Genomic DNA, 144179 nt, shown 5'->3' on the forward strand with positions numbered 1-144179 from the left:
CCTTTGTTTTGTTTTTAGATGCCGCGGAAGGGCTCTAGCGAGACTTCCTAGGCATAAAATTGGTGGTGGGTGATCATGTGACAATGCCTGAGAAAGAAGCTATCGTGCACGTGAAACGTTGAAGACGTGTAGACGTGGATCGTCGGCCAACGCTAACCCGTGAGTGCAGCTGGTAGCTCATCACGAGCATGGATCTTGGCTAGTCCGGCTAGGGCAAATGAACTTTGCTTAAAGACTTGTGCGGATTCTTCACACTGCAGTGAGTTATTGTTATAAGGATGTTTTTGCCAAAAAGAAAAATACAAAAGAAAATGTTTAAGTGAAACTGGTGTTGTCTCGCTTCATTGGACAGTGCTCTCTGCTGCCATCTCTGTCCGTGACAGGAACTGTCCAGAGCAGAAGAGGTTTCCTATGAAGATTTACTACTGCTTTTGGACAGTACCTGACATGGACAGAGATGGCAGCAGAGAACACTGTGTCAGACTGGAAAGAAAACACCACATACAGCAGCTGATAAGTACTGGAAGACAAGAGGTTTTTACATAGAAGTCATTTACAAATCTGTAAAACTTTCTGACTTGTTACTGTTATGAACATACCTGCTGATGCCTCCACTGCTCTCTCAGCACACCAGCTGGAAAGTGGGGAGGCGTCTGGACTGTCTGACAGGCATGCTGTTCAGCCTGTCAGAGTACAGAGACGCCGGTCCAATCAGAGCTGATGCTCCCTCCTTACTCCCTCCCTGCTCTGATTTAAACAGGTGGAGGCTTCCATGCCTCGCCCGTGATCAAGTCTTTTGGCTGGCTCGTGCGTTTATTGTGTGCTCCTTTCTGTGTTTGACCTCTTCATCTATATTGTGGACTTGCCTTTTGGATTCTGATTTGGATTTGACATGACCTCCTGGTTCTGACTCGGCTTGTTTGGTTTGTTCTTTGTTTCCCTGGACTGCTTTCTCTGTTTGACTTCTGGCTTGGACTTGTGGTACTTCTGGATTGTGATTCTGTGTATGACGTACTTCCTGGTTTGACCTGGCTTGTTGGTATTTGGTTTATCTTTCTCCTTTGTCTAGCCTTAACGGTTAGGTCTGCTGGGACTTGTAGTTCTCCTGTTTTTGTTGTTGCCCTTGCTTCCTCCAGACTTGTACTGTTTCATCTCCCCTCCTGCACTTAGCCAGTGTAGGGACCGCCGTCCAGTTGGGGACTGCTGTTTAGGGCAGGTCGTCCAAGCAGGTAGGGATAGGGGTCTGGGTTCAGAATAGGGCTCACTCTTCCCTGCCCCGGACGTGACAGTATCACGGGCCAAGAGAGTATATATATATATATATATATATATATATATATATATATATATATATATTTATTTTATTTTTTTCCCTCCTCTTTGTGCCTCAATATGGAGGCTATGACAGCCTTGGTAGAACAGATGCAGGGTTTGACTCAGATGGTTCAAGATTTGGCTGAACGGGTTCAGCATCAGGAAATGTCCCAGCCGCAGCCAGTAGTTGCTGCTCCAGTGGTTCCTTTGGAACCACAGGTTAGTCTCCCTGACCGTTTTTCTGGTGACTTGAAGGAGTTTGCTGCTTTCAAAGATAGTTGTAAACTGTATTTTAAGCTTAGACCTCACTAATCAGGGTCTGAGACTCAAAGGGTAGGCATTGTCATTTCCCTTCTCAAAGGGGATCCCCAAAAGTGGGCATTTTCCCTACCCCCCAATGCACCTGAATTAGCATCTGTGGACCAGTTTTTTGATGCCTTAGGTCTTTTGTATGATGATCCTGATCGCACAGCAGTAGCTGAGAGTAAGTTGGCGTCTGTTAAGCAGGGTAATAGAACTGTGGAAGTTTATTGTGCTGAATTCTGCCAGTGGTGTATTGCTTCTGGATGGAACGACCCAGCTTTACGTTACCAATTTCGTTTAGATCTGTCTGACTCTGTTAAACACATGCTTGTTGGTTATTCCCCTCCTACATCACTGGACGAGGCTATGTCCCTTGCTATAAGACTTGACAGACGGCTTCGTGAACGACGTAAAGAACGGACCACACCATCTGTGTCACGCACAACTGGGGTACACTCTTCGCTCGAGTCTGCAGTCGAGGGTCCAGGGTCTAAAGGCGAGCCCAAGCAGATCGGAAGCATGTCGGCTCAAGAGCGAAAAAGATTCCGCATGTCTAAAGGACTCTGTCTTTATTGTGGTGGAGCTGATCATCTGCTAAAGGACTGCACTAAAAGACCACAGCAGGGAAACTTCAGCGCCTAGGTGGTTACCGGGGAGACCACCTAGGCGATCAGGTAATTCCAATTGTCTCCAAAAAGGTATTGTTACCAGTTACTGTTTGTTATGACGATCAAGAGAGATCAGGCCTTGCATTTGTGGACTCAGGGTCTGCTTCTAACTTCATTGATTTTGGTTTTGCTACTTCTCTGAAAATCCCTCTGCAGTCTCTCCCTGAACCTGTGAGGGTTACAGCAGTTGATACTACCCCATTAAAAAAGGGGTTGATTCAGTATGTCACTCCTGCAGTTAAGATGGTGGTTGGTTCTATACATTCTGAGCATTGTACCTTATTTGTTATGGAGAAACTACCAGCAGACATCATTCTGGGGTTACCCTGGCTCCAGGCCCATAATCCTGTGTTTAATTGGGAGTCTGGAGAACTGGTAAAATGGAGCTCTTCATGTTTAAAAGATTGTATGACTGTAAGTCTTGCCAGTTTGGAATTGAGTAAAATTCCAAGTTTTATTCAGGATTATGAGGATGTGTTTTCTGAGAAAGAGTCTGAAAAACTTCCCCCACATAGAATGTATGATTGTGCTATTGATCTGGTACCTAATGTTAAGTATCCTTGAGGTAGGATATATAACTTATCCGGACCTGAGAGAATGGCCATGAAAGTATACATTCAAGAAAGTCTCCAAAAAGGCCATATTCGTCCCTCTGTCTCTCCTATGGGGGCAGGTTTTTTCTTCGTGGGGAAAAAAGATGGTGGTCTCAGACCTTGTATTGATTATCGGGAATTAAATAAGATAACAATTAAGAACCAATACCCCCTTCCATTAATTCCCGATTTATTCAATCAGATCATAGGAGCTGTTTGGTTCACCAAGCTTGATCTTAGGGGGGCTTACAACCTCATCAAAATTAAGGAAGGGGATGAGTGGAAAACCGCTTTCAACACTCCGGAGGGGCATTTTGAATATCTTGTTATGCCCTTCGGATTAAGTAATGCCCCAGCAGTGTTTCAAAACTTGGTGAATGACATTTTTCGAGAATTTATAGGCAAATTTCTTGTTGTTTATCTGGATGATATCCTGATTTACTCCTCTGACTGGTCTTCACATGTTCAGCATGTACGAATGGTGTTACAAAAACTTCGAGAGAATTCTTTGTTTGCAAAACTAGAGAAGTGTGTGTTTGGGGTTCAGGAGGTGCCTTTCTTGGGGTACATCTTGACCCCTAATGCTTTTAAAATCGATCCTGCCAAGGTCCAGGCCATTGTAGATTGGGTCCGTCCCTCATCATTAAAAGCACTGCAATGCTTTCTTGGGTTTGCTAATTATTACAGAAAGTTCATTAAAAACTTTTCTGAAATAGCGAAACCCCTTACTGACATGACCAAAAAAGGGGCGGACCTACTACACTGGCAACCTGAGGCCACAGCAGCATTTGAGGCCTTAAAGGATTGTTTTACTAAGGCCCCAGTGTTAACTCAGCCTGACCAGACAAGGCCTTTTGTGGTGGAAGTTGATGCTTCCAAGGTTGGGGTGGGGGCAGTCTTGTCTCATGGTACTTCTGCTCTTACCAATCTCAGACCTTGTGCTTACTTTTCTCGCAAATTTTCTTCTACTGAGAGAAACTATGACATAGGAAATAGAGAATTGCTTGCAATCAAGTGGGCCTTCGAGGAATGGCGCCACTTCCTCGAAGGTGCACAGCATCAAGTTACTGTTTTGACTGATCACAAGAATCTAACCTTTTTGGAATCTGCTAAACGTCTTAACCCCCATCAGGCTCGCTGGGCATTGTTTTTTACTAGGTTTGATTTTGTGATTACTTACCGACCTGGGTCTAAGAACATCAAGGCAGATGCCTTATCACGTAGCTTTTGTTCCAGCCATACTCCAACATCCAATCCTGAACCCATCTTGCAAAAGGGAATTGTTATATCAGCTATTACCCCAGATTTGGCATCTGAAATCAAAACCAATCAAAACCTTGCCCCTAAAGACACTCCTAGGAATAAGTTATTTGTTCCTAGTCAATTCAGATTTCGCTTATTAAATGAGCTGCATGATTCTGTTTTGTCAGGACATCCTGGAGTGGCTGGAACAAGAGCATTAGTGTCTCGTGGATATTGGTGGCCTTCTATGGGCAGGGATATTAAAGCATATGTTGCATCTTGTGAGACCTGTGCACAGGCCAAAGTTCCCAGAATGAGACCTGCTGGGGAGCTTTGTCCATTGCCTATTCCACTTAGGCCATGGACTCACATATCAATGGATTTCATGACAGATCTACCTGCTTCTCAAGGGAAAACTGTGATTTGGGTAATTATTGATCGGTTCAGCAAAATGTGTCATCTTATTCCTTTACATGGTTTACCTTCTGCTAAGGAATTATCAGGACTATTCATTAGACATGTTGTACGGTTACATGGTGTTCCAGTCAACATTGTTTCTGATAGAGGGGTACAATTTGTTTCTAGATTTTGGAGAGCCTTCTGTAGGAGGTTAGGTACTACTTTGTCCTTCTCATCAGCCTTTCATCCAGAGAGCAATGGACAAACTGAACGAGTTAACCAATCTGTTGAGCAATACTTGCGTTGTTATATTGCTGATCATCAAGACGATTGGGTCTCTTATCTTCCATTAGCTGAATTTGCGTTAAATAATCATGACAATGCATCTTCTAAAATGTCACCATTTTACTGTAACTACGGATTCCATCCTAGGTATTCTTCTCTTTCCGATAATGTGTCTGATAATCCTGAAGCGGATGCTATCATCACTGATCTGTGCACAGTCTGGGACCAGGTTCAGTAGAACCTGAAGGAGTCCCAGGGCATCCAAAAGAAAAATGCCAATAAAAGACGTTTATGTGGTTACGTTTTTGAAGTGGGGGAGAAGGTTTGGTTGTCCACTCGTAATCTCCGTCTTAAAGTACCATCTGGGAAACTGGCACCTCGTTTTATTGGTCCGTATGTCATTGTGGAAAGAATAAACCCAGTATCCTATCGTCTGAAATTGCCTGACTCATTCAGGATTCACAATGCATTTCATAGGTCTTTGTTAAAAAAATATGTTCCTTCTCTTTCCGTGTCCAAGAAACCTCCTGCTCCTGTGGAGATTCAAGGTGAACTTGAGTATGAGGTTTCTAGAATTTTAGATATTCGCGAAGTCAGAAATTCTTGGCAGTACTTGGTTCACTGGAGAGGGTACGGTCCAGAGGAGAGATCATGGGTCCCTGTTAAATCTATCCATGCAGACAAATTGATTCAGAAATTTCATGAATCTCATCCAGACAAGCCCAGTCCATCTAAGGGTCCTGAGGCCCCTCATAAAAGGGGGGGTACTGTTATGAACATACCTGCTGATGCCTCCACTGCTCTCTCAGCACACCAGCTGGAAAGTGGGGAGGCGTCTGGACTGTCTGACAGGCATGCTGTTCAGCCTGTCAGAGTACAGAGACGCCGGTCCAATCAGAGCTGATGCTCCCTCCTTACTTCCTCCCTGCTCTGATTTAAACAGGTGGAGGCTTCCATGCCTCGCCCGTGATCAAGTCTTTTGGCTGGCTCGTGCGTTTATTGTGTGCTCCTTTCTGTGTTTGACCTCTTCATCTATATTGTGGACTTGCCTTTTGGATTCTGATTTGGATTTGACGTGACCTCCTGGTTCTGACTCGGCTTGTTTGGTTTGTTCTTTGTTTCCCTGGACTGCTTTCTCTGTTTGACTTCTGGCTTGGACTTGTGGTACTTCTGGATTGTGATTCTGTGTATGACGTACTTCCTGGTTTGACCTGGCTTGTTGGTATTTGGTTTATCTTTCTCCTTTGTCTAGCCTTAACGGCTAGTTCTGCTGGGACTTGTAGTTCTCCTGTTTTTGTTGTTGCCCTTGCTTCCTCCAGACTTGTACTGTTTCATCTCCCTTCCTGCACTTAGCCAGTGTAGGGACCGCCGCCCAGTTGGGGACTGCTGTTTAGGGCAGGTCGTCCAAGCAGGTAGGGATAGGGGTCTGGGTTTAGAATAGGGCTCACTCTTCCCTGCCCCGGACGTGACAGTTACTTTGAGCATTTTTTTCTTTTCTGAAGCGCCCCTTTAAGTACAAGCTGCTGTCAAACCTATGAGTTCAATATACAAAATATACATGTTAAATTGATCCTTATTCCTAAAGAATAGTCCCACAAACTAGGGTGTGCAGGCACTGGCAGGGGTCATTTAAAGCAAGAGTGGGAGATGTTTTCATTTATTCACCAATTAAAGGGCAACTCCAAGAGTAAAATAGTTCTTTCAGATCAATTGGTGTCAGAAAATGCCAGAGATTTGTAATTTACCAGCTGCTGTATGTCATAGTCATAGACATATAGATGTAGGACATACAGTAGCTGATAAGTACTGGAAGACTTGAGTTTTTATAATATAAGTAATTTACAAATCTCTGGCACTTTCTGACACCTGTTGATTTAAAAAAAAAAAAAAAGTCTAAAAACAATACATAGTCATTCCTTCATTGTGTACTTTGGGAGATAATAATATGTTATAATAAGCTTTGAACATTTTGCCTACAGATTCACATGGAAGAAGTTAATGAGACCTTGGTAACAGAGTTCATACTTCAAGGAATCACCGACCTCCCTCAGCTACAGATTGCTCTCTTCATCACTTTTCTTATGTTCTACCTCTTAAGCTTTGTTGGCAATGTAAGCATTGTGGCAGTGGTTATTGCCGATCGTGGTCTTCACACCCCAATGTACTTTCTATTAGGAAACCTTTCATTCTTGGATTTCTTCTATGCCACCACAACGGTTCCCAAGATGTTGTCTGGATTACTTGTAGAAGACAAGAAAATATCCTTCCGAGCCTGTATAACCCAGCTCCACATCTTTCACTTCTTGGGAAGCACAGAAGCCATGCTCCTCTCATCAATGTCTTATGACAGATACGTTGCCATCTGTAACCCATTGAGGTACCATGTCCTTATGGCGAGGGAAGTCTGTTTCCAGCTAGCCTTCACGTCCTGGCTCGTTGGGTTTCTCTACTCGCTGTCCCATACAATTTTAACTTCCCGACTTCCTTTCTGCCAGAAGAATAAAATAACTCATTTCTATTGTGATATTAAACCTCTGTTGAAGTTGGCCTGTACCGACACACGTATCAATGAGAGCCTGGTCAGTATTGTTACGGGCTCTGTAGCTGTAGGGTCATTCATTCTAATAATCGTCTCCTATAGCTTTATTGCAACCCATCTCCAGAACCTCCATTCAGAGCAGGGTAAAAGTAAAGCCATCTCCACCTGCACCTCCCACTTCACTGTGGTGCTTTTATATTATGGAACCGCTTTCTTCACGTATCTAAGACCGGCTACTAAAGACTCCTTGGAACAAGACAGACTGACTGCAATCCTCTTCACAGTCATCACACCAGCATTAAATCCTATTATCTATGCCCTGAGAAATAAGGATGTGAAAAGGGCTCTTAGGAAACTGTTCTTTACAAGGCCTATGTTTTAAACAACTTTATTATTAAAGGGGAATTCCATTTAAACATACAGTTTTATATGTTGGTGTCCATAGTGACTAACAATTCCTTCCAAATTTTTTGTTATTATCTATTTAGTCTCTTCCCCCAGTTCTCAGCTGCTGCTTTCTGCTGAAGACACAAAAATCTGTGTGTGAGCTATTCCCACTGTCTCCCCACCCCCTTCCCTTCTGAGACACCTGATGTAAACAAGTCCCTGGAAGGTTTTATCTGCAACATTGTAGATTCTTTGTAATGCTGGAAGGGTTAATCTGAGGCCAATTGCTGATGAACTCACCGTCGGTAACCCTTCCAGCTTTACAAACAAGCTACGGAGTTGCAGATGAAGCCAGTCAAAGACTTGTTAACATCTGATGTCTCAGAAGGGAGGAGGGAGGAGGGGGCGACAGAGAGAACACACAGATTTTTGTGATTTCAGCAGAAAGCAGCAGATAAGAACTGGGAGAAGGAAACTGAATAGATAATAATGGAAGGAATTATTAGTCTCATCATGGACAGCAACATAAGAAAAGTTAGGTTTAAGTGGAATAGCCCTTTAACTTCCAATGTTTTTTGAATATCGTCAACTATCCTGTGCAGGATCTGCCAACAAGGTGATACCAGCGGCCATCAACAGACCCCTCACCCCCAACTATTAAACATTGGATGAAAAGTGAACTAACAATTAGAAAGCAGGCGGGATTGCGTCGGTTCAAAGCGGGGTTGCTGCGCGACCCCTCTCTGCACTTCCCCATCTGCAGCAGGACGTGCCGGCACGTCCTTTTGCGGGAAGGGGTTAAAAAAAGCTTTTAAAAAATCCAATAGTGCAGTATATTTTTTAACAAGCTGTTAGTTACCAGCGGGTATCATTTGTTTACCCAGATCCTTACTTTTTGCTAAAATGTTGATATTACCTTTACTTTAAAAACAGGTGAAATGTACTTAGATATACTGCTAGTTGACCTAACCAGACTGTGATGTACACAGGTTTTAGGGCTATTGATGAAGCTAGGGTTTAGTACCAAGCTTTTTGCCAAAGTTAAACTGACCAAACCGAACTTGTGACATGGTAAACTGGAGTCAATACTTACAGCCTATCTTTTTGAAAAAAAAACAAAATAACATGAAAAATTGAGAAAATTGTATTTTCTGCTTGTAAGGAAAATGGTTATGCCACATAAATTAGATATTAAATAGCATTAGCAATATGTCTACTTTATATGTTAATAGAGCAACGATTCCTCCAACCACAAACACACAGGTGTGAGGGCGCAGGTCCAACAAAAAAATATTAAAACTAAAAAATATATGTATAAAATTTATTAAAAGACTCAACGCGTTTTGGAACCGCTCCGGCTCCTTTCTTAAGAGTCATGACTCTTGAGAAAGGAACCGGAGCGGTTTCGAAATGAGTCTTTTAATTCACGTTTGAAGTGTATTTGAGGGGACTGTATGTTAAAAGGCACACAAAGTACCCCGTTTTAGAAACTGCACCCCCAAACTGTGCAAAAGCACATCCAGAAAGTGTTTTAACCCTTTAGGTGAGTCACAGAAATAAAAGCTAAATGTGTAAGAAAATTTTAAATTTTAAAATTTTATTTTCTGTGCAGAAACTTTATTGTAATCCAATATCTTTCATAATTATAAACATATTACCAGAAAAATGGACCTCAATATTTATTGCCCCTTTTCTGCAGTTTATAGAAATATCCCATATGTGGCGCTATTTGACACAACCACAAGCCTCAGATATAAAGGAGCGCCTAGTGAATTTCAATGCCTCCGTTATGTTTGGTCATTTTTGACTGTACCACTTCAGGTTGGCAGAGGCTCTGGGGTGCCAAAACATAAAAAACACCCCTAAAGGGACACCATTTAGAAAACTACAGTTTACCCCTCGAGGAATGTAAAAAGGGGTGCGGTGAGCAACAATGTGGCGTGAAAAATTTTATTTTTTACACTAAAATGTTGTTCTAGCCTTCAATTTTTCGTTTTTACAAAGGGATAAAAAAAAAAAAAACACAAAACGCGTAGCGCAGTACGGAAATACATGTCGCATTTACAAAGCCCACATACAGCCAAAACAGTGGAAACCCCCCACAAGTGACCCCATTCTGGAAATTACACCCCTTAAGCAAACTAACAAGGGGTGCAGTGAGCATATGGACCCCACTGGTGGCGGGCACAAATGTGGAACAATCTGACGTGAAAGTGAACATTTAAATGTTTTCACTTTCACAGCACAAATGTGGCCGTCATCAAGGGGTACATATCCTCACTGCACCCCTTGTTAGATTCCTTAATGGAAGTAGTTTCCATAATGGGGTCACTTGTGGGGGGTTTTCACTGTCTTGGCAGCAAGAGAACTTTGCAAATGCGACATGGCGTTCATCATCCATTCTAGCCAAATCCAACCTCCAAAATCCAAATGGCGCTCCTTCCCTTCGGAGGCTTACCCTGCGTCCACATGGCGCTTTATGTCCACATGTGGTTTATTTATGGACTCTGGGGAAATTGCTCTACACATATTGTGTGTTCTATTTTTTAAATACGAAATTCGAAAATCCATTCCAGCCAAATCCAGACTCCAAAAGCCAAATGGTGCTCCTTCCCTTCGGAGGCTCGCCTTGCAGCCGCATGGCGCCGTAAGTCCGCATTTGGGGTATTTCCGTACTCGGGAGAAATTGCTCTACACATTTTGTGTTTTTTTTTTAATCTTTAAACCCCTTGTTAAAATGAAAAAATCAAGACTAGATTAATGTGTAAATTCTAAATTTTTTTACACTAAATGTTCGTCTAGCCTTAATTTTTTTCATTTCCACAAGGGGTTAAAAGAGAATATAAATGCAAAACATGTAGGGTAATTACCCCTGAGTATGAAAATACCCCACATGTGAACATAATGTGCTATATGGGCACAGTACAAGCCACCAAAGTGACAGAGCGCCGTTTAGAGGCTAGAATGGAGGATGGAGGCCATGTCGCATTCACAAAGCAAGAGAAATACCCGCGCTGCCTGTCAGGATCCTGGAAAAGTAAAGCAGCGTGGTGCAGCGATCTGCACACTGTGGGTAAAAGCAGTATGCAAATATAAAACAATTACCGTTCCGTGCTATGCCGAAGTGTCGGCCAACAACAGGGTAATAATGCCCCGTTTGAAGTGTTCAATAAAACAATCTATGTATTGAAGGTATCACAATAAAAAAGTGCTGATAAGTAACTGCTGGAGTAGAAACTGACCTGTTCTTAGATGTAAGCGGCTGACTTCAGGGCCAGGATGATGAAGGATCCGTTGCAACTGCTGTGACGTCACACAGTCTGTCAGTGACTGAATGTTACCGCACGGCAGAAGTGTGCACGCTACCGTCCGGAGCGCGCCATCTGCCAGAAGAAAGATCTATCTGTTGGACACACAAGTTTAAATATCCTCAACTATTTATTTATTTGCTGATCACCGACGTGGATACGAGTCCAATTATCTGTACCATTCATCTATATGCTGACCGCCGATGTGGATACAACCACTACTACTACGCACATCATCGGCAAATTCATCATCCTGGCCCTGAAGTCAGCCGCCTACATCTAAGAACAGGTCAGTTTCTACTCCAGCATTTACTTATCAGCACTGTTTTATTGATACCTTCAATACATAGATTGTTTTATTGAACACTTCAAACGGGACATTATTACCCTGTTCAGGGCAGTTTCTAGGCCATTTTGGCAACAGGGCTCTAGTATATACAGACAGATCGATAGATATGCACTTACATACATTTATATATACTATGTGTGTGTGTATATATATATATATATATATATATATATATATATATATATATATATAAACACACACACACATATACACACTCTAGTATACTACACAGTATGGACATCACACATGCATAGAACACTATATGTAACATAGGACATCACACATACATAGAGCATAGCAGCACACTATACATAACATAGGACATCACACATACAGTACATAGAGCATAGCAGCACACTATACATAACATAGGATATCACACATACATAGAGCATAAACAACACACTATACATACCATAGGACATCACACATACATAGAGCATTAGCAGCACACTATACATAACATAAGACATCACACATACATAGAGCATTAGCAGCACACTATACATACCATAGGACATCACACATACATAGAGCATTAGCAGCACACTATACATAACATAAGACATCACACATACATAGAGCATTAGCAGCACACTATACATACCATAGGACATCACACATACATAGAGCATTAGCAGTACACTATACATAACACAGGACAACACAAATACATAGAACATTAGCAGCACACTATACATACCATAAGAAATCACACATACTTTTGCACATTGAACTCTTTACACACAAATATAGTGGAGTAACTTTTTGTAGCTGGGTGCAGTCTAGGAAGGGTTAAACCACCAGGCAGAGGTCCTATGCTAATAACCCTCCCCCACCCCCTCCTCTGGACTGAAGCTGCAGAGGCTCTTGAGCTAAGGGAAAAGGATGATGGGAAGTTAGATGGAAGATAAAGTATAGACTGTGGGGTATGAAGCTGCCCATCACCCTCCACCCCACAATTACATACACCCCAACACTACACTGCTGATCCTCCACAGTGACCCCCTCTACCCCTGCAGACAGCAGCAGCACTTACAGGGTGGCTCTCTTCAGCTGTGTGCAGGCCGGGTCGGGGGAGGAGACACGTCACACAGGAGCTGCTGCCTGTGCTGGATGCTCTGCAGAGCCGCAGGGGAACGTGGGGAAGTCCCTGCTGCCTCCATTTTCCTCTTCTCTTTACTCACATGCCACAAAGGAGGCCTCAGGAGCCAGGTGCTGTGTGAGGGGGCACTGTGAAGTCCAAGCCTGCTGCCTGTGCAGAACGTCACTGACTCACTGAAGGTGTGTGTGTGGTGAGGGAGGGCGCCCCCTAGCTGCCAGCGCCCCGTGCAGTGGCCCGGCCTGCACGGTGCTAGAAACGGCCCTGACCCTGTTATTGGCTGAAATGTCGCATAGTGCCGAACGGTAATTGTTTTATATTTGCATAGTGCATTTACAAAGCCCCTGTGCTTCCAGGACAATGGAAACCCCCCACAAGTGACCCCATTCTGGAAACTACACCCCTCAAGGAATCTAACAAGGGGTGCAGTGAGCATATGGACCCCACTGGTGATGGGCAAATATGTAGAACATGTGCTGTGAAAATGAAAAATACTATTTTTTTTTTCATTTTCGCGGCACAAATGTACCCGTTACCAGGGGGCCATATCCCGGCTGCTCCCCTTGTTAGATTCCTTGAGGAGTGTAGTTCCCAGAATGGGGTCACTTGTGGGGGGTTTCTACTGTCCTGGCAGCACAGGGGCTTTGTAAATGCAACATGGCCTCCTCTAATGGGAATGGTGACCATACCTACTTAGCTGGGGAAAAGTTTTTAATTTATTTGGGGGTATTATGCCAATTATTAGTTTATAAGGTTGAAAATGACAGGTGTCCATCAAATTCAACCTGTGTTGATCCAGAGGAGGCCAAAAAACCCTTGTGAGGCAGACGACAGTAGTTTCATCACATGGGAAAAATTCTTTCCCGACTTCAAAATGGCAATTAGAATAATTCCTGGATCAACATGACCCCTGAAATAGGAATAAGGAATTTAGAAAATTTAGAACTCCAATGACGTGTGGTACGCCTTGAAGCGATCCTGGTGATCAGGACAGGTGTCACACTAGAAAATTGTGTCCTTCCTGATCCCCCTGTTACAGCACACTTTGCACTATTTCTGAGATATCCTGGGGATTACTATATGGGGTATGTAAAAGTGTAATGTAGTGTAAAACTATATTTCATGTAGTGTAGGATATAGGGGGTAAAAAAAAACAAACCCTATGCCAAAAAGGAGGAGTTGCTGATCGGCTGCGTACTTACGTGCGATGCTGATCAGCACTCAGGGGCGGTAGGGCGCGTAAAACAAAAAAAAACCCTACCTACAACCCTAAAGCTACTGATAAGTGTATTATATTCACTTATCAGCCGCTAGGGGCAGTAGAATGCAAAAAGACGGAAAAAGACAAAGATAGGCGACGGGAAGCCGAAAAAGCTGAAAATAGACGACGGAGCGCCAGAAAAAGCCGAAAATAGATGACGGGGAAGAAGAGGACACCGTGGAACCTGGAAGACATCGCTCCGGAGGCCTGGATCAGGTGGGTATGGGCAAATACACCCCACACACCTGCTCTGGACACCTCAGCTATCTATTCATCCCTTTCCTATCCAATCCTGAAATCCTCACAGAAATATTCCATTTGCCTTGACATAGGTAACAGACCGGCATTTACACATCCCCAAAAAATGTCTGTACTACTGTCAGGGCTGTATTAACAGCTGCTGCTACCCTAGGCACTAAACCTGAAGACACCCCATCTTCACGCACATATTGGCGATACCAGACCTGACCAATACCACCATACCCCCCACCCCCCTGGAATAGACACCAGATTTACTGGCAAGTCTGAACGGGAGGAGGGAAACTAAAAAAATAAAATAAAAAAAAAATAGTTTTTTCTGTCCCCCTGCTCCCTGGTGCTGCCCCCCTGCAAGGTGCTGCCCTAGGCACCGGACCACGGGTGCCTAGTGGTAAATACGGCCCTGGCTACTGTACTGACACAGCCACGCAGCTGTGTCAATACAGTAGGGCAAGTTTCTAAACTGTTTTGGATCTTCCGGCATCATGATGAATCCTGCTGGGAACTCTGAGGTCTGTTTTTTTGCAGCCGTGTAAATGCCACCTCAGAGTGGACACCCCTAACCCTCTGTGGCTTGTCAATCCATCTAAAATTTATTGAACAAATACAGCCCTCTTGTAATATGTTAATGGACAGAATTCCCTTAGGATTCACTCAGGACTGGGTCATAGTTTTTATGAGGGAAGTCCAAACTGCGCTGACCTCTCAGGAAGAAGGCACATCCTAATCCAGTCACATAGGGCCGGCTCCGGATTTTTGCAGGCCTTCGAGTGACGGCGCCTCAGCTGGCCCCTTATCCATCCACTATGCACCCATCATCCAAACACTATGCATAATCACTTGAGACACCACTAACATCCACCAACACACATTATTGACACACAAACTGACACTGACTGACACACTCAGACACTAACACACAGCACTTACAGGTCAGTCTTCTCCCTCTTCCTGTTGGGCTGCTCTCCACACTGTAAGGTTGACGACCTTCAGGTCATGTGATCAGGTCCTTCACCCTTTTCTCTCTCTGTGCAGGTCCTGCTAGGACTCCAGTGTCTTATAATATTCAGCCCACTCACACTGCACTACATTTAGCAGACTGAACATTACACCACTGAGGCTCTCTCCAGGCCCCTAAAGACGCTGTGGGCCCTGGCACTTGCCTGAGTATGCCCTGTGCTGATGCCAACCCTGCAGTCATAAGAACCATAAGAAACCATTGTGGGGTCCCAAGTTTAAGTCATGTATGACTTGTATATTTCTATATGTATGTTGCACAGCTCTAGTGAACTAAGGGTTATTGTTTGTTTGTGATCTGCACACCAATGGGAGCTGCTCTTCTCTTCCACCTATCTTTTTCTTTCTCCTTGCACTCTCTTGTCCACCACTCAAAGGAGCTGTTGCACACCCTGTAGGAAGTTGTCACATGGGGAGAGGAAGTGTAGACCCACATGTAGTCAGTCCAAAGTAGTCTAGTCTGGAGAGTGGCAGTAGACAGACGGTTATGGAAAACACAAAGACTTTCTTCTTCAAAGGAATACTTCTACCTGAGATACAGTGCTAAACACCTAAAGAGAGGACACATCAGAGATCACCCCAACCCACGCCGTGAACATCTCTAAAAGCACAGGACAGTATCCTAAAACAGAGGAACTGATCCGGATAGAGCAAAGCAGCTAAGGGCCTAAGTACTCTATCTCGCAGCGCAGGTGAAACCAGATAACTTTGGACATTTTGATTAACTCAGGTAACAAGGACTGGGGCTTCTGTCACCCTGATAGGACAGGTAACTTGGCCCTCCAGGGCAAAAGGTGTTATAGTGACAACACGGGCACAAGTATTCTTCTTCTTTCAAGTATTCTCCAGTATTCTTCTTCTAAAGTTCTGGCAGAGAACAGTACTACATTGGGTTGGGACTCTCACAACCTACTCCTGTCCACTCCTCTGAACTCTCTCTACTCTTTTCAGCACGCAACCAAGCCAGCACTGCTATTCCACTTCTACCTTAACAGTTCTCAGGGCAGATGTAGTCAAGTCCAGATTGTATTATACTGCTTGTATCACAGAAGATTCTTAAGTAAAAGGAAGTTTATCTATTCTATCAGAACTCAGTGATCATTATACCAGCACCTACACACAAGCTACACCGTCCTTGGGTCACCTCCCCTTTCTGTGGGTGGCGGCACCAACAGTCCGGGTGGGTCATAACTCCACTCCACAACCCGTCAGGTCACTGACCATTGAAGAAAAGTATAGCCAGCCACAAAAAAACTAAAAGTAGGTGTGCCTCCATACCTGCTTGCTGAGTTAGCACTGGTGTCACAACAACCTGCCACCTGGCTGAGCTATACTTCACCTACCAGGCACCACAGTAGTGGAGTCACACAGTACCATCTAGCAGGTGACCGGTCGCGGCTGCAACACCACGCAGCAGCCCACCACACATTGTCTTGTACATATATACATATATGTACATTTTGTATACTCCCTTTTTCCAATCTTTTCACATTTAGTTTGATTTGAAACTCTTGAGGGTGACGGTTGAATCAAACAAAAGGCTCATAAGCATAGGGAGATACCTATGAACCTCCATCACATTCTGTACAAGGCTTAGGGCCAGTCCACACCGACCAAAAGTGTTGAAATTCCCTTGAGCGGAGAGCCGCAGAGGCACGTGAGCCCTCCCATAGAGAAACAGTGTCACAGTAAATCAGACGGCAGAGAGTTCCGCCACGGAATTCCGCCGCTTTTGCTCCGTGTGAATTGGCCCTATTCATTTAAATCCAGGGGTTGTCTGGTAGTTAAACATCATGAACACTTTTACAAATGGACAGTAGACTAGATAACAGGGATATGAGAATGGATGTGATAAAATAACAGCTTTACTGATGGTTTACTTGAAACAGGTTAGGTACAAAGTCCTATACAGGTCTTGATCTCGGATAGTTTTCAGTATAGATAGAGACAGGTTAGCTGTGCCTCTTACAGTTTAATAATTCAACTCCAATCATGTGTAGACAGTCAAAGCTAAAGTTGTAGTTTTTCAACAGCTGGAGAGCCAAGGCCCTATTGTATATGGCCCCCTCTGTGTAGTCCCCTTATAGATGACCCCTCTGTGTAGTCCACTATAGTAGATGCCCCCCCTCTGCGCATGCCCTATGATTTAAAACCCCCCTTACTGTTGTTCCCCTATAGATGCCTCCTCTGTGTTGCCCTCCTTATAGATTGCCCCCTGTGCTGTTCGCCTCACAAATGGCCCCCAGTGTTGTCCCAAAACGCTGCTTGCAGTCACAAGAGTGATTGACAGGGCGGGAAGCCTATGACTTCCCGCCTTGTCAATCAGAACACTGAACACCCAAGAGGCCTGCTCGGCCACCAGGTGTTGTAGGCAGTAAGCTCCGGAGGCCCCACCACGGGCCCCCTGATGCTAGGGGCCCCGTAGCAGCCACTACGGCTGCTACAGCAGTAGTTCCGGACCTGATTAGGACTTTAAGAAGACAAAGAGGAAATAAGCAAAAACAAAGAAATGAAAATCGTCTGTGTCCTTAGGGGGTTAGGGCGATGGCCACAATTCTTTAGTTTACTTGTGGTGCTCTTATTTTTATTTGTACCAAACCCAGGACCATACGGTATGTGACTTCCCCTTCTGCTCCATTATTGCAGGTCTATGACCCCAGTATTGATGCCCATTCTTACTTCTACATGTCACTTTTGCTGCTAGTGTATAAAATGGGTACTGTGATAAAGACCATTGTAATAATTAGCTTATTATTTTTCAAAGTCACAAATGCCATCTGGCTTCTCCATTGGGAGCCTGCGTCTTCGAGGGACTGCAGTACGGTCACCAGAGAATCCTATTAATCCTATTAATTGTCTTACCAGGATATATAAATCCCTCTGTATTACAGTATCTTTGGAGACTGCATCTGTGTTCAGTAATAGAGGTCCCTCCTGTTGTTGTCTTTTCATGTCACATGATTTCTGTCATTGTCTTAAGTATGATATTAAAGATCATCTGGATCTGGAGACATGGAACATGTACAATAAGATAAATTTAGATGGAGATACTTCTCAGTACAGCCAGTTCTTACAGGTACAGTACAGGAACATTCTGGTCTTTATTTGAGTTCTGGTAGCGGCATCATAGGGGCACCTACATTCATGCTTATCATAGTACCACTTACATACTTGCTTATCATAGGGAAACTTACATACTTGCTTATCATAGGGACACCTACATGTATGCTTATCATAGGGACACTTACATGCATGCTTATCATAGGGAAACATAAATGTATGCTTATTTAGGGACACTTACATACATGCTTATTAGAGATGAGCGAATAGTGAAATATTTGTTAATTCGAAATTTGATTTGAATAGCTCCTGATATTCGTATATTCGAACAAATATTGAATCCCATTATAGTCTATAGGAGAAAAATACTTGGGACCTGGAAATCAATATTCGACCACTAGGAGGTCATCAAGTGCACAATGACACCTCAGGAAATGATGCCAACACCTCTGGAATGCATATAGGACAGCAGGGGAAGCATGCCTGGCTGCATCTTACACTAGTGATGAGCAAACATCCACATTTTCCCAAGTGTACGTCAAAGATTCACAAACAAATTATGAAGGTAAAGTAGAAGCATACGCTTTGGTCTAGCAGTACTCACTTGCGTACGTATTAGGTCAGGTGCAGTGTAAAATAGTATTATCCCGCAATCACAGTATACAGCCGTATACCGGATTTTTAATAGTTTTTTTAAATAATAGAATTAAAGGGCTGGTCAACGCCTTTACAGGACGCAAACTGTGCAAATCAGTAGTAGCAAGATAACAGCTATTATCCCACACTCACAGTATACAGCCGTATACACTATTAGTAAATGTCGGAACACACTGCCTGTCTCACAAAAGCTTCTAAATCTCTGGTTTTATAGGTTTAGCCCTAACAAGGGCTTTTGGGGGTCCCTTCCTACCTAACTTCTCCTAAAAGCTTTCTATCCCTGGTGAACAGTCTGTCCCTCTCTAGCTCCAACCAGCAAGTGACAGGAATCTGAAATCCCTATTCTTTTATTCAGGAGGTGACATACTGTATGTTACCTCCTGAATAAAAGAATAGGGATTTCAGATTCCTGTCACTTGCTGGTTGGAGCTAGAGAGGGACAGACTCTCCCTATGATAGGCATTAGTGATGAGCGAATACTATACTGTAGTTTAGCCAGCCAATCACAGTTAGAGGGTTTTTTTTTTAAGTCCTGCCTATTCCTAGTGCCTGTCCCTCCCCCTGCATGTTTATTGGCTGGAAAAAAAGCGCCAGGGGATGTGGGAGGGAGAATCGAATTCTTACTGCATTGGCGTTCGAATATTCGAACGCATTACATATTCGAACGCATCGATCGAATAGTATTCGCTCATCACTAATGCCTATCAAAGGGACACTTGCATGCTTATCATAGGGTACCTTACATACATGATTATCATAGGGACACCTACATGTATGCTTTTCATAGGGACACTTACATTCATGCTTATCATAGGGACACTTACATGCATGCTTATCATAGGGACACTTACATACATGCTTATCATAGGGACACTTACATACATGCTTATCATAGGGTACCTTACATACATGCTTATCATAGGGACACTTACATTCATGCTTATCATAGGGACACTTACATTCATGCTTATCATAGGGACACTTACATACATGCTTATCATAGGGTACCTTACATACATGCTTATCATAGGGACACCTACATGTATGCTTATCATAGGGTACCTTACATACATGCTTATCATAGGGACACTTACATGTATGCTTATTATAGGGTACCTTACATACATGCTTATTATAGGGACACTTACATGCATGCTTATCATAGGGTGCCTTACATACATGCTTATCATAGGGTACCTTACATACATGCTTATTATAGGGACACTTACATACATGCTTATCATAGGGTACCTTACATACATGCTTATCATAGGGTACCTTACATACATGCTTATCATAGGGTACCTTACATACATGCTTATCATAGGGTACCTTACATACATGCTTACATGGAGCATTGTTATTTTCAGTTGCATTACTGCTATGTTTAGTATTCTTACTAATTTGAGGTACAAATTTTCATTAAATTGTGTGAACCAACCTGTCATGCCAAGCAACCTTTCTCAGGTGGTTTCTTACACTAAACAGTGTACCTGTACAAGAGACTTACGTTTCTCTTGAGGTCTACAACATGAACCAAGCATACTGCAGGTAGGCACCGGCTTTATTCAATACTAATTTTAAATGCACCTGCCATCATGGTGAGACATGCCAAAAGTTTTGATTTGGTTTGAGTCTGAGTGTTCAACCCCATACCGATCGTGAGAGCGAGCCGGGAGAGGACCACTCTGCGTCAGAGCGTTCGGCCCCATAGACTTACATTAGGAGACCGACTGATCAGACCTGGACCGATCTCTATGGCACATGAAAAGTTTTTCATGATGAAAGGTACATTTTAAACCGGTCAGAGATAAAGCCAAAGATGAAGACAATCACCACCCAACATGTACAGTGCAGAAAACCAAGCACCAGCTTATAACTTAAGTTGAGACTATCAATGTTTCACAAATTAGACTAGGTTTGAATTTCATAAAAAAAAATGTAAACTGTTATGTTCTGTTTCAAATACATTTCATCCCTGCTTCTGTACATTGGGTTCCCTGGTGGTAAATGGTAGCTTCTGCTCACTGCATTGGCTATGCTGGCTGTTCCTGGTAAATCCCAGGGCAACCAGGGCACTTATGGATCCAGATTGGGGATCCCATCTTGACAGCTTAATTCATCCAATTAGGATCTCTATATTTAATTATCGTACACATGGCAGCAATGCAATGCAAAAAGTGTATTATGTTTGTATATATCACCGTTTGCACCCCAAACACAGTAGCTTTGTACATGCCCATTTACTATCTGTGTTGCTAACATTGGAGGAACTAAAATTGTCGTTTGCAGTATACATATATGACTTATATGCAAAATAGATGCATTAGGTGCATTAAAGGGATACTCCAGCGGAAATCAACTGGTTTCAGAAAGTTGTATAGGTTTGTAATTTACTTCTATTTTAAAATCTCCAGTCTTTCAGTACTTATCAGCTGATGTATGTCCTACAGGAAGTGGTGTATTCTTTCCAGTTTGACACAGTGCCCTCTTCTGCCACCTCTGTCTGTGGCAGGAACTGTCCAGATTAGCAGAGGTTTTCTAAGGAGATTTGCTGCTGCTCTAGACAGTTCCTGACATGGACATAGGTGGCCACAGAGAGCACTGTATCAGACTGGAGAGAATACACCACTTCCTGCAGGACATACAGCAGCTGATAAGTGATGCAAGACTGGGGATTTTGAAACCAGTTGATTTAAAAGAAAAAGATTTTCTTGAGAGAACCCCTTTAAAAAAGTATTCATACCTCTCAAACTTTGATACATTTTTTAGGCTGAATTAGAATTTTAGGCTACAATTGTTGGCCATCATTCATTACAACATACAGTACAATAGCTCAAGCTCAGTCAGATTGGATGGAGACATCTGTGAACAGCAATTTTCAAGACTTGCAACAGCTTCTCAATGGGATTTAAGTCTGGACTTTGGCTGGGCCATCTAACACATGGATAGGCTTTCCTGTAAACCATGCCTTTATAGCTCTAGCTGCATGTTTAGTGTGATTGTCCTGCTGGGAGGTGAGCCTCTGTCCTAGTCTAAGGGGCCTATTCCACAGAGCGATAATCGGCCGAATCGGAGTGATAATCGGCTGAATCGACCCAATTAGGCTGATTATTGCTCCGTTGAATAGAGAGAACGATCAGCCGATGATCGTGTCATCGGCTGATCGTTCATTTAGGTTCAGACCTAAAATCATTGTTCGCCACCAGCGCATCGCTACGGTGGAATAGCGGTACGCGGCGGCGACCGACGATTTTAGCAGCATCATACATTACCTGTCTGGACTGCAGGCCTTCTCCTTCTCCCGGGGTCCCGCGCGCAGCAGCTTCGGTGCGGGGCTGTCTGAACTGACAGACCGCTCAGCCAATCACTGGCCACGGCGGTCCCGGCCAGTGATTGGCTGAGCGATCTGTCAGTTCAGACAGCCCCGCTCCGAAGCTGCTGCGCGCGGAACCCCGGGAGAAGGAGAAGACCTGCAGCCCGGACAGGTAATGTATGGTGCAAGGGCTGCAAGGACATCGGTAAGGATGTGCCTGCAGCCCTCGCTTAACTATCATCAGGGCCATGGAATAGGCCCAGTAAACGAGCGCCAATCTAGCAAATCAGCGCTCGTTTACATTGTTGATCAGGCCCCCATCGGCCCGTGGAATAGGACCCTATAGGACAGCTTCTAAAAGGTTTTCCTCTAGGATTGCTTTGTATTTAGCTCCATCCACCTTCCCATTAACTCTGACCAGCTTCCCTGTCCCTGCTGAAGAAAAGCCTTCCCCAGCATGATGCTGCCCCACCATGTTTCACAGTGGGCATGGTGTGTTCAGGGGGATGTGCAGTGTTACTTTTCCACCACATGTAGCATTTAGGCCACAAAGTTTTTCTTTGGACTGACCAGGACACCATCTTCTACATGTTTGCTGTGCCCCATATATAACTTGCTGCAATTTACAAATGGGACCTTTTATGGCTTGTTTTCAGAAATAGCTTTCTTCTGGCCCCTCTTCCATAAAGGCAGATTTGTACTGTACATAACTAATAGTTTTCCTGTATACAGATTCCTTAACCTTGGCTGCTTCTCTAGTCAGTGTTCTCCTCGCTTGGGCTGTCAGTGGATGGTTTGCAGTTGTGCAATACTCCTTCCATTCTCAGATGATGGATTGAACAGTTCTCCAGAAGATGTTATGAGCTTTGGATATTCTTTTATAACCTATGCCGGCTTTACACTTCTCCATAACTTTCTAACTGATTTGCCTGGTGTGTTTTTCTTGAAGCTGCTTGATCACTAGTCTTCTCTAACAAACCTCTGAGTAGAGGAAGTTCGTAAAAAGTTCGTAAAGATAGTAGCAGTATAATTTAATACACACATTTTAAAAAAAGCCTATACTTACCTGTCTGCACTCCCCGGTGTTCTCAGTGAGTCTCTGGTGTCCCCTGACAGCTTCTTTTGTGTATTTAAATGTACCACAGCATGTTTTTGTTCCAATGTTGCTGTTGGAAATGAATACCAACAACATTGGATTAAAAACACGCTAAGATAGGTAAATATACATAAAAGAAGCTGGCGGAGTATAGAGCAATCAGCTTACAGAGGGATTGTGTCTATGCTAGCATATAGAAAAGCTAGCATACAGAAAAGTAACTGTATGCAACTGCCTAAATTTCTAAAATAATAGAATCTGGTAAACAGTAGGTGGTCTATCCGTGCTTTTATGGCCAATATTATTCTTGCCAAAAGTAACTGCTAATTAACCATACAACATATGCAGTAAATTTAAAGTTGCCAGACAGGAAGTCCGGGCTGTACGAGGATTAAGCAGTTACATAGAGTTAGTTTTCTGTGTGCATGCTTTGCAAAGACCCCCTGTATGCCATTTTTTTTCCTCCCCCGCCAGCTTCTTTTGTGTATATTTCTCAGCATTTTTTTGTTCCAATGTAGCTGTTATAAATGAAAAACAGCAACAATGGGATGGAAACATGTTGTTTTAGTGAGGTTTGTTTAAGGTTCTCGTTGGGCTACCACGAATTTTGCAACAAAGTTTGCTGAACCTGCTGAACCTGCTGAACTTTTGTGAAGTTTGCTCATTTCTACCTCTTAGGCCACACAGAATAGCTGTAGTTATACTGAGAAGACATGACTAGATATATAGCATACAAATTAGGTGACTGTTGGCCAATTGTTTCTAAAACTGGAGAAATACAGAATTTGTGTGGGTTATTAGAATGTAATTATCATATGTATTTATTTAGATGACAATGTGTTTATATTTTTGCCTGAGCCGTTGACATATACTATATTGCATATATTTGAAATATTTTTTTTCTTTATTTTTTCAATTTTTTAGCAACATTCTTTTAGTTAAATATACCTGTTTGTTGTGTCTGTTTAGTTTTTTCACTATGGAGCTAAGGGCAGGATGGAATGGAACATCAATAAATACGTTCATCCTGACTGGAATAACCGACCTACCTTGGCTTCAAAAGCCCCTTTTTATTATAGTGCTCTTCTTTTATATTCTTGATGTACTGGGAAACCTCATTATTGTGTACATCGTAATTCGGGATTCTTCTCTTCATTACCCAATGTACTTCCTACTGGCCAACCTTTCCTTTGTGGATATTTGTTTTTCCTCTATCACGGTTCCCAAGATGATGGTTGGCTTCTTCATGGAGAACACTATCACTCTTCAAGGATGTGTTGCTCAAATGTACTTTTTTCACTTTTTGGGGTGTACAGAAGGCCTGCTGCTGGCATCCATGGGCTATGATAGATATATTGCCATCTGTTATCCACTACGATACAGAAAAATAATGCGAAAAAGTGTGTGTATTCTGTTGGTGTTGGCTTCTTGGATCATTGGTCTTTCCACCTCTCTTGTTCACGCAATAATGACATCATATCTCCCTTTCTGTGACTCAAACAAGATCAAACACTTTTTCTGCGACGTGAAACCAGTGATTAAATTGGCCTGTGTAGACACCCACCTCAATGAGGCCCTTCTGACTAATGTACTTGGTTTTCTAAGCACCAGTACCTTTGTCCTTACTACAGTATCTTATGTCTATATAATCTTTAAACTTATGAAAATCCGTTCATCAAAAGGGAGATCCAAAGCCTTCTCAACCTGTTCCTCTCACCTGACAGTAGTCATCCTGTTTTATGGTACAGCTATGTGCACCTATCTAGGGCCTTCCTCCGAGAACTCCATAGAAAAAGACAGGATAGCTGCTGTATTGTTCACGGTTATCACTCCAGCAATAAATCCAATAATATATACTTTAAGAAATCAGGAGGTTAAGAAATCAATGAAAAAGCTAATAAAAAATACATATTTGTAAAGAATTATTTAACGTACCCTGCGTAAAATGATGCTCTAGATAATAGACTCACTGACCTCATGTATAAGTAAAAGTGTGCTACCAAATGTACTTTGTAATGACATTCTACATTTTACCATAAAGTACACTCCAAAAAAAAAAAAAAACTAAAACTGAAAAAGAAAACGACAATTTCTCAAATTTCTCAATTATTGCTCAGCTCAGGGTGATAACAGTGATACACAACTTTATATAGTTTTAGTTATGTTTTACTACGTTGAAGAACATTGAAATTTACAAAAATATTTCCATATTCTGACCCCTATAACGTTTTCATTTTTATGTCTACAGGGCTCTATTTTTTTTTTTTTTACCATTTTATAGATGAAACTTTTTGATCGTTTTGATGACATGGTATATGACCAAAAAAATCTTTTCTTTACAGCATTCACAGGAACAATAACATTATATTTCAATAGTTCAGGCAATTCCATATTCCAATTATTTTACATTTCTTATATAGACAATGGAAAAAAACAGGGTATTAGAATTTTTATAATGGGAGAGTTTTTTAAAATTATATTTTTATTTTTTGTACACTTGTAAGGTGCCAGTTAAGGGAACTTTAGGGAATTATTAGATTGCTAATACTGTTGCTCCATTAGCATTGTATGGATCAGTTAGCTAGGTCCTTTGCTAGCAGAGCCTGGCTGAGCCTGACTCTATTAGCAGAAACAATTTAGCAGAGAGAGATCAGTTCCCCACAAAAACGTTGCAGTGGACCCCTAATGTGCATGGAGTAGGCTCAGCCCCTGAGCCACCATTGTTTTCTAGAAACAGTACTGCTCTTGTTTATGAGTTGTGTGCGGTTTTGCACCTCAGCATCAACAGTTCAACCATAGAAATGACCTGGATTCCTGAATATACTGTATCACCAAAAATGTCACAATTATAGACAAATGCAATCTAACTAAACAAAAAAGTGGGGTTGAGCAAACTTTAAGCATATTCCGGTTTGGACAAACCCGAGTGTACTCGAAGTTTGCTCAACTCCACTAATACCACAAACAATTGTACTACTCAATTTCTTTTTCCTCTTTTTTTTTCTTGAGAACACAGAGTACATCCACAATGTAAGGAAAAAAAATAAATAAACATAAATGTTAATAACTTAGCTGTATAGCTGTGTAAGCAGTGAAACTATCCATGTATTTTACTTTTCTGAAGCAGCAATCGCCTAAAAAAAAAATGGTTTCTCACGACACTCTAAAGTGTCAAAGAGGCGTGGTCGGGGCAGTGAAGCAGAGTCAAGTGCTTCTGCAACACCTCTATGACACTTCAGAGCAGTAATTAAAATTTATTTTAATATATAAAGTAGATTGCAGTATCAACCAACTACAAAAAGGTATGTGTAATGTCACTTTTCTAACTGACAAATACTTTGTAAAACAAACTTCCAGAAGACCTTAAAAGACATGGGGGGTGGGGGGGGGGGCATTTATTAAGACCAATGTACTTGTAGATTGTATAGATCAGGCATGTCAAACTGGGACAATTTTTTCCCCAGCATCAGTATTTTAGGCCCACCAAGGAAATTAGTTGATTTCCTTAAAGCAAATCTGTGCCCACAATCTAAAACCTCCCCAAAAAAACGCCTTTATCGTCGGATAGCTGCTTTTCATTCAAAATTTGTCCTGGGGTCCATTCGGCAGGTAATGCAGTTATTGTCCTAAATAAAAACTTTTAAACTTGCAGCCCTGTGTCAAATTGCCGTGGCCTAGATTGTCTGTGCCCTGGGCATTCCTAATGATGGAGAGGGTGGGGAGGAGGGGCGGAGAGGCGTCGCAGGCCTAGGGCACAGACACTCTAGGCCACGACAATTTGACACAGGGCTGCAAGTTTAAAAGTTGTTTTTTGGGACAATAACTGCATCACCTGCTGAACGGGTTTGGGGGGTAGATTGTGGGTACAAATTTGTTTTAAGCTGGCCCACAGTACGCTGCAGCACCGTTGGGAGAATTAACTATTTGTGAAGCAACTTTTGGGGGAATTAACCTACTGTTAATTCCCCTTATGGTGTGGGGAAAATAATGGAGTAACTTCTGCATGGGAGCAACAATTGTTTGGGCAGTATTAGGGGATTCTATTAAGGGAACTAATACCTCATTACCATTTTTGGCACTATGGAGCTTTTATATAGGTGGGTAGGAGGTGCTATAAAAGTGCAGTGCCTAAGGTCAACTATAGATATGGCATGGTGGGGGGAGGGCAAGCTCTGTGAATAGGCTGGGACTCAAAGTATACCTAAAACCCCCACTGGCGTCCACGTCAGTGCTGTACGTACCGCTGGATGCTTCCTGCCATTGAGGCACCAGCATATTAGGCCGTAGCCCAGCCATCCCATAGAGCAGTCGTATGTATGTCATGGGCGGTACATGCAGCAGTGATGTGGGCGCTTCCCTCCTTAAACTTTCATTCACCTTTCAGTCTACCTTCCTATCCTATAGTGCCATAGCAATTTATGATATCATAGTTCACAGTGTAGGGAGAAGCATGGTACTCCAGGACAGTGCCAGGAATCCTGCTTGCACGCTTCAATAAATATCAAGGTCCAAGTTTTTTTTTTTTTTTAGCCCACTGTGTATTTAAGTTTGACACCCCTGGTGTAGATAGTGTAATGTAGATTTAGGCCTGCTAGCAGGTGTAAATCATAGTAAATCAGGCGTGGGAGGAGGCCACCTTGCTGCCATGGGGAAGGTAAGAATCTGTACCTTCTCCGTGGTATATGTGAAGGGTGCAAGAATGATAAAAGTCAGATCCATGACGAAAGGCCATTAAATATCTTGGTTACGCCAGAGAAATACAATTGTTTTTAAATCCCCAGTAGCAGTAGCAAAGGTGGCAGCAGAGAACACTGCGTCAGACAGGAAATAATATACCACTTCCAAGACATACAGCAGCTAATAAGTACTTGAGATTTTTAAATAGATGTAATTTACAAATTTATATAACTTTCTGACTTGTTTTAAAAACAATTTTAATTCTCCAGAGTACCCCTTTATTTCTCGGTTAGATAAATTATTTGCAAATGGAGAAATTTCAGGACTAGTTCTACTGTCCCAAAAGATAAGATCAGACTACTCTGACCGTTAGAAAGTTCTATAAACCATCTGTGTTCAGTAAAAAAACACTGAACATGAATGTTTTTCTTTGGAAGACACCATGGTGGAACCTTCTGTAGTCCAAATTACACTTTAGCCAGTCACCTAAGACCATAAAGCTTGTGAGAAAATGTTCTATGGATGATGAGACAAAAGTGAAACTTTTAGCACAATTGTACAATATTGTGCAACCCAGAACACCAACACCAAAGCCTTTTCCGAACTGTTACACATGGTGAAGGGACCATTATGGTCTGGGGACACATTGCTACACAAAGTCCTATACCGTATTTTTCGGACTATAAGGCGCACCGGAATATAAGGCGCACCTTCAATTTTAGCCTGCTAAGCCATCTAGGTTCATATATAAGGCGCACCAGACTATAAGGCGCACCGGACTATAAGGCGCACCGCATCTAGTTTGAACAAACGAAAAACGATCATACGAACAAAAAAAAAAATTATGGCAATAATGTGCATCTGATGCTGATTCTCTTTAAATGAAACAAAACTCAGACCGTAAATCATACCGTACTTTATTTAACATTTTAACACTAACTGACAACTTGTTTAGTTGTAACTGTAAATCAGTACACTTGCGGTATATTCTCAATTCATTCCTCCACTACAAATCCATCAAATTCTTCATCTTCAGTGTCGGAGTTTAACAGTTGGGCGATTTCGGCATCAAGCATTCTCTGGTCCCCCTCATCATCATCATCATCATCATCTGAGTCGGTCTCGTTGCTGCTTAGCTCTTCAGTGATGATTCTAGCCTTCCTGAAAGCTCGGGTGACACTGGAGACTGATACCTTCTCCCAGGCATCCACGATCCATTTGCACATAGTAGCATAAGTTGCCCGGCGTTGCCTCCCTGTGTTGGTGAATGTGTGGTCACCTTCTGTCATCCAATGCTCCCATGCAGCTTGCAATTTAACTTTAAATGACCTATTAATGCCGATATCTAGCGGCTGGAGCTCTTTGGTTAATCCACCTGGAATGACGGCAAGCTCCGAGTTAGTTTTCTTCACTTGGGCTTTGACAGCATCGGTCACATGGGCGCGCATGGAGTCACAGACCAATAGGGATGGGGATTTGTGAAAAAAGCCATCCGGTCTCTTGACGTAGACCTCCTTTAGCCACTCACTCATCTTCTCCTCGTCCATCCAGCCCTTTGGGTTAGCCTTGACGATGACACCAGCAGGAAGCTTTTCTTTTGGCAAAGTCTTCCTCTTGAAAATGACCATGGGTGGTAACTTCTGGCCATTAGCCTGACAGGCGAGGACTACAGTGAAAGAAGACTTCTCGTGTCCTGTGGTACGTATAGATACTGTACTGGTCCCTGTTCTCTCAACAGTACGTTGTACAGGGATGTCGAAAGTGAGGGGTACCTCATCCATGTTAGTGATGTGTTCTGGTTGAATATTCTTTTCATTTATTTTGGTTTTGCAGTAGGTACGGAACATGGCCAGCTTCTCTTCATAATCCTTTGGCAGTTGCTGGCAGACAGTTGTTCTGGCGCGGATGGAGAGATTACGCCTTTTCATAAAACGAAAGCACCATGAAGGACCTCCTTGAAAGTCCTTGATCTCCATGTCGCGTGCTAACGCTGTGGCTTTGAGTCGGATAGAGACAGTGGAGACACTTCTCCCTGCAGTTCTCTGTTCGATAACCCACTGTTCTACTTTATCCTCCAAATGTGGCCATCTTGCATTGTGTCCTCTGAAACTCAGTGTGCTCTTCTTTACCTGGCGTAGGGCATCTTTTTGTTTCCTCCAGTTACGTACCATAGATTCATTAATATTAAATTCCCTTGCAGCTGCTCTATTTCCATGCTCTGCTGCATAGCTTATTGCTTTAAGCTTAAAATCAGCATTATAAGCATGTCTTTTAACAGGAGGCATTTTTGGGGTCTGCTGTAAGTCACCTGTCACCTGTCACAGTACTTACTGAAGCTCCTTATGTCACAGTACTGAGGAACCTAACTATGGTGGCCCTAATGCACCATGCAGGATAGGCAGAATTCTGCCAGCGAATCCCGTTGTCAGAATTCTGCATGAAGCATTGTGGCCACCATAGTTAGGGGCCTCAGAGCAGGGAGAGCGGGACAGCGGGAGAGAGGGGGCGTGGTTTAGCCACTGAGGAGAGCGGCTGTGTCCTGGCCGAGCTCCCGCTTCGAACGGCGGCTGTACTGCACAGCAAGGCTTTATTTTACTCTAAACCCTTCATTGATCCAGGCGAGCGGCGGAGGAAGGTGCACAGAGGAAGCTGGAAGCCTCTCTCCCCTCTGCCCGGTCAAAGCAACATGGCGCCGGAGTCCCTGCGGCTCCCCCTCCCTCCTGCTCATATGCCGGCGGCGGAGCGGTGTGACAGACTGCTCCGTCACACACAGCATCAGCGGGGACACGCAGGGAGCCCATGGCAGCCCGTACTCTTCCCTCATCTGACTGGTAACAGAGTGCCTGACAGAACAGCCTGCCTGCAAATACCGTCTCCCCCGGACCCTTGCCGAGCTTACCGCAGAGCCGCAGCATTAGGCCCCGTTCCCACTGAGGAAAGGTAGCGGAATTCCGTGACGGAATTGTCCGCTGCGGAATTCCGCTACCTTTCCTCAGTGAGAACGGGGCCTTAGTTTCCCTCTGCCTCCACTCGGGCTCCCCCTCCCCTTCGGAATGCAGACACCTCAGCACAGCAGCGCTCAGTTCCGTCTGGAGAGAGCGGGACAGCACAGGAGTTCAGGTGAGGGAGCGCTGCGCTGTGCTGTGTCTATCTGTGCCATGGAGGCCGGAGCTGTTCCGGTCCACATATAAGGCGCACCGGACTATAAGGCGCACTTACAATTTCTTAGAAAATCATAGTATTTTAAGTGCGCCTTATAGTCCGAAAAATACGGTATACTGTGTCCTGTGATCATAAACGTAACAATAATTTAAAGGTTTTTCAAAAGATTTCAGAATAGAATGTAACAGCAGGGGCCCATGATCTCAAGTTAAAGAGATTCAAAAATACAATGACTCAAAAAACATTAGTAAACCAACGAAAGAATGGATGAATCCATGTTTTTTCTGATTCAGATATAATGAGCCCTTCCTGTATGACAACCAATCATAAGGGTGCTTGGCAGCAGTTCCTGAGCAATGTGCTAAGTGTTTTGCCATGAATTTGGTGCCATCAATAGTTGTATTGTTCTGCATTATGCAAAAGTTAAAATATTCACAGCCAATATTTTTTATTCACCCATGCCATTTATTATGCAAATATAACAAAGAATATGTTAGCAGGCTCTAAGAGATTTAAAGGGGTTATCCACCTAAGAGCTGAGTATTTTGAGCCATCTCCTGTCTTTCTAGCTGCTGCCATTCCTGAGTTACACGTTTTTCTAAAGACCAATCTATATTCAAGATAGGAAACTACATTTCCCATAATGCATCTCCCTGATTGGTCTATTTGCATACTCGCCCCCTTAGCTTTCTTTCCTGCCCACTGCTGACATTACTATTGCACAGTAAACACAGCACTGTTTTTTTCCCACTGATTTTGCATCACATCACCCCAATATGTATTCCATACTAGCCGATGATGTAGCAGAGCTGACGCACGCATGGTGTAGCTATGTGCTGGATAACGGGCATCTGTTTACGAAGGGGGAGAGGTGTAGTGTAGGTTTAGATCTCTGCTTGCTGACTGTCAATGAAAACATTCTAGTTCCATCCAGACTGTAATAACATCTATAACACTTACTATATGCAGAGCTGTGACACAAAGACAGATGCACTACATATGCCTGCATTCACTGACAGCAAGCAGAAATAGAGCTATAACTTTTCATATTACAGAAACTTGGGCTCATGGACACATGTAAGTCTATGGAAGCAGCACAGGTGCATAAAGATGATGCCAAAAAAAACAGGAAAAAGGTGCAAGATAGGTTATACATGTACAGTATATTAGACATAGGGTGGTATTGGGAGGGGGGGATTGTTTAGAATATTGTTTTCGTTTCCCGGATAACCCCTTTAATACCATATTGTTCATTATAAAAAGTTTCCATTTTTCTATGTGAATAGTGTCTTGGAGGCAGGGCTTATCATTCCCTGGGCCCTAGCACCGCTACGCCTCACCGTGTTGTATGCAAAGTGTATGACGCTAATTATGCAAGAAGCAGGCATACAGCACAGTTTGGCGTAGCGGTGCTAGGCCCTGGGAATAATAGGCCCTGCTTTTTTGATGCTGTTCAAAGGTGGAAAGGTGGAAATAAAAGCACAGATACAGGCATCAAAGGCATGTCCTGAAAGTTTTTATTGTTATCTAGTGGTACCACCAGCTTGGTAGGCAGTGAGTCAGGGGGTGACAGATTAAGTTTAAATAGTATACTAAATTTGCGCCTTATTTCTTGCTCTCAGCATCCAAGTCAAACCCTCACTGTTTCACAATTTTTAATAAGATTGTATTTTTATTGGTTTAATGTCAGACACATATGTATGTATTTATTTTACAACTTGATGTATGGTGCAGTGCCTTCCACTTCAGGGTCACGTGATCCCCAGCACGATTACATTCATAGGTGTATATAGATATACATAGGTCAGAGTATCCACTGTTTCAATGTCTGATGAGCAGAGCTGCAGATTCTTCGAAATATTTTGCAGTTTCAATAACTAAAAGTGCTCTTTTACTCATTGTCCTGGTTAGTAGGACTATTGACTGTGTAGCATAATCCACTGCTGTCATCATCCTGTCTGCACAAGCAGCACTCTTAAGGTCCAACTTTTTAGAAAGAGGGTAGTAAGTAGCCCCAACCCATAGTTTCTACCATTGTTATGACCATCAGAAACCACAGTATCTTGGGGAGAAACAAGGCTTTCTTGGTTGTTGTGCCCCTAAGCACCCTATATGCATTAAAAATTGCATCATTCCTCTGATCGGTCACTGATCAATAAAAAACTTTTGACATATCAAAAGATTTTATTTATTTATATTTTGAGACAAGTACACTTTGTTCTTATTCTGACCGACCAAATATGATAATGGACAAAAATTTGAATTTTTTGGAATGTTTCTGTAAATTACAATGTAAACTTCTGATGTAGAATCTAGGTGATCAACTCCTGAGATTGGGGGGGGGGGGGGGGCGCTAGTACCTCTAAGTTCCATCATTCGACCAATTTATATAAGGTTCTGTTTAGTTCTAAAGGCGGCGGGGGGGGGGGGGGGTACTCTATGAATTACAGATGGTATTTAAACACCCATTTTATTAACAAAAGTATAAATCCTTTGATGAGTTAAACTGCCAATTTAGCCGTTTCTTTATCATTTGATCAAAAATATCCAGTTCCGTGGAATTCTTTAGGGTATTATTTATAAAATGCATCAATGGAATTTTGCATGACGTTTCCGAGCCAATATCCTTTGAAGAGATTTCTTTACTTCTTTGTTTCTCAGTGTGTAAATGAGAGGATTTACTGCTGGAGTAATAACTGTGACCAATATGGCGCTCATCCTGTCTTGTTCTAATGAGTCCTGTGTAGTCGGACCCAGATACATACATAGTGCCGTGCCGATATACAAGAAAACAACAGTGATGTGAGATGTACAGGTGGAGAAGGCTTTCCGTCTATCATGTCTGGATGGAATCTTCAGAAGATGGCTTCCTATGTACATATAGGACACAATGATCAATGAAAATGTACTGACAGCTACTAAAGCAAAAATACCTGACACTAGAAGTTCCGTCTGCTCAGTACTTGTACAGGCCAGCTTGATAACAGGTTTTATATCACAATAGAAATGTCTGACTTGCTTTCTGTTACAATAAGGCAACCTGAACGTTATAATTGTTTGTGATAAAGAATATAGAAATCCAATGAGCCAAGAAATGGAAGCCAACTGGATGCAAGAGGCTCTTCCCATAAGGATGTGATATCTCAGAGGGTTACAAATAGCAACATATCTATCATAAGACATCGACGTCAGAAGAAGGGCCTCAGTGCTTCCCTGGAAGTGGAAAAAATGGAGTTGTGCTATACAACCAAAAACGGATATCCTCTTGTCACCTATGAGAAGGCCAGATAGCATCTTGGGTACAGTGATGGTTGAGTAGAAAATGTCCAGGAACGAGAGATTACCCAAGAAGAAGTACATTGGCTTATAAAGAGACTGGTCAATAATAATAATAAGAACAATACAAAGATTTCCTGATAAATTAAACAGATAAAACATTAGAAAAAACACAAAAAGGAAGATCTGAAGCTCTGGTATATCTGTGATACCCAGAAGGATAAAACCTTCTACATAGGTTACATTGTTTATTTCCATGTTCCTACAGTCGGGCTCCTATCACATCTCTAATGTCAGCTGATAAGGTTTAACAGTATTAAATCGCAAACATTGATCTCTAGTAGAAACATATTAGGGTTAGATTGTAACGTATTTATAAGTTATAGAAGGCTCTTTGGTTATTATCAGTTATCAATGTCCTTAGGGAAGATTGTACAATATAGATTCTGTATATGAAGAATTAGCATTTTAGTGGGTTTCATTCATGTTACAGAGATAAAAAAATAAAAATCGTGTTTCTTTAAGCAATTAAAATTGCCAAAGTTTTTTTTTGATGATGTATTAAAAATGATAACTCCATAGACAAGTATTATTGTGGAAAAAAGCAAGTTATTCAACCATCAAACCTAATTTTATTACACGCTCACACACATCTACCTTCTTGCATCAAAAGTTTTTGTTCTTGACGTATAAGTTAACAAAAGACTGGAGTCTTATAGAGTTCACAAGGTTATAAACTCTTGTAAAAGGGAAGGATTGGAGAATACCAGGAATTATACTGAGATTGCCATCAAAGCCAAAAGTATATTTCCTAAAAGTATAAATAGGTCCGTATAGTAATTGCTTGAGGCAGGAAATGTGTCACACCGGGCAATTATCTATGAGCATTTCCCTAAAATAGCCGAAATCTCAGCACGTTGTTCTTCTTCCAAATGTATCAGAAGATTTCTAATCATTTATATAACAGATGAATAAATCACCAGAGAATAAATTAACCCATAACAAGGTCCCTAAAGCAGTAAAGTCTAAGGCCACAAATATTGGTAATTAAAACAGTGATGAGTCTATAGAGGGAGACAATACTGAGGCTATTAGAGGAGGAATTCTGAGAAAAATATTAGTGCAACAGATATGATATTTTTATTGGTAATGATATATGAAACTCAAATAATACGTTGCTGATTTTATCTAAGATATATATATATATATATATATATATATATATATATATATATATAAACAAAACACAACAATCACTAAACTCAGGGAGAACAGTGAAAAATTCCAATGGAGTACTCATTTACGAGTCTCCATTGATTGTCCCATACAAAATTTAAATATGCAAAAAAGGGGTCCGTGGAGCCTCAGTTACGAGTCTCAAAACACGGGAATAGCCAGATATCCCTCTCTCCAGAGAAGGAAGCCCATTGCCAAGGGGTGCCTCCTAGTGGGGAGAGCACCAAACCACCCTGATACGTAGTCCCTCAGGTCCTCACTCTGTTGCGAGCTTTAGGACCTAAATAGGGAAACACCAGGGTGGCCCCTGTGAGTCAAAGTCTAACTCTGTGGCGAGTATAACGACATAAGACAAGGGTTACCAAGGCTAGGCATCCATCCACAGACTGCAGTTTCGGGGTATTTGCCCCTCATCAGTGTGGAGCAGGATTCTGGCTACTGGGGCAATGATAAACAGACCAACAAAACACAACAATCACTGAACTCAGGGAGAACAGTGAAAAATTCCAATGGAGTACTCATTTACGAGTCTCCATTGATTGTCCCATACAAAATTTAAATATGCAAAAAAGGGGTCCGTGGAGCCTCAGTTACGAGTCTCAAATCACGGGAATAGCCAGATATCCCTCTCTGCAGAGAAGGAAGCCCATTGCCAAGGGGTGCCTTCTAGTGGGGAGAGCACCAAACCACCCTGATACGTAGTCCCTCAGGTCCTCACTCTGTTGCGAGCTTTAAGACCTAAATAGGGAAACACCAGGGTGGCCCCTGTGAGTCAAAGTCTAACTCTGTGGCGAGTATAACGACATAAGACAAGGGTGGTTTGGTGCTCTCCCCACTAGGAGGCACCCCTTGGCAATGGGCTTCCTTCTCTGGAGAGAGGGATATCTGGCTATTCCCGTGTTTTGAGACTCGTAACTGAGGCTCCACGGACCCCTTTTTTGCATATATATATATATATATATATATATATATATATATAAATCACTGATTGATAGAAAACATTAAAATCTTTAATCTTTATTAATTTATCTTCTTAAAATAATAAACATGTAAACACACGTGATATACTCTGCTAACTCATTACAAACCGGCCACCATCCTAATCTAACTAATTGTCCCGGCCTTTGTGTAAACAACGCACCATGTAAACTTAATTCATAAATTGCAACAGTCTCTTGGTCTTGTAGCCGCTTTTTTGTATATATGCACTATCCCCGTAGTCTTTGCATGTGCTCCATAGTGCAAAACAAGCTGGTAAACAATAGACCTCTTTATAAACTTTCAAATATATCTGTGCAAATTTTTACTTTCCTTTTGTTGATACAGTCATTCGAACAACTGTATCAACAAAAGAAAAGTAAAAATTTGCACAGATATATTTGAAAGTTTATAAAGAGGTCTATTGTTTACCAGCTTGTTTTGCACTATGGAGCACATGCAAAGACTACGGGGATAGTGCATATATACAAAAAAGTCCAAGAGACTGTTGCAATTTATGAATTAAGTTTACATGGTGCGTTGTTTACACAAAGGCCGGGACAATTAGTTAGATTAGGATGGTGGCCGGTTTGTAATGAGTTAGCAGAGTATATCACGTGTGTTTACATGTTTATTATTTTAAGAAGATAAATTAATAAAGATTAAAGATTTTAATGTTTTCTATCAATCAGTGATTTATAAAATAACTAGAAAACCAACAATAAATATAAATTCATTGTATATATATATATATATATATATATATATATATATACAGTATATATATATATATATATATATATATATAAAATGTACCCGGCGCTGCCCGGGTATAAAGTGTCAGTGTGTTAATTAGATTTGTTCTAAGGTGCCAGGAGGCCAAGCTAAAGGTATTGTTTCATCTGAGTTAATCAGTGGAATTAGTGTATACCTGTAGTGCATAGTTGGAGGGGTTCTGTATACCCACAATGTATAGTTTTTAGGGGTCTCGCATATCTGTAGTGCATAGTTGGGGGGGCTGTATACCTATAGTGTATAATTGGGGGGGTCCTGTATACCTGTAGTGTGTAGTTGAGGGGGGGGCTGTATACCTGTAGTGTATAGTTGAGGCAGGTACTGTATACCTGCAGTGTACAGTTGGTGAAGGTCCTGTATACCTGTACTGTATAGTTCGGGGGTCCTGTATACCTGTAGTATATAGTTGGTGCTGTATACCTGTAATGTATAGTTGGTGGAGGTCTTGTATACCTGTAGTTTATAGTTTGAGGGTCCTGGATACCTGTAGTGTATAATTGGTGGAGGTCTTGTATACCTGTAGTATATAGTTCGGGGGTCCTGTATACCTGTAGTGAATAGTTTGAGGGTCCTGTATAACTATAGTATAGAGTTGGTGGAGGTCCTGTATACCTGTAGTGTATAGTTTGGGGTCCTATATATCTGTAGTATATAGCTGGTGGAGTTCCTGTATACCTGTAGTATATAGCTTTGGGGTCCTGTATACTTGTAGTATAGAGTTGGTGAAGGTGCTGTATACCTGTATTATAGAGTTGGTGTAGGTCCTGTATACCTGTAGTGTATAGTTTTGAGGTCCTGTATACCTGTAGTGTATAGTTTGGGGTCCTATATACCTGTAGTTTATAGTTGGTGGAGTTCCTGTATACCTGTAGTGTATAGTTTTGGGGTCCTGTATACCTGTAGTGTATAGTTGGTGGAGGTCCTGTATACCTGACGTATATAGTTGGTGGAGGTGCTGTATACCTGTATTATAGAGTTGGTGTAGGTCCTGTATACCTGTAGTGTATAGTTTTGAGGTCCTGTATACCTGTAGTGTATAGTTGGTGGAGGTCCTGTATACCTGACGTATATAGTTGGTGGAGGTGCTGTATACCTGTATTATAGAGTTGGTGTAGGTCCTGTATACCTGTAGTGTATAGTTTTGAGGTCCTGTATACCTGTAGTGTATAGTTTGGGGTCCTATATACCTGTAGTTTATAGTTGGTGGAGTTCCTGTATACCTGTAGTGTATAGTTTTGGGGTCCTGTATACCTGTAGTGTATAGTTGGTGGAGGTCCTGTATACCTGACGTATATAGTTGGTGGAGGTGCTGTATACCTGTATTATAGAGTTGGTATAGGTCCTGTATACCTGTAGTGTATAGTTTTGAGGTCCTGTATACCTGTAGTGTATAGTTTGGGGTCCTATATACCTGTAGTTTATAGTTGGTGGAGGTCCCGTGCACCTGTAGTGTATAATTTTGGGGTCCTGTATACCTGTAGTGTCCTGTATACCTGCAGGGTTGTATTTACCCGTATGGCAGTGTTATTCAGTCACAGTGTGTCGGTATTGGTCATGTCTGGTATGGCGGTGTTATCCAGTCACAGTATGGCGGTATTGGTCAGGTCTGGTGTGGAAGTGTTATCCAGTCACAGTATGGCGGTATTGGTCAGGTCTGGTGTGGCGGTGTTATCCAGTCACGGTATGGTGGTATTGGTCAGGTCTGGTATAGCGGTGTTATCCAGTCACAGTATGGCAGTATTGGTCAGGTCTGATATGATGGTGTTATACAGTCACAGTATGGCGGTATTGGTCAGGTCTGGTGTGGCGGTGTTACCCAGTCACAGTTTGCCGGTATTGGTCAGGTCTGGTATGGCAGTGTTATCCAGTCAAAGTATGGGGGTATTGGTCAGGTCTGGTATGACAGTGTTATCCAGCACAGTATGGCGGTATTGGTCAGGTCTGGTATGGCAGTGTTATCCAGTCACAGTATGGCGGTATTGGTCAGGTCTGATATGACAATGTTATCCAGCACAGTATAGCGGTATTCGTCAGGTCTGGTGTGGCGGTGTTATCCATTCACAGTATGGCGGTATTGGTCATGTCTGGTATGGCGGTGTTATCCAGTCACAGTATGGCGGTATTGGTTAGGTCTGGTATGACGTGTTATGCAGTCACAGTATGGCGGTATTGGTCAGGTCTGGTGTGGCGGTGTTATCCAGTCACGGCATGGTCGTATTGGTCAGGTCTGGTATAGCAGTGTTATCCAGTCACAGTATGGCAGTATTGGTCAGGTCTGATATGATGGTGTTATCCAGTCACAGTGTGGTGGTATTGGTCAGGTCTGGTGTGGCGGTGTTACCCAGTCACAGTTTGCCGGTATTGGTCAGGTCTGGTATGGCAGTGTTATCCAGTCACAGTATTGCGGTATTGGTCAGGTCTGGTATGACAGTGTTATCCAGTCACAGTATAGCGGTATTGGTCAGGTCTGGTATGACAGTGTTATCCAGTCACAGTATGGTGGTATTGGTCAGGTCTCGTGTGGCAGTGTTATCCAGTCACAGTATGGCGGTATTGGTCAGGTCTGGTGTGGCAGTGTTACCCAGTCACCGTTTGGTATACCTGTAGTGCCCTGTATATACATGTACTGTATAGATGGAGTAGGGGGCCCTGTATATACATGTACTGTATAGATGGAGTAGGGGGTCCTGTATATACATGTACTGTATAGATGGAATAGGGGGTCCTGTATATACATGTAATGTATAGTTGGAGTAGGGGGTCCTGTATATACATGTACTGTATAGATGGAGTAGGGGGTCCTGTATATACATGTACTGTATAGATGGAGTAGGGGGTCCTGTATATACATGTACTGTATAGATGGAGTAGGGGGTCCTGTATATACATGTACTGTATAGATGGAGTAGGGGGCCCTGTATATACATGTACTGTATAGATGGAGTAGGGGGTCCTGTATACATGTACTGTATAGATGGAGTAGGGGGCCCTGTATATACATGTCCTGTATAGATGGAGTAGGGGGTCCTGTATATACATGTACTGTATAGATGGAGTAGGGGGTCTACCAGTTATTACTGTGGATGTTGTGAGGAAGCTTCCCTAGCAACCATTGCTCCCTGTGAAAATGAAAGCAGTAATCCTATTGGTTGCTAAGGCTCCAACTGCCGTGTCTGCTGCAGCTAATTATATCACCTGTGTTTGCAGTGAGGAGATTTTCCCATTCATCTCTATGGGGCGCCGCTCTTCCCCCTCCCCCTCCCCTCCTGTACATCTAGCGGGGACGGGACCTTCGCAATAACCTTCCCGGGCACCCAATGTATCTGTGGGCCAAATTTGGGGTCAAACGGTTCAGGCGTTTGGAAATCTATAGAGGACAGACAGACAGACAGAAGGACAGACAGACAGACTTTCATTTTTATGATATAGATATATATATATATATATATATATATATATATATATATATATATATATATATATATATATTGTTCCAATTTATTATTCAAATAATATTTTATAATATTTTCCGGAATTACCTATATGAATTGCAGTCATTGTAATTTTCCAGTCATCAACTATTCAAGTACAATTGAAAGGTTTGTGAACAAACTGCCTATGATAACATTTAAAAAAATAAATAAACGCTCAAAATGCATGTTCCAAATTATTATGCACAGCAGAGTTTTTTATCTTTTCATTTTTATTAAGAACAAAAAATTGTCATTTGTGACATTATAAGCCTTAGCAGATTATTACAAACTGAAATCAAACAGTTTTCAAGTCAAAAATGTATTCTAGGTGATGTTACATTTGCACATGGGACCCCTTGTTGGAACTCTCTTCTGAACTCTCTCGTCCATTGAATTAGTCAGTTTTTGGATGGTTTCTGCTTCAATTGTTTTGCACGAGGACAGAATCCTCTCCCAGAGCTGTTGCTTAGATGTGAACTGCCTGAGTCCATCATAGCATCCATTGATGATTCTCCAGAGGTTCTCAATGGGGTTGAGGTCAGGGGAACATGGGGGCCACACCATAAGTTTGTCCCCTTTTATGCCCAAAGCAGCAAGAGATGCAGATGTGTTATGCGCCGAAAATGATCTTGCTGCGGAATGCACAGTTCTTCTTCTTGAACCATGGCAGGAAGTGCTGTTTGAGAAACACCATATACAATCTCTCTCCCCATGATTCCAGCTCAAAACATTACTGCACTACCTCCTTGTTGGCGCCGTAGTCGTGCTTGCATGGGGCGTCCATCAACCAGCCATCCTCCACTCCATCCATCTGGACCATCAAGCATTGCACGGCACTCATTGGTGAACAAAACAGTGTTGAAGTCAGTCTTCATATGTTGTTTGGCCCACTGGAGCCATTTCTGCTTGTGTGCAAAGGATAGAGAAGGTCGATAGGATGGCTTATGGACAGCTGCAAACCTCTGAAGGACCCTGCATCTTGTTGTTCGGGGGACGTTGGAGGCACCAGCAGCTTTATTATATATCAATGTGAAGGCTTTGTAATTTATTGATTGAAAAAACAAATATGAATACTCAAACACTTCCTACAGTTGAAGAAGGAGAAGGAAAATATCCAGCACAATGTCCATAAAAGATTGGTTCTTTATTGAAGTTGAATGCATAAAATTACATATAGTAAGTAGAAAAAAATTGAACACGCTTCGGCTGTTTCACCCGCTGGCCTCAGTCACAGGTTTTCCCTTTGCACGTCCAGGATGAACGCTTTGGTCTAAGTTATGCTACACAGAGCAGTGTCGGGAATAACTATGGTTTGCAGCAGATCTCCTTTCTTCAACTTCCTACAGTTGACTGGATACCACGTGCATTGGGTAGATAGAGGACATGATTATTGATTAAGTAACTGTGTCTCTTCAGGAGCAAAAAAATGTTTCCTCACTTCAAATCCGTCCATCACAATAAATCCCTGAATAGCACTCCTGCAGATTCTTTTATACATATCCACCTAATATTTTACTCCTCATTGATGTATTCAGGCCCTAAGACTGTCCAATATGTTTCTTAATAAGTCCCCCACTGCCAGCTCCTGTTTTGAATAGATTCAGATCCCCCTTCTTATTGAAGGGAACCTGCCCTGTATCCTGCCCTGCGTCCTTCCCAGCCCAAGCCTGCCTTGAATAGCACTGAATAGCAATGATGTCATAGTGACACCTTGTGTCCAAAATATGATATTGCCTTTGTGTAATGAGAAGTCTATTAGCATATTACATCAGTATATCAGAATACAAGATCAGAATCTGATACAAGGGTCACAGTGGTACAAATAGATACAGATACCAATGCTGGCTACTATAACCTGTAATACTACACTGTAACCTTTTAGGTTGCTTCTACAACATGGGCTCCAAGTGCTAAGTACTGGGGCTCTAATAGAGGAAATCTATAGGCAGGTTTCCTAATAAAAGGAATGACTGTGTATCTTTGTTGTTCTTGTAGATGGTTTTTTTAAACACACTGCTCCAGATTTATTATTACAATAGAGCCAGAAATATCTGCTATGACTTCTTTACTATGTTTTCTTAACACTTTTGTTAAAGGGGTAGTGCGGCGTTTAACATTTATTCACTAAATAACACACATTACAAAGTTATACAACTTTGTAATGTGTGTTATTTAAGTGAATGGCCCCCTTCCCCATGTTCCCCCAACCCCCGAAGTGTGGTGGAGTATACTTATTGAATTGCTGTGGACCCCGGCCGCCATCTTGGGTCGACAATGTCATCTTCGGGAGGCCGGTCGGACCGCTTCAGCCGCCCCTCATGCCGGCCCCCCTCTGCCGCGTCATCAGCTGCTCAGCCGCAATTGGCTGAGCATAACTATGCTCAGCCCATCGAGTCGCTCTCTCCTGAAGATGACGTCTTCGACCCAAGATGGCGGCAACAATTAAGTAAGTATTGTAAGTTTTGTAAGTACTGCACCACACTTCCGGGGGTGGGGGGAACACGGGGAAGGGGGCCTTTCACTTAAATAACACACATTCCAAAGTTGTATAAATTTGTAATGTGTGTTATTTAGTGAATAAATATTAAATGCTGCACTACCCCTTTAATGCTGTCCCTCCACAAACGGAAAGATAATAGGCTTAGTAAAATGGGGTGTAGCTTGTGGTGCGCCAAAAGTTGCCCAAATTGTGGCACCAAGTAATAGTTGGTCTAAACTTACACTAGAAGTCTGACAATCTAAGTTTGCCCTAAGAATTTGTCCCTTTTCGTACATCTGGGCCTCTGTATTGTAACCAGCACATGTATTCTTCTTCTTTCATTCATTCAGTGTTTTGATATTATTTGGATCAACTGATATTTTAGCGATAAATGAACTATTTGGTTAACACGTAGTAATGCAAAGGTAGAATATGGGCTACCTGGGACCATTCAGAGTAGCAATCATTGACCACCACTTTCTGGATATACGGGAAACAGTTCACTTATCTAAGGGAGACCAGGTAAATATAACTTTGTCAGCTGGCGGCTAAAGCGATCAATACAGTGAAACCCTAGCTGCATTGAACCCTGGGACATATGAATATGCAAAAAAAAGATCCCGCGGAGCAGACTAGGGTATCTGGGGCCCACCAGAGAAAATTTTCCTGGGGGCCCACCAATGAAGAACCAGTGAGAAACAACATATCAACATGTGTTTGTATAGGTTCTAAAGCTGGGGGCCCACTGGAGGATCCTCTGGTACTCTGGTGGGCCAATCCGACACTGCCGCAGAGCCTCTATGAGGGGGGGGCTGTTATCAGTATGGGGCATTTATGGCCATCACCAGCATACAGGCCTCTTATATCCACTTCAGAAAATGGAAATTTGAATGGAAATTTGCTGCCAAGCTTCTAAACAATGTAAAGGACGCTTACCGAATGATTCCAACACAGACATATTGTAAATATGAAGTACTGTATCACCTCATTTATGTGATATGACTATCTTTAACCCCTTCAAGACCAAGCCAATTTGCACCTAAAAGACCAGGCTCATTTTTCAAAATCTGACCTGTCTCACTTTATGCGCTTATAGCTCAGTGATGCTTTAACGTATGCTAGCGATTCTGAGATTGTTTTTTCGTCACATATGGCACTTTATATTAGTGGCAAAATTTGGTCACTACTTTATGTGTTTTTTGTGAAAAACATCAAAATATCATGAAAAATTGAAAAAATTAGCATTTTATGAACTTTGAAATTCTCTGCTTCTAAAAAAAGAAAGTTGTATTACATAAATTAGTTACTAAGTCACATTACCAATATGTCCTCTTTATTCTGGCTTCATTTCATAAACATATTTTACTTTTTTAGTGTGTTACGGGGGTTAGAAATGTATCAGCAAATTACCACATTTTCGTGAAAGTTTCCAAAACTGATTTTTTTAGGGACCAGTTCTTATTTTAAGTTGATTTAGGAGGCTTGTATACTGGAAACCCCCATAAGTGACCCCATTTTGGAAACTAGACACCTTAAAGAATTAATCTAGGGGTCTAATGAGCATTTTAACCCTACAGGGGCTGGAGGAAATTATTCACCATTAGGCCGTAAAAAAAATGAAAAATTAAAATTTTCCAATAATATATACATTTAGATTAAAGTTTCTCATTTTCAAAAAAAACATGAGAGAAAAAGCACCCCAAAATTTGTAACACATGTTCTCTTGAGTACTACGGTACCCCATATGTGGGCGTAAACCACTGCATGGGCACACAGCGGGGCTCAGAAGGGAAGGAGCGCCAATTAGCTTTTCCATTGCAGATTTTGCTGAAAAAGTTTCCGAGCACCAGGTGCATTTGCAGTGCCCCTGTAGTGTCAGCAGAGAGAAAAAAACCCCATAAGTCACCCCATTTTGGAAAGTACACCCCTCAAAGAATTCATCTTGGGGTAGGATGAGCAATTTGACCCCTCAGGTGTTAGAGGAAAGTATTCAAAATTAGACAGTAAAAATGAAAAACTCAAATTTTTTCCAATAATATGTTCCTTTAGTTTGAAATTTTTCAATTTCACGAGGAACAAGAGAAAAAAAGTACCCCAAAATTTGTAACGCAGGTTCTCATGAGTATAACGGTACCTCATATGTGAGCATAAACCACTGCATGGGCACACAGCGGGGCTCAGAAGGGAAGGAGCGCCAATTAGCTTTTTCAATGCAGATTTTGCTGAAGAAGTTTCTGAGCGTCAGGTGTGTTTGCAGAGCCCCTGTAGTGCCAGCGGAGTAAAATCTCGCCATAAGTCACCCCATTTTGGAAAGAGCACCCCTCAAAGAATTCATTTTGGGGTGTGGTGAGCATTTTGACCCCACAGGTATTAGAGGAAAGTATTCAAAAGTAGACAGTAAAAATGAAAAACTCGAATTTTTCCAATAATATGTTCTTTTAGTTTGAAATTTCTCAATTTCACGAGGAACAAAAGAAAAAAAGTACCCCAAAATTTGTAACGCAGGTTCTCCTGAGTAAAAAGGTACCTCATATGTTGGTATAAACCACTGTATGGGCACACAGCAGGGCTCAGAAGGAAGGGAGTGCCAATTAGCTTTTTCAATGCAGATTTTGCTGAAGAAGTTTCTGAGCGCCAGGTGGGTTAGCAGTGCCCCTGTAGTGCCAGCGGAGTAAAATCTCGCCATAAGTCACCCCATTTTGGAAAGTGCACCCCTCAAAGAATTCATCTTGGTGTGTGGTGAGCATTTTGACCCCACAGGTATTAGAGGAAAGTATTCAAAAGTAGACAGTAAAAATGAAAAACTCGAATTTTTCCAATAATATGTTCCTTTAGTTTGAAATTTCTCAATTTCACGAGGAACAGGAGAGAAAATTCACCCCAAAATCTGTAATGCAGGGTCTCCTGAGTAGAACGGTACCCCATATGTGGGCATAAACCACTGTATGGGCACACAGCCGGGCTCAGAAGGGAAGGAGTGCCAATTAGCATTTTCTCTGCAGATTTTTCTGAAGAAGTTTCTGAGCACCAGGTGCGTTTGCAGAGCCCCTGTAGTGTCTACAGAATAGAATCCCCCCAAAAGTCACCCCATTTCGGAAAGTACACCCCTCATAGAATTCATCTTGGGGTAGGATGAGCATTTTGGCCCCACAGGTATTAGAGGAAAGTATTCAAAATTGGCCAGTAAAAATGAAAAACTTGAATTTTTCCAATAATATGTTGGTTTAGTTTGAAATTTCTAAATTTCACAAGGAACAGGAGAAAAAATCTACCCCAAAATCTGTAACGCAGGTTCTCCTGAGTACAACGGTACCCCATATGTGGGCATAAACCACTGTATGGGCACACAGCAGGGCTCAGAAGGGAAGGAGCGCCAATTTGCTGGAGCAAAACCGCAGCTAGTAACAGTTATTAGAATAGCGCAGTTACTAAAATACAATAAAAAAAATTAGATTACAGGTAATGTGGGGTGGTTACGGACAGTCTGGGGTGGTTCAGGGTAATCTAGAGGTGGTTACGGGCAGTCTGAGGTGGTTACGGGCAGTCTGAGGTGGTTACGGGCAGTCTGGGGTGGTTACGGATAATCTGGGGTGGATACGGTCAACATGGGGTGGTCACAGGCAACCTGCTGTGGTTACGGCAACCTGGGGTGGTTACAGGCAACCTGGTGTGGTTAGAGGCAACCTGGGGTGGTTAAAGGCAACCTGGGGTGGTTATGGGCAACGTGGGGTGAATACGGACAACCTGCTGTGGTTACAGACAATCTGGTCTGGTTACAGGCAACCTGCTGTGGTTACGGACAATCTGGGGTGGTTGCGGACAATCTGGGGTGGTTACAGGCAACCTGCTGTGGTTACGGATAAACTGAAGTGCTAATAGGTAATCTGAGGTGAGTACCTGTAATCTGGCGTGGTTACGGGCAATCTGGAGGGGGTCACTGGCAATTTGGGGTGGTTAGAGGCAAGGTGCAGTGTTCAGAGGCAAGGTGCGGTGGTCAGATGCAAGGTGCGGTGGTCAGATGCAAGCTGCGGTGGTCATAGGCGACGTGCGGTGGTCATAGGCGACGTGCGGTGGTCAGAGGCTAGGTGCGGTGGTCAGAGGCTAGGTGCGGTGGTCAGAGGCGACGTGCGGTGGTCAGAGGCGACGTGCGGTGGTAAGAGGCGACGTGCGGTGGTCAGAGGCAAGGTGCGGTGGTCAGAGGCAACCTGCGGTGGTTGCGTGCAATCTGGGGGGTTACATGTAATCTGGCATGATTACGGGCAATCTGGGGTGGTTATGCCCAACCTGCGGTGGTTAGGGGCAACCTGGAGGGGTTACAGACAATCTAGAATTGTTACGGATAGAGTGAAGTGCTTATAGCTAATCTGGGGTGGTTACATGTAATTTGGGGTGGTTACAGGCAATCTGGGGTGATTACGGACAATCTGGAGGGGGTCACTGGCAACGTGTGGTGGTTACGGGCAACATGCGGTGGTTACGGGCAACGTGCGGTGGTTATGGGCAACGTTGGTTATGGGCAACCTGCGGTGGTTACGGGTAATCTGGGGGGGGTTAGGGGTAATTTGGGAGTAAACTGCAATTATTACTATAATAAAAAGTGTGTGTTTTATTTTTTTGTATGTTTGTCACTTTTTGTACTTTATACATTCATTTTCACTGTATTACTATGATTACTGTGATATTTTCTATCACAGTAATCATAGTTCAGTGACAGAGACCAAATTGGTCTCTGTCACTTTAAATTTTCAGAGCTTGGCTGGTTGTGGAGCGCATGCGCACTTCATAACCAGCCAGGACGCCGAGGAGGAAGGAGCTCCGTGGATCCGGTGAGTATAAGGGGAAGGGGGGGTGACTGGGGGACGGGGGTGACAGGGGGGGTGGGGGGCGACTTGGGGGGTGGGGGGACATCACTTTTTATCCCCTGTCACCAATCATTCATGGTGACAGGGGATAAAAAGTGCCGGCGGCACATGGCACAAGCGATCAGCGGTATATAGTATATACCGCTGATCGCTTGTACTGGGACCCCACAGGGGGGGTCCCGATGACTGCCCCATGCTCTCCGCTACCTCCAGTGGCGGAGAGCATGGGGCTTTCATTCATTTTTCTTTTTTTATCACTGTGAACAGACATTAGTCTGTTCACAGTGATCGCGGCGGCCATCTTGGATCCGATGGCCGCTGCGGGAGGGGGGGTTAGTGACTGGGGCACTAGGGGGGCTGATCTGGGGTCTGATTTTTACATATTTCATCTCCCCCCACCGTGGATTCACGGTGGGGGGAGATGAAATACAGCGGCGGCGCCGGCCCATTAGTGACCGCCGTTTCGGCAGTCACTAAGGGGTTAATGGGGGTCAGCTGCGGAATCGCAGCTGATCCTCATTATCTCCGGTGCTGTACACAGATGAGAGCGGGATCGCTGTCCCTGCAGCGATCCCGTTCTCATCACAAAGCCCCGTCAAAGCCGGAACGTATATATACATTCCTACTGCACGGGGCATGTGCAAAAGGAACGTATATATACAGATGGCTGACGTGAAGGGGTTAATATAAGCAGAGAATTTAGAAATCTCTCGAAAATGCAATATTTAAAAAATTTTCTCAACATTTTGCAGCTTTTCACAAAAAATCACTGTGTATTAACCAGAATTTTTAATATGTCAACTAAAATAAAATGAATTTGAACACGTTATAAGGCTATGTTCACATAACGTAAGTTCTGTATTAATCACGGACGTTGTTGCCGATGTGCAACAACGGCCATGATTAATACAAAAGTTACGTTGTACTGCAGTCAGAGTGAATCCTGTCTGGACTGAATACACAAAGGGGGACATTTTTTGAAGTCCGGCCTCTACATATATCCTGTACGCACGGAGCCCGCCCGTGCGAATAATGTTAAACCTATGCCCACTCAGAGCTGGGCTAGGTTTCAGTATAATTTTTCCCCCTCTGTGTGCTGTCGTACCCCTGTAATGCCCCCTCTCCGCCCCATTGGTGAAGGTGGCGCAGATCGCCCCAATGCGAATAAAATATTCGTAAAAAGACCTTTTGCAAATATTTTTCCGCCAATCAGGCCGATCTGCGCCGAAAAAAGGTATTTTTGACTTTTAATACATGTCCCCATAGTATACACTCTGGACAGAAACCCTTGCAGCCGCAGGAAAGACTAACATGTCAGTTTTGTGTGGAATCCCTAGCGGCCGCAGGAAAAACTAACATGTCAATTTTCTGCGGTCAGGCACAAGCCTTACGGGACACACAATGGAGAGTGCAGCTCCGGCTGCATTTTCCATTGTGTTCAATGGTGAATTGCACCAGAAACCCAATTCAATAGAATTAAAGTTTATCCTGCTGGTTCTGCAGTACCAGCTGTGATCAATTTCACTGACACCGGCCATTCTGTGACACAGCCAGGTCACAGAACAACCAGTGTCTTACGTAGTATGAACCTGGCCTAAAGATGATATACAATGTAATAGATGACAAGGAGATTACTGGATGGAATAAATGACACAACGTGGGGTTTAGGTCATCACTAGAGATATTCATTTTTAAAAGAAAAAAAATTAGGGTACAAATACACAGAACGGATCCGCAGCCATCCATTGCCTGTAGTTTGTATAGAAAGACATACTCGCAGCGGGATGGAAGTATGTAAGGAGACTGCCCCGTTAACCCCCCGGCCGGATGGAGCATACTGTACCTGCTTGCTTTGGGGGCTGCCGGTGTCTGGACGTCCCTCTCAGCCAATCAGCAGCAGCCAATCAGCAGCTGCGCTGCAGCAGGGTAGCGCACTGATTGGCTAAGAGTGACGTCCAGCTGGGAATAGCTGGAGCAAGCCGGAGCATGGAGCAGGTACATTATGCTCCCTCTGGCGGGGGGGGGGGGGGAGATAACGGGGCAGTCTCCTTACATACTGGCAGTATGTCTTACTATACAAACTACAGGCAATGGATCCGCTACGGATTTCGATGCAAATTGGCAGTAAGAAATCTGCTGCGGATCTGCCCTGTGTGTTTGTACCCTTAAATGTGATCTGTCCTAAAGGTCAGATGGGCAGAGATTTATCAGGCAGTCCTACAGTAACAGTGTCCCTTGTTGACCATATCAGCCAATCACAGCTCAGCTTTCATTTTGCCAGAGCTCATGAGTTTTTGATAGCTGAACGGTGATTGATTGCTATCAGCAACAAGGGACATTGTCAATTTAGGACGGCCCGATTAACCCCCAATTGATCCCTAGAGCAGAGTGAGCTCATCTGGTACTGCTTCTTATTGGGGGAGGCCTTCCATGCTTGGCAGGGATTCCCAGAGTGGTGCTTGTGGGGGCTTCCCAGGATGTTCCCCATAATGGGTACAGCTGCAAGACCCTTCTTTAATCACTGCATAGAGCGGGAGCTCTCCTTTCACACGCCCTGCTGCATCGGCTGCTCGCTCCGTCCCCAGCGGTCCTCCATCTTAATACTATGGCAGGACGTAATAGGAGATTTGTGTATTTGCTAATCCTAAATAACCCCTTTAACTACATATACATTAGATGATGCTGTCTTTGGAATGCTCTTAGTGATTGTGCACAATTATGAAGCCAGACACACTTGTAAACTTGAAGCAACTCAATTTATTTTACTATAATTGTATAATAGTAATAATTGGTAGTTTTGGAGGCCCATTTCATGAACAATAAACAGACAAGCTTTTAGCTGGAGTAGGTGTTGGTGGGTCTGGGGTCCCTGGAGCTGATCCTCCTTATTCTAGCCCTTCTTGTTGCTAGTTCCTTATCTTCGTTTCTGGAGGCCGTGGTAATTGAATTTTGGTAGGATTTACAGGGGGATCACCATGATCCCCATCAATGGGGTGTGCAACTAAATACTCCTGACTTCTCTCCAATCCACTTACAGATCAGAAAAAGCGTTGACCCCAAGCTGGCTCTGGGTTGATTACTCCATGCTGTCTCGCACATCATGAACCGTATAAATTAGTTCAAAGTGATGCAGAGCATTGCAGATGTCAAATAACATATAGACCTTAGGGGGAATAGGGTGTATAGAGGGGGGGGGGGGGGGGAGAGATTGTGTACAGAGAAAGAGACAGCTCTGTAAATAAGACATCTCACAACAGGGCTACATCTTAACCCAGCACTACAGCTCTATCATGGCTTTTTCTTTTTTGCAGAAACCATAGACTTAGGGCTTGGGGAGAACTGAATGTTACTATTAATGTTATTTGGGCACTATAGGGTTTTCATTTACTTTCTATTATCACAATACTTGAGCGAATAGTGAGCACAAACAAGCATGTTCACTCATCTCTAACAGGGACACCTTGAAGCTTAATAACTAATGATTTGTACATCTGTAAATTCACGTGTGGAAAGTTCATTTACATGTGATGTACTATGCCCTGTCCACTATAAATTGCTTTCACCTATTCATGTCTCTTGTCTCTGAGCTCTATCCATACCCCGAGTGATCGCCATCTGTGACCAGCTCCTACAGCCAAAATCACCATCTCCCTTTCATATACATAGTTGTGTATATGGCTTTATTGGGACATTAAGGGAGAGTTAGGTGTGATTACAGCATGCTGTCTTGTGATAAATGATGCTACGGGAGGAGCAGACAGGGATTGCATGCAGCAGGTGCTGCAACCTCTCTCATGTGCATTGGTCTATGAGATGTTCTGCAAAAACTTTGGGCAGGGAACTGACAGGAGCGCTGAGGGAGGGGAGTAGGTAGGGTAAGAAGATTGTGAAGAGCAGAAGTGGGGAAGCAATACATTCTGGGAATTGTAGGACTAAGCAATTGTCCAACAAGAAAGACCCCTAAAACAAATAGATTTTTGGTAGATTCAGAACCACGACAAACAGGTTAAAATTTCAATACGTTTCTGCTGATGTCGGAGTACCCCATTCAGGACCAAGGATGTAATTGTATGTCCATTTTTTCGGTACATTCCTGCTCATGGACGTACACTTGCATCCATGGGATTGCATGGGCACAAAAGCAGTCCCAACAAGTCCCAGCTGTTAACCATAGCTAGACACCCTCCACAAATGTTAACCCTATAAATGCAAGAGTTAACTCTATAGATGCTATAGAAATCCTACTCTGTTCACCATCAGCAATGACAATGGTCGCAAAGTCTGGTATTGCCGCATATGTAATGACATTGAAAATAAAATTATCACATGATTTAACCCGCAAGGTAAGCACAGAAAATGTTCAATGTAGAAAAATGCTAATTTTGAAATTTATTCATTTAATACAAGAAATTCCTAAGGATTTGAGACGAGCGAACCCGCCGGATTTCTGATTCGTATGAACCAGAACTCTCGGTGTCTGATTCCCGCTGTCTGCAGGCTCCGTGCAGCGGGTGGATCCAGCCTAAGGACCACCTGGAAAACTGGGATACAGCCGCTGTATCCCAGTTTTCCAGGCGGTCCTCTGGCTGTATCCACCTGCTGCACGGAGCCTGCAGAGAGCGGGAATCAGACACCAAGAGTTCTGGTTCATACGAACCAGAAATCCGGCGGGTTCGCTCATCTCTACTAAGGATATTTACCACTAAATTAACTCTAAATTGCAATGTGTCATGAAAAACTAGCTAGGATAAGGGTAAAAGCATTTCAGACCTATTAGAAAAAATGCCCTATACTATCTATGCTGACCGTCCATTTCCACAGGCAGTAACACATCACTGGATTTTTCCAAAACACTGACAGCGCTAGAGAACGGGCGGCCCAATGATTAATTTATCAAGGATAACCTCTCTAGGCTACTTAAAGAGGTTGTTGCATGTGGTGAAAATCTGCGGAAAAATGTCAAAGTATGAAGGACTTTTTCTAAATTTCAGTTCTCTGTGTCAATAGAATTTTGCATAACATTTCCGAGCCAATATCCTTTGAAGAGATTTCTTCACTTCTTTGTTTCTCAGTGTATAAATGAGAGGATTTACTGCTGGAGTAATAACTGTGACCAATATGGCGCTCATCTTGTCTTGTTCTAATGAATCCTGAGTGGTCGGACCCAGATACATACATAGTGCTGTTCCCATATATAAAACAACAACAGTAATGTGAGATGTACAGGTGGAGAAGGCTTTCATTCTATCATGTCTGGATGGAATCTTCAGAAGATGGCTTCCTATGTACATATAAGACACAATGATCCATGGGAAAGTAAGGACAGCAACCACAGCAAAAATACCTGACACTAGAAGTTCTGTCTGCTCGGTACTTGTACAGGCCAGCTTGATAACAGGTTTTATGTCACAATAGAAATGTCTGACTTGCTTTCTGTTACAATAAGGCAACCTGAACGTTATAATTGTTTGTGATAAAGAATATAGAAATCCAATGAGCCAAGAAATGGAAGCCAACTGGATGCAAGATGTTCTTCCCATAAGGATGTGATATCTCAGAGGGTTACAAATAGCAACATATCTATCATAAGACATCGACGTCAGAAGAAGGGCCTCAGTGCTTCCCAGGAAGTGAAAAAAATGGAGTTGTGCTATACAACCAAAAACGGATATCCTCTTGTCACCTATGAGAAGGCCAGATAGCATCTTGGGTACAGTGGTGGTTGAGTAGAAAATGTCCAGGAACGAAAGATTACCCAAGAAGAAGTACATTGGCTTATAAAGAGACTGGTCAATGGCAATGAGAAGAGAAATAAAAAAATTTCCTGATAAGTTGAACAGGTAGAACACAAGGAAAATCACAAAGAAAAAGATCTTAAGGTCTGGTGTATCAGTGATACCCAAAAGGATAAAACCTTCTACAGATGTCTCATTGTTTATTTCCATTTTCCTATATCTCTTATTATATGAACAAGTATTGTTTAATTATACAGGAATTAGTTGGTATGTATGTATTACAAGTATGTATTACAAGAGTTATGGTGGTACTTTTCTGTTACCAGTTTTCAATGTTCCCGAACGAGGACTTGTCTCTACACTTGACTATGTTGAAATTTATGTGATATTTGTCTACTCTTATTTTACAAAATGTAAACAGTGCCATGGTCATATAACATGAATTTTGTATATTATGTTCCTTTATGTTGCTAGTTTATCACAGTACTGTTAAAAAAAAACGCAAGTTAGGATTTTGTTCTTGAACCATGTCGCAAAAGGCAGACACTCACACACCCTCTCCGCACTTCTTGCATGGACATTTTCAAAGATATTTGTTCTCCATAGACTGGTTATCAAAAGAATGGAAGGTTAGTAAGACTAGATTTCATAGAGTTGGAAGCTGTTTTGAATTGAAATGCTTCTACTTCTTTCTGGTCGTTGGATTTGATTTGGTTGTTGTATCAGCCAACACCTGCCGAGAGACAGTAAAAGAAAGTGTGTTTTTATCAAAAACTTATAGCCTATGTCTGAATTTCATAGTACTAACCTTCAATATTTAAAACAATCAAACTCACCTTATAGTATATTTGAGCAATAATGGTGCAACAAGAAAAATTCTTATTAAACTGTTACTGTATAGATTACTTAGGACTAATTTTTTTCTTTTTACATTCTAAAATATAGTCTGGAGAATATTGGCAAATATTAGAGGGTTAGTTAGTGTTTATACAGATATGATGCTGGGAAACAAATTCTGTATTGTATTCTATAATGCTTCGAAGTCTTCGAGGTGACATCCTTGAAAAAGGAAATGTTAAACACTGGCCAATGAAGAGGAGTAAATACTGTAGCCTTAATCTTCACTCCACACGTTGGTATTTTAACAAATACAAGACCAGATTTCTATCCATTTATATAGAGGAATAGGTCATCTGAGATCCATAACAAGGTCCCTAATGAAATTATGTTGCACATTAAAAAATCACAAATAGCGTTAATGGGGAACAGACTAATTTACGGAATTCCTACAAAAACAAAAGAAAAAACTCTAAATATATTATGAGAAGTATTATTAGAAAACTAGTCCAATGTTTATCAAAATGGTAATGGGATAAGGGGAAAAAGTACCCAAGTAATGTTTAATGACTCCTACAGTTATTCCTTGTGGGTGAAAAAAATAATAATAATTATAATAATAATAAAAACACTTACCCTTCTGGCTCCAGGTTTGTATTTCCATTCTTTCTTTATGGGGCCACCAAAAGCTTCATTGGGCATTTCTGAGCAAGGTAAAGACATCTCAGGACTAGGAGATGTGACCAGGGTGACAGTGAGAGGTGGGGCTGCGCTGCAGGTATCATTTCATTAATATGTTCCCACCAACCCCAGCCCTCCCTGTTTTATTACATTTGTCCAGAGTTCTCCTTTAAAAGATAGCTACTTTTGCACTTGCGTGTACTTCGCTTCTAAAGTGAGGTTTGTAGGGACCTGCCGGAAGCGCCATAGACGACTTCATTGTATTGTAACAAAATCTAAATTAACATATATATATATATATATATATATATAGAAAAATGCTACAGCAAACTGCAAGTGTCAGTACTCACCACATATACTCCCTCCAGTGTACATAAAGAAAAAAAAAAGTTTTATTAAAAAATGGGGTTCAAATAGAAAAAATAGGTTGGATCAAATCGAATGTACCAACTCACCACATAAAGGCAAACCCCAGAGCTGGACCCTATACTAGCTAATCGCCTTTCTCAGACTATATATCTACAAAACTGGATCAACTAAACTCTGTGTAGAACACTCACAGGAGCTGGGTGGAGTGCATGGCTAAAAGGAGGTAGCCACACACCCCACGAGACACAAAAAGGAAACAAATAGCCAGCACTCCACTAACGCTTGTTCACACTTAGCAATTTGCACACAAAAATAGAAAAATGCTTCAGCAACCTGCAGATGTCAGAACTCACCACATATACTCCGTCCAGTGTACATATGATAAAAACATGTTCTAATATATATATATATATATATATATATATATATATATATATATACACTCACCGGCCACTTTATTAGGTACACCTGTCCAACTGCACGTTACCACTTTATTTCTAATCAGCCAATCACATGGCGGCAACTCAGTGCATTTAGGCATGTAGACATGGTCAAGACAATCTCCTGCAGTTCAAACCGAGCATCAGTATGGGGAAGAAAGGTGATTTGAGTGCCTTTGAACGTGGCATGGTTGTTGGTGCCAGAAGGGCTGGTCTGAGTATTTCAGAAACTGCTGATCTACTGGGGTTTTTTACGCACAACCATCTCTAGATTTTACAGAGAATGGTCCGAAAAAGAAAAAACATCCAGTGAGCGGCAGTTCTGTGGGCGGAAATGCCTTGTTGATGCCAGAGGTCAGAGGAGAATGGGCAGACTGGTTCGAGCTGATAGAAAGGCAACAGTGACTCAAATAGCCAACCGTTACAACCAAGGTAGGCAGAAGAGCATCTCTGAACGCACAGTACGTCCAACTTTGAGGCAGATGGGCTACAGCAGCAGAAGACCACACCGGGTGCCACTCCTTTCAGCTAAGAACAGGAAACTGAGGCTACAATTTGCACAAGCTCATCGAAATTGGACAGTAGAAGATTGGAAAAACGTTGCCTGGTCTGATGAGTCTCGATTTCTGCTGCGACATTCGAATGGTAGGGTCAGAATTTGGCGTCAACAACATGAAAGCATGGATCCATCCTGCCTTGTATCAACGGTTCAGGCTGGTGGTGGTGGTGTCATGGTGTGGGGAATATTTTCTTGGCACTCTTTGGGCCCCTTGGTACCAATTGAGCATCGTTGCAACGCCACAGCCTACCTGAGTATTGTTGCTGACCATGTCCATCCCTTTATGACCACAATGTACCCAACATCTGATGGCTACTTTCAGCAGGATAATGCGCCATGTCATAAAGATAGAATCATCTCATACTGGTTTCTTGAACATGACAATGAGTTCACTGTACTCAAATGGCCTCCACAGTCACCAGATCTCAATCCAATAGAGCATCTTTGGGATGTGGTGGAACGGGAGATTCGCATCATGGATGTGCAGCCGACAAATCTGCGGCAACTGTGTGATGCCATCATGTCAATATGGACCAAAATCTCTGAGGAATGCTTCCAGCACCTTGTTGAATCTATGCCACGAAGAATGGAGGCAGTTCTGAAGGCAAAAGGGGGTCCAACCCGTTACTAGCATGGTGTACCTAATAAACTGGCCGGTGAGTGTATGTATATATATATATATATATATATATATATATATATATATAATGAGGTTCTTAGCAAACCATTTGATGACATATAATGTACCAACTTACCATGTTAGGGTGAACTCCAGAGCTGGACCCTATACTAGCTAGTCGCCTCTCTCGGACTATAAGTCTACATACTGGCAATACCGGATTATCTAAACTCTACGTAGAAAACCCAAAGATGCTAGGTGGAGTGTATGGCTAAAAGGTGGTAGCCACACACCCCACATGTGACACAAAAAGTAAATGGCAGCTTGCACACTGTATAAGTGTTAGTAAAGTGTTGGCTATTTGTTTGCTTTTTGTGTAACAGAAAGTGGACACGATTGAAGTATTTTTGCAGCACTTTGATTCACAGCAAATGTATCACAGAAAAAATATGACTAGTCGTGAAGAGAGAAAATGGCGGAGTCTAGGAGCGGTTAGAATCATCGTTTTCATAATAATATGTTTGTCATCATCTTTTAATCAGTGACTTGTGGGAATGCAAACCTGTCCCCATGCTCCAATTACCTAGAAAATTATACTGTGTGTATGACGTAGTATTTTATATAAATGTATCCTGGTATATTCCAAAAGTCATCTCTTTACTGATACTGTATCCTGAATCCTGCACATCACTCTCTTGGGTAAGAAGAAAAAAAGCTGATTCTTTTCTCTTACTATCCCAGAATCTTTAATCTTTTCAGATCTCACAGGTAGATTATATATATATATATATATATATATATATATATATATATATATATATATATATATATATATATATTTTATTTATTTTTTTATTTCTCAATCCAGTAAATCCAACACCCCAGATATTTTCTTCCCGTTTGATGGGTTCCTGTGTTTCCTGTTATCAGAATCCCATTCCCTATTCATAAATAATACTTGAAAAGTGGCACATGTTCTGGTTTTAATTCATTGGCTGGTTTCACTATAACCAGTATATGTTTGTGAATTTTCAAGTGCATTGAAAAAGTGTGAATAATAAGGTCATTGTCTCTTCTTTAGAAGAAGGTAAAGTTTTTTTTTTTTTTGTTTTTTTTGTTTTTTTTTAGGTATTGCTGTCAGGATAAAGCTTTGCAAAAATAAGGGATCAATTATTTAAAGGTTCACAGACCGTGAGGAGTCATATTTGTCTGTATTGTATGGACGTTTTTATTACTATATATTGTTCAAATAAGACCGAAATAGTAGATCACAATCTTCTGTTCTAGGTGTGGTTGATTGTATCCACATATTAAGTTTTGGGGTTTTTGAAAAGTATAAAACTACAAGCTTATGTTAAATGAGATGTGTTTTAGTATTTATACTAGAACACAAGAATTCATAGGTCCAAAGTTGAACTTGAAAAGATGGAACCATTAAACAGGACATCAGTTTCTGACTTCATCCTCGCTGGACTCACGGACTTGCCATGGCTTCAGAAGGTCCTGTTTGTTTTTGTTCTCCTCTTCTACCAGCTTGATATTGTGGGCAACGTCATAATCATCATTTTGGCCACCAAAGATCCGTCCCTTCATTCCCCAATGTATTTCTTCTTGGCCAATCTATCATTTCTGGATATCTGCTTTTCTTCCGTGACAGTACCTAAAATGATGGTCGGGTTCTGGATACAGAATGTGATCTCCATAGAAGCCTGCATTTTGCAGATATATCTCTTCCACGGATTGGGTTTTTCGGAAGGAGTCCTACTTTCAGCCATGGGTTATGATCGATATGTTGCAATATGCCACCCTCTTCGGTACAAGATTATTATGAGAAAATCTGTTTGCAACTATCTTGTTGTCACATCATGGGCCGCAGGACTCGCAACGTCATTGGTGAACGCTGTGATGACATCCCAGCTGCCATTTTGTAATGCTAATAGGGTTCATCACTTCTACTGTGACGTAAAACCAGTAATAAAATTGGCCTGTAAAGATGTCAGTGTCAATCAGAGGACTCTAATATTTTTCAGTGGATTCATTTGCACGGGCACCTTCATTCTGACGGTACTATCCTATTTCTACATCATCAGTTACGTTCTTACTCATCATTCCGGAAAGGGAAGATCCAAAGCTTTCTCAACCTGTTCTGCCCACTTTACTGTTGTCATGTTATTCTATGGGACAGCCATGTGCACCTACCTTGGCCCTGACTCTGAAACGTCTATTGAAAGTGATAAGATTGCAGCTATATTGGCAGCATTAATCACTCCATCGTTGAATCCGATTATTTACACCTTGAGAAATAAAGAAGTTAGAAAATCATTGAAAATTCTGTTTAATAGTTCAAAATATTGATTGTAGAATGCAATTGCAATGCTTTCCTTGCTTTTACTTGCGTTTTCTGTGCTTCGATCCAAAGACAGACTGGCTGTAAATTATAACCATTGTTGACTACAAATAAAATTAAATAGAGTCATTGTGTTTTTTTTCTTTGAGGTGGTGATGTCATGATGTTGGCTTCCGGTTTGCATGGCTACCATCGGGGCTCTGCGATCACTTCGCAGAGCCCCGATGGACAGCGGACAGCGGGAGAATTCTCTGTCAGAAGCCCTATAGATGCTGCAGTCGTGCTGACCGCACTATCTATAGGGTTAACTCTCAGCACCGAAGTGCGTCTCCAGTGCTGAGAGTTGCGGTGGGTCCCCGGCTATCACTGATAGCGGGACCCACCGCAGATGACACAGGCGCAGCTCCTGTGCCTGTTTCATCCTGGATTTTAAATTAACGTTGCTGCAGCATCAGGCATAGGCATAGAGGAAGGTTTATTTAGTTTAGGAGAATGGTCGTCACACAGGTTATTTAATAAATTTTGGACACAGTTAAGGTAGATTTTGGGGATAAAGGGTAGTTTAGAGGGTACGCCCTTGTGGCATAATCAATATGTTAAAGAAGTATACAAGATAAAGGAATATGCCTGTTGGGAGAAAATAGGACTTTTTACTATTGTGCACATGTTTGTTAATAGTGAATTGATCACTTATGAAGAGATTCAAAAGAAGAGAACTTTACATAAAGGTTATTGTTTTAGATATATGCAGAATAAGAATACTGTTGCTAAAGGAGAGATTCTGAATTAGAGACACATGATTTGATTGATTACTTAGGGAATGCATAAGTAAAAAGGAAATCACTCACATTTATATATATATATATGAACAATTAACGCACATAAATGCCAAAAAGGCTATGTTGAAAGCCAATAGGTATTGGATGGCTGTGCTTGATTTACACTCTGAGGAGGAATGGGAACAAATTCACAGGAACACAGTTATAGCTTCTGGTAATAAGAATCATAGGCTGATCCAGTTAAAAATGATTTATGATCTTTATTACATGCCAAGGTTATTAAATACATTTGTGAAGTGTGAGTATAGGAAAAAGTGTCTGAAATGTAATAAGGAGGGTACAGATTTGTATGATATGATGTTAGCAAATTTTGGTTGCAGATAGAATACATAACAAATTTGGTATATCCTTGGAATTCTCACTTGACCTATTTGTTTTGGGTAACATCCCAGATAACATCAAAAGTAGAATCGCAATTAGTAAAAAAATTTTTTGCTTGTCTGCGTATGCAGAATTGGGTATCGAGGGATAGCCCCTCCATAGACATGTGAAGCATGTTTGTAATTTGCATTCATAAAAATAGTGACCAGTGACCTCTAGGTATCCCCAACATGTACTACAGATTAATAATGGATGGATTAATAATTTATTAGTTTCAAGACTGCATAAAGCAATAAAATGCATATAATTAGAAGATCTTACCACAGGGCCCTTGTAAAAGTTTTACAAAAATGTTAAAAACACTGAAATAAAAAAATAAAAAAATTCAAATAGAATATGTTATAAAACACTAAAAAATATGATGCAAGTAAATAGCAGCAAATAGTAATAAAATTGAAACTATGATAAAGTCCAAAACTTTTGTTAATTCATAAATGGCTGTGCTGGTTCTAATTCAGAGTCTGAATTGTGAATTCGAACCAGCACAGCCATTCATGAATAACCTAAAGGTTTTAGACTTTAGCTTTGTTTCAATTCTATTATTATTTGCTGCTATATACTTGTGTCAAGTTTTTGATAGTGTTTAAAAAAAATATATAGTAATTTTACAAGGGCCCTGTGATATGGTCTTCTAATCATAAGCGAAATTAGGGGGGGGGTGCAGGGGGGCAGTGGCTCCTGGGCCCACACTGGCAGGGGCCCACTGAGATCTCAGAGGCTTAATGCTGTCTGCAAAAGCTATTTCTTTTGCAGACAGCCTGCAGAGCGATGAGGAAGGACCTGTTGTGATGTCATAAGGGGCGGGGCTGAGAACTGGAGAGGATTCTTGTGGATGAAGGACCTGTGGTGATGTCATGAGGGGGTGGGGCTGAGAATGGCAGAAGATGCTGGTGCATGAAGGACTATGTGATCATTGTCCTCTTATATCTCCTCCTGTAATGTGATAGATAGATAGATAGATAGATAGATAGATAGATAGATAGATAGATAGATAGATAGATAGATAATGGATATCTAGCAGCTCATCACATATCTTGGATTGTACATGTATGATCACAACCAGCTCACCCCTTTGAGGCTACGTTCACACTGCGTATGTTTCCGACCATAGTGCGAACCGCGAATATACGCCCGTAGTTTTGAGGTTGATGCATTTGCTTGAAAGTATACGATATACGCCCGCACAATGCACACTACGTATGAGCTTACGGCCGGATCGTATACGGCGCCGTGAAAAATGAAAAAGACCATTGTTTGAGGACGGAAATGTTGAAACTCACGGCCGTGGATTTCCATGCGGTCCCGTATGGAGTACTTATTTCAGCCAAATTGAACTTGATTTTTCGATCCAAAAGGTTCTGTGTGTTTTACGGGGCTGGGCGAAGATTTCCAAGTAAATGACCTGTTTCAGATCGCTTCGAATCAAGCTAGGGAAGCATAACTGTACTACGGGCGTATGTTCGCGGTTCGTACGCATCCGGCCGCATGTCGATTTTTCCCACGACCGTAGTTTCAGCCACACATGTACGCCGGCGTACGAAATGCGGCCGGACTCATACGCAGTGTGAACATAGCCTTAATGTCTAAAAACATATTACCTATATCACTATTATTTTTAGGCAAAGATAATCTGGTTAAAAGGGTTCTCCAGAATTAAGAAAAAAAAACATAGTTGCTTTCTTCCAAAACAGCGCCACCCCTGCTCTTAGGTTGTGTGTGGTATTACAACTTGGCACTATTCACTTCAGTCGAATACCACACACAAACTGAGGACAAGAGTGGTGCTGTCTGTGGAAGATGGCAGCTATATTTTTCTAATCTTAAAGGGGTAGTGCGGCGGTAAAGAATTATTGACAGAATAACACACATTACAAAGTTATACAACTTTGTAATGTATGTTATGTCTGTGAATGGCCTCCTTCCCCGTGTCCCACCACCCCCACCCGTGTACCCGGAAGTGTGGTGCGTTATACATACCTGTCACGTGCCGACTCGTCTCCGATCTTCAGTCTGCGATGTCGTCTTCGGACGGCCGGGCCGAATCCTTCCGAGGATCCCTCCGAGGACGCTCGGAGGGATTCGGCCCGGCCGTCCGAAGATGACATCGCAGACTGAAGATCGGAGACGAGTCGGTACGTGACAGGTATGTATAGCGCACCACACTTCCGGGTACACGGGTGGGGGTGGTGGGACACAGGGAAGGGGGCCGTTCACAGACATAACATACATTACAAAGTTGTATAACTTTGTAATGTGTGTTATTCTGTCAATATTTCTTTACCGCCGCACTACCCCTTTAAGCACTTTAAATTTTTTTGTGGTTCTATATGTGAAATGTACAGAAGCCTCTTACACTGCTCTTTATCCTTATCCACTATGAGTAATGTAGAAGAATATTCCCTTTATTATTCAGAAAGCCTTGTCACCTGCTAAGGTTCCCTATGGGTAACGTTGGTTGGGGGCCCACTCAGACTCACTTGCCCCCCCTAGGCTGAACCCCTAGCTACGCCCCTACTTCTAATTATATGCATTTTATTGCTTTATGCAGTTTTGAAATGGTAAATTATTAATCCATCTTTTATCCCATACCGTAGTACATGTTGGGGATACCTAGAGGTCTGGTCACTATCTTTGTGATTGTCCTAATACATTTGCATTTGGGTTACTACATTCTTTCTAGGTACCTTTTTATCCCCTCCCAGACTTTTAGTGAGCTGCACCTACTATCTTTTCTGTAATTTACATTCATTTACATAGCTTTGTGCAACAAAGATATACTTACCAGAAATCCAGGTCCAGTCTCCTGAAGGCTGCTTTATAACAGCTTTACTTACCAGAAATCCAGGTCCAGTCTCCTGAAGGCTGCAATATAACAGCTTTACTTACCAGAAATCCAAGTCCCGTCTCCTGAAGCTTTTTAGTCTTGTGTTGGTTGAAAAAAAGAGACTTAACACATGAAGTCCCGGCCAGTACAGAGAGTCACAGCTCAATGCGTCCATCAATCACATGATTGCCTTCTCAAGCAGGGATTCCCTAAGTTTAGTCCCTTTTTTTAACCAGCACAAGACTAAAAAGCTGTTTTCAGGAGACTGGACCTGAATACAAGTAAGTATAGCTTTGTTTTAAAGCATGAGAACTAAAAAAAAAAATTAATGTATATTGCAAACTTGCTTTATATCACATTCCCTGCTGATTAAGATTTTGAAAGTTATAACAGTAGTGACAGTTTAAGACCCAAACAATGGGTCCCATGACTGACAATTGATTTTTTTCTACATTATAACTTTGTAATTAGTTTTAGACTAATGGATGATATAGAACTTAATATCCAAATGAATCTGCATGTATCATTGTCACTGTTTCTCACTGTTCTCTAAGTTTTAACAGCAGATTTCTAGTTTATCGGACTGTATTTCCATTATATCCTTGATGTAGTGTGAGATACTGAGTTGGAAAAGAATTTATGGGAGATATATTTTCTTCAGAAACAAGGAGGTCAAAAAATGTCATGTTTGGACTAAAAGGAAAACCATGAGGTTTGCAAGCCAAGCAACTCTAAGGGCTAGAGAGGCTGTTAAAGGGAAACTATCAGCAGGTTAGAGGAATCTAGCCTGCTGATATGTCCCTATACTGCACAGGGTGCTAAGGATGAAAGTAAGCATGTTCTCACATGACCACAGATGGATTAACAATGTAAGTGTTAGGAACCGGACAGCAGGACAATACAAGACAGTGAGCCCTAAGCTTAGCCCCGCCCACTGTCCTCTACCTACTTGCCACAATCCGCCCTAAGATGGCGGCGAGCAACTTGGCGGCAGTCCCTGCACTGGTTAGGTGAAACACAAATACAAAACAGACAGACAAACACAATGAAGAATAGTCCACAAGCCGGGTCACAACAGTCGGGCAGCAAAAGTACAAAATAAGGATCCAAAGGCGTAATCAGAAAACAGGCAATATGATCAGGGACAGGCAGCAAGCAAGGGAGGTCAGAGATACAATGCAGTAGTCAGGAGATGCAAAGAAACAGAATCCACAAGCAGGCAGAGACTAAGTCAATAACCAGCAATGATATCCCAGACTGAGGTAGTTATATAGTAGGAGGCCAGGGTTCTGATCAAGAACATAATTGGACCATCCCCCTGATCTCCAAGCACAGACACCTGAGAACAAAACAGATCCACTGGCAGGATGACCTGTCAGTCACAGCAGAACCAAAACACAGGTTAACCCTGACATGGCCAGACAGAACTCAGCAGGTGAATTTGGGTGTGTCTCCCAACAAAAGTGAGCAAATAAACCAGTGTTCACACACTGCAAACAAAAACACAAACAGAATACAAGAATTTCAGCGCCTTTTCGGCAGCACAGCATGAGCCGAGGGGCGCATAACGCTCCGCAAAGATACCATCCTGACAGTACCCCCCCTTTTACGAGGGGCCTCAGGACCCTCACAGGACTCAACTTCACTTAGAAGATTGCCATCTGACTCCCATTCATCAGAAGAAGAGTCCATGGCATGGAGAACAGGTTTACTGACAGAACGAGCAGAAGAACATGATAAATTCACATCAGATATGGGCAAATCAGTTACAGTAGGACTTGAAATATTTATTTCACATGAGGGTACCTGTGCGCCCAAGTGACCTTCCTGGGAGTCACCTGGACGCCGATGATCCGGGAGCCGGTTAGCTTGCAGCTTAGGACGCTTGTGGCAGAAATTGATGAAGTGGCTACTGTCACCACAGTAGTAACATAGACCGTTGTGTCTACGATGTTCTCGCCTGGTCCTGGCGTCCAATTGTCCCAGCTGCATGGTCTCGTCCTCATGTATATCAGGGATAACAACAGAGTGTTTGACAGAGCAGGGGACAGAGGTCTTAGAAGGGTCAGAGCCTACTTTCTCCCTATGTCTGTCACGGAGCCTACGGTCTATGCGAATAGCCAAATTCATGGCCTGCTTTAGGGTGGAAGGATCTGGGTGTCCTGTCCAGGCATCATTAATGTCATCAGATAACCCCTGCTTAAATTTGCATCTAAGCGCAGGATCGTTCCATCCGGATGGAACGCACCACTGGCGGAACTCAGCACAATACTCCTCCACTGGTCGCTTGCCCTGTCTCAAAACTGTCAACTGCCTCTCAGCTGCTGCTGCCCTGTCAGGGTCATCATACAGTAACTCCAATGCAGAGAAAAACTGATCCACAGAAGACAATTCAGTGGCATCTGGAGGCAAAGAAAAGGCCCACTCCTGCGGAGGTCCTTGTAAGAGTGACATAACTATGCCCACTCTCTGGCTCTCATCCCCAGAGGCCCGGGGACAAAGTCTGAAAAACAACTTACATCCCTCTCTAAAGATCCGAAAGGCCCTTCTCTCGCCTTTGAACCTATCAGGAAGCTGCACTGGAGGTTCTGGGGAAACAGCAGCAGATAGCATGGCATTTTGGCCCAGGAAAGACTCTACCTGCTGCACCCGTTGCTTAAGGTCCAGAACAAGCTGGTTGAGACTTTGCATTTGCTCAACCAGAGCTTTCATGGGGTCCATAGCAAGGTGGAGAGAGAGAAGAGAAAGAAAAAAAAAAAAAGTAAGGCTGGTTATTCTGTTAGGAACCGGACAGCAGGACAATACAAGACAGTGAGCCCTAAGCTTAGCCCCGCCCACTGTCCTCTACCTACTTGCCACAATCCGCCCTAAGATGGCGGCGAGCAACTGGGCGGCAGTCCCTGCACTGGCTAGGTGGAACACAAATACAAAACAGACAGACAAACACAATGAAGAATAGTCCACAAGCCGGGTCACAACAGTCGGGCAGCAAAAGTACAAAATCAGGATCCAAAGGCGTAATCAGAAAACAGGCAATATGATCAGGGACAGGCAGCAAGCAAGGGAGGTCAGAGATACAATGCAGTAGTCAGGAGATGCAAAGAAACAGAATCCACAAGCAGGCAGAGACTAAGTCAATAACCAGCAATGATATCCCAGACTGAGGTAGTTATATAGGAGGCCAGGGTTCTGATCCAGAACATAATTGGACCATCCCCCTGATCTCCAAGCACAGACACCTGAGAACAAAACAGATCCACTGGCAGGATGACCTGTCAGTCACAGCAGAACCAAAACACAGGTTAACCCTGACATGGCCAGACAGAACTCAGCAGGTGAATTTGGGTGTGTCTCCCAACAAAAGTGAGCAAATAAACCAGTGTTCACACACTGCAAACAAAAACACAAACAGAATACAAGAATTTCAGCGCCTTTTCGGCAGCACAGCATGAGCCGAGGGGCGCATAACGCTCCGCAAAGATACCATCCTGACAGTAAGTGTATGGGATCGTCTTGGGAAAAGAAGCAATCAGCTGTGCACTTCTCTGCCCACTTTTTTAAAGTATTCATTGAGCACCAAGAAACCACCGATGAAAAAAACACAACTTGTCAAAAGTGACAGGTACACTTTGTCTTTCAGATGCAAGTACCTACCCTACCTTTAACCCTTTGAGGACCAAGCCCAAAATGACCCAATGGACTTCGCCAATTTTTATTTTTGCATTTTCGTTTTTTCCTCCTCCTCGTCTAAGAGCTCTAGCACTTTCAGTTTTCTATCTACAGGGCCATGTAAGGGCTTGTTTTTTTCAGGAATGAGTGTGCTTTGTAATGGCATCTTTCATTCTACCATAACATGTATGAAACATCCCCCAAAATATTATTTATGAAAATATAAATTAGTGAATTTGGAAAAAAGAATGCAATATGGTAACTTTTGGGGGATTCCGGTGTCTACATAATGCACTATACGATAAAAGGTATGTGATACCATTATTCTATAGGTCAGTCCAAACACAACCATATGAAGTTTACACAGATTTTCATCTGATATATATACAAAAAAAAAAATTATGAAATCCTTTTTGTTATGCAATTATTAATAAAATGGCCCTATTGTGACTCATAACGGTTTTTGTTTTTCACCTACAGGGCTGTATGGGGTGTCATTTTTTGAGCCATGATCTCTACTTTTTATTCATATAATATTTGCCTAGCTTGGATGCTTTAATTACTTTTTTTGGTTTTATATATATATAATACAACAAAAAATCTGTAATCCTGGCGCTTTTCTCTCTCTTTTCGTTTACTCTGTTTGCTGTACGGGATGGCGATTGTTATATTTTGATATATCGGACAATTATGCACGCTAAGGTATATTATATGTTCATTTATTTATTTATTGTTATATGATTTATTTACATTATGGGATGGGGGTGATTTAAAACTTTATTGGGGGAGGGGCTTTGGGGTACTTTTAAAAACATTTAAAAACACATTTTAAGTCCCCCTGGGGGATTTTTACATGCATTTATTTCAGTGCATACACTGATCATTGTTATGCCATAGGCACAGCATTGATCAGTGTAATAGGCGCTCTGCTCATTGAGCCTGCCTGTGGCCGAGCGCCGATCGGACCGCACGAAGGAAGGTAAGAGACCTCCAGCAGTCCAACACAGCGATCTGGGCACCCGCAGTCACACTGGGGTCCGGATCAGTAACTAATAGGCACCCACAATCGTTTAAGGGGTTAATGACAGGCTGCAGCACGATGGGTACAGCCTGTCACGAACGGTGACATCCATCTGCTATGAAGTGAGCTCTACTCCACAGCGTGCTTCATAGCCCAGGACTTATCTGTACGCCCAGGTTCGTCTGGTGACAGGTGGTCAGGGCGTACAGGTACGTCCTAGGTCGTCAAGGGGTTAAAGAAACGGGTTTAAAGAAGAAAATGAATTCATAAATATATCAAAACATTGATTTCAATTGTCTTTTAATTGCTAACTCTGGGAATGCTATTCTTCCCCTTGCTCCAATTACCTAGTGAATTATACTGTTACCTAGTAATGTTTTGTTCCTGTTGTGTATATAAATACTGGTATATACTGGAGTCCAGTGTCAGTCGGTAACTGATATGCTGAATACTGTTCACAATTTTTTTTTATACAATAGAAATAAAGCTGCTGATTCTTGGTCTAACGTCTCATCAGAACCAGATTTTAGAGGTAAGCATGGTTGCTGCTGTTTCGTTTTTTTTTTTTTTGTTTTGTTTTGTTTCCTATAGCATCTATAGAAGAGATGATAGGACAATGAAACCACCTGATTCCATCACCACATTTTTATCAAAAGTCAATAAATCTAATTTAGGCACTCAGTTCCATAATCTACCATGAGGACCAGTTGTCACTTAATCCATCTATTGTTTAGGCATTGTTATTATGTATGAAATCATCATTCCAACTCCCTACGTGTTTCTGTTACACCATGCCATTGGCCTACTTGACATCTTCAGCTCTAGGGCTATCACAGCCAGTTTGGTAAGTAAACACAATAGCCAAGATACTTTTATCCTTGTTCATTACTGACCAACATATACAGTAAGCAACTGTAGACAATGTAACCATAAGACCTTGAGCTGGTCATAGACTGAGGTATAATGAATCCCCACATCCTGATATCAGAGATGGTATCTGGAAAGGTCCCCATACACCTTAAACTTTGGTCGAACAAACCTGTTTTGTGGGAGGGGGGCTCAGATGATGGTTGATGGACCGCCTAACCCTTTTGTTCTGGAAGAGCTAAGCCACAGCAAGAGCTCTCTCTCACATAAAGAACACTGAATCGCTCGGCCATGTCAAACTTTCCTGTGTATGGGGGGCAGTAGCGGATTATAATAGGTCCATCTCTGGGGGCAGCCCGCGGCCCTGAGTTCTGGGGGGCCCATGGCCATCCAATCAGACTTAAGGCCCTATAACATGAGACAATTATCGTGCGAAAAATTGTTATATTCGAATTTAAACGACAATCGTTCTGTGTAATTGCAGGCAACAATCGAAAAATCGTTCGTATGTCGTTGATCGTTGATTTAGATCTGAATCTTAAATTCAGAATTCAAGTCCTACATTTTTTCACTAATCGTTCAGTGTAATTGCACATTGTTCATTGTTTTGCTGGGATCAGAAGGAATAAACGATCGCAATAACTATAGCAGTAAAGATCAAAACTAACGATTATTGTTCTGTGTAATATGGTGAACGATTTCAGGTTAACGATAAACAATCTCGTTTGTGATCGTTTATCATTAGTCTTTAATCGTTAAAATCGCTCTGTGTAATAGGACCCTTACATTTAAGGTGTTATATTGTTCCTGGCTACAGTTCTGCCATTATTTGCAAACAATCGCTACTTTTTTACCTCGATATTGCACAAATCAGGGCATCATGACATATCTATCGTGTACTACGAACACCACGTTAGTGTTTCCATAGTTACAGTGGGGTGGAGGGGCCCAGGCTTGGTGAACAGCCTGAGGCCTATGGTAGAGTTAATCTGTCCCCGATGGGGGGGGCAGATGGCGGACAGGAGAGGTAACTGATGGCTGAGTGTTCATTTGTGTGTATAGGGACCTTTAGACTTCTTGACTTTTGACAGATATTGTGGTGAATTGATGCGATCAGTGCTTTTTATATGTTTCTGATTAAAAGTTATGTTTTTTTCTAAAGCACTCTTACATTCATTTTGGTTTTGTGAACTGGAAGGTAGACATTATTAGGGTGGTGTTGTACCATTACAAAGACTATTCCTATTAACTTCTGGCGTATGCCCAACCATACTTTTCCCATTGATTTGTACTGTAAAAAATTAATGCACTGAATGTTTTATTGTGGGACTTCGCATACAGAACACTCAATTTTAATATAGTTAAATGATTATGTATAATTCCAAAAATCTTTGCCAAAAAGAACATCCTGGAGTCACTGTTACTTCCGAGATGAGGTTGTCTCGGTAGTGACAGCCCGCTCAGCCAATCAATGACTGAGACAGGACAGCACCACAGCCAAAGATTGGCTGAGATGTAGGATATAACTACTTTAACCCCTTCATGACCAAAGGTCATTGATGCATGGATGTCCTGGTCACATTGAAGCTGTGCTCTCCTCCTCGCCTTCTAAGACCTTCTAATTCTTTTATTTTTCAACCTACAGGGCTGGTTGGGTCTCATTTTTTGCACCCTGATCTATGTTTTTTATTGGTATCACATTGGTATAATTGGAAATTTTTGATCACTTTTATATTTTTAATTGCATAGCATTGATCAGTACTAAGGAGGGCTACGGCAGATTCTATGAAAAGATTGCTGATCTGAAAAAAAGGAGGTAAGTATTACTCCTCTGCCTGTCAGGAAAAGTGACCGGGACCCTGGCAGTCAGGCTGTGGGGGTCCCAGCCAGTCAGCAACAGGTACTTCTCACCTATAATTAAGCCCATCTCCTGCATGAGTCTAGAGGTTGTGGTGGTGATGAGAAACTGACCAATTATTTTTTTTTTACTTGTCTGCATAACATGTTAACATTTTTTGTTTTTATTCTCTAAATGAAAGTGCTACTTTAAATTTATACTTTTAGGCTATGTTCACACTGCGTATGATTCCGTCCATAGATCGTAAGCCGCCGTACATGTGCGGCTGAAACTACGGGCGTGGGAAAAATAGACATGCGGCCGGATGCATACGAATCGCGAACATACGCCCGTAGTACAGTTATGCTTCCCTAGCTTGTTTCGAAGCGATCTGAGGCAGGTAATTTACTTGGAATTCTTCGCCCAGCCCCGTAAACCACACAGAACCTTTTGGATCGAAAAATCAAGTTCAATTTGGCTGAAATAAGTACTTGGCACGGGACCGCACTGAAATCCACGGCTGTGAGTTTCAACATTTCCGCCCTCAAACAATGGTCTTGTTCATTTTTCATGGCGCCGTATACGATCCGGCCGTAAGCTCATACGTAGTGTGCATTATGCGGACGTATATCGTATACTTTCAAGCGAACGCATCAACCTCAAAACTACGTGTGTATATTCGCGGTTCGCACTACGGACGGAATCATATGCAGTGTGAACATAGCCTTAAGGAGACTAAAGGAAAGCAATAACTAACCAGTAGTCAATACGGCAGTAAGAAAGGACCATCACATAGGTTTATTGTCATTGGTTTAAAATAGAAAAGGTCACCATCTTAATTGTCCTCTCTAGAAAAGACCCAAGAATCCAAATGAAGATCTTTCCTGGTGGTACCAAGCTCTGTAAAGACGAGAGGCCATTTCTATTGTGTTGGGATGAAATGCAGAGCAGAGTCCCGGAGATTGGTTATTTCTTATTATTCTCTAAATCCGATAACATTATATTAAAAAATCATATTTTAGTCTTTATACAATATCCAAACATTAACTAGTTAGTGACCACATTTCTTACAGCCACACATTAGAAAATATGGAATCTTGGAACAGGACATCAGTTTCTGACTTCATCCTCGCTGGAATCACGGACTTGCCATGGCTTCAGAAGGTCCTGTTTGTTTTTGTTCTCCTCCTCTACCAGCTTGATATCATGGGCAATGTCGTTATCATCATTTTGGCCACCAAAGATCCGTCCCTTCATTCTCCAATGTATTTCTTCTTGGCCAATCTATCATTTCTGGATATCTGCTTTTCTTCTGTGACAGTACCTAAAATGATGGTTGGGTTCTGGATACAGAATGTGATCTCCATGGAAGGCTGCATTATGCAGATGTATTTTTTCCATTCACTAGGTTTTTCGGAAGGAGTCCTACTTTCTGCCATGGGTTATGATCGATATGTTGCTATATGCCACCCTCTCCGGTACAAGATTATTATGAGAAAGTCTGTTTGCGTCTACCTCGTTGTTTTGTCATGGGCCGCAGGTCTTACAACGTCATTGGTGAACGCTCTGATGACATCCCAGCTGCCATTTTGTAATGCTTACAAGGTCCATCACTTCTACTGTGATGTAAAACCAGTAATAAAATTGGCCTGTAAAGATATCAGTGTCAATCAGATGACACTAACATATTTCAGCGGATTTATTTGCACGGGCACCTTCATTCTGACGGTACTATCCTATTTCTACATAATCAGTTATGTTGTTGCTCATCAGTCTTCAAAGGGCAGATCTAAAGCTTTCTCAACCTGTTCTGCCCACTTGACCATTGTGATGTTATTCTATGGGACGGCCATGTGCACCTACCTTGGTCCTGACTCTGAAGAATCAATTGAACGTGACAGAGTTGCAGCTATATTGTTTGCATTAATCACGCCATCATTGAATCCGATTATTTACACCTTAAGGAATAAAGAAGTTAGAAAATCCTTGGGAAACATATTTAAGTGCGCACAATATTGACTCTCTAAAAACCGCCCACTGGAAAGTGTGGGTCCTCTGTCTACAGCAGGAATGGGGAACCTGCGGTCCTCCAGCTGTTGCAAAACTACAATTTCCATCATGCCTGGATAGCTAATGCTTTGCACAAGCTGGATGGCCATAGGTTCCCCATGCCTTTTGATATCACATCAGTACAAGGAAAGGTTGACCCTAACAGTGATTCCTTTTCAGCCCTGGGGACCTATAAAGGACAACATAACTGTCTGTTTAGTAAGCCTGTAGTTAGGACACACTAAGGTGGAGATTAACCCTTAGGGGACACAGCCAGTTTTCATTTTTGCGTTTTCGTTTTTCCCTCCTCGTGTATATAAGGCCATAGCGCCTGCATTTTTCCACCTAGAGACCCAAATGAGCCCTTATTTTTTGTGCAACTAATTGTACTTTGCTATGGCAGATGTAATTTTTGCCTAAAATGTGCCGGGAAACCAGAAAAAAATTATATGTGTGGTGAAATTGAAAAAAAAAACGCATTTCTTTTATTTGGGGGAAATGTGTTTTTACGCCATTCGCCCTGGGGTAAAACTGACTTGTTATGCATGTTCCTCAAGTCGTTACGATTAAAACGATATGTAACATGTATAACTTATATTGTATCTGATGGCCTGTATAAAATTCAAACCGTTGTTAACCAATATACGTTCCTTAAAATCGCTCCATTCCCGGGCTTATAGCGCTTTTATCCTTTGGTCTATGGGTCTGTGTGAGGTGTCATTTTTTGCGCCATGATGTGATCTTTCTATCGGTACCTTGATTGCGCATATATGACTTTTTGATCGCTTTTTATTACAATTATTCTGGATTTGATGCGACCAAAAATGCGCAATTTTGCACTTTGGGATTTTTTTGTGCTGACGCCGTTTACCGTGTGAGATCAGGAATGTGATTAATTAATAGTTCGGGCGATTACGCACGCGGCGATAGCAAACATGTTTGTTTATTAATTTATTTATTTATTTTTATTTATAAAATGGGGAAAGGGGGGTGATTCAGACTTTTATTAGGGGAGGGGGTTTTGTGTTATTAAAAATACTTTTTTCTTTTACTTTAGACATATACTAGAAGCCCCCCTGGGGGGCTTCTAGTATATGCACTCTGATCTCTCATAGAGATCCATGCAGTATAGTTATACAGCATGAATCCATGAGATCGGTGTTCTATTGCTTTTAGCTGCTGCAGCCAAAAGCAATAGAATGCCGAGCCGGGATCAGCGCCATTACGGAGCAGACCCCGGCCCGGTATGGATGCAGGGATCGCCCCCCCGCAATCGCGCCGCAGGGGGGCGATCCCCCCACTAGACCACCAGGGATGTATAACCGCAAGTATTTAGAAGCAGCTGTCAACTTTGACAGCTGCTTCTAAGTACTTAATTAGCGGGCACGGCGATCGGACCGTGCCCGCTAATAGCCGCGAGCCCGGGCTACACGCGGCACCCGGGATCGCGGCAGTTCAGAGGGTGGTCGCCGCGCGACCCCCCTCTGAACTCCCATAGCGGCACGAGGACGTTAAATAACGTCCTGGTGCAGCTATGGGTTAATCAAACTGGTGTAAAGTAGAATTGTCTTAGTTGCCCCTAGCAACCAATCAGATTCTACTTTTCATTCCTCACAGATTCTTTGAAAAATAAAAGGTAGAATCTGGTTGCTAGGGGCAACTGGGCCAATTCTACTTTACATCAGTTTGATCAATCTCCATCTAAGTGTTGTAAAAACAGCATGCGTTATAGTGACATGGAGGATAATACACTAGCGGTTTAGAAGTTTGAGATTATTAAGGGCACTGTCTTACTGAGGGAATTACGAGTGAATAGAAATTGAGGTCTATGGCTCTAGAGGATCTGTCAGAATCAGATAGTATTGCTTACATGTCGGCCCAGTTCTGAATCTACCAAAAATCCATTTGTCTTGGCATTTTAGTTCCATATTTCATGGTTGTACTTCCTGGTTGACTTACTCAGTACTAGAAGTCCCAGAATGCATTGCAGTGAAGTTGCAGCACCTGCTGCATTATTCAGCACAAGGCAGCATGTTGTAATCACATGACAGAGATACGGTGGTGTAGGCTGGAAGGGCTGGTCAAACAATTACTGTTAGGTATCTCTATAAATGAAAAGTGATTGCTTGGGATCCTCATAAGGGTACACTTTGCCTGTATGTCTTTAATGTGATCATATTGTGATGTCATCACTACAACAAAGCATTTAATTAAAATATGTTCTTATATACTCCAGGCCTCCAACGAGAGGAGGTTAGTGCTCTAACTTCCTTAGTCAGGAGAACACTGTAATGACAATAGTGATGATAACCATAATGCCTAATATTACAATCGCTAGAGCCCCAGCACATGGTGACACAGGATTGGGCAGGGTTGGAGGTATGATCAAATAAAACTTGAATGCACAGCACACCATAGTTGCCCCTATTTACCTTTGAAGATATAATACTCTATGTGCATGATATATACTGTAATTGTGGGTTTCTATGAGGGTACTCCTTGTTTTCTTTCCAATTCTTTTTAAACTATTATGGTCATACGTGTATAAGGAGTTTTTTTTGTTGTTGTGGTGATGTGATGATGTAGAAAATGTTCTCATGGAACTAAAGTATATAAATCCTAAAAATTTTCCAAATAAATATGATATAGCTGTGACATTACTTTCAATTTCAGCCAATTATACTGATAGCATATTAAAGTTGAATGAACAGTTTCATTAACAATCCCTTTTTCTCCTTAGGATTGCTAATTTCTTCTACACATTTAGGCTTAGTTCACACAACCTATACTTTGAATTAATCACGGATTTGCAAACGGTCAAGATTAATTCAAAATATGCATTGCGTTAAAATCTATGGGATCCCGGCCGGAGTGTATATACATTGTATACACTCCACGCCGTGATCCCTAGCGGCCACAGGAAAAACTGGCATGTCAGTTTTGTGTGGTTGCTATTCATTGAATAGCGGCCAAACAACACTGACAGCCCACACAATGGAAAGTGCGCCTCTGGCCGCGATCTCCATTGTGTGCAAGGGTGAATTGGGAATGCAGGCACACATGGTTGCACCCACATCCTAATTCACCAGAAAAGAAGATTATTCCGCAGCTACTGCAGCACCGGACAGGATAAACTTCACTGACACTGGCCATTCTGTTAGGGTACTATTAGACGGAACGATAATCGGCCGAATTTGCCCGATTTGGCCGATTATTGCTCCGTGTAATAAATGCAACGATCAGCCGATGACAACGATCATCGGCTGATCGTTGAAATAGGTTAGACCCTATTTTCGTCAAGCACCGACCACGCACCGCTGCGTGTAATAGCGGTGCGTGGCCGGCGACTAACGATATACATTACCCATCCACGTTCCAGGGCTGCTCCTGCCGTCCGCTTCTCCCAGGGTCCCGCGCGCGCTCTAGCTTCAGAGAGGCCTGTCAGCTGATAGGCCGCTCAGCCAATCAAAGGCCGCGGCGGTCCTGGCCTGTGATTGGCTGAGCGGCCTATCAGCTGACAGGCCTCTGTGAAGCTAGAGCGCGCGCGGGACCCCGGGAGAAGCGGACTGCAGGAGCAGCCCTGGAACGTGGATGGGTAATGTATGCCAGTTTAGCAAGGGCTGCAAGGACATCGGTAACAATGTCCTTGCAGCTCTTGTCAAACGATTATCGGGCCGTGTAATAGGCCCAGTAAACGAGCAACGATCTAGCAGATCGCTGCTCGTTTACAGGTATTATCGGGCCCTGCTCGGCCCGTGTAATACCACCCTTACTCAGCCAGGTCACAAAACGACCAGTGTCATACGCTGTGTGAACCCAGTCTCTAAAGTATAAATGTATGAAGTATGAAGCACAACTACAAGTCCTAACATGCCTGGACAGCCAAAGCCAAGCTTTGTGTCAGGAGCCAGCCAGTGTGCGGTGCTCCCTGCAATACAGAAGTGGGCATCCGGCTCTCTAGAAGCAAGAACAGTGTCCCTGAAAGCTGTCCCGGTCGGTTACATAGTTACATAGTTAATACGATTGAAAAAAGACACATGTCCATCAAGTTCAACCAAGGAGGGGATGGATACAGGGAAGGGGGAGGGGTGATAAGTTCTATACATATGCATTTATATTATTTTGGTCTAAGAACTTGTCTAGCCCTGTTTTGAAGCCCTCTACTGTTTTTGCTGTGACCAGATCCTGGGGTAGACTGTTCCATAGATTCACAGTTCTCATAGTAAAGAAGGCTTGTCGCCTCCGGAGATTGAACCTTTTTTTCTCCAGGCGGAGGCAATGCCCCATTGTCCTTTGAGGGGGTTTTACCTGGAACATCTTTTCCCCATATTTCTTGTAGGGGCCATTTATATATTTAAATAAATTAATCATATCTCCCCTTAAACGTCTCTTTTCCAGACTAAACAAATGTAATTCTTTTAATCTCTCCTCATAACTAAGATGCTCCATTCCCCTTATTAGTTTAGTTGCGCGTCTTTGTACCCTCTCCAGCTCTAGAACATCCTTTTTATGAATCGGGTTCCAAAACTGGAGGCCGCACCAAAGCTTTATAAAGCGGTAATATTATATCCCTGTCCCGCGAGTCCATGCCTGTTATATACATGACAATATCCTGCTGGCCTTAGAAGCAGCTGACTGACATTGTGTACTGTTCTGTAGTCTATTATCTACAAGTACACCCAGATCCTTTTCCATCAGCGACTCTCCCAGAGTAACTCCCCCCAGGACATATGACGCATGTGGGTTATTGGTACCCAGGTGCATAACTTTACATTTATCCACATTGAACCTCATTTGCCAAGTGGACGCCCAAACACTCAGTGTGTCTAAGTCATCCTGTAACATCTGCACATCCTCCATAGACTGTACTGTACTACAAAGCTTGGTGTCATCTGCAAAGATAGAAACATTGCTGTTAATTCCATTCTCAATATGATTAATAAAAAGGTTTAACAGAAGGGAGCCCAGTACTGACCCTTGGGGTACACCACTTATTACCGGAGACCATTCAGAGTAGGAATCATTGACCACCACTCTCTGGGTACAATTATTAAGCCAGTTTTCAATCCAGTTACACATTAAACTTTTCAAACCGATAGACTTAAACTTACCCATCAGACGCCCATGAGGAACTGTGCCAAACGCTTTTGCAAAATTCAGGTACACGATATCCACAGCCGCGCCGCCATCCAGGCTTCTACTCACCTCTTCATAGAAACATATTAGGTTGGTTTGACAGCTTCTGTCCTTAGTAAAACCATGCTGGTTATCACTTATAATACTATTAGCCACTACATATTCCTGGATGTAGTCCCTTATAAGCCCCTCAAATAGTTTCCCCACAATGGACGTTAAGCTTACAGGTCTATAGTTACCTGGGGAAGTTCGAGAGCCCTTTTTGAAAATTGGCACTACATTTGCCTTACGCCAGTCCCTCGGCACAATACCAGTAAGCAAAGAATCACAGAATATTTCATACAAGGGTAAATTACATTACATGTGTTAGCAGCACTGGCCCCCATCCACCTCAGCACCTTCTTTTGTATATACAGAGCTGAAGAACCCATTCATTAACTTGGATTTCTCCTGATCCCAAGTTATTAACTCCCCATCACCAATATTTAGGGGACCGTCATGCTCTGACCTAGGTTTATTTGCATTAATATATGTAAAGAATTCTGACTTGTTCAACAGTTTGCTTTGCTCATCCCTACTGCTGATCACTGCAGACTATTCATCAGTAGACATTGTGTAAGAATCAATAGACAGACTGATTGGTATACTGAGGATTAAAGGACTGCCCCCAGTGCACTGAACACCCTCATTTTCATATTAACCACAGGTAAGATTACACAATGAAGCTACAGCACACTAAAATAATAAAGGTAACTATGGCCTCCCTTTCACCGTGGTCTGAACAAAAATAAATACATAAATAAAACACTTAAAACTTGCTGATGGGCGAAAATAACTGACTCGGCTGATAGATTTTCTTCCTTCTGCCTTCTGGAACCAACAGAACTGAGGTGTGTGTGTATATATATATATATATATAAATATATATATATATATATATATATATATATATATACATTGGGGTGAGGGGGATGTAATGTCACTAGTGGCTGTATATATTGGGGGATGCAATGTCACTAGTGGCTGTATATATCTTCTATTTTTATTAATACAAATGAAGAAAACACTAGCGATCATTTTATATCTTTATTAAGGACCCATAGGGGGAGATTTATCAATACTTGTACATCGGTCATATAGAAAACCTTGCCCCCATTAACCCTGCCAGATTTACTGAGCTTTATCCTCTGGGTGGGACGACTCCAGCTTTTCAGGCCGTTCACACTGAGCAAAAGTGACGGAATTTCCAGCCAGATCGAGCCGCTGTCCCATTGTATCATGGGGATTTCTCAGCCGTCTCCATTCTCCGGCCATAGAGCTGACATGTAGGAGATTCTGTAGTGTGATGAGATGTTATAATCCAGCGTTGTCCGCATGTTGTTGTATCTTTCTCCAGTCCCCGAGGTTTTAGGGTTCTGGGTCTTTTCCCTCAGGCAGATGGAGACGCCTTCTCAGGATAACATTAGAGACAGACGCTAGGAAAAAGAAGAAGAAAGAAGATTAATGATCTCTATGTATATATGAGGAAGGGGATTATATCTGGAGTCCATGAGACCTTCACACGTCATCTACTCACCTGGAAATTTGTCTCAGAGTCCTATATATTCAGCTTCCAGGACGGGCAAATAGAAGATCTGCAGGAGATGGAGGATGACATGTCCGCCAAGAGGTTCTATATTACTCTTATACAGGACAGGTGGATTACACAAGATGGTGACTAGTGACAGGCACTCACCTCAGCACATCGCCCGGGACTCTCTATACACATCCTAGTTCTCCTGGATGTTAGGCAGGGTTTTCAGGGTCCTCGGTCTTCTCCCTCAGGCAGATGGTGATGCCGTCACTGGAGACCGTTACAGATAAACTCTAAGAAAAACAAGAAGAAAGAACATTAATGATCAGACATCACTGATCTCTTATAACTTTCTATATGAGGAACAGGACGATATCTGTCGCCCAATGAGACCTTCACCCGTCATCTCCTCACCTGGAAGTCTGTGTAGCTGGTTAGCTGGTGTAATGTCAGGCCGCAGAATCCCAGGTACTCACTTACCAGGACGGGCACATTGAAGATCTGAAGGAGATAGAAGGACAGAATAGAGGGGGTTAGTGTGCGGCTGTACTCACCAGGGGCTCAGGACTGGGAGGAGATGGGGGGGACATGGCCACCAAGAGGTTCTATATTACTCTTATACAGGACACATGAGGATTACACAAGATGGTGACTAGTGACAGGCACTCACCTCAGCACAACGTCCGGTACACAGCTCAGTGTAGAAGGAGACCATTCCTACAGCAACTGGAAAGAAACAGAATAGTAGTATTATATCGCCTCCTATACTGTCACGTCTGACCTATTGTACAGTGTATCCAGCACACAACATGTTACTTACACAGAACCAGTATCACAATGGTCCCCAAGGCTGCGGCCAGTCTCATGTGGCACATCAGGCGGCTGCTGTACGATCTTCTGTACAGGAATCCAGCTTGGCAAACGTTGTAAATTGCTGTGCCGACAAACGCCACTCCTGCGCCGATCCTGTGGGCCAAAGGATTGCTTCTCACCTAGAACATAAAGAGACCTGTCAGTGTCATACAGCATCCCGAACCTCAGCAGCCTCAGGTGGAGTGTAATCAGGGCCGTCTTACCCATTGGGCAGGGTAGGCGGTTGCCCGGGGGCCCTTGCGTCCTAGGGGGCCCCTGCCCTCTGGGACACACCTGTATTTTTTGCTTTATAAGACGCACTTATAAAACTAAGTGCGTCCTATAAAGCGAAGACGGCTTCCAAGCAGTGCTGAGCACCGCAAGGAAGCCGTCCCGCCCGCCCCCTATATTGCCGCTCACTATGCATATGCATAGTGAGCGGCCCTGAGCAACCCCCTCCGCCCGCCCCTTCTATCGCTTCTCAGCTGAGCCGATCAGAAGCCCAGGAAAGTGCAATGAGCAGCACTTTCCTGGGCTTCTGATCGGCTCAGCTAAGTGGCGATAGAAGGGGCCGGCAGTCCAGTTACTCACCCGTCCGCCGGCCCCTGCAGCTGATGTCTCCCGGCAGCGCGCACTCCCGTCATCCTCCGGGCACAGGCAGCGGGGTACAGAGACGCTGCCTGTGTCCTGGATGTGTCGTGCAGCCGGACACTTCCGGCACAGACAGTCTCTCTGTACCCCGCTGCCTGTACTGGAGGATGAAGGGAGTGCACGCTGCCGGGAGACATCAGCTGCAGGGGCCGGCGGACGGGTGAGTAACTGGTTTGTTGTTTTGGGGGTCACTGGCTACTATGGGGTCACTGGCTACTATGGGGGCACTGGCTACTATGGGGGGCACTGGCTACTATGGGGGCACTGGCTACTATTGGGGGCACTGGCTACTATGGGGGGCACTGCCTACTATGGAGGCACTGGCTACTATCGGGGGCACTGGCTACTATAGGGGGTACTGGCTACTATGGGGGGCACTGGCTACTATCGGGGGCACTGGCTACTATGGGGGGTACTGGCTACTATGGGGGCACTGTCTACTATAGGGGTACTGGCTACTATGGGGGGCACTGGCTACTATGGGGGCAGTGGCTACTATGGGGGCACTGGCTACTATAGGGGTACTGGCTACTATGGGGGGCACTGGCTACTATGGGGGCACTGGCTACTATGGGGGCACTGGCTACTATGGGGGGCACTGGCTACTATGGGGGCACTGGCTACTATGGGGGGCACTGGCTACTATGGGGGGCACTGGCTACTATAGGGGCACTGGCTACTATGGGGGCACTGGCTACTATGGGGGGCACTGGCTACTATAGGGGTACTGGCTACTATGGGGGGCACTGGCTACTATAGGGGTACTGACTACTATGGGGGCACTGGCTACTATGGGGGGCACTGGCTACTATAGGGTTACTGGCTACTATGGGGGGCACTGGCTACTATGGGGGGCACTGGCTACTATGGGGGTACTGGCTACTATGGGGGGCACTGGCTACTATGGGGGGCACTATATGGGGGAATTGGCTACTATGGGGGGCACTATATGCAAAGATGTGGGGGATTTGATGGCGGCGGTTGGGGGGGGGGCAGATTCGCACCTCTGCCCAGGGGCCCATAATGCTGTTAAGACGGCCCTGAGTGTAATACAAAACCTCATGACCCCCCGCAATGACCCCTCTATATATCACTTGGTCTGAGGTCCTGTATACTACAATATATACAGTATATACTCACTGAATATACAGCATTCACAGAGGTCCCAATGGCCACGATCCACCCGATGATAAGGAAGAGTCTCTGGCAGATGATGAAGCGCTTCTCCGCTGGTTCACACCGATATAACATGAACCTGTAATGGAGGAAAGCAATGCCAGGTCCTGAAATAGAGAAGACGTGTTACCAGCCCCAGATCTCCACAGGTCATGTGTATATCTGCTCCAGGACCCAGTGATGGATATAATCTCCAGGTATGGCGGCCAGTCAGCTCCTCCTAATGTCACCGCCCTATAGGAAGCCGCAGCCACTTACCTAGGATGGATAAGACCAGGAAGACAATGGTGTATACCACCGACTCCGGGGACTGTATTCCCGTGCCACTGAAAGAGAGGAAACGCTGGGAGTTATCTAATAATAATAATAATAATAATAATAGTAATAGTAATACTAATAATAATAACCCAGAGATAACCCAGTAATAATAATAGAATAACATAGTACTTCTGGCCGTCTTACCTGATGTACGGCTGCTGGTTGTGTCCTGAGATGACGGTCAGGATAACCAGCATATACAGGCCCCATAGACTCCAGGCCACAGGCAGGAAGGCCAGACCGCGGATCTCCATGGTGATCGCTCTATCTCTGCTCTCACAGATCAAGAAGGCAGATTACTGTCCGGCAGGGGGATTTATGGGCTGGGAAGCTGATGATGTCACTGATGCGGTTACTCGGTCATTGTGACATCATCAGACATGCCGGGACATGATTGGTCCTCAGTGTTGCAGATCTTCTCTCCTGTATTTTTGCTTGTAGTTGATATATTATGGGCTGTATATACTATGATATGCAATATAACCATAGAATTATATGGTATATTATGGGATGCACTGTCACTATAGGCTGTATACAGTATATTATGGGATTCACTGTCACTATGGGCTGTATACAGTATATTATGGGATGCACTGTCATTATGGGCTGTATATATTATGGGATGCGCTGTCACTATGGGCTGTATACATTATATTATGGGATACATGGTCACTATGGGCTGTATACAGTATATAATGGGATGCACTGTTACTATGGGCTGTATACAGTATATTATGGGATACACTGTCACTTTCAGCTATACAGTATATATTATGTAAGGACTGTCACTATGGGCTGTATACAGTATATTATGGGATGCACTGTCACTATGGGCTGTATATATTATGGGATGCACTGTCAGTATGGACTGTATACATTATATTATGGGATACATTGTCACTATGGGCTGTATACAGTATATTATGGGATACACTGTCACTTTCGGCTGTACAGTATATATTATGGAAGGACTGTCACTATGGGCTGTATGCAGTATATTATGGGCTTTATGTATTGGAGAATGTACTGTCTCTATGGGCTGTATATATTAAGGGGGATGCAATGTTACTATGGGCTGTATACAATACTTTATGGAATTCATTATCACTATGTGCTGTATATGTTGGGAAATGCAATGTCACTATGGGCTGTATATATTATAGGATGCAATGTCACTATGGGCTGTATATATTATGGGATGCAATGTCACTATGTGCTGTATATGTTGGGAAATGCAATGTCACTATGGGCTGTATATATTATGGGATGCAATGTCACTATGGGCTGTATATATTATGGGATGCAATGTCACTATGGGCTGTATATATTATGGGATGCAATGTCACTATGGGCTGTATATGTTGGGAAATGCAATGTCACTATGGGCTGTATATATTATGGGATGCAATGTCACTATGGGCTGTATATGTTGGGAAATGCAATGTCACTATGGGCTGTATATATTATGGGATGCAATGTCACTATGGGCTGTATATATTATGGGATGCAATGTCACTATGGGCTGTATATATACAGGATTCAATGTCACTATGGGCTGTATATATTATGGGATGCAATGTAACTATGGGCTGTGTATATAAGGGATGCAATGTCACTATCCAGTCTCTATGGCAGTGTGCAGATGATAATAAAATAACTCAGTAACAATTTATAAGGTCTTGAAATGTCAGAAAAGAATAATAATAATAATAATAATAATAATAATAATAATAATAATAATAATAATAATAATAATAATATAAATAATAATAATAATAATATAAAAATAGTATATATAAGATTAGTTCATATCATTCACAAGCCTCCTAGTGGCCATTTGGGTCTGTAGAATAAGATAGGTGACAGCTCATTCATAAATTTATATTTCTCCTGAGCTGTGTAGGTGTAACTGATGCCATAGAAGGTATATGTCAGGCCGGCAGCCGGTGCAGTGGTGGCTATTGCTATGATGTTGCTATTTGTTGATGACAGAATATTATAATGTAACTGTTCATCAAGATAGTAGTTTGTCACAGTCGCTGAGCTTACACTGTAGCACAATCACTAGAATAAACAGAAATTGCTGCCTTCAGCACCTCTCACCGATCTGCAGGCTACACAATCTCTGGAGTAGGCAGGGACACTGCCGCGTATCGTACATCTTCGTGGCAGCGGCTGCTGTTTGTGCGCTGTGTGCGGCTTCTCCCCCTGCAATCGCCATAATGGGTGTAGTGGTGGCTGCCCTCCAACTGGGTCTCTGTGCACCAGCAGGGTCTCAGGTAGGCCGGCAATACCTTGGGAGAATATATTCTGAAATCCTAATCTTTAATACTTCCCCATATTTCTTGTAGGGGCCATTTATATATATATAAATACATAAATCAATCATATCTTCCCTTAAACGTCTCTTCTGGAGACTAAACAAATTAAATTCCTCTGATCTCTCCTCATAACTAAGATGCTCCATTCCCCTTATTAGTTTAGTTGCCCGTCTTTGTACCCTCTCCAGCTCTAGAACATCCTTTTTATGAATCTGATTCCAAAACTGGACGGCATACTCCAGATGAGGCCGCACCAAAGCTTTATAAATCAGAAATATTATATCCCTGTCCCGAGACTCCCGGCCTGTTATATACATGACAATATCCTGCTGGCCTTAGAAGCAGCTGACTGACATTGTGTACTGTTCTGAAATCTATTATCTACAAGTATACCCAGATCCTTCTCTATCAGTGACTCTCCCAGAGTAACTCCCCCCAGGACATATGATGCATGTGGGTTATTAGTACCCAGGTGCATAACTTTACATTTATCCCCATTGAACCTCATTTGCCAAATGGACGCCCAAACACTCAGTGTGTCTAAGTCATCCTGTAACATCTGCACATCCTCCATAGACTGTACTGTACTACAAAGCTTGGTGTCGTCTGCAAAGATAGAAACATTGCTTTTAATTCCATTCTCAATATCATTAATAAACAAGTTAAACAGAAGAGGGCCCAGTACTGACCCTTGGGGTACACCACTTATTACCGGGGACCATTTGGAGTAGGAATCATTGACCACCACTCTCTGGGTACGATTATTAAGCCAGTTTTCAATCCAGTTACAGACTAAACTTTCCAAACCGATAGACTTAAACTTACCCATCAGACGTCCATGAGGAACGGTGTCAAATGCTTTAGCAAAATCCAGGTACACGATATCCACAGCTGCGCCCCCGTCCAGGCTTCTACTTACCTCTTCATAGAAACATATTAGGTTTGTTTGACAGCTTCTGTCCTTAGTAAAACCATGCTGGTTGTCACTTATAATACTATTAGCCACTACATATTCCTGGATGTAGTCCCTTATAAGCCCCTCAAATAGTTTCCCCACAATGGACTTTAAGCTTACGGCTCTATAGTTACCTGGGGAAGTTCGAGAGCCCTTTTTGAAGATTGGCACTACATTTGCCTTACGCCAGTCCCCCGGCACAATACCAGTAAGCAAAGAATCACTGAATATTTCATACAAGGGTAGAGAAATTAGTTGTTAGGGACGCGTCCCTGATGAACGGTAAGGCTGGTTGTTAGGGGCCCGCCGACGGTATCACTGGTTCTTGCCGCAGCCAGAGCCTCACCACCCCCGCCGAACGGCTTGGGTGTCTGCAATTATTAGTAGTTCTGACTGATGGCCAGCACTGCCAGTTAGCTCTGGTTAGGGGCTGAAGTCTCTGCCCCAATCATGCCTGGGGCTGGGACCTCCATAAGACTACTGCCCCCATCATGCTTCCTTGCAAGCGATTAAGCCTCTTTAGAGTGTGACTAAGCTAGTGTTGTAACCTGATTTTGTATTCCCTGGTTTTCTGATTTTGGCTTGACTCTTTGACTATTCTCCCCAACTTCTGATTTTGTACTGCAATGACTGATAGTTATCGACCCGGCTTGTTTACCCTGTGTATATTGTGTTTGTTTGTTCTGTCTTCATCCCTGTGTTTTACCAAACCAGGTCAGGGACTGTCACCCAGTTACCCGCTGCTGTGGTAACTGGGTAACTGTGGTAGATTGTGGTAAGTAGGCAGGGACAGCAGAATGGGTTTCAAACTATTAAGGGATTCCACAGCCCCTTGAAAGTATAATTTCTGTATTTTCGGAATATCTAAAATTCTTCACAAGATTTAAATAGCACCGACGCCTTGCGGAGGTAACCTTCCTTAATCATGGCAAACATGTAATGAACACCCTTTACTTCATATTGTGAGATGTACCTCCCTTACCAGGCACGCCCAAGGGTGGGACGGGTGCCAGCGATAGGGCTTCACTTGTCATTTGCTTTATTAAGGTAAAATATAAATCATTTGCATTGGAATATCCTTATAAAATAAAGCAATTATTACCTCGACCTAACAGCAGTGTCAGCAGTTTGGAACATGAATTACAGCTGACAAAATTTCCTTTAAGTCTTACAGTAGACTCAAGAAAACTGGCCTTCGAGAAACATATATACGGACAGTCATTAAGAGACTAAGCCAAAATCTAGAATAAGCCCGTTCCTGGATTTAACCCATTACGTGTCACTGTGAAGTCATTACTGTGTTCCTGTGACCCCTTCAACACAAATCTATGATGGGTGTCATGGATGTACATTGCCTGTCAGCATTATGTGAACAACCATAATACACTGCGCTTGTGCGCTTAGTAAAAAGTGAAAATAAAATTAAGATAGAACGTAATTTTAAAAATCTCCCTCCCCACAAAATATACTTACAAAGTAAAATATATTTAAAATATAATTTTTTTTCCCCACTATTTAATAAGTTATGTGAATTCCAAAATTTAGCCATTAAAATGTTCAACTTGTCCTGCAAAAGAAAACAGAGGAAATGAAAAACTTATTGGGAAAAAAAGGTGTACCCATGCAATACACAGCCAGGACCCTACCTCAACTGCTGGATTTGGAAATGATCCAGCTGCCAGAAGTTTACCCCCTTAAATGCCACAGTCAATAGTCACCATGGCATGTACAGTAGGTGGTTTGAAATCCATTGTGCACCCTAACACAATTGCTGTTACAGACTCCTAGGTATAGCTATTAAAATAGGTTATGCCAAAGGCACGGCCTAGTTCATTGTCAGTGTAACAATTTAGAGTATACTGAGTATAGCACTTTGCAAGACTGTATTGTGGTGTCATCCTATTGCTTTATTTTTTGGGGGTTGTTTTGTTGTTTTGTTTTTTTTTAACCACCAGTCTTCACCTAATGTTTGTAAGAATTGGGGTTAAGTTTCTCCATAAAAATGTTTTTATTTCCTTACAATGAAATAAAACCAGACACACCCATAGCTATAGAATTTATGTGATTATTAGGACCTGAGCAATATGTAAATGCCGTAGAAAAAAGACCTGGACTAAGCCACTGGTTATATAAACCCAAATAGTTCTATTGAGTTAAACAGACCAAATTGTAATGAAATTCATCATAGTTCAACAAAAACTTAGAGAAACCCATCAACAGTAACATTCAGGCAAAATGGACTGATGAACTATCCACGGAATATCCAACACCTGCACGGATCAGCTGTTTGACGCCCACCTTACACAGTGACCAGATATGAGGCTCTTATTCTACATACATTATACATACATCTACTCTTTTAATAAGTTTTTGTACTGAGTTTTTAACCTCTTTGTTCCTTAAAGTATAAATGATAGGATTCAACGTCGGAGTAATCACTGTAAACAAAATGGCGGCAACCCTATCTTTTTCTAGAGACGTTTCAGAAGACGGTCCCAGGTAAGTGCTCATTGCTGTCCCATAAAATAAGGTGACAATGGTCAGGTGTGAGGAACAGGTTGAGAAAACCTTGGACCTTCCTTTTGAAGATTTGATCTTGAGGACATGAGTTACAATATAAATGTAGGACAATATAGTGAGTGAAAAGGTGCTTGTGCTTAGAAAGCCACTGACGATGGCTAAAGTGACCTCATTTACATGGATGTCTTTACATGCCAGCTTTATTACCGGCTTCACATCACAGAAAAAGTGTTTGATTCTTTTAGCATTACAAAACGGGAGCCGGGACGTCATAATGGCGTGAATTAATGAAGTACTGAGACCAATGAACCATGACGACAAAACCAGTTGGATACATGTAGACCTTCTCATTATGGTTACATATCGTAGGGGGTGGCAGATAGCAACATATCGGTCATATCCCATGGCAGCCAGTAGGACACCTTCTGTGCATCCCAGAGAGTGGAAGAAATACATTTGAGTGATACAACCTTTGACAGTAATGGTGTTCTCCATGAGGAAGCCCATCATCATTTTTGGAACTGTCACTGAAGAAAACATTGTATCCAAAAAGGAAAGGTTCCCAAGCAGGAAATACATTGGAGATTGTAGAGAAGGATCTGTCCTCACCAATGAAACTATAGTAAAATTGCCAAAAACGCCAAGAAGGTAAAAAAAGAAAACAAAAGCAAAGAGAAGTTTCTGTAGCCATGGCTGGTTGGTGATCCCTGTAAGGATGAACTCATTTAGTAATGTTCCATTAAACTCTTCCATCTTCAGGTAAAAGATGAAACTGGGTATTAATGAATGAAAATCAGTATAAATGGTTTATTAAAGACAAACTGGAAAAAACAGATGAGAGTTATACCCAGTACAGGGCCTTAGAGGGCAGTGTGTAAGTTTACCTTCACCACTCTTCTCTTCGAAGCAACATTATATGCAGTTTACTTCCTGTTTAGCTCAATATAAACGCTTAGCTATTCAAAAGTATGCTGTTTATTTTTTTTAAAGCAACTCTGTACCCACTCCCCCCCCAACTACTTATACCTTCTTGTAGCTGCAGAGCAGTTCTTTCAAATGGTATCTTTGTCCACACTTGTTGTTCTTTCCTGAGGGTAAAAATAAGACGTTATTTGAGGTGCAGCAATGCCCTAGAGGCGTGGCCATGAACGCTCCTGCCCAAGGCCAGTGCCACCTTTGTGGTGGTGTTTTCAGTCTCCCCCTTGCCTCCCATACCGCCCTCTGTCCGCCGCACAGTTCTCTGTGTAATTGCGCCTGTGCCACCTCCTGACTCCCCGGCGTTGATACAATGAGGTACAATGCCGTCCCCTCTCCGTGTTCCTGACGCTTTCAGCCTTCCTCGCTTCTCCTGCCTGTCACGCCCCCCCCCCCCCTCTCCATGCATACCATTGTGCCTCCACTCCAGGATCCAGGAATCAGCTGCGCAGGTGCAGTGACGCGACTGGCTTTCTCTTACTATCCTGGTGTGTCATTGCACCTGCGCAGGATCATCACGCATGGACGATCCCGCGCACCAGGATAGTGGGAGAAAGCAGGTCGCGACACTGCCCCTGCGCAGCTGATTCCTGGATGCTGGAGCGGAGGCACCATGGTATGTAGAGAGAGGGGGGGCTGTGACAGGCAGGAGAGGCGGGGAAGGCCATAAGTGTCAGGAACACGGACATAGACGGCTCTATGTCTTTGCATCGGCGCCGGGGGGGGGGACAGGAGGTGACGCAGGCGCAATTACACAGTAAACTGTGCGTAGGCACAAGCACTCTAGAGCACGGCTGCACCTCAACTAAAGTCTTATTTTTGCCCTCAGAAAAGAACATCTAGCGTGGACAAAGATACCATCTGAAAGAACTGCTCTGCAGCTACAAGAAGGTATAAGTAGTTGGGGGGTGGGGGCAAAAGTGGGTACAGAGTCGCTTTAAACTAACCTCCAGACAATCTTCTTCTTTTCATACAATAATCAGACGGGGGTGTTCAATAACCCTTTAAACGCTGCGATCTAAAGCGATCCTAGTGTTTAAGGTGCTCAGTGACAGATCAAGCAGGTGTCACTGAGTGATCGGGACCCCCGCAGCCGTTGTGCGGGGCTCACTATTGCATGTGCCGACAGGCAGGGGTAAGCTCCTGAGTCTGCTCTCAGGCAGGCTCTATACATAGATCTCAGATAACACTGATCTAATGATTGTATATTTTACAAAAAAGTTTTATACAAGTATTAAAAAACCCTTTATAAACCCCCTCCCAATAAAAGTTTAAAAGACCCCTCGCCCATTATAAAAATATAAATATAAATAAGTAATAAAAAAATAAATATATTATATATCGTAGCGTGCAGAATTGTCCGATCTATTATTAATATTATTGTTCCCGCACGTTAAACGGCGTGAACGGAAAAAGAAAAAAAATGCACCATACATCATATAGCAAAGTTGACAGCTGCATCTGAATACTTACTGCAGCCATTCCCTGGTGGTCTAGTGGGGGGATCGACACCCCCCACCCCCCACCCCCCGCGATTATCGCAGAGAAGCGATTCCTGCGTCTGGTGCGGCTCGGCATTCAGTTGCTCTCTCTATGAGAGATCAGTGTGCATATACTAGAATTCCCCCTGGGGAACTTCTAGTATATGTGTAAAAAAAAAAGTAAAAATGTTGTATCATTAATAAACCCTCCCCTAATAAAAGTTTGAATCACCCCCCTTTCCCCATTTTATGAATAAAAATAAATGAATAAATAAACATGTTTGCTATCGCCGCGTGCGTAATCGCCCGAACTATTAGTTAATCACATTCCTGATCTCGCACGGTAAATGGCGTAAGCGCCTAAAAATCCCAAAGTGCAAAATTGCACATTTTTGGTCGCATCAAAAGGCTATCAAAAAGTTGCATATGCGCAATCAAGGTACCGATAGAAAGAACACATGATGGCGCAAAAAATGACACCTGACACAGCCCCATAGACCAAAGGATAAAAACGCTATAAGCCTGGGAATGGAGCAATTTTAAGGAACATATTTGTTAAAAATGGTTTAAATTTTTTACAAGCCATCAAATAAAATAAAAGTTATACATGTTACATATCGTTGTAATTGTAAAAACTTGAGGAACATATATAACAAGTCAGTTTTACCCCAGGGCGAACTGCGTAAAAACAAATGCCCCCAAATAAAAAAAAATATGCTTTTTTTTTTTTTTTTTAAAAACTAAATTCCCCACACATTTAATTTTTATTCTGGTTTCGCAGTGTACTTTTTGAAAAAATACAGCCTGTCATTGCAAAGTACAATTAGTGGCACAAAAAATAAGGGCTCATGTGGGTTTCTAGGTGGAAAATGCAAGTGCTATGGCCTTTTAAGCACAAGGAGGAAAGAACGAAAATGCAAAAATCGAAATTGGTCCGGTCTTTAAAGGGTTAAAAGTGGCCCCATTGCAATCAGTTGGATTCCATACTGTACACTGATCAGCCATAAAACGTAAAAAATATATATGGTAATTGAAACATTGATTATCTGTTAGAATTTTACTGGTCACGGGATGGGATGTATTAAGCAGCAAGATCATAGTCAATGTTTTCTAAGCAGCTTCCTTGTAACTTGTAGATATGCTGTACAGTAGTCAATCCATAAAGTCTCAGCAGCACTAGGCAATAGTATGTGAGTGCTCATCTCACCAAACCGGACCCAGGTTCTTGTAGAATGCCAGGATAAAAATAAGGGGACCGCAATACCAAGGAAATTTCACTTTTTTTTAATCCCACCAGTGCAACGTTTCAGCTCAAAGTGTAGCCTTTCAATACTAAAGGACGAGTAGACTTTGGGCTGAAACGCTGCACTTGTGAGATTAAAAAAGTGAAATTTCCTTGGAATTGCGATCTCCTTAGACGCCCTAGGAGTCAATAGCAATCTTATTTAGATAGTGATCTGGACAATTAATGTAAACATCTCACTCAATCTTTATCTCCTATTATAGAACATCATGCTATTACGGACTAAAGACACACTAATATAATCTTACCTGAAAATCACATTACACCTTTAATAAAATTAATAAATGTATAAAAAAAAACAACAATAAGAAGTAAATAGTGCAATGAAATAAAGCTTCAGCCGCGAGGCACCCAATATGCGTTAGGTGAAATGATCCTGTTCTCCTATAGTCACCGCTGATGACTTATTATATACATGTGGATATATTGCTCAGAGGATTTAAAAATGATTGTATTAGTATTTTTTTCATAGGGGAATTAAATCCTGGGGACCTGCCAGCAAGAAAATTTTTATTTTAATAAATAAATAAAATTACTGATACATACATATGAATTTAAAATAAAAGCCAACTGAATATATGACTGGTAGAGACGGCAATGTTCTTCAAACCTAAACACTCAGCATTTGATTCCCGTGACTACAGAAGATGGATGCCACCCTAGGCAGGTGTGGTTTGCAATCAACCTCCATTCACTTCAATTGAAGTAATTAGCACCCCCCCCCCAAACTGGAGACAAGAGTGGGGCTGTCTCTGGAAGTAAGTGGCCATGTTTTTGTAGTGCTGGATAACCCCTATAAGTAAGTAGGTTGTGGATAAGGTTTAGGTGGAATGTTCTCCAGGCAGTAAGTAGGTCTTCCCAGTAGGTAGGTAATATCCCTATTCAGGGGCGGTCTTAGCATTTCTGGGGCCCTAAGCGAAGTTATGTCTGGGGCCCCCCCTTCGACACGCGTTCCAAAACAATAGACCTCTGTGTGTTGCCCCCAGTAGTATATACCACTTGTGCACTACCGCCAGTAATATATACTCCTTGTGTGCTGCCCCCAATAGTATATACCCCTTGTGTCCTGCCCACAGTAGTATATACCCCTTGTTTGCTTCCCCCAGTAGTATATAGACCCCTGTGTGTTCCCCCAGTTATATATAGCCCCCCCCGTGTGCTCCCCCAGACGTATATAGACCTCCTGTGTGCTGCCCCAGTTGTATATAGACCCCCTGTGTACTGCCCCCAGTTGTATATACCCCCTGTGTGCTCCCCCACAAGTATATAGGCCCCCTGTGTGCTCCCTCAGGGGTATTTAGCCCCCCTGTGTGCTCCCCCACTTGGATATAGACCTCCTGTGTGCTCCCCAACTTGGATATAGACCCCTGTGTGCTCCTCCAGTAGTATATAAACCCCCTGTGTGGTTCCCCCAGTAGTATATAGACCCCCTGTGTGCCCCACCAGTATTATATAGACCCCTTGTGTGCTGCCCCAGTAGTATACAGACCCCTGTGTGCTCCCCCAGTTATATATAGACCACCTGTGTGCCTCACAAGTACTATATAGACCCCCGTATGTTCCCCCAGTAGTATATAGACCCCCTGTGTGCGCCACCAGTAGTATATAGACCCCTGTTTGCTCCCCCAGTAGTATATAACCCCCCTGTGTGCTCCCCCACTTGGATATAGACCTCCTGTGTGCTCTCCAAGTTGTATATAGACCCCATTCTGCTGCCCCAAGTAGTATATAGACCCCCTATGTGCTGCCCCCAGTAGTATATAGACCCCTCTGTGAAGCCCCAGTAGTCTATAGCCCCCCTGTGTGCTCCCCCTGTTATATAGCCCCCCTGTGTGCTCCCCCCATTTATATAGACCCCCGATGTGCGCTCCCCTAGTTAAACAGACCCTGTGTGCTCCCCCTCCCATATAGTATATAACACAATAAAAAACACTTATACTCACCTGGGTCCGGGCGTCTCCTCTTCTATTCACTCTTGTGGCCGCGCTCCCCTTGTCCTGGCGCCGATGCTCCAGTGATGTCACTGGAGCGTTGGCACCACAAGGACAAAGCTGCCACTTGTGACCGCAGGGAAAACCCTTCCTACGGCCACAAGAGTGACTGACAGGAAGGGGGCCAATGTCTCCCGCCCTGTCAGTGCTGCTGCTGCTGCTGCATGTAACTATGAGCGCTCATTACGAGTGCTCATAGTTACAGTTCAGATGGCAGCAGTGAGCGGGGCAGCGGCCCTGTCCAGCGGTCTTGAGCACAAGAGTGGGGCCCCCCTGGATGTTGGTTGGGGTCGCTTGGGGTGCTTGGTGCCAAAGACCGCCACTGTCCCTATTTGATAGATACCCCCAGAAGGTAGATAATGTCTACTATTAGGTAGATGCCCTTAGTACGTAGTTAATGGCCACTCATTAGGCTGATACACCTAGTAAATAGGTTATGTCCTACCAAGTTCGATGACCGAGGCTTTTCGATGACTGAAAAAATGAGGATCTTTGATCAAACAGAGTCTACTGTGTATCAACGTTAAAGTGTCATGGTCCTACTCTAGCATTCTCACACTAGCAATGGCCTCTCCTGGGATAACAATAAGCCTACAATGGGCAGATAAGAGCCAAGTCTCTATTTATACCACCCACACGACATGGGTGGGGTGCAGGCCAACAGGGGGCAACCACACACCCTGCATACAACAGAAAAAAACTGTAAACAGCAAAAACTGGCAGCACCCCTATGCCTCTGTTCACACTGTAGGTTAAACACTGCATTTGGCTTAAGAACAGACAAAAAAAAAAAACAAAGTGCAAGAGCAACTATAATTGCAAGTGCACTTGCACCTGAAGGTTGCTGTTGCACTTTCTTTTTTTTGTCTCTCTTTTGTCATCTCTAATAATGACCCTAAAATTGATTATTTTACTATATAGGGCATTTTTACAGTTAAACCATTTCACTTTTTGGTATCCTAACGAGGAATTGTTATTTTAGAAGGTTATGCTCTATTCACAGGATAGAGAACAACTAGTTAATGTTCACTGTAACCCCATCAGCATTTTGACTTTCCTCGGATTCTATCTCCCCAGGTATGCTTACTTACTACATAGATACTGTTATATTTGGCATATACCAGCGTTTGGTCTTTCGTATTCTACTATTCTGTGCCAGGAAGGTGGTAATTATGGCATGGAAACTGTTGTTGTTCTCATTAAGAGATGACATCAGTGACAGAGATATGATATTCTGCTGTAGATATAAACTGTAAAGATTTGCAATTCCGTATTTTCCCATATGCTCTGTATGGTGCTAAAATATCTGGTCTCCCATTGTATGACTTGATGCCCGTGTAAGGCTTATCATTTGTTATGTTTCTCTGTGTTGCATGAATAAAACCTTAAAAAAAATGATCACTGTAACTGGTTCAGATAATGCAGAAAAATTGTACCTCAAATAAACAGAAAGCACTATGCATGCAAAGCCAGTGCTCCATTCATTGCCTATGAGGCTTCCGAAGATTGCTGAATGCAAGTGTGCCGCTGCTCCATATATTCATAGGATTTTTGTACTCCACTTTAGGACAATCCAAACCCCATTGATTTGTTTGTTATTACTTAACCCCTTCAGGATTTTCAAAATGTTCTTTTTGGTCTCTACACAGCATAGGTTACTATGCCTATAGTGAATGGCCATTTTTTAGCACCTGGGGTGCTGCTAGTGTGGTGTCCCACCACTGATGTTCTTCTCTCTCCTGTGCACCTGTCAAAAAACCTTTTCTCTCAGGTTAAAGTTGTAGTGAGGTTTTCTAAAGTTTCACCACTGGGTGTCAGTGTAAGTTAGATATGATGTGAACATGGTATTGCACAGCAGCAGGGAATCTACCTAATTGGGGGTTGAATTACCTACCTAATGCAGGAGGGGGTGTACCTACTTGAATCTACAAGACTAGTCTATGCATGTCTTACATATATGGCAAGCTTAGTTACTAGTAATGTTATGTATAACATGTTTACAGCCAAAACTTCAGGTCTATCCACCATTTGTTCTATAGGTACATAATGGAGAAGACATTGCCGGTGGTGTAAGCAGAATCCCCATCCATCATATATATTTTTAAACTTTTTTCCACATCCCCAAATTCCATGTTGAACATTTTCCTCATTAAAATAAAATGTAAATCATTTGCATTGGAACATCTTAGAAAAGTGAAGCATAATACACTTGTGAAATAAATAAAAATAAATAAAAAGTGAAAATATTAATTTAGAGCGTAACTTAAAAATCTTCCTCTCCACAAAAAAAACTCTTATAAAGCATAAAATGGTGTTTTTTTTAAATCATTGAATAAGTTATATGAATTCCAAAACTGAGCCATTAGAAAAGTACAACTTGTCCTGCAAAAGAAAACAGAGAAAATAAAAAACTAAAAAAAAAAAAGTTACAGCTTTTGGGAAGCAACAATGGGAAAATGAGAAAAAATGCTTGGACATTAAAGGGGTTATTCAACCTTAGAAAAACATGTAAACTTTCTTCCAGCTCGGGTGCAGTTTTCGTAACTCAGTTCTATTGATATTATTGGAGCTAATGCTGCGTTTACACGGAACGATTATCGCTCAAATTTTCGCAATAACGATCGCATTGAGCGATAATCTTTCCATGTAAACACAGCAAACGATCAAGCAATGAGCAATTTAGATTTTTCAACATGTTCTCAAATCGTCGTTCATCGTTCGCTAAAAATTCGCAGATCGTTTCGTATCGTCTTTCAAAGATTCCCCCTATGTAAAAAAATGGGCTTAAGCGATCTTAAAAACTATCGCATTAACAATTTTTCTTACAAATTTTCTTACGATTTTTCTAACGATTTATTCGTCTAAACGCTGATCAAATCGTTGCTTTAAAACCATTAAACGATCGATTGGGCGAATTATCACTCTGTGTAAACGTAGCATTAATTGCAAACCACACCTGAACTGAAGACAGGAGCAGTGCTGTCTCTGGAGGAAGTGGCCATGTTTTTCCAATGCTGGATAACCCCTTTAAGAGCCATAATACATCCCAGAGGAAGGGGTTAATTGAAGATTCCATGTACATTTACACTAATAGTCATAGGCCCCTTATGGTCAATTATGGTCAACGCTAAAAGGTGCATAAACAAATGTACACATAGGATCAATAGTAATGCTTTTGCAATAGGGCGAACGGTGTAATTGCATTTTATTTTCAGTTTCACCGTGCATTTTTTTCTCAGTTTCGCAGCATATTTTATGGAAAAATGAAGTCTGTTATTGCAAAGTACAATAAGTGGCTCAAAAAATAAGGGCTCATGTGGGTCTATAAGTGAAATAAAGGAAGAGCTATGGCCTTTTAAACACGAGGAAGAAAAAACGAAAGTGCAAAATGTTTTTTTAGCCCAGTCTTGAAGGGGTTAATACACATAGCAGACTCTTAACCGCTACTTGTATTGCAATAATTTATATTACAGAGAAATTTACAAAGTAAGTCCTTTAGCACTGCCACCGTAATATAGCTCAAGTAGCAGTCCCCAGGCTCTATTTTAGTGCTCTGATCGTGGGGGGCTCTGCCATTGTACCCATGTAATACACAGCTAGGACTGCTGGATTTGAAAATTAACCAGATGCCAACAGTTTACCCCCTTTAATGCCACAGTCAATAGTCACCATGGCATGTAGGTGGTTTAAAATCCATCGTGCACCCCAACACAATGGCTGATCCGGGCTCCTAGATATGGCTTTTGAAGTAGGTTATGGCAAAGGCTTGGGCTGGTTCATTGTCTGTCAGTGTAACACTGAGTATAACACTATGCAAGACTCTATTGTGGTGTCTTCACTTAATGTTTGTAAGGATTGGGGTTAACCCTGCTGTTCTGTTCGGTTCAGTCCAGGCCTATAATCCAGGCCTAAAATCTGGATTTTTAACTAATTTAAGTGTTTTATATGAATATCTTTTGCATTATTAGGCTATGTTCACACTGCGTAAATCCCGCAGAAACCGTGGCCGTTGTTTCAATGGCCGTAAATTTCTGCGGTACTTCTATAATTAAAGGGGAGTGTTTCCATCACCCCACACACGGATATAAAATACATGCACGAGGGTTCCACACATGTAATACACAAAAAGCAATTTATATGTTGAAATGCCCGTGTGGCAAAGTATAAGTATAAGTATAAGACTGAATGAGCATAGAGCTATGATAAGAAATAGAGATGAGCGAACCTCGAGCATGCTCTATCCGAACCCAAACTTTCGGCATATGATTAGCGGTGGCTGCTGAAGTTGGATAAAGCCCTAAGGCTATGTGGAAAACATGGATATAGTCATTGGCTGTATCCATGTTTTCCAGACAACCTTAGAGCTTTATCCAAGTTCAGCAGCCCCAGCTAATCAAATGCCGATCGTTCGGGTTCGGATGGACTCGAACCCGAACCAGGTTCGCTCATCTCTAATAAGAAAACATCTGAAAATAGAACTAACAGAGGAAGATAAAAAGAAATGTGGAGAAACTAGCATACCAAGACACTTTAAACAAGCAGGGCATCATATTTACGAACTAAAATGGCTAATATTAGAGGAGATCAATACCACTGGATCGGACACCAGGGACAAACGGCTCTTGTTACAAAGGGAGACATCTTGGATTAAGAAATTAAAGAGGACCTGTCACCCCCCGCGCTGGGGTGACAGGTTCTCGCCCCCCAGCTAGATCCCCTTATAGTTACCGCATGTCGCCGAGTCCCACTGCCGGAGCTGGTCCCGGGACGGAGATATCCCGGTGAGAAGCCGGCGCGCGCGCTGTGGAGATGGGTCCAGCGTCCATAGAGAATGAATGGAGCCGGACTCATAATAAATAATAAACATGATCATTATTTTTATTTTATTAGTTCAATTGTTCAATTAAGCCGCACCCAAAGGCCAATTAGTAACCCAAACTAGAATAATGTACCAACAGCTGTCACTTCACTAAGGGGAGGCCAGACAGCTAAATAACGTCCGTTATTTTAGACTCAAAATAACGGACGTCATTTTAAACGGAGCTGAAAAAAACGTTGTGCGAATATAGCCTAAACGTGAGTGGATCATTTATTACCAATGCTCACACAAAATAGTGTTTGTTGATATCAATATCTTCTAAGAGGAGTGAACATATACCGGTGTAGGAGACAAACCGGTAATACTGATGACCACACAGGGGCGTAGCTAGGATTCATGGGGCCCCATAGCAAAAAACTGTATGGGGCCCCCTGAATCCTGTACGTCCCCACCCCCCATAGCCAACTCTCAAACATACACAATGAAGCACATATATACACACACAGAGGCACCATTTACATATATACAAATACACTGCTGACATATACACATTTACACTGGAATGTGATTACACTAGTGATAACATATACACCATGAATAGACCATATACGGGGAAATCATCCCCCATGTGTAATAAGAACCAGAAATAATATGTGCAGCATTTTCTTTTAGTGGTGGGTTTGTTTATTAGAGCCCTGCATTAAGTGAAACTGCTGCAGAACATCTTTGGGAGCAAACCTGTCAATCACTTGAGATACTGCTGACATATACACACACACACATACTGTATACACCAGTGTTACAGACACCACAGTATAGCCACAGATACATACACACACTTACATATACATATATATACAGACACATGCACACACTTACGTATACATATACCCACAGATAAATACATACAGTCACTGACATATACATATATACACAGACACATATGTACACTGACTGACACACATACACAGAACTTACAGCTCCCTCGGTAGACACTAGAATGGAGTGTCCAGAAGGAGGTGTAAAGGACCTTTGATGACGTCATGCCCATCCTTACACAGAGGTATTAAGGACCTTTGAGTCATGTGATAAGGTCCTTCATCCCTCTCCTTCTGTGCGTACATGACGTGGCAGGTCCTGCTCCTCTGTCCCTCTCCTGTCCCTCGGGCTGAAGAGTACAGTGGCGGGTCCTTCTTCCTCTGCGGGAGGGGGGATGCAGTGTCAGTGGCATACCTAACATGAAGGCAGAGCAGGGCTTTCTGGGGCCCCCTTCTTGCAAGGGCCCCATAGCAGTCGCCTTCCCTGCCTTCATGGTAGCTACGCCACTGTGACCTCAGTAGTGGATGGACTTTCTACAAGCTGTTGGAGTTGGAGATTTATGTGCACAAAAGTCAGTTGCTTTAAAGTGATTGAAGCAGTTTATTTTTGTTCCAATTTGGGTCTATTTCACGTCATAACACAAATGCATTGTATGCCAACACGATTGGCCGAGCACAGTTATGCTCAGCCAATCGCGGCTGAGCAGCTGATGACGTGGCCGGCACTCGGGAAGATCGGAGGTGTTCGGGCCGGCTGGCCGAAGATGACGTTTGGCACAAGATGGCGGACGCGTGTCGGCACGGATCAGGTATGTATAAAGCACTACACTTCCGGGTACACGGGTGGGGGCCATTCACAGACATAACATACATTACAAAGTTGTATAACTTTGTAATGTGTGTTATTCTGTGAATAATTTTTTACCGCCGCACTACCCCTGTAACTAGAGTAACAACTGCCCCTTTTGTGGCATTGTAATGTAAAATCCTGTCTGGCTTTCTGTCATCTCGGTTACTGAACGTCTTAGAAACTACTGTCTAAGGCTATGTTCACACAGCGTATTGAACTAAAAAGATCATCCCGGATGATCTTTCACGCCACAAAGTTCTGATGCGGGCGCATTCGTGCGCCCCCACATCAGAAATTCCCACAGCACACTATGAAGCTTGCGGCCAGAGCCGCTCGCTTCATAGTGTGCACTGACAGGGTTTTCTGCGGCCGCTATTCACTGAATAGTGAACGCAGAAAACTGACATGTCAGTTCTTTGCGGCGCCGCAATGGAAGGTCCTGGCAAGTCCTTCTCCTCTGTTCCTCTTCTGCTACATACATGTAAAGATGAGTTTTCAGAGCTGTCTCGTGGGCTCTCTCCATGTCCTCTCTAGTTGTATTGAAAGTAAAGTAACTGTATAGAATAGTATTGTACTTGTCTACTGATAAGCTAAGACACCCCTTTAGCAGCCCAAAGTAAAACAAACGCATTTTGTCAGAAAGAATTTATTCATGCTTTTTTCAGGTCATCATAAAATAATAGAATTAGCTAAGACAAATAATTCACATTTACCATGTGAAAGGTTGAAAACTGAATTGAACCAGCACATAACTATACTGGAAAGGAATCCATCTACAGTATCATAATTTGAAAATGTACTGTATGTATGTGTAACTCTGCATGGACCAAAAGGACCGTGATAAATTGATAAATAGTAGTAGATGAACTATATAGGCCAAAATAACTCCTTTATTTTATTTTATTTTTTTTTTTTTAAAAATGGCTGGGGATTAGTATAAAAAACTATCAGTCATTTTTGACCGAACAGTACAAGTGTAAAAAAAGACGTGGAGCAAAAAGTAAACAAAAAATAAATAAATAAAAACTGCTATTAGTAAGAACTAGAGATGAGCGAACCTGCCAAGGTTCGGGTTCGTATGAACCTGAACTCTCGGCTTCTGACCTTGGCAGGTTCGCTCATTTCTAGTAAGAACCACTCAAATGAGAAAAAGTCAATAAACAAGTTTCAGAACCACATAATGAATATTTTAAAAAATATCAAATTTCAAATTTGAACAGCAGGGTTAAGTTTCTCCGTAAAAGTTTTTTTTTTTTTCTAAAAATTTAAATAAAACCAGACACACCCTTAGTTATAGAATTTCTGTGATTATTAGGACCCAAGCAATAAAGTTAATATGAAATTAAGTTAAATTATCTGTAAATTGAATTGCATTGTGAATGCCGTAGAAAAAAATACCTGGACTAAGCCATTGGTTATATAAACCCACATAGTCCTAGTGAGTTATCCAAATTAAATTGTAATGAATTCCATCAAAGTTCTTCAACAGACCCATCATCAGTAACATTCAGGACTTTTGGCCCTTGCACATTAAGGAAATAACGCTGATAACTTGCCGCCGATTCTGTGCATCCTGCAGCTAACTCTCTGCCCGTCCCATAGACTCCATTCTATGCTCGGGCGGATACAGCTTACCGCCCAAAGAATTGACATGTCGCTTCTTTGGGTGGACGACGGATCCGCCTGACCATAGAATGGAGCTTATGTGACTTGCGGAACTTCAAGTGGGAGCGCCGGGGGGCGAGAGGCGGAATCTGCGTCAAGTTATCCGTGTAATTTCCTTAGTGTGCAAGGGCCCTTATAGTAAGCTGCCAAGGGTTTTCCAGGCAAAATGGACTGATGAACTATCCACAGAATAACCAACACCCAACACCGATAAGCTGTTTGGCTCCCACACTACATAGTGAACAGATATGAAGCTATTATTCTAGATCCCTTGAACAATCATTTCCTCTTTTAATAAGTTTTTGTACTGCGTTTTTAACCTCTTTATTTCTTAAAGTATAAATGATAGGATTCAACGTCGGAGTAATCACTGTAAACAATATGGCGGCAACCCTATCTTTTTCTAGTGACGTTTCAGAAGACGGTCCCAGATAAGTGCTCATTGCTGTCCCATAAAATAAGGTGACAATGGTCAGGTGTGAGGAACAGGTTGAGAAAACCTTGGACCTTCCTTTTGAAGATTTGATCTTGAGGACATGAGTTACAATATAAATGTAGGACAATATAGTGAGTGAAAAGGTGCTTGTGCTTAGAAAGCCACTGACGATGGCCATAGTGACCTCATTTACATGGATGTCTTTACATGCCAGCTTTATTACCGGCTTCACATCACAGAAAAAGTGTTTGATTCTTTTAGTATTACAAAACGGGAGCCGGGATGTCATAATGGCGTTAACTAATGAAGTACTGAGACCAATGAACCATGACGACAAAACCAGTTGGATACATGTAGACCTTCTCATTATGGTTACATATCGTAGAGGGTGGCAGATAGCAACATATCGGTCATATCCCATGGCAGCCAGTAGGACACCTTCTGTGCATCCCAGAGAGTGGAAGAAATACATTTGAGTGATACAACCTTTGACAGTAATGGTGTTCTCCATGAGGAAGCCCATCATCATTTTTGGAACTGTCACTGAAGAAAACATTGTATCCAAAAAGGAGAGGTTCCCAAGCAGGAAATACATTGGAGATTGTAGAGAAGGATCTGTCCTCACCAATGAAACTATAGTAAAATTGCCAAAAACGTCAAGAAGGTAAAAAAAGAAAACAAAAGCAAAGAGAAGTTTCTGTAGCCATGGCTGGTTGGTGATCCCTGTAAGGATGAACTCATTTAGTAATGTTCCATTAAACTCTTCCATCTTCTCGTAAAAGATGAAACTGGGTATTAATGAATGAAAATCAGTATAAATGGTTTATTAAAGACAAACTGGAAAAAACAGATGAGAGTTATACCCAGTACAGGGCCTTAGAGGGCAGTGTGTAAGTTTACCTTCACCACTCTTCTCTTCGAAGCAACATTATATGCAGTTTATATCCTGTTTAGCTCAATACAGTATAAACACTTAGCTATTCAAAAGTATGCTTTTTTTTAAAATTAACCTTTAGACGCCCTTCTTCTTTTCATACAATAATAAAACGGGGGTGTTCATTTCATAAAGTGATAGCATATCTGTATGCCACCTACCCTTTTGCAATTTGTTCGGACAGAGCACAGGAAACGCTAATGCAACACTTTAAAACTGGCCCTAGTTGGATTACATACTTTACACTGATCAGCCATAAAACGTTAAAAAAAAATATATGGTAACTGAAACATTGATTATCTGTTAGAATTTTACTGGTCACTGGATGGGATGTATTAAGCAACAAGATCATTGTCATTTTTTGCTAAGCAGCTTCCTTGTAACTTGTAGATATCCTGCACAGTAGTCAATCCATAAAGTATGAACCGGACCCAGGTTCTTGTAGAATGCCAAGATAAACTAAGGAGACCGCACTTCCAAGAAGATTTCACTTTTTTAATCACACCAGTGCAACGTTTCAGCTCAAAGTGTAGCCTTTCACTGCTAGAGAACTAGTGTACTAGTATAACCCCCACTGGTTCAGATAATGCAATAAAATTGTGCCTTAAATAAACAGAGAACACTATGCGTGCAAAGCCAGTGCTTCATTCATTGCTTATGGGGCTTCCGTGTAAGTGTACCGCTGCTCCATTCATTCATAGGTTTTTTGTACTCCACTTCAGGATATTCTAAACCCCACTGATTTGCTTGTTATTACCTAACCCCTTCAGGTTTTTCAAAATGTTCTTTTTGGTCTCTACACAGCATAGGTTACTATGCCCATAGTGAATGGCCACTCATTTTGTAGCACCAGGGAGCTTCTATGATCCTAAAATATCTGGGCATGGCCCCATCTTGCTCAATTAGAGATTCAATATACAACAGTATGTCTAAATAACACATTTTAATGCCAAGACTAATAATAATAGTATAAGAAACAAATATTACCACCACCATATTATTATTAATTAACATCCAGTATACCAAGCAACATTAATACCAGCAACAAGACAAATTATATGAAACATATTATTGCCACACCTCCACCAACATCATTACCATCACATAATGACTGATACCATCATACCATTATTACTAGGGATGAGCGAACCTGGAGCATGCTCGAGTCCATCCGAACCCCAACGTTCGGCATTTGATTAGCGGTGGCTGCTGAAGTTGGATAAAGCCCTAAGGCTAAGTGGAAAACATGGACATAGTCATTGGCTGTATCCATGTTTTCCAGACAACCTTAGAGCTTTATCCAAGTTCAGCAGCCCCCGCTAATCAAATGCCGAACGTTCGGATTCGGATCAACTCGAACCCGAACCTGGTTCGCTCATCTCTAATTATTACACATCACATCAACTGCGCAAAGACCAGTATAGCCCCATGCACTGACCCATATAGAGATAGATTACATCCAGTGTCTTACAGGTGACATCTTTTCTGAACGCAGTTTCTCACTTTTCGCTTTGTTCCCCATTTGGCCCATCCATCATTAAGACTTCTCCCGGCCACAACCCGTCTCGACTGAATCTCCCAGACCAACATTTTAGTCTTCTCGTTCATACAGTATAGATGACCATATAGTAGTCATCACTCTGTAGGTAATCTGCACCAGTAGGTAGTATGCTCCTGGATTTTAGCCCCCTTGCGCCAATAGATAGTATCTCCCATCCAAGGCATCCCCCTGTACGTAATCTTTTTGTTAGTTACCCAGGATAATCCAGCGTGTTGTGCATCTTTAAAGCATAGTGGGCCAGCCACTGTGAAGTGAGCAGCTATCCTGTATATACGTTGCAGGAAAATGATAAAATCAGACATTTTTATCAAATCCCTTAAGGGAAATGATAAAATGACCCCTCAGTTGGGTCATTTCCCTGAAGAAAGTCAGGGATTTGATCAAATCCCTGAAGAGTTTCAGTGAAATGATCAAATGGACAGGCCTCAAGCCTGGTGCCTGGTTCAATGCACATATGCGACTACTGCTCCCCGTCCTTGAACCAGGCTTGAGGCTTGTTCAATTACTCACCCCAGCCAGTGTCCGTATGGCGAAGGGAAGGTGCCAGGAACCGTTGGGATGCTCCAGCATTCAGGTACCAGGCACAGCAGTGGGCAGATTGGGAGCAGGAGGCCCAAGATGGCGCCTGTGCCGACATTCAGGTTCATATGTGCATTGAACCAGGACCCAGGCTTGTTGTTCAATTACTCACCCCAGCCAGTGTCCATTCGGCGAGGGGAATGTGTCGGGAATTGGTGGGAGGCTGCAGCATTCAGGTACCAGGGACGGCAGTGGAAACGGGGGGCAGGAGGACGAAACGTGCATTGAACCAGGCACCAAGCTTATTCTTTTTATCATTTTACTGAAACGGTTTAGGGATTTGATCAAATCCCTCACTTTCTTCAGGGAAATGACCCAATGGAGTGGCCATTTTATTATTTCCTGGGATTTGATCAAATCCCAGATTTTATCATTTCCCTGCAACATATATTTATCATTCCTTAATGCCAGAGAACTCATAGCATCCTCAAGACCTTGCCTTATGGTCACTCCCGTGGTGAGCCCCACGGTGCTATGACGGAGGATCGGACAGTCACTTGCTAGATGGTGAGGTGTGATGCCGAGATATAGCAGGACCCTGAGATGTTGTGTCTTGATGCCAGTGCCGGTTAAGCACACAGGTATGGTGGCACACCTGCTTTTATTTTAAAGAGCCAGTTACACCTTGCTTCCCTGTGGTCAGTGACCTGCCGGGTTGCTAAAGGGTCCCTTGGGTTGTGATCACGATGGGCCGGAGTGGTGTAATGACCCTGCCGGACTATCGGTACCGCCCCCCACAGAAAGGGGAAGTCCCTTTATCATAAATAATCTCTTGTTTAGTTGAAAAGTACTGAGGTGCAGCAGAACATACAGCTGTGCTTTGACAGAAAACTCTTGAGAAAACACTTGATAATACACTTGATAATACACTGTAGTACACTTGATAGTATAGGATCTAGATCTGTGATAGGAGTATAGTGAAGAGTATAGTTGTGCTGACTGGGTTGCGTGTTGAGAGATACAAAGAATCAGAGAAGCAGAGAGGAGGATGTCCAGAGAGTCCCAACCCAAGTAGTACTGTGCTCTGCTGGAATGTTGGAGGATGAGGTAGAAGAATACTTTAGAAGAAGAAGAGACTACTTGTGCCTGTGTTTTGACCTTTGGGTCTTCACACCACCCTATCTCCACCAGTGTTGGGTGACCCGTCCTATGAGGGGGACACAAGCCCCAGACCCTGTTACCTGGGATGAGTGGAATGCTGAGGGTTCCCTGCTAACAACTGTGCTGCGAGATAGAGTTCCTAGGCTCTTAGCAACTTTGCTCTATTTCGATCAGTTCCTAGCATCTTTGGCTTTTTTGTGGATACTGTCCTGCACTGTGACTCTCCTAGTCCACGGTGTGGGTTGAGATAATCTCATACTTGTCCTCTCCTGTAGGAGTTTAACACTGCATAGTGTTGTGTAGAGAAAGCTGAGGAGAAACTGTTAGCTGTGTCTTGTCTTTCTTCCTACCCATACGGGGACCTGACTAAGACTGACTTACACTTCCTGTCACCCATGTGACTTCCTATCTCCAGCGTATCTAAAGGGCGCTGTGAGTGAGTGAAGGTTCCGTAAGAAGAAGTAAAGTGAGAGATGATAGAACAGAAGAAGAAGAAGAGACTCTTATTGGTTCATGGGTCTATGTGACGCACAAATAAACAATAACCCTATTCATACTTCAGCTGTGCAGCATCTAAACACACACATCTGTAATAGCGACATCTAGTGGCGAAACGTTATCACTTAATTCATCACCATTGGCTAACAATAAGTACAGGCTTTTATGAAGGGTGTAACCTCTAGCAACACCCGTGGTAGGACACCACAATCTGACCCTATGATCACTCCATATATTCAAGGGAAATGCATGATCTGCCCCTTTAACCATATGCCTTAAAGAAAACCTGATTGGTCAACACTGTTTCAAAAATGTCCTTGCTCCACATATTTCTATATATCCCTCTTATGATCAATTATACAAGCAATACGCTGCTAACCAGACGCTGAGGATTAATTATGGGTAATTGTAATAAAACACATCATCCCTGGAGAGATAAACCTTGTTATAAAGGCCCTGGAAAATAGACAGAACATCAACACTGCTTAGACTGTAAAACATACAATGCAGAACATATGAGATGTCAGATTAAATGAGGTGAGAAAATTTCTTTCATTGCATTTCACACGTGTGTCACATTAACACAATGCCACATCCAACAGAGCATAACACATTCTGGTCTTATACATGCCAGATATGTATTGTAATATTATAAAAATACATACAGAAATGATATTGAGCCAATACTCTATATAGGCGGTGTCTTGTAGCAACATTCAAGAGAAAAGGGCTGAGCTGCCATACAAGGTCCAGAGGATAGACCAGAGTGACTATATCTGGAATTAACTCAGATCCTTTTTTTATCCTTTTAATATAATTTCGATATGAGATAACATATAACAGCTACTGGGGGTTCCACCAATAACACCAACCAGGGGAGGAGGATGTATGAATGGAGCAGTGGTTGACTATGTGCACTTAGGCTTAACGTGATGTATATTTCTGTGCTATTGTCTAACTAGAGAACTGTGGTTAAAAATAACGGGCTTCTGTGTTTTTCTTATCCCTATCCCTTAGGTTTGCACAATCTACTGGCTGAAACACCCAAGACTTGAGGCTATTTGTCAATGTGGACTCTACATATGATCAAGAACCAGACCCAGTTTAATGATTTTCATCTTGAAGGATTCGCTAACCTTGAAGACTATAGAATTGGTCTGTTTTTTATTTTTCTCCTAATCTACCTCCTCACTCTCTCAGGTAACATGATCATCATTGTGGTGGTACGTCTTCACGTGAACCTTCACACTCCAATGTATTTCTTCATTACCAGTCTGTCCTTTCTGGAGATCTGGTACATATCAACTACAGCACCCAAACTCTTGGCTATTCTCGTGACCAATTACAAAACTGTTTCCTTCCATTGGTGCTTTACTCAGCTCTACATGTTCCATGGACTTGGTATGACAGAATGTGGGTTATTGGCTGTGATGTCCTTAGATCGATATATGGCTATATGTAACCCGCTCAGGTATATTAGCATCATGAATGATAGAATGTGTAGACATCTGGTTCTCTTATGTTGGACTTTTGGGTTCTCGGCTGCAACTATACCGCTCAGTTATACTATAAGACTGCCATTCTGCGGCCTACGCTACATAGATCATTTCTTCTGTGACCTTGCTCCCCTGTTGAGATTGGCCTGTATAGACACCAGCCTTAATAGTAAGATTAATGGTTGTGTTATTGGCTTTGCTACTATGTTTAATTTTATAATTATCATCATCATGTATATTAATATTATATATTCTATTATGAGGATGAGGACAAAGACCGGAAGAATTAGAGCCTTCTCAACCTGTTCATCTCATATCACTGTGGTGGTACTAATCTACGTCACTGCATTTACTGTCTATGCTGGCCCCAAAAGTAGCCACTCAGTGGACTACGACAAGATGTTTGCTCTGGTATATACCATATTTACTCCATTTCTGAACCCAATCATTTATAGCCTGAGGAATAAAGAAGTGAAGATAGCAGTAAAGAGTATTTTTACGCTCATCTCTAAAAAATGTACTACCATGATTACCAAAAGCCAATTCTGAGATTCAGATCGGGAAGACATCTAAGACATCGAATTGGATATTTTTTTACCAGTGAAAGTTCCTTTAGCCATGTGCATTGTGGGAGCCCAAATGTCTAGATTATGTTGCTTATAAATTATATGTATTTTCTAACAGCAAACCTGTTCCTTCTGGGTCGGATGAAAAAAGACACATATCAATCCAGTCCATCCAAGTGAGACGAGAAGATACGGACAAAGGCAGGAAGTGTGAGTGGATAAAGAGAAGGGGTATGGGAAACCTTAGACAAGAAGTCTATAGATCTACATGACTGTTTTGAAGCCCTCCACTGTTTTTGACGGCTCCTGAGGTGGCAGCTCCACAGATTTAGTGGTAACAAAGGCTTGTTACCTCCAGGCACCGAACATTTTTTACTCCACGTAAAAGACTTTTTTATGGAGTTTTTAACTAGATTGTTGCACCATATATTTTTTTCTTTTTTCTTGTTTTTGTTTTTTTTTTTTTGGGGGGGGGAGGGCTTTAATATACTTAAATTGATCATATGCCCCCATAAACGTCTTTTCTCGAGACTAATCAAACTTGATTCTTTTAAAGGGGCATCATGCCCTTTACTAGTTTAGTTGCCGTCTTTGTATCTTTTTTTCATTTCCATTACATTCTTTTTGAATGAATGATTTATATGGAGGATAGTGTCTCTACTGGCGCCTCAGTAGATGGGATAGGCCACAGATAGCCTAACCTAATGGTGGTGGGGGGGGGGGGTTCACTGGGAATGGAAGGGGTTGAATCATTTTCTGTACAGGGGTTGAAAGGGGTTTGATGGAAATGTTGCCCCTGCACTGGTCACTGTGCCCTCTGTCCCCTCTCATTCTAAGTGCCGCCTGTACCCCAGACTGTGCCTCCTTCTCAATAATAATGCCTTCTGGGCCCCGAATTGGTTCCTCTCCTCCCTACTTTTTGTATTTATAACCCCTGGACCCCTCTCTGTACTCTCTTTCTGTATTGTAGGAAAATAAAAAATATGAATTATTATTATATATTTTTATTAAAAAAATTTAAATATTAACTTAAAATTACTTAAATAACTAAAATAACTTAAAATTTTAAAATATTAATAACTTAGCCCCACTCCTAGGAATCTGCTTTCCCTCATCAGAACTGCAACATAAAAGAAGATGCAAGGGATCCTGCACCAAGGCTCCCATTCCTGCAGCTCATAGGCTTCAGGATTAAAGTTCCTGAGGTCTTTCAGAGTGAAAGGCAGATCATGAAGCTAACAGCTCTGTGCGCCGACATTCAATTCAGTTACATATGTGTTGCCAATAGATTTGGGGCATCAAGCAAGAAATCCGGGGCTTGCACCTTGAGTTCCTGTTCTGATTGTCTTGTGAATAGATAAATGAACTGAACTTCCCAAACCAAGATTTGTTCTGAACTTTGCAAGAAAAAAAAAAATTGCGGCACAAACTGGATTTTTCGAAAGTTTTCCCTAAAGTTCGTCTGAAATGGTAGCCGCACATAGTACATTACATGACAGCAAAAGTGCAGGTGCAAGGGTTTATCCATAGTCCCATGCAGCCTGGAAATGGGCAATGCAGCCCCCACCCCCTTTTTGGGGCTGAATTGAACATCAATTTTTGTGCCATGAGCTCTAGTTTTTATTAGTACCATATCTGTTTAGATCGGACATATTGATCACTTTTTATTAATTTTTAAAATAAAAAATGTATTTAAAGAAAATCATCAATCCTGGCTTTTTTTTTTTTTTTTTTTTTTACAGTTTTTTTGTTTACGCCGTTCACTGTGCAGGAACAATGTTGTTTCTTTTAATAGATCGGACAATTACGCACGCCACAGTTCATAATATGTTTATTTATTTTGTTAGTTTTATATGTTTTATTTATAAAATGGGAAACATTTTATTAAGTGTTTTATTTCACACTTTTTAAGTCCCCCAAAGACTGCATTGCTCAGTGTTATCTGTAATCATTGCACAAAGCCTGCCTGTGGCAGACTCTATGCATTGATTGCCGATCTGACTGCCAAAAGGAAGATAAGAGACCTCCGGCATTCAGTTGGAATGTTTAGAACCCCTGCTGTAAAACGGCTGGGGTCCCTATCGGACAGTGACAGTGACTAGTTTTAAATGAGGTACTGCAGGGGTTAATGGCGGGCTGATGGCAGCTCGTCACTAACAGTGAGGACCCGGCTGCTAATTGCATTGCTAATAGCATCTGAGCTTACTTCATAGCACCGCCGAAACCACTGGCGTACCAGTAAGTCATGGGTCCTTAAGTGAAAAGCTTCCATAACATACGTCATGGGTCCTTAAGGGGTTAAAGTCCTTGACTTGTAAACTGCAGTTATAATCAGCGACCATTATGGTTCTACCCCTTTAACTTTTAAGAGTCACTTGACATAGCACCCATAATACAGTTATCTAAAAACACCTGTAAACCAGAGTCTGGTGACTGCTATAGTGGTAACGAGATAATATAAGACTTCTGATACTGTAAATCTGTATTGTGTCCTTTGAAATATAATGCTTGGACAACATACAGGCTTGACTTCTGGCCCCTAAGACATCTGGGCATCTAAATTACTCATGATGGCAAACACAATTGGGAGTCTGTGGATGTATACAGTACATGGCAGCCAATATGCTTTAAGATACCTCCCTGGTTCTGGGTCATCACTACTGGAGGAATGTAGGTGAGATGGCTTGTCCCGATTTTGCCATTGCTTGTAAAGTTGAGATGATGTGTTTCAAATTTCACATTGCCCTTGAAGATAGTATGTGCTAACTTTTGTATTGCCCGTAAAACATGAGGTTAGATGGTGTGTCCTAAGTTTGACTGCCGACTTGGGGACTGCCACTAGAGAAGAAGATAAGATGGTGTCTGCTGACTTGGGGACTATCTCAGAAGTAGAAGGCACTGTCCAGGTGGATTAGGCCACTGGATGGATGGCTTCTGCTTCTGGTGAAGGTGTCCAACACAGAGCCTGAAGCATCTCCAGCAGGGCCTTTGCAGGCTCTTGACAGAGTGGAGACACAAAAATAAAATGTGCATTTTTGTAATCCCTGACAAAGCCATATCCTGTCTCTTTAATAAAGTCCTGGACCATATCTTTTCTGCATACTGTTCTTTTCTGCCTACTGTTTCAGCCATTACAACAGTCTATGCACTGCACACTCCTGCTCTTTCATTTCTCTGGACTGGAGGGGGCAAGTTCTGCCACAGGAGTAGACAGACTCCCAGTAGTTGAGCCGTGGTGACAAGGGCGGTGGTGGTGTCAAAGGAGCCGCTTGCCTTGACAGCATGTCCTCCGGCCACCCCCAAAAGGACTCATGGACACTACAGCTTCTCATCTTCTTCAGGCCTTCCTGTAAATACTTGTGGATGGCCAGACTCCCAGTAAGCAGCTCCATTATGATCACACTGCCAACCTCTTGACATGCTAAGGATCTATGGTGGACTGAGAGAAATGCTGGTGTAACGTGTATGTGAATTATTTGACTTTGGCAAGGAGGAGCAAGCTGGGGGTACAGAACGTGGTGAAGATCCAGGACTTCTCAGTGCTGAACGGCAAAACGATTTCCGCCACTGTAATGTGGCGAAAAATCATTTTCTGTTCAGCGCCTAGAAGTCCCGGATCTTCAGCACGTTCTGTACCTCCAGTGTGCTCCTCTTTGATGATTTCCTACTGGGACCCCCCAGCTCCGTGGACAGGAGGCATTACTTGAACAAGCTTTTGGCGGTGTCACGCTCGGAGCACTAGCACCTGAGGTGAGCGTGTGATGTCACAGACACAGATCATAAAATCATATAAAATCATGTAAAACATATTAAAACATATAAAGAACCATAAAATCCTCCTGACAGTCGGTTATCAATAAGGGAGTATAACCCCAAACATTTACCCACTGCCTAAAACAATGATAGGCGAGAGTAGAAGGGATGAAATGGCGGGGATTCAAAATCTGCTTATTTCACTGTGTGGCCACAGATACTCTAGGCCACGGCCATTTGGCGCAGGGCTGCAAGTTTAAAAGTTGTTTTTTAGGACAATAACTGCATCACCTGCTAAACGGATCCCAGGACAGATCTTGGATTAAAAGCAGCTATCTGATGGTACAAGCGGTTTGTGGGGGTCAGATTGTGGATACAGAGTCACTTTAATGCATTCTCACATTCTAGTTTGCAGTATCACACTATGTGCTTTCCAGGTGCCTTCTATCTTTTTTAATTATTTGAATTTAAAGGGTTTATCCAGCGCTACAAAAACATGGCCACTTTCTTCCAGAGACAGCCCCACTCTTGTCTCCAGCTTGGGCGGGTTTCTGCCATTCTGCCAGTTTCATTGAAGTGAATGAAAGTAATTGCACACCATACCTGAACTGGAGACAAGAGTCGTGTTGTCTCTGGAAGAAAGTGGCCATGTTTTTTTGTAGGGTTTTTGGATAACCCTTTTAAATTCTTCCTGTATTTTTACTATATAATTCACACATTTAGATGATTTTTATTATTCATTCTTTATTAACATTTAGTTCACATTTTAATAAACCAGACAGATCAGGAGAGTGGAGGGGTCTTCTTTGTTTGTTGACTATTTTTTTCTGTAGTAGTGTCTGTCTGATTCTCTTGTATGGTCAGCAGCAAAATAATAATGGTAACTGTAATGTGTTGTTATTAGTAATATTTTTCTATATACCCCTTAGACTACAGGCAATACACTCCTAACTATACCCTGAGGATTAATTATGTACAACTGTTCCAGAAACAAATTGTCCCTAGAGATATCAAACACTTATAAAGACCCTGAAAAACAGCAGAGGATTGACGCTGTGATCAATGCATGTATACCCTTATAGCATACACTGGAGCATGCACGAGACGGCAGACTAAATGAGGTGAGCAAAATACTTTCTTTGCATTTCTCTCTTAAAGCTACTCTGTACTCACAATCTGCCCCCCCCCCAACTGCTTGTACCTTCGGATAGCTACTTTTAATCCAAGATCTGTCCTGGGGTCCGTTCAGCAGGAACGGAGATGCGTTGCAGGCCTAGGGCACAGACACTCTAATTTTGTGAAAATTTTAAACTTTTTTTGCCACCTACACAAAATCTACACATAACCTACATAAAACCCCTAATTAATTCCTTTATAGAGACCATCCTCTGCATCTGATACTGAGCTACTGAGCAAATCTGCTAGGACATGCCATCGTTTTATGTTTAATAAGAGTACAATCTCTGGGACCCCCACAATTTCTGAGAATAAAGGGGCTGCCGCACTGATTTAGCACTATTGCCCCTTCCGTGTTTTCCTTGAGAAGCAACTGTATGTGAAGGCAACTGCAACTGGCCAGGAGCCCTGAATCAGTACTGTAGCAGATCTATTCTCAGAAACAGTGGGGGTCCCAGAGGTTGGACCCTCACTAATTATAAAGCAATGACATATCCTTTGTGATGACATTGCCCCTGCACTCACACAGAACACCAGTGTCTGTCTGCTGACTTACACATCACCTGAAACCCCTAAAACTTCTTCTGTTGCTTTGATTCATTCTTGTCTTGACTACTGTAACTCCCCATTAATCTGTCTTTCCTTCTCTAAGCTCTCCCCTCTCTAGTCCATCCTAATTGTAGCAGCCAGACTCATCTTCAGCCGTTACACTGATGTCTCCCCCTGTGCCAGTCACTACCCTGATGCCTGCCTCTGTGCCAGTCACTACCCTGATGTCTCTCACTGTGCCAGTCACTACCCTGATGCCTGCCTCTGTGCCAGTCACTACACTGATGTCTCTCACTGTGCCAGTTACTCCACTGATGTCCCCCTTTGCCAGTCTCTACATTGATGCCCCCATGTGCCAGTCACTACACTGATGCCTCCCCCTGTGCCAGTCACTACACTTATGCCCCCCTGTGCCAGTCACAATTATGCCTCCCCTCTGTGCCAGTCACTACAATGATTCCTTCGCCCATGTCAGTCACTACACTCTGAGACAGTCACTACACTGATGCCTCCCCTCCGAGACAATCACTACACTGATGCCTTGCCCTGTACCAGTCACTACCCTGATTCTTCCCCTCTGTGCCAGTGACTACACAATTGCCTCCGCCTATGTCAGTCACTGCACACACAGATTGACTGGTGGCAAGCTAACCCCACTCTACAATGGTTGGACCACTATATGAATAATGATGATTCTACACATAGGACCGATCAATAAGATTGAATAGACTGTTTGTGAATAATCCTATAAGGAATAGAGCATCAAGTATTCTTATAATATAATATAAACAAGAAGAGTAAAGAGACGTGCACTCACCAATGTGGTATGCCGCTGGGGTGCTTTATTAGAGGTTACTTCCACATATGCAGGGAGGGGGAGGTGGAGGCAGGTGTATTCTCAGGAGTAGACAACGATCGTTTCACGTGTTCCCACGCTTCTTCCGGTCTACGGAATGACGCCATGCCACTAAGGAGGTGCTTAATATACGTACAAGTGTAAGTGATACAAACAGATTAAAATAAAATTCAAACAAAGGGTGCAAATTCATTGCGTTCGTTCAACCCTAATGGTCCGAGCGCATTTAGCTTTGAGATCCACAGAGTCTCTTTACGTAGCAGGTTGAGATGGCGATCCCCGCCCCCTGGGGACTGGTTAACCCTCTCCAAACCGCAGAATTTGAGACATCTGGTGTTACCCTGGTGGACCTGGCGTACATGGTCAATCAGCCTGGGTACGCCTTTCCCTGACCGTACAGAGTAGCAATGTTCTTTGTAGCGAATAGCAAGGGCTCGTTTAGTCTTTCCTATGTAAAACCGCCCACAGTCACAGACAATAGCATAAACCACGAACGTGGTTTTGCAGGTGATCAGACTACTGATGCGACAATCTACGCCGTTCAAGCTAATGAAGGATACATTTAGCAATTGTGGACAGTACGCGCAGTTGCCGCATCTCCTGTTTCCGTCGGGCATAGCGGCATTCAGCCAATTATCCTTCTTCTTCCTCGAAGATGGTGGTTTGATGGCATCTGCGATTGTTCTATTTCTGCGATGGGCTATGATGGGTTTGGCAGCGGTGCTCTCTTGTAAGTCTGGATCTTGTGTCAGCAAACCCCAATGTTTGTAGATAATACGGCGTAAGGTGTCATTCATGGGCGAGTTTGCAAGGATAAAGGAGAAGCGGTCAGCCTTCTTGTCACGGTTGCTCTTTCTCCCCCTTAATAAATCATCTCTATTGGCATTGCGGGCTCTCTGGAGGGCAACGTCCACCAATTTTTCCGGGTAGGCTCTTTCCAATAGTCTATCCTTTAGTTCCCTAGCCTGCCGCTCAAAACCATTCTCGTGGCTATTTACCTTCTTGACCCTCAGCATTTGGCTATAGGGTATAGCGTCTCTGGTATGGGCAGGGTGTGAACTATGGTAGTGCAAGAGGGAGTTACACGAATTGGGCTTCCTATAGATGGAGGTAGAGATCATGTCATCGTGTATCTCTACCAGGACATCCAGGAATTCCAATCGCGTCCCTCCAAATACACTAGTAAAGGCCATATTCACATGATTGGCAGTATTGAGGTATTGCACGAAGTTGGTAAAATCGTCCTCTGTACCCTCCCAGATGATGAAAATATCATCAACATACCTATGGTATGCTCTGATGAATTTTATGAAGGGGTTGGCCGCTGAGAACACCAGGTCGCTCTCAAAAAACGCCAGAAAAAGATTGGCGTAAGTACACGACACTGGCGTCCCCATGGCCGTCCCGACCCTCTGCGTGTACCATTGGTCCTCATATGTGAAGCAATTATTGGTCAATATGAATGTGAGGGCTTCAGTGATGAAGTTGATATATTCAGGGGACTGACCAGACTGCCGGAGGAAGCAACCGACAGCCTCCACACCCGCATCATGTGGGATGCGAGTGTAGAGGCTCTCGACGTCCACCGACACGAGGGAGCAACCTGGGGGGGAGGCAGATATCACGTAGGGCCAGTAGGAAATCACCCGTATCTTTTAGATACGAAGGGACAGCTGTGAGTAGCGGCCTGAGAGTCCAATCCAAAAACTGGGATAGACTCTCAGTGACCGATGCCACAGCGGAGACGATGGGTCTACCAGGAGGGGGGTGCACTTGCTTGTGCACTTTTGGAAGGTGGTACCACTTGGGGATCCTGGGGTGGTCAGGGAGCAATTTTTCTGCAGTTTTGCTATCAATAGCTCCAATAGACACATGCACACGAAGCAAAGACCTTAATTTATCTTTGATTTTATTTGTAGGATCACCCTTAAGTGTGCTGTATACCATGGTATCCGATAATTGCCTTCTCGCCTCCTCTCGGTACATCACAGTTGACATGATCACCGTGGCGCCCCCTTTGTCTGCCTTGCAGACTGTCAAATCAGGTCTTTTTTTCAGCCACGCCACAGCCCTTTGTTCCCTATTAGTGAGATTAGCCTTAGCCTCAGGATACACCAACGCTCTAGCGTCTTTCATAACAGCTTGTGTGAATTTTTCAATGGCCCCTCCCGGTGCCATCGGTGGGCAAAAGGTGGACTTCTTCCCCTTGGTGAATATGGTATCAACCTCACGGATGGATTCTGGGTGGTCATCCATGTTGACCAACATACTGATGCCCTGCAAATCCTGAATCTCCATACGACCTGCGACGTTAAAGCCAAGGGGACCTATGGTACATCTGTGAGGGCCCGGTTGGGGTTCTGATGTTCCAACTTTGTTTGCAAAAAATTTTTTTAAGCCAATGCGCCTAAGGCCTTTTTAGAAGTCCACTTCAAATTGTGATAGGGAAAAATTCTCCATGAGCCCAAAGTTGAGGCCCTTAGATAATAAGTCCGTGCATTCTCGGGGGATCTCCATTCCAGAGATGTTGAGAACTTTGGGGGGTGTGACTAGTCCTGCCATGTCACCTGTTTCCCTCTGCCTTTTCCTCTCCAGGCGCCTCTTCCTCTTCTGGCCCCCTCGCCGTATCCTCCTCCTAAAGGGGCACGGCCGGGGTAGACAGTTGATCGCTCCGGGCCCGTGGTCTCATCCGAGGCACTGGTATCGGAGTCTGTGGTCCAAAACTCTGAAAAACCGCGTTTGCGGGGCTTAGATTTCTTGGACTTCTTACTGCTCCAATCAAACAGCTTACCGCTGTCATAGTCCATTTTATCCCGCATGAACTTGTCACGTTTCTGTTGCTTGATGTCTGTCTGCAACGTAATAAGTCTTTTATCCAGTTTTTTCTGGAATGAGGTCACTTGCTCTTCAGTCACACGGGTGCGATATTCCAACTTGGCTCGGCATAGGTCCGCAGTTATGCTATTGTATTCTTTCTTGTTTTCTTCCAAAACCAGAAGTAATAAATTGTTAGCATGTTGCAAGTGTGCTTTTTGCCAAGCCAACATAAAATCTTCCTTCTCTTGAAACTGTGCGGGGGCTTTGTACATACGTAAGCCCCTGGGGACTCTCTGGCTCGCGACGTAGGATTCAAGGGAATTGACAGTCCAAAAAAGCTTCATCTCGCGCTCAGCCAAAGTTGTAATTCTATGCTCCAATATCTTGGGGCTGAAAATCTGGATGTCCTCCTTGGTGTTGCAGGAGGTGACAAGCAAGTGCACCCCCCTCCTGGTAGACCCATCGTCTCCGCTGTGGCATCGGTCACTGAGAGTCTATCCCAGTTTTTGGATTGGACTCTCAGGCCGCTACTCACAGCTGTCCCTTCGTATCTAAAAGATACGGGTGATTTCCTACTGGCCCTACGTGATATCTGCCTCCCCCCAGGTTGCTCCCTCGTGTTGGTGGACGTCGAGAGCCTCTACACCCGCATCCCACATGATGCGGGTGTGGAGGCTGTCGGTTGCTTCCTCCGGCAGTCTGGTCAGTCCCCTGAATATATCAACTTCATCACTGAAGCCCTCACATTCATATTGACCAATAATTGCTTCACATATGAGGACCAATGGTACACGCAGAGGGTCGGGACGGCCATGGGGACGCCAGTGTCGTGTACTTACGCCAATCTTTTTCTGGCGTTTTTTGAGAGCGACCTGGTGTTCTCAGCGGCCAACCCCTTCATAAAATTCATCAGAGCATACCATAGGTATGTTGATGATATTTTCATCATCTGGGAGGGTACAGAGGACGATTTTACCAACTTCGTGCAATACCTCAATACTGCCAATCATGTGAATATGGCCTTTACTAGTGTATTTGGAGGGACGCGATTGGAATTCCTGGATGTCCTGGTAGAGATACACGATGACATGATCTCTACCTCCATCTATAGGAAGCCCAATTCGTGTAACTCCCTCTTGCACTACCATAGTTCACACCCTGCCCATACCAGAGACGCTATACCCTATAGCCAAATGCTGAGGGTCAAGAAGGTAAATAGCCACGAGAATGGTTTTGAGCGGCAGGCTAGGGAACTAAAGGATAGACTATTGGAAAGAGCCTACCCGGAAAAATTGGTGGACGTTGCCCTCCAGAGAGCCCGCAATGCCAATAGAGATGATTTATTAAGGGGGAGAAAGAGCAACCGTGACAAGAAGGCTGACCGCTTCTCCTTTATCCTTGCAAACTCGCCCATGAATGACACCTTACGCCGTATTATCTACAAACATTGGGGTTTGCTGACACAAGATCCAGACTTACAAGAGAGCACCGCTGCCAAACCCATCATAGCCCATCGCAGAAATAGAACAATCGCAGATGCCATCAAACCACCATCTTCGAGGAAGAAGAAGGATAATTGGCTGAATGCCGCTATGCCCGACGGAAACAGGAGATGCGGCAACTGCGCGTACTGTCCACAATTGCTAAATGTATCCTTCATTAGCTTGAACGGCGTAGATTGTCACATCAGTAGTCTGATCACCTGCAAAACCATGTTCGTGGTTTATGCTATTGTCTGTGACTGTGGGCGGTTTTACATAGGAAAGACTAAACGAGCCCTTGCTATTCGCTACAAAGAACATTGCTACTCTGTACGGTCAGGGAAAGGCGTACCCAGGCTGATTGACCATGTACGCCAGGTCCACCAGGGTAACACCAGATGTCTCAAATTCTGCGGTTTGGAGAGGGTTAACCAGTCCCCAGGGGGCGGGGATCGCCATCTCAACCTGCTACGTAAAGAGACTCTGTGGATCTCAAAGCTAAATGCGCTCGGACCATTAGGGTTGAACGAACGCAATGAATTTGCACCCTTTGTTTGTTCGATCGTTATCTACTCCTGAGAATACACCTGCCTCCACCTCCCCCTCCCTGCATATGTGGAAGTAACCTCTAATAAAGCACCCCAGCGGCATACCACATTGGTGAGTGCACGTCTCTTTACTCTTCTTGTTTATATCATACTTATCTGCTCAGACGGAGCACCCCGAACCAGGTAGCCGCAGCTGGGGCACCCCATTGGTCCTATCCCACTGTATCCGGTGACCGGAGATTGCGAGGGCGGTGCGATCCACCTCTCCCCTACTGTGATTCTTATAATATATATTTCCATTTAGAAGACTTGATAAATTCACGCACAATACAATTCCAATTTTTTTTTTCATCGTTTTTCCTAAAAAAAAATTCCATCGTTTTCCCTAAACCTCATTAATTTATTTACACGTGTAACACGTAGAAGGACTACATTTCATACAGCTATGGCATTTAGACATCAAGTTTCAAAAGTGGAGCAAGCTTCTTTTTGAATAATGTGTACAATTTATGAATTATTGTCTAATTAAACTACTGTATTTTCCTGCATATAAGACTACCTTTTAAACCCAGGAAAATCTTCTCAAAAGTCGGGTACGTCTTAAATATGCTTGATTGAACAGCGAAAAAAACTAGGTTTGCATTTGATTGCTGATGCCTTCCCGATCTGTGCAAAAGGAGGAGACATCCCGGGGATTGTCTGGAATTCCGGGGTTCAGCCTAGGTAATAGGCTGTATCCCGGAATTCCAGGCGGTCCCCCGTTGTCTCCTCCTTCCGCACGAACCGAGAAGGCATCAGCAATTAAATGCGGAAGGTCCGGATAGGTTCGAGTTCGATTCAACCTAGTTTTTTCCACTGTTCGATCAAGCCTAATCTTATACGCTGTGTGTCGTCTTATAGGGCGGGTACTTAAAAACTGCGCAATCGGACTGGAGAATCCAGGGCAGAGCAAGCTGTAGGTGTCTGGGGTATGGAAAATAGAGATACAGTAAGAGATACAGTAGAGTGGCGCTGTGCCCAGAAAAACACACCTCTTTCACCCGTCTGGCCCACCCAAGTATCCTACCGGTATTACTGTACCTCTTTCTCTGCCTCTCAGATCTCACTGCTGTTTGATGTTTTTAATTAATTTTTATTTGGTGTGCATTGAAAGAAGGGTTGTCTTATACAGCGAGTTTATCCCAAACTCTATATTTTAACTGGAAAAGTTGGGGAAATATGGAAAATCCGGTACTATGAACGAAAAATCCGGTACTATGAATAAAAATGGCTTGAGCCTCTGTGTTTTTCATATACTTACAGGCTTACCCAACTCAACAGTAGAACGGTCAAAGCCTTGAAGTTGCTTCTCAATGTGGACCCTAAATTATATATAAACCAAAAGAACCGAACCTGGTTTGATGACTTTTATCTTGAAGGATTTGCTAGCCTTGAGAACTATAGCATTGGTCTGTTTTTTATTTTTCTCCTTACCTATCTCCTCACTCTCTCTGGTAACATGATCATCATTGTGGTGGTACGGCTTCATGCGAACCTTCACACTCCAATGTATTTTTTTATTAACAACCTATCCTTTCTGGAGATCTGGTATGTATCAACTACGGTACCAAAACTCCTGGCTATTCTGGTGACCAGTGACAAAACAGTTTCCTTCCATTGGTGCTTTGCTCAACTCTACATGTTCCATGGACTTGGCATGACAGAATGCGGTTTGTTGGCTGTGATGTCCTTAGATCGATATATGGCTATATGTAACCCGCTCAGATATACTAGCATCATGAATGATAGAATGTGTAGACATCTAGCCCTGTTATGTTGGATTTACGGGTTCACATGTGCAACTATACCACTCAGTTATACTATAAGACTGCCATTCTGCGGCCTACGCTATATAGATCATTACTTCTGTGACCTTGCTCCTCTGTTGAGCTTGGCCTGTATAGACACCAGCCTTAATAGTAAGATTAATAGTTGTGTTATCGGCTTTGCTACTATGTTTAACTTTATAGTTATCATCATCATGTATATTAATATTATATATTCTATTATGAGGATGAGGACAAAGACTGGAAGAATTAGAGCCTTCTCCACCTGTTCATCTCATATCACTGTAGTCATGTTATTTTATACCACTGCATTTATTGTCTATGCTAGCCCCAAAGGCTTACACTCAGTGTATTATGACAAGATGTTTGCTCTGGTATATGCCATGTTCACCCCATTACTGAACCCAATCATTTATAGCCTGAGGAATAAAGAAGTGAAAATAGCAGTAAAAAGAGCCTTTTCACTGATATACCAAAAAAAAATCCTATCGTAATCAAAAGGCCAGTTGGGAGATTAAGACCATGAAGCCTAAATGACTGTACAAAGTATTTCTGCAAATAGATGTTGCTTACACTACCAAAATAACCGTACTCTGTTGTTAATAAACTGTATGTATTTTCGAACAGCAAACCCTGTGGTTAAGTGTGGTACTGCAAAGAGAAAATAAAATAAAAAAAATTAAATGTATAGCAAAGAAGACTAAATCACTTAAATATATTTTTTTCAGAGTGCGATAAAATTGCACTCTGATCAGGGCAGACGCCAACCTGTTTAGAGCGTGGTCATGATGGCCATTTCGCGCGCATGCGCGCTTCATCCGATGAAGCGCGCATGCGCGAAATGGCCATCATGACCACGCTCTAAACAGGTTGGCGTCTGCCCTGATCAGAGTGCAATTTTATCGCACTATGAAATAAAGAAATAAAGAAACCTTCACTACAAACGGGTGAGTGCCCTTGACTTTTTGTATCTTCACGCGATATTGTACCCTGCTAGTCTATACTCAAAGGAGCACCCCCGGAGTAGGATCACACTAGTCCATAACACGTCCGGCTGCATAAACGTTTAAATGCCAGGAGTAGTGCCGGTGATAGCCTCTCTATAGATTCTTGCGATTTTATAAAAAAAAGTATGTCAAAAAATGGAGGTATGTAAAAAAAAAAAAAAGTGCACATGGAATAAAAAATTCCTCTCAATAGGTTTCCTGCAACTGATGACGGTCATAATGCTGGGAAATTAACTATTACCTTAAAGGAGAAGTCCAGCAAAAAATTTTATTAATGTATTGCATTGCCCCCAAAAAGTTATACAAATCACCAATATACACTTATTACGGGAAATGCTTATAAAGTGCTTTTTTCCCTGCACTTACTACTTCATCAAGGCTTCACAAAAAAATTTGTCCGCAAAAAACAATTGGAAGTTTACGCTGAAATCAATGGGAGTTTGGAAAAAACGTCTGAAAGGCTACATGGAGAGCTACATTAAAATTAGGACAGAAACAACAGTACAAATCTACACTCAAGCCATGTTATCACAACATAAGTTCAGCGGTAAACACGGCCATTGTTGCAACGCCCATGATTAGTACGGAGCTTAGGTCTGTAGTTCTGCAGGCTGAGGGAATCCCGCCGGAGTGTATACACATAGTATACACCCCAGCCGGGATCCCTATCGGCGTTGTGAAAAATTGACATGTCAGTTTTTTGCGTCCGCTATTCAATGAATTGCGGCCGCAGAAAACCCTGCCTGTGCACACTATGGAGCGAGCGGCTATGGCTGCATGCTCCATTGTGTGCTGTGGAGAGTTCTGATGCGTTCTGATGAAGTGTTGGCTCCAGAATATGCAGAAAAAAAGAGGGAGAAGGGCGCTTCCTAGTGCAATATTGTAGGATTAAATTATATTCTAGTAGAGGGAGAGCAAAATCCTCGTCCACTCACCTGATTGAGTTGTGCAAAGCAGGTAGAAACAACTCAACATACAGCATATAACAAGACCACCGCAGCACACCAAAGGATTATCCCTACGCAAGGCAGAAGAAACCAATAGAAGAAAAAGAATACTTGGCAGGACCACAGAATCCATATACATTTCACCAGTGTGCAAGGCGCAGATGGAGCAACGAGTGGAGTGGAAAACAGCATGGGTAGTTGCAATCTCCAACAAACCACCTAAGACCTCCTAAGTAGTAATGAGTGAGCATGTTCGTCTGAGCTTGGTACTCGCTCGAGTATTAGGTAATCGATGGTGCTCATTACTCGGACGAGCATCTTGCAATACTTGAGACAAAGGCATCTTCCTCTTCCAGCATGTTTGGCTGCTTTTCTTTCAGCCAATTATCAAGGCTGCACACCACAATGAATGCAAACCCATCTTTATTAAAACAAAAGCAGGGTGATCAGACAATACAATACATAGAGACAAAGAGCCAGATGTAAACAATAAGAACACTTAAAAAAAAAAAAAAGCTGAAAAATCTTGACAGGCTCTGTGACAGAGTCTGCCCCACTCACTAGGCAACAGTTAAATCTCCATCTCTCTACAAGTCCTAGTGTAAGCAATGATACCAAGGTATCTAAGTATGGCAACAAAACCTGTGGGAGGAAGTATGGAAGTCATATCCCTGGAGTAGATAGAAACCCCATGCATATCGCTCCCCACCGGAGCTTCATCAGAAGTGAAGTACATACTGTACCATGAGAGTATTTATGGCCCTAATCATTAATAATTAATCACTGGCATTTTTCATCACAGAGCCTTCTGGGAACCTTAGTAGATGGCCCCTGTGTAATATAGTAAATGGCCTTTGGTGAAATACCCTATAACAGATTGCCAACTGTATAGATACTCCTACAATAGATGGTACCCTCTGTGCATGCCCAATATAATAGATGGTCCGCCCTTTAGTAGATGGCCCCCACTCAGTATATGGCCCCAGTGTAGTCCCCTGTGAGTATATGGCCTCCTGTGTAATCCCCCTTTAGCAGAGGGCCCCTCGTATAGTCCCCTTTTAGTAGATGACCAGCTGTGTAGTCCACCCTTTAGTTGATGGACCCCTGTTTATTCCTCCCTTTAGTCCATGGCCCCCAGTGTAGTCTCTCCTTTAGTAAATGCCTACCACTCAGTATATGGCCCCTAGTGTAGTCCCATTTTATCAGATCACCACCCGTTTTTTTCACCTTTAGTAGATACTCCCCTGTTTTGTTTCCCCTTTAATAGATGGCCCCCCAGTCAGTAGATGGCCCCCAGATTAGATAAATAGAATAGACAAAAAAAAAATAGCCTCCCACATGCTCCCCCATCGATGCACGTCTGCCGCTGCTTCTCTCAAATGGCGCAGTACTGAAACAGTACTTCACTGTATTAACATAGGCTAAGTGAACAAGTTGAACCAGTTAGTTAGTTAAATTGAATTGACAGCTGGGTTCACTTCTACTAGCCATTTCCAAGCATTATTACTACCAGATCTGGTGAATCTAAGGGTGGTATTACACGGGCCGAGCAGGGCCCGATAATACCTGTAAACGAGCAGCGATCTGCTAGATCGTTGCTCGTTTACTGGGCCTATTACACGGCCCGATAATCGTTTGACAAGAGCTGCAAGGACATCGTTACCGATGTCCTTGCAGCCCTTGCTAAACTGGCATACATTACCCATCCACGTTCCAGGGCTGCTCCTGCCGGCCGCTTCTCCTGCCGTCCGCTTTTCCCGGGGTCCCGTGCGCGCTCTAGCTTCACAGCGGCCTGTCAGCTGGTAGGCCGCTCAGCTAATCACAGGCCGGGACCGCCGCGGCCTGTAATTGGCTGAGCGGCCTATCAACTGACAGGCCTCTGTTAAGCTAGAGCGCGCGCGGGACCCCGGGAGAAGCGGACGGCAGGAGCAGCCCTGGAACGTGGATGGGTAATGTATATCGTTAGTCGCCGGCCATGCACCGCTATTACACGCAGCGGTGCGCGGTCGGCGCCCGACGAAAATAGGGTCTAACCTATATCAACGATCAGCCGATAATCGTTCTCATCGGCTGATCGTTGCATTTACTATACGAAGCGATAGTCGTCCGAATTGGCCCGATTCGTTATCGTTCCGTGTAATAGTACCCTAAACCTTATTTAAATAGAACCTGTCTGACAATGTGAAGCAATGACAGTTAGTCTGATTAGTTGGAAAATCATATTTATGAGTGTAAGTGCAGCATGAGAAAAGTTTTATAGATGAGAGTAGGAAGTTCGAATTATGAAGAAATGTTTTAGAAAAATAATATGAAAAAATAAATAAATGCCCCTTTCCCAAATAATCTGTGTATTATTAAAAAGAATTGGTTATAGTTTGGGATTACCACTTTAACCCCTTAACGACCGTGGGCGTAAGTGTACGCCCCCAAAACCATGTAAAAAACACCATTACACTACACGGAATAAAGTTTTACACTACACCACTACACATTTACATACCCCATATACCAATCCCCGAATAACGATGGCCCCCAGGGTATTTTCGGTGTCGGACGCATACGTTATTATTGCCTCCGACACCGAAACAGCCAGTGAGGATGAATGGGGGGATCCTTCTTTCATCCATTCATCCTCATCATCCTCATCATCCAGTGACGTGTCTGGGGGTAGCGTAGCGTACGCTGCCCCCCAGACACGTCTTTTCCGCCAGTACCGTCCCAATAAGAGATGACGGTATGGCGTGAAATTCTACAAACTCTGTGAGAGTACCTCGGGGTACACTTACAGATTTAGGTTACGTGCACACTGTGGAATGGCGAAGGATAACCCTTCGTGCATTCCGCAGCTGGCACCCACCGGCGGACTGATGCAGGCGCGCATCTCCACCCGTGTCATAGACTCCATGTTATGCATGGGCGGATTCCATCGTCCGTCCAAAGAATGAACACACTTGACGGAGAGCGGAATCCGCTCGTGCATAGAATGGAGTCTATGACACGGACGGAGACGGCCGCCCGCATCAGCCTGCCGGCGGGTGCCAGCTGCGGAATGCACAAAGGGTTATCCTTCACCATTCCGCAGTGTGCACGTGCACTTAGTTAGTATGATGGAAGGGACACCTGAATCCACCCCCAGATGAACCCCCCCCCCCATCCTCGGAGTTAGTGGGGAGATCGTTGGGGAACTGATCTTCCCACTGCTGGATAAAGGTTACCACCTTAATGGGGATAACTTTTATACCAGCACCCCCTCTCCCGGTCCCTCGCTGCCCGAGCTACTGTAGCTTGCGGCACGATCCAAAAATATCAGAAGCAGTAATAGAGCCCTAATATTTAGCAGCCATGGAGCGGACCCAGCGCTTCTGGATATGAGGGACCCTGGATCGCACCAGGACAACATTTTCCAGGTGACGTCCCCCACACTGGAAAACAGGAGACCCCAGAAGAAGTGCAGAGTGTGGCGTAACAGGGGGATCAGGAAGGACGCCATTTTCCAGTGTGACACCTGTCCTGATCACCCCGGCCTCTGCATACTGGATCGCTTCAAGGCACACCACACGTCACTGGGGTTCTACATTATCTAAATTATTTCCCTTATTCCTATTTCAGGGGTCACGTTGATCCAGGGATTATTCTGATTGCCATTATGGAGTCAGGAAGGAATTTTTCCCAGTGATGAGGCTACTGTCGTCTGCCTTACAAGGGTTTTTTGCCTTCCTCTGGATCAACACAGGTTGAATTTGATGGACACCTGTCATTTTCAACCTTATAAACTAATAATTGGCCTAATACCCCCAAAATAAATTAGAATGGTCCCTTTTTTCCCAGCTAAATAGATATGGCCGCCATTCCCATTAGAGGATACCATGATGCAATTACAAAGCCTCTGTGCGGCCAGGACAGTAGAAACCCCCCACAAGTGACCCCATTCTGGAAACTACACCCGATAAGGAATCTAACAAGGGGGGCAGCGGGGATATGGCCCCCTGGTGACGGCCACATTTGGGACGTGAAAATGAAAAAAATTGTATTTTTTATTTTCACGGCACATGTTCTACATATGTGCCTGTTACCAGTGGGGTCCATATGCTCACTGCACCCCTTGTTAGATTTCTTATGGGGTGTAGTTTCCAGAATGGGGTCACTTGTGGGGGGTTTCTACTGTCCTGGCAGCACAGGAGCTTTGTAATTGCGACATGGCCTCCATCCTCCATTCCAGCCTCTAAATGGCGCTTTGTCCCTTTGGTGGCTTGCCCTGTGCCCATATGGCCCATTATGTCCACATGTGGGGTATTTTAGTACACAGGGGAAATTACCCTACACGCTTTGCGTTTATTTTCTTTTTTAACCCCTTGTGGAAATGGAAAAAAATCAAGGCTAGACCAACATTTAGTGTAATTTGTTTTAAATTTTTACTCTAAATCATTAATCTTGTCTTGATTATTTCATTTTCACAAGGGGCTAAAAAATAAAAAAACACAAAATTTGTAGAGCAATTTCCCCTGAGTACGGAAATACCCCACATGTGGACATAAAGCGCCATGCGGGTGCAGGGTAAGCCTCCGAAGAGAAGGAGCGCCATTTGGTTTTTTGAGGCTGGATTTGGCTGGAATTGATTTCGAGGGGCCATGTTGCATTTAAAAGGCCCCTGTTTTGCCAAGACAGTTGAAACCCCCCACAAGTGACCCCATTATGGAAACTACACCCCTCAACGAATGTAACAAGGGGTGTAGTGAGCATATGGACCCCACTGGTAACGGGCACAAATGTGGAACAATGTGGTGTGAAAATGAAATATTACATTTTTTACACTATAATGTTGGTCTAGCCTTGAATTTATCATTTTCACAAGGGGTTAAAAGAGAAAAAAACACACAAAATGTTTAGAGAAATTTCCCCCGAGTCCGTAAATACCCCACATGTGGACATAAAGTGCCATGTGGGTGCAGGGCAAGCCTCTCAAGGGAAGGAGCGCCATTTGGATTTTGGAGGTTGGATTTGGCTAGAATGGATGATGAACGCCATGTCGCATTTACAGAGCCCACGTGCTGCCAGGACAGTGGAAACCCCCCACAAGTGACCCCATTCTGGAAACTACACCCCTTAATGAATCTAAAAAGGGGTGCAATGAGGATATGGACCCCTTGATGACGGGCACATTTGTGCCGTAAAAGTGAAAAAATTTAATTTTTCACTTTCACATCACATTGTTCCACATTTGTGCCCGTCACCAGTGGGGTCCATATGCTCACTGCACCCCTTTTTAGATTCCTTGAGGGGCGTAGTTTCCAGAATGGGGTCACTTGTGGGGGTTTTCCAGTGTTTGGCAGCACGAGGGCTCTGTAAATGCGACGTGGCCCTTGAAATCCATTCCAGTGAAATCCAGCTTCCAAAAGCCAATTGGCATTCCTTCCCTTTGGAGGCTCGTCCTGTGCCCACTTGGCACTTTATGTCCACATGTGGGGTATTTCTGTACTCGGGAGAAACTGCGCTACATGTTTTGTGTTTTTTTTCCCTTTTATCCCTTTGTGAAAATGAAAAATTGAAGTCTAGAACAACGCCATATTGTTGGGAAAATCTGTGAAGCACCTGTGGGGTCCAGATGCTCACCGCACCCCTAGTTACATTCCTTGAGGGGTGTAGTTTTCTGAATGGTGTCCCTTTAGTGGTGTTTTTTAGGTTTTGGCACCCCAGAGCCTCTGCCAAGCTGAAGTGGTACAGTCAGAAATGACCAAATATAACGGAGCCATTGAAATGCACTAGGCGCTCCCTTATATCTGAGGCTTGTGGTTGCGTCAAATAGCGCAATAGGGCCACATATGGGGTATTTCTATAAACTGCAGAAAAGGGGCAATAAATATTGTGGTGCATTTCTCTGGTAATAAGTTTATAATTATGAAAAATATTGGATTACAATAAAATCTCTGCACAGAAAATTTTAATTTTCAAATTTCTTACACACTTAGCTTTTATTTCTGTGACTCCCCTAAAGGGTTAAAAAACTTTCTGGATGTGCTTTTGCAGATTGTGGGGGGTGCAGTTTCTGAAATGGGGTGCTTTGTGGGGCTTTCTAACATACAGGCCCCTCAAATACACTTTAAACCTGAACAGGTCCCTAAAAATATCTGATTTTGAAATTTTACTGAAAATTTGGAAATTTGCTGCTAATGTTTTACGCTTTCTATTGTCTAAAAAAAAATGAAATATAGTTTAATAAATGCTGCCAACATAAAGTAGACATGTTGCTAATGCTATTTAATATATATTTTATGTGGCATAACCACTTTCTGTATAAGCAGAAAAGGTTTAAAGTTGGAAAAATGCATTTTTTTACAATTTTTCACGTTATTTGGGTTTTTTTCATAAAGATTCGTTATAAGTATCGACTCCAATTTACAAGAAATGTGAAGTACAATATGTCACGAGAAAACAATCTCAGAATCAGCCTGATAGGTAAATGCATCCCGAAGTTATTAATGAATAAAGTGACACTGGTCATATTCATAAAATTTTCTCCGGTCCTTAAGGCCATTTTAGGCCCGGTCCTTAAGGGGTTAAAGGAGACGTCCCATGAAATTCAAAAAAGAAAGAATGGCTGAGGGGGGGGGGGGATAACTAACAAAGTAAACTTACCCGTGCTCACACCCTATAATGCTGCTCCTGGGTCCAGCCACCAGCCTCTTGCAGCTCTTTCAGCTATAACGTTGTATACCCGGCTAAGCAATTTCCCGCTCAGCCAATAAGTGACCCAAATAAGTACTCAAATAATAAAAAAACAACTCAAATAATAAAAAAAAATAGTAAAATGATAGAAAACAATATGAATTTAGTATCTAAAAATATCATGCGGTGTGATTCTCTGGTGGTACAAGTAAGGTGGAATGTTGATGCAGTGGAATTGAATGGCGTATCTGGAAAAACAGCAGCTTTCATTTTGCACCATCTGCAGTAACAAATTTTTGGGGTGATTATCCCCTGTCTTCTTTGGAAAAAAAATTGAAGGTATAAGCTGAAACAACATGATATTGGAAAAATTAAATTAGTTTGAATATTGTTTCCAAAATGGGGTCTTTGGGAGAAAATGAATTATAGTTTGGTATTTGAGATCCTTTGCAAACTATACATGGTGCTTTGGAGGCCTGTGTGCAAAAAGCACACTAGGGCCACACATAGGATATTTCTAAAAACAACGGATTCAGGGTAATAAATATTTTAATGAATTTTTCTATTAAAACCCAGGAAACATTCTGCCTACTGTACACATTGTAATTTTAGTGCCATCGCATAGTTTATTTTAAAGCAGAAGTCCTGTAAAATGAAAAGAAAAATCAAAAAGGCAGGGGAGTGCGGGAAACAAAAAAATAAATATACCTATCCTTATGCCTTCTAGGTCCAGCTGACACCCGCCAGCCTCTTCCAGCTGTAACGTCACGTATCAGGCTGAGCGATTGCCCGCTTAGCCAATCAGTGACTGAGGTGAGACACCGCCCCAGTCACTGACTGGCTTAGCGGGAAATCACTGGTATTGCAGCTCCAGAGGCTGCCAGCAAGACCCAGGAGTGGCACTACAGAAGCATGGAAATGGGCAAGTTTACTTTGTTTATTATTTTCCTACATCTCCCTGACTTTCTGATTTGTTTATTTTACAAGACTTCTCCTTTAACCCCTTCCCGCATGAGGGCTTAATGTACATTCTCATGCAGGTGGGGGTGTTCAGAGAGGGGTCACACGGCAATTAGCGGGCATGGTCCGATCGCCGTGTCTGCTAATTAGCCTTTTAAATGCAGCTGTCAAAGGTGACAGCTGCATTTAAAATGTTGCCTGTCTCTTCCCTGGTGGTCTAGTGGGGGGATCCCCCCCCCATCCCCGCACCGTAATGGCAGCAGCCGAAAGCAACAGAATGCCTATCTCATGGATCTATGCAGTTTATTTATACTGCATAGATCTGATTAAGAGATCAGAGCAGGCATACTAGAAGTCCCCCCCCCCAGTATGTGTGTAAAAAAAAAAAAAGGTTTTATTATTAATAAAAAATCCCCTCCCCTAATTAAAGTTTAAATCACCCCCCTTTCCCCATTTTATAAATAAAAATAAATAACTAAATAAACAAACATGTTTGGTAGAACCGGGTGCGTAATCGTCCGAACTATTAATTTATCACATTCCTGATCTCGCACGGTAAACGGCGTAAGTGCAAAAAAATTCCAAAGTGCAAAATCGCACATTTTTTGTTGCATTAAATCCAGAAAAAAATTAATAAAAAGTGATCAAAAAGTTGCATATGCGCAAACAAGGTACCGATAGAAAGTACAGATCATGGCGCAAAAAATTATACCTTACACAGCCCCATAGACCAAAGGATAAAAACGTTATAAGCCTGGGAATAGACCAATTTTAAGGAACATTTACTTTTTAAAAAAGGTTTTAATTTTTTAAAAGCCATCAAAAAAAAAATTCTGGTTTTGCAGCATACTTTATGCAAAAATTAAGCCTGCCATTGAAACGTACAAATAGTGGCGCTAAAAATAAGGACTCATGTGGGTCTGTAGGTGAAAAAGTGCTATGGCCTTTTAAACACGTGATGTCAATATTTAATAGCAATCTTGAAATATGTTACACATATGTGGGTAAGGAAAACTGACTGCCACTTGCACCCACGTTTTACTCTGAAATGCTGTGGCCCACCAAGCTCAACTTGATTGACAAGTTTAGTTTATACACAAAGCTGGGATGACCTGTCAATCAAATTGACCCAAACAAGGTAAAAGCCAGGAGGCCTTCCTCCCAGACACTTCATCCTGATGCCATAGCTTACTTGTAAACTTCTCTGTCTTTCCACTTACTTGTTATTAATAAGGAAGTTTACCAGTATTTCAGGCAGGATGAATTGTCTGGCAGACTACCTTTAGGCTCTAGGTGGAAATTGCACCCCTGGTATACACCATGGAGAGACGTTGCAGATTTTTACCTTCCCCATTCTGTATGCCAGCCGTGCAAAAGCACTGATGAGGTGTGGCTTCCTCCCACGCCTGATTTACCATAATTTACACCTGCTAGCAGGTGTAAATAATAGCAGAAATCTATACTTGCTGTGGAGCAGGTGTAAATTTCTGCACCCACCGCGCAGCAGGCGGGTATCTGGGTACAGAAGCACTAAATCACATAGTTAGGTGCTGGTGTGCTATAGTATACTACTGCGGTAACCCAGGGGAACAAGGTGGTGTTAGCTAAGGCAGATGTTAGTGTACCACTTATGTGCCCATTTCTGGATATACTAAACACGCCCACATAGGAACTACAGCAAGTAGTTAAACAGGTGCAACTTTACTGTATAAACTTCTTAAAGGCACAGTACACGTTAGAACAGTCTCTCTTGAATAAAGGTGTAATACAAATAGTTTGGAGACACTGACTGAGATCCCTTGTATGAGCTGGGTGCAGGGAATACTTTTTAGATGCACATGCACATGCGGGTATAATGAATAGAAGACTTGAGACTTGGGTACATTACCGTTGTGCGCAGATAAGTCTCTGGTTACTTGAGACATACTTGACTTAGTTGACAGCGGGCTACTTGAGGGAAGGAGAACCTATCCAGACATTGGGCTCTCAACTGAAAGGGCTCTAACCACCTTGTGTGAGTGGCAATAAAAACAATACCTGCATCCACGGCTCTGAAAATCTGCCTCTTGCTGTCTGTGGGCACCGAGTGACACAAATTCAGGAACATACGCTTCACCTTTGGATAAAATCTGTAGCAGATCCTGTATGTGTGACTGCATCCTTCGATCCCATTCACACATCAGTAACCTCTCAGTAAGCTTTTATACTGCAACATTGCTCCACAAGCACAGGTATATTGTTGCTTTTACACTTAAATCAGACCTCAGACCAGGCTTCTAAATTTATCAGACCCCAGCCCGGAGATCTTTAAACAAATCAACCAAAACTCTTCAATAATAAGACTGCAGGCCAAAGTAAAATAGATTACCCAACCCTAGATCGGACATGTAAATTCTTTGGGTGGACGGCGTAATCTGCCTGAGCATAGAATGGAGCCTATGGGACAAGTGGAACTTCAAGCGGGGACACACGGCGACATCCGCTTGAAGTTTCCCCCTCTTTTCTGTAGTGTGCAAATACCCTAAAAGACCAAAAAAATGCAATCACAAAATAAAGCTAAATTAGAAAATATATAGGAAATAAAAAATGAATCATTTAAAAGTCTCGATTTTTCTTTCTAATAATCTTGACATGTGTCATATCTACATTACATATCTAACAAAGTCCCAAGGAATCATTAAACTTGTTTTCATACTCATGTCAGTCACTAATCACTAATCCCCATGAGATACCTAATAACAAGCAATGTTTTACCGACACTGCCAAAGCATATAAATACCAAGACTTCTCCCCTGCCACGTTTTGCTACAATAGCAAGGCAAGGTGGGTACGGTTTATATTATTAGATTATATTTAGGTTCAGTACTTTTGTCTGTGTGTATTGCTCATTTTGAAAGTACAGTACAGGAGTAGCAGGTAAGACATTTTGAGGTCAATGGCCTTCCAGCTTTTCTTTCACCCTGGGCATAAATCCAATGTGGTGGCATCTCCCAATTTATATACACCTAGAGCCTAAATGGGGGTTTATAAGAAGGTTCATGCTGTCTGAAAGCCTGACAAACTCTCTTATCACTAAGGTTAGGCTCACACTGCATTTTTCCTATCCGTTCTACGTACCCGTTTTTAATTGGATGCTTTTAACGGATAGAAAAACGTAGTCAACCCAATTTTTTTTTAATGGAAGCCGATGGAAAAAAGGATCCAAACGGATGGCACACAATTGCATACATTTTTGCATATGTTTTTGCATCTGTTTTTTCCATAAAACATAAACATTTAACGGATACGAAAAACGCAGTCTGAGCCCAGCCTAACAAGTAAATTGAAAGACAGAGAGGAAGTTTACAACTAAACCATGGCACCAGGATGAAGTGTATAGGGGCAAATCCCCATGGCTTCTCCCTTGCTCGACAAGACTTAGGGTCCTATTCAACGGGCCGAGGAGGGCCTGATTAACTATGTAAACGAGCGGCGATCTGCTAGCTCGCCGCTCTTTTACTGGGCCTATTCTACGGCCCGATGATCGTTGAGCGAGGGCTGCAAGGACATTACATTACCTGCAGGTCATCTTCTCTGTGCTGTCTTCATCCCAGGGTCCTGCGCGCTCTATCTTCCGAATGGCCGGTCAGCTGACAGGCCACACTCAGCCAATCACAGGCCGCGGCTGTCCCGGCCTGTGATTGGCTGAGCGCTCCGTCAGCTGGCCGGCCATTCGGAAGATAGAGCACGCGGGGCCAGGGAATGAAGACAGCGCGGAGGAGAAGCCTGGACAGGTAATGTATGATGCTGCGCTTCTGAAATCGTTGGTCGCCCGCCGCGCACCGCTATTCAACCATAGCGATGCGCGGTGGGGGAACGATGATTTTAGGTCTGGCCCTAAATGAACGATCAGCCGATGACACGATCATCGGCTGATCGTTCTCTCTATTTCACCGAACGATAATTGGCCGAATTGAGCAAAATGGGGCCGATTCCGCCGATTATAGTTACTGTGGAATAGGGCCCTTAATGGTTCGTCCCAGCTTTGTGTATAGACTAGACTTGTCAATTGAGTTGAGCCTGGTGGGCTGGGCATTATGAATTATTTAATCCATATCAGTCAGTTCTTCAGACTTACATATACTGTGGATTATCTAACCCCTGACGAGGCCATTGTGTTACTGTTATACCAAGGTATGGAAAGGGGTCAAACCATTAATGTTTAAACCAATTTTAGCTTTTTCTTACTCATTAGATACATTACTCTTCTTTATGTTGACAGTTAAATGCCATATGAAGGCTTGTTTTTTGCAGGACCAGTTGCCATTTCAAATGGCATCTTTCATTTTCCAATATAATATAGATGACTTTACATCTTGCAGTCTTGCCACTTGAACAGCCAGTCAGTCACTTGCTGTGCTTCCGTGGCTATGTCTTTTAAAACTAGACACAAGAAGGGACTCACTCAAGGTCCTTCTAGGGTATTCAATCGCTATCATTGTACCCAGTTAAAACAGCCCCCAGAAGTTTACATTGTTGAAGGCAGTAAAGGTGAGGGAAGGGAAAGGTGTCTGTCTCTATGGGTCCCACATGTAAGACATGCTAAGCAATATGGAGGAAACCTTTACAGCCTATTTGCACAGCTACAAGGGACAAACATGCATTTGATTAAGGAGGTAGAGTAGTAAATCACTACTGAGAAGGAGAAGTGAACCCCTCTCAACCCTCTCGAATCCAGGACTGAGGTCATTTGGCCCCTGCCTAGCAAGATTCCTCAACTATGGGCAATGGTAGTAAAAACCCCTTAACAAAAGTCTGGTTTTAATAAAATAAAATAAACTCTCTTAGATAGATATTGTTAGCTTTCCATCTTTTCTTTATGCTTGTGTTTTCCTGCCAAAATAGAGATAACTCAACCGACCATCAACCAATTACATAATGGAAAACAAGACCCGCTTCAAAGACTTTGAGCTGCTGGGATTTGTGGTCTTTGAGATCTACAGTCCAGTTCTGTTTACAGTCTTTTTTGTTATCTACCTTTTCACCCTTATCGGAAACATGTTGATCGTTTTGGTGGTCTATAATGACATTCATCTTCACAAGCCCATGTATTTCTTCATCACCAACCTGGCCTGCCTTGAGATTTGGTATGTATCGGTCACAACCCCCAAACTATTGACTATGTTGGTAACTAATAATAAGAAGATCTCATTCTACTGGTGCTTTGCTCAGCTCTACATGTTCCACAGTTTGGGTATCACAGAGTGTAATCTATTGGCTATTATGGCCATTGACCGATTTGTGGCCATTTGTAGACCTCTTAGATACAACACCATCATGAGTACCAGACTCTGTAAAGACTTAAGCTTGATGTGCTGGAGCCTTGGGTTTCTTATGGCGCTTATTCCTGTGACTCTGACTTCTCAGGTTCCATTTTGTGGACGGTATTATGTGAACCATTACTTCTGTGATTTAGCGCCATTACTTAGCCTTACATGTCATGATATCACGGTCACTGTCACCATAAATAGATTTGTGGGTGGTTTTGCCACAATGTTCAACCTTGCCATTGTTGTTCTTATGTACATTAACATTATATATTCTATTATGAAGATAAAGACCAGTACAGGACGGAAGAAAGCCTTCTCCACCTGCTCCTCACACTTGATCATGGTGACTCTATTCTATGGTGCTGCTTGTATAGTGTATGCTACCCCCAAAACATCTCATTCATTAGAGTATGACAAATTATTTGCCCTTGTATATGCCATGTTCACTCCATTCCTCAATCCTATCATTTATAGTCTGAGGAACAAGGAGGTTATTTCTGGGCTGAAGAGAGGTCTACAGAGAATTCAGAGACATATACATGAAAGGTAATGGCAGTGATGCCAAAGTATATCCCCAGTCCTCCTTATCTTCTATGTTCAATGCTAGAAATTTGGGTCTACACTTACAGTGTAAAACAACTACTAGAACTGCTTATATGATGGTCTGCTTTTGTGTTTTTCTCCATTTTTACATTATGGAAGAGATTGATGCACTTGTTATTCATTCCACTGACGGATGACTATATAAATACCTAATAATAAGTCTAATAGTGAATGACAATGGGAAGAAAAGAAGATAATTTAATAAATAATTCATTAATAATGTTCTAAGACTTTCTGCATGAATTTTGCACACTTCCTTTTATTAAAGGATTTTCTGACTTATTATTACTTGTTCCCTATCCGGAGGAGATGAGATTGTGGGGGGTTTGACCTCAGGGGAACTCTGGATCAAGACCATTAAGATTGGCTCCATTCAAAACAAATAAGCTGGGGGGGGGGGGGGGGGGGGGTCCCAATATAGAGATCTTTGGGCGTCCTAGGTATTGTATGTTTGGTATGTATGCGGTCCATTAAATCACCATATAACATCAATAAACACATATAACAAATCACCAAAATACATTTGCCATGTAAACTGAAGCTATACTGACAAACGCTTAAAAAATTTTTGAAGTTCAGCAGGAAATTATCAAATGTGTCTAAATAATTTTGAAAATGAATTTTATTAGGAAGCAGTTCAGTTCTGAAATGGATTCGAAAGAGCTATGTTAGAAACCCCCGATTTTTAAGGTTTGCGATGTATGTTAATCCTTTACATGCACCATATTGTGTTCGCAATGGAGCAGAGGTAACAAAATATAAGAAATACCTCTCAGAAAACCCCAATTTTGAAAACTAAACCCCTCAGGGAATTCACTTATGGGTATACTGAGTGTTTAAGCCCCACAAGTGTTTGAGGAAAATTTCTAGCATTAGGCCATGAAAATGAAAATTTTTTCTTATAATTTGTACTTTAAAAAAAAAAAAAATGTAGCCCTTACACTAGCACTAGCTCCCCGGGGTCACTTGCTGCCACTGGAGCCCAAATGCCTGGGCCCTGTCCAGTCACCTTTTCGGCTGCAGGGCACCTTACCTCCTAGGGTGTGCACACACCGAGCCAGTACACCCTTAATTTGCTGCAGTCTTGTGCATATATAAAGGGGCATGCGCCAGGCTTCCTGTTGGAGCCTATGCATGCTACCTCTTACTGTTGCAGTTTCAGCTCTCCTGCCCATGGTTCCTACCTGTGGTTCCTGCCAGTGGTTCCTGCCTTTAATCCCTGTCCTGGTTCCAGCCATCAGTCCTCTTGCAGCCCTGCCTGCTTTCTGCCTATGTGTCTCCAGCTGCACCTCACCTGCCTCTTCTATGAATCCAAGCCAGGGTAGCAGCAAGTCCAGCGGCGGGCGCTGGTAAAAACCAGTGGCTCCTAGACTCTGCGCCATTACTGCCATTACGGCAGATGGAGCAGAGGCAGCAGATGGGCAGCTGATCTGCCCCACAGCAGAACAGTCAGCACCAGGAGGAAAAAGACCAGGCAGGGCATGGATTGGACTGGTTTAGGAGTGATTGGCTGTATTGGCCGTGCCGGTACACGATTGTGCGGGAAGGGGTTAATTCTGAAAACGGCCTATATTTATTCTGCTTATGTGGTAACCCAGGGGCTGCAGATGTTGTAGTGCAAGATCTAGGGGTGTTGTGGTACCGCGTCAGCACTTGTCATGGGGCCTGAGTGATAGCTAGCTCTTCTCAGGTACTGGCACACACTCTGAGAAGTGTTCCTAATATCTCTTTCTACAATGTGTTGGTGCAGATGACAATCACAGAGGGTTCAGGGATAGCTGCCAAACATATTTTTACTGAAAAAGTCTTTTGAAGGTGCAATACGGAATACAGTCATAGTTCAGAAATACAGATCCGTGTACACAAGGCAGGTTAGCTTGGGAGTGGATCTATCAGTAGCTCCCCGTTAAGAATACTTAGATGTCTGCATTAGCAGGTATACTAAGACTTTTGACTTAGAAGAATCACAGTCTCTTGGTTAGGTGACTTAGCAGTGGTTACAGGGTGAAATACCTAGAGGGGCACTGTTCAAAATGCAGGGTACTCTTACGGCCAGCCCCTTGGAAGATGATGTTCTGGCTTTGGATACAGCTGGGCTCATATCCACATAAACAACTGGTACAAACTTAGCTGGCAAACACTGAACAGGACTAAGCTCCCCAGGTCTGTTCCAACCACCATTTTATGCTACAGGGATTGCTCCCATTGGTGGAGAGAGACCCGGGCAACAGAGATGGGGGGATTTTGGCTAAGGCTGTGATAGGCCCAGAGAGAGAGAAGAGAAAATTGGCAGACCACCTTCTCAAGCAGGTGGCAAACACGTAATGTGCAAACAGTCATGCACACATTTAACCCCTAGTGGTACTTCAGTGAATGAAACAGTGGAAAACACAGAAAAATGCAGTTTAGGCATATTTTCATCACACACATTGCCCTGAGACACTGAATAAAGATTTATGATGTGCCAACCTACACATATACACATTCAGCAGCAGTAACAAGCAGGGTTGTGGAATACTGCACTTACTCCCACAATCTTAGGCCAGGTTCACACAACGTATGTTTAGCATCAATCACCGGCCGCATTCTCCATTGTGGGCAGCACACGGGTGTGCTCACATCCCAAATCACCAGAAATGAAGATAATCCGGCGGGTACTGCAGTACCGGCTGGAATGACTTTCAGTAACACCGGCCATTCTGTGACCCGTCCAGTCATAAAGACATGTCAAACGTTTTGATCAGTCTGGGTCTGATTGTTTAGACCTGTACCAATTGAGGGAATGAGCCAGGAGAGGACTGCAGCCAGGTCCACTCCCGCTTTGCACTAGAAAAAAAAAGTCAAGCTCATAATGTAAGTCTATGGAGCCCAATTCTTTTTTTTTTACACAGAGCAGTAGGGGACTGTCCTCTCCCGACACATTCTCCCGATTGGTACATCACTCAGACCTGGAAAGATCAAAACTTTTCCCATGTCTCTATGACATACAAAAATACAAAATCGCTGCAGCAAACTGCAAGTGTCAAGACCCATCGTATATACTCCCCCTATATATATACTACTTATCTGTAAGCTTTGTGCCCGAGTATGATTGTCAGCCCCATCAGATTCTCCTGGCCCATCTGAAGCCTTTTCTATAAAGTTCTCACCAATGGAACGTCTAACCTCACAGTTCCTCCACCAATAAGAGGAAAGGCCCAGCCTCTCATTTAAGAATCCCTGCTAGTTCCTGGAGGAGTATTTTAGTCTGTGGTTCCTGTGTGGTGAGTTCTTACAGCTAGGCCTTGCTAAAACCCTAAAGAGGGGCAATTACCAATAAGGGGATCTACAACCTGTCTACATCTGAGGTGACTGAACATTCTACAAGTGTTTTCTCTCAGAAAGTCCTTCGAATGTCCAGGAATGTCCCCCTTGTGTTGGTTAGGTGACAATTAAAGCCAAAGTACCCCGCTGATACCATTTGATCACATTGGGTAATCGAGGGACTAGCTCCCAGCCTGTTGTTAAAGCCCAGGGTCCGTGTTCCTGAAACTGGCACTCTGTGATCTCTTCTGGCAATAGGGGGTAATGTAAGTTTGGGTATTCTTCTATCATGAACACCCGACTCAAGTACTGAAGTATTAAGGTCGCCCTCTGAACTGCCTAGACAGGCACCCCTAGTATATCCTATCTACTCTTCTTACTAAAACCTTCTAAAGAGACTCTTGCAACACAAGTATACTCCTGTGCAAACAACTTGATCCTAAACCTTATTCTGAACTGTCATTTTAAGAACAGTTCAGTAAAGCATTCAAGTGGTTAAGTTAACCTGGACTCTATGGTTTATCTGCACTACACCGAGACAACCTTCTAAAGAGCGAGTGTTTGGGTGGGACACAGGGACTCAGGCCCTGTGACAATTGCTGAAAAGATAGTCCAACACCTGCCCTAGATAACACCACCTGGCTGGCCTGGAATACCACATTACCATCGTACTGTAACTGACAATTAACATAAAGCAAACATTACCCTCATACTCTAAGGGCCCTATTCCATCAGACAATTAGGGTGGTATTACACGGGCCGAGCAGGGCCCGATAATATCTGTAAACGAGCGCCGATCTGCTAGATCGTCGCTCGTTTACTGGGCCTATTACACAGCCCGATAATCGTTTAGCAAGAGCTGCAAGGACATCGTTACCGATGTCCAACGATCTCAAACGACCGCTATTGCGAAAGACCTGAAAGCTTTCACTCATTTCCATGGAACGATAATCGTTACTTATGATCGTAATTGCGATTGTTTTTTCTTCGCTATTTATTCGCTATTGCGTTCGTATCTATTGCGAACGACCAAACGACTTCTTATTCAATGCAAACGATTTGCGAAGGTTTTGCGAACGAGCAAGGATAAAAATAGGTCCAGGTCTTATAAAGCGATCAACGATTTCTCGTTCGGTCGTTAATCATTAACTGCATTTCAACCGAACGATTATCGTTTAGATTCGAACGATTTAACGATAATCTGAACGATAATCGTCGGTGGAATAGGGCCCTTACCATACCTTGCTGAGAGCAAAGAGTTACATTTAACTAAACATGCCACGCCCTATAGTATAGCATACACCATAGTCACGCCCAAACACTTTTCCCATTACTGTTCACACAATCATAGGGTAGCATCATACACTGCAGATTTTTCTGCAGCAGAAAATGTGGTAAAAGCCAGAAGTGGACCATACTGTAAAACTGTTACAGACTAAGTCAAGTATACCAAGACCAATAATACCAGTATATAAGAAACACACCATGACCACCACCATTAGCAATACATAGTGAATAATACCACCATACCATTTCTAAATAATATCCACAATAGAACAACCAGTATCACCCTAGGCTCACCATGTAAGTGATTACAGTGCAGTTACATCCAGTGACTCCCTGGAGGCGTCTTCTCTGATCACAGCTGCTCACTTCTTTTTCTTTTCCATCAAGTCCCGCCATCATGAAGACTTCTCCTGATCACTCATTTAAGAGAACCTGCCAAAAAAATTAGGCCCTTTGGTCCTGCATTATCCTCACCTCTATACAACTCCCCCAGTCAGTGTTGCTACACCTTGTAATAGTGCCTACTTTATGCCCCCTTTGGCATCCCCAAGGAATGCTGCACCTTAATATGGAGAGCTGGATACAATGGCACTACTAAAGTACCCTATTCATATAACTAAGCTAGCACTAACTCTGCCATTATTACCCAAGTACCCACTGGCACAAGGAGTACTAGGAAGAGCCATGCAGCTTGGTAGTACCAGGATGGGAAGGGATTTTTTGGGCCATTTCTAGCCTAATAACACCAGACTGCCTACATTGTCATTTTTGACTGTCCTCTTCTTAATGGACACAATCTGTTAAGCGGCATCCACTACTTGGCCCAGATACATGTGTAACCAGAATCGGTCATCATAACCTTCTACACCCATTAAGCGGTATCACACATACTGAACATCCCAACGACGCTTTCACTATTTTCTTTCTCAGGGATTACTGAGTCACATCTCTAATCCTGTGATTTTCAGAATTCCAAATTTTCAGAGTTTACAATTGGTTAACAGTTGTTGTTTGATCTAGTTAACCCAAACAGATGTACGACACCAATATATATTTGGCTGGGTACTTTGTTCTCTGGTAATACTGTGTTTCCCCACAAATATGACGGTGCCTTATATTGTTTTTCCTCATAAAAACAGGCTCTATGTCCTATTTTCGGGGGATGTTTAATTTCTTCCACCCCCCAGCCAGATTGAGAGAAATAAGATATCCACCCCGGACCTCCCTAGAATACTCACCAGAAAAGTGCATCAGCCGGAGGTAAGTGGCGAGTCAGTGACGTGATGTGCGGCAGCGTGATGTACGGTGGGATGTGAAGCAGCGTGCGGTGGAACATGCGGAGGGAGTAGGGAC

General features: G+C 42.8%; 10 protein-coding genes across 10 annotated transcripts; 5 read left to right on the forward strand and 5 right to left on the reverse strand.

Annotated features, from left to right (window-relative positions):
- The first annotated feature begins 6789 nt into the window (after positions 1-6789).
- Positions 6790-7725, forward strand: LOC138770517 (olfactory receptor 12D1-like). Its single transcript, XM_069949621.1, has one exon. The coding sequence runs from the start codon at positions 6790-6792 to the stop codon at positions 7723-7725; it is 936 nt and encodes a 311-aa protein (XP_069805722.1).
- A 16408-nt stretch (positions 7726-24133) lies between these two features.
- On the forward strand, positions 24134-25072 carry LOC138770518 (olfactory receptor 12D1-like). The gene has a single exon (XM_069949622.1). It carries the CDS (start codon positions 24134-24136, stop codon positions 25070-25072), a length of 939 nt encoding a protein of 312 aa, XP_069805723.1.
- Positions 25073-33582: 8510 nt separating this feature from the next.
- LOC138770519 (olfactory receptor 12D1-like) lies at positions 33583-34527 on the reverse strand. The gene has a single exon (XM_069949623.1). It carries the CDS (start codon positions 34525-34527, stop codon positions 33583-33585), a length of 945 nt encoding a protein of 314 aa, XP_069805724.1.
- Positions 34528-53092: 18565 nt separating this feature from the next.
- Positions 53093-54037, reverse strand: LOC138770520 (olfactory receptor 12D1-like). Its single transcript, XM_069949624.1, has one exon. It carries the CDS (start codon positions 54035-54037, stop codon positions 53093-53095), a length of 945 nt encoding a protein of 314 aa, XP_069805725.1.
- Positions 54038-58757: 4720 nt separating this feature from the next.
- Positions 58758-59687, forward strand: LOC138770521 (olfactory receptor 12D1-like). Its single transcript, XM_069949625.1, has one exon. It carries the CDS (start codon positions 58758-58760, stop codon positions 59685-59687), a length of 930 nt encoding a protein of 309 aa, XP_069805726.1.
- Positions 59688-72206: 12519 nt separating this feature from the next.
- Positions 72207-73136, forward strand: LOC138770522 (olfactory receptor 12D2-like). Its single transcript, XM_069949627.1, has one exon. The coding sequence runs from the start codon at positions 72207-72209 to the stop codon at positions 73134-73136; it is 930 nt and encodes a 309-aa protein (XP_069805728.1).
- A 6275-nt stretch (positions 73137-79411) lies between these two features.
- On the reverse strand, positions 79412-83126 carry LOC138770523 (DNA damage-regulated autophagy modulator protein 1-like). The gene is made up of 9 exons (XM_069949628.1): positions 83017-83126; positions 82813-82880; positions 82519-82661; positions 80696-80867; positions 80546-80601; positions 80290-80376; positions 80038-80168; positions 79879-79936; positions 79412-79777 (listed from the first exon to the last, which is right to left on the reverse strand). Exons 1-7 carry the CDS (start codon positions 83124-83126, stop codon positions 80088-80090), a joined length of 717 nt encoding a protein of 238 aa, XP_069805729.1. The 3' UTR covers positions 79412-79777; positions 79879-79936; positions 80038-80087.
- Positions 83127-88473: 5347 nt separating this feature from the next.
- Positions 88474-89421, reverse strand: LOC138770524 (olfactory receptor 12D1-like). Its single transcript, XM_069949629.1, has one exon. It carries the CDS (start codon positions 89419-89421, stop codon positions 88474-88476), a length of 948 nt encoding a protein of 315 aa, XP_069805730.1.
- Positions 89422-102827: 13406 nt separating this feature from the next.
- LOC138770525 (olfactory receptor 12D1-like) lies at positions 102828-103775 on the reverse strand. Its single transcript, XM_069949630.1, has one exon. It carries the CDS (start codon positions 103773-103775, stop codon positions 102828-102830), a length of 948 nt encoding a protein of 315 aa, XP_069805731.1.
- Positions 103776-137241: 33466 nt separating this feature from the next.
- Positions 137242-138183, forward strand: LOC138770526 (olfactory receptor 6N2-like). Its single transcript, XM_069949631.1, has one exon. The coding sequence runs from the start codon at positions 137242-137244 to the stop codon at positions 138181-138183; it is 942 nt and encodes a 313-aa protein (XP_069805732.1).
- Positions 138184-144179: the final 5996 nt, after the last annotated feature.

Source organism: Dendropsophus ebraccatus, chromosome 13 (genome assembly GCF_027789765.1).
Source record: "Dendropsophus ebraccatus isolate aDenEbr1 chromosome 13, aDenEbr1.pat, whole genome shotgun sequence".
Classification (NCBI taxonomy): Eukaryota; Metazoa; Chordata; class Amphibia; order Anura; family Hylidae; genus Dendropsophus; species Dendropsophus ebraccatus.

Bases quoted from the DNA above. Each gene is read 5' to 3' on its own strand.
- LOC138770517 (XM_069949621.1), top strand. From the start codon at position 6,790: ATGGAAGAAGTTAATGAGACCTTGGTAACAGAGTTCATACTTCAAGGA.
- LOC138770518 (XM_069949622.1), top strand. From the start codon at position 24,134: ATGGAGCTAAGGGCAGGATGGAATGGAACATCAATAAATACGTTCATC.
- LOC138770519 (XM_069949623.1), bottom strand. From the start codon at position 34,527: ATGGAAATAAACAATGTAACCTATGTAGAAGGTTTTATCCTTCTGGGT.
- LOC138770520 (XM_069949624.1), bottom strand. From the start codon at position 54,037: ATGGAAATAAACAATGAGACATCTGTAGAAGGTTTTATCCTTTTGGGT.
- LOC138770521 (XM_069949625.1), top strand. From the start codon at position 58,758: ATGGAACCATTAAACAGGACATCAGTTTCTGACTTCATCCTCGCTGGA.
- LOC138770522 (XM_069949627.1), top strand. From the start codon at position 72,207: ATGGAATCTTGGAACAGGACATCAGTTTCTGACTTCATCCTCGCTGGA.
- LOC138770523 (XM_069949628.1), bottom strand. From the start codon at position 83,126: ATGGAGATCCGCGGTCTGGCCTTCCTGCCTGTGGCCTGGAGTCTATGG. The intron at 82,881-83,016 runs GTAAGACGGCCA...CCTCTCTTTCAG, and splicing joins AACCAGCAGCCGTACATCAG to TGGCACGGGAATACAGTCCC. The intron at 80,602-80,695 runs GTAAGTAACATG...GTTTCTTTCCAG, and splicing joins CATTGTGATACTGGTTCTGT to TTGCTGTAGGAATGGTCTCC.
- LOC138770524 (XM_069949629.1), bottom strand. From the start codon at position 89,421: ATGGAAGAGTTTAATGGAACATTACTAAATGAGTTCATCCTTACAGGG.
- LOC138770525 (XM_069949630.1), bottom strand. From the start codon at position 103,775: ATGGAAGAGTTTAATGGAACATTACTAAATGAGTTCATCCTTACAGGG.
- LOC138770526 (XM_069949631.1), top strand. From the start codon at position 137,242: ATGGAAAACAAGACCCGCTTCAAAGACTTTGAGCTGCTGGGATTTGTG.